General features: G+C 38.0%; 1 long non-coding RNA gene across 1 annotated transcript; it reads right to left on the bottom strand.

The window, feature by feature from the left end:
• Positions 1-139584: 139584 nt before the first annotated feature.
• Positions 139585-141426, bottom strand: LOC127105257 (uncharacterized). Its single transcript, XR_007794975.1, has 2 exons — positions 140952-141426; positions 139585-140268 (listed from the first exon to the last, which is right to left on the bottom strand). It is a non-coding gene; the product is annotated as an uncharacterized LOC127105257 (long non-coding RNA).
• Positions 141427-144179: the final 2753 nt, after the last annotated feature.

Here is a 144179-nt window from a genome sequence, read left to right as displayed (position 1 = left end):
TGTTGGTTGTTCTCCGAATGACCATTGACTCGACAGTCACAAATTTTCCAAAAAAGAATCAATAAAAAGCCCGCTAAGTCGATACCCCAAAAAGAGACTTAGGCAAAAACCGGGGCAATCCCGATGGACTAAAGCTTCAAAAAGCGGTCCATGCAAAAGTTAGGGATCAAAACAAAAATCAAAGGAGGTCACGAAAACCCTCAACAAAATAAAAACAAGATTTAGTGACCACCATATCAAGAATCAAAGGGTCATCAATATCCATGAAGAGCAAAATAAAGTGTCTGTCATTTCAAGAGATCTTACACCTGCAAACTCTCTTAAAAGTTGTATGTGTATGGCGAATTAACTGAGCATAGGACTGGAGTTTATCAAGAAGAAGGGTGGGTACAGAAACAATTTTGAGCCTCATATCCTTTGTTTCGATAACCGTGAACCAAGCCACGTTACAACCCTCAAAAGACCTAATTGAGGTAGGGTTATTTCCGAAAGCATATTACAGCAAGGTTGCGTAAACAGACTCCTAAAGATTTGCTAATCTTCAACATCAATGTCATTACTCTCACTGTGTCTTTCACACTTTAAATTGCTAAATCAGCATTACATTTGGACTCATGGTCCACTCGTCACACACTATCACATCATTCGAATAAATGATTCTTTTTTAAAACTTGCATGAATATCGCATTAAAATTACCATTTATAAGTGAACAATTTTAATTGCAATTCAGTACTCGACATCATTGAAATCTCAACAAAGAGCAACCAATGGAACTTGACCATTCACCAAAGTCAAGACTACCTCCGAACCTATGAATATGGGGCACGCCACCAAAACATCAAGTTGATCATAGGAAAATTGCTCCAAGAATTTGTCAGTCTTAAACAGTCTCCAACATCTGTTAATAAACGTGCAAATCATTTCAAGAATCAGTTGATCCAGAGCAAATCATCTCAGAACTCTATTAACTAGGGGCAGATCACCTTGAGGTTCTTGTGGCCAGGGGCAGACCCCTTCAATGTTCAGTGAGGGTAAGTTAAGTCGCTTCAACGCTCATACCGGGGCAAGCTACCTCAAGTGCACAAAAAATTCAACCACTCCAAGAGTCGGTTAACCAAGGATAAATCATTTCATGTATCAAAATTCTGGGGCAATCCATCTCTAAATTATGGTACAATTGCTTTCAAAATCCTTTCGAGGTAAACATTTTTCATAGACCCATCACATTGGGGCAAGATGAGCCATACAAGAGCGAGTCCTCTCCATGTTTTTAATCAGTTCAAGCAAAAACTTTTTCGTAAGTCAGCGAATGCAGAGTTCAAGATGAGTGTCGGGGAATCATGATATCCCCCATAAAATAACCTTTTGACAGACAGAAGCCTTTCTGGAAAGAACCTTATCTTCCAACACCCACGCAGGGGCATTTTGAAAACCTGCAAATCATTACATAAATCATCATCATGCATTAGTCATGTCGCTTTGCTCTAGCATAAAGCCATGCATATCATATCATTTATCATGCATAACCCATAACATGAACCTGACATAAAAAAGCCTTGAAATACAAAATCTGACACCAAAGCCCAACATCGCTTGACCATTTCAAAGTCCAGTTCTCGCCTGGAAACTTATTTCAAAGTCCAGTTCCCGTCTGGCAATTTATTTCAAAGCCCAGTTCCCGTCTGGCAACCTTTTTCAAAAGCCCAGTACCCGTCTGGAAATTCATTTCAAAGCCCAGTTCCCGTTTGGGAATTTATTTCAAAGTCCAGTTCTTGTCTGACAACTTATTCCAAGGTCCAGTTCCCGTCTGGCAAACTATATGAAAAATTAGTTCTTGTACGACAAATCATTTTCCAAGTACCAGTTCTCGTCTGGTAAATTATCTCTTAATACCAGTTCTCGTCTGGTAAATTATCTCTTAATACCAGTTCTCGTCTGGTATGTCACCTATTTCGATACCAGTTCTCGTCTAGTAGTCAATTATTTTCACCAGTTCTCGTCTGGGGGCCTACTTTAAAAATCAGTTCCTGTCTGATAAACAAAAACAAATTCAGTCCCGTCTGACATTTCAATTATTTTCACCAGTTCGCGTCTGGTAAATATCCTTCAAGTGTTGTCTTCATCTGGCAGTTCAATCTCCTTCACCATTCTCATTTGGCAGTTCCCATTTAAAGTCCAACCTCATTGGCAATCAAGAATTAAACCCTACAAAAGCATCCAATTACCCAGTTGCATTCCCACATACATCACACGAATCATCCATACATGGTTTTCCTACCAAACAGAAAATTCAAAAAAAACACAGTCATATCAATCATCAGCATACTCATGCATAACACTCCCACAAAATGGGAATTTCAGCAAAATAAAAATCATTCGCATTCCTACAGCCAAATATCCCCAGCAAAATTGCATACTTGCATACATCCCATGCATGGAATTCCCACCTAAAGTGGGACATTATACAAAAATCAAATATAAAATAACAAAATCCAAGGTCATTCGTGTATACCTTGGACATTCCTCATTTCCACATGAAGTTATTACCCTACATAGGCTCGTAGGGTTATTTCTCAGCAAATCATTTTCAACTTTTTTAATAATGATATTCCCAGCGTTTTTGTTTACAGTCATTGCTCCCCAAGCAGAGGTTACCCTAAAAAGTCTCTTATGAGCTTTTTCCCCTGCAGACCATTTCAAGTAAATCTCCCTCAAAAGGAGTCTTTTCAAAATAATTCCCCCAACAGACGAATATTTAAGATACTGCTTCATTTATCTGAAGAATCTCATTTCTCTGTTTGAGATACTGCTTCATCAATTTGAAGAATCTCATTTGTTTTCTAGAGATACTGCTCTAAGTATCCTCGGAGAGTCTTAGATTCAATTAAGGTATCATTCCCTTGTTCGGAATATCTTAATTCTATCATATAAGATGCTGCTTCGACTCGATACAGAGAATCTCATTTTTACTGTTTGAGATACTACTTCATCAATATGAAGAGTCCCATTTCAGATTTTTTAGAGGTACTGCTCTAAGTATCCTCGGAGAGTCTTAGATTCAATTAAGGTATTGTTTTCCCTTGCTGGAACATCTTAATTCTATCGTATAAGATGCTGCTTCGACCCGATACAGAGAATCTCACTTTTACTGTTTGAGATGCTGCTTCATCAACATGAAGAGTCTCATTTCAGATTTCTTTTAGAGATACTGCTCTAATATCCTCGGAGAGTCTTAGATTCAATTAAAGTATTTTTCCCTTGCTGGAATATTTTAATTCTATCATATAAGATGCTGTTTCGACTCGATACAGAGAATCTCACTTTTTACTGTTTGAGACGCTGCTTCATCAATATGAAGAGTCTCATTTTAGATTTTTTTAGAGACACTGCTCTAATATCCTCGGAGAGTCTTAGATCCAATTAAAGTATTTTTCCCTTGCTGGAATATTTTAATTCTATCATATAAGATGTTGTTTCGACCCGATACAGAGAATCTCATTTTTACTGTTTGAGATACTGCTTCATCAATATGAAAAGTCTCATTTCAGATTTTTTAGAGGTACTGCTCTAAGTATCCTCGGAGAGTCTTAGATTCAATTAAGGTATTATTTTCCCTTGCTGGAACATCTTAATTCTATCGTATAAGATGCTGCTTCGACCCGATACAGAGAATCTCACTTTTACTATTTGAGATGCTGCTTCATCAATATGAAGAGTCTCATTTCAGATTTCTTTTAGAGATACTGCTCTAATATCCTCGGAGAGTCTTAGATTCAATTAAAGTATTTTTCCCTTGCTGGAATATTTTAATTCTATCATATAAGATTTTGTTTCGACTCGATACAGAGAATCTCATTTTTACTATTTCAGATACTGCTTCATCAATATGAAGAGTCTCATTTCAGATTTTTTTTAGAGATACTGCTCTAATATCCTCGGAGAGTCTTAGATTCAATTAAGGTATCTTTTCCTTGCTGGAACATCTTAATTCTATCATATAAGATGCTGCTTCGACTCGATATAGAGAATCTCACTTTTACTGTTGAGATGCTGCTTCATCAATATGAAGAGTCACATGCCAGATTTTCTTTATACTGCTCTAACATCCTGGAAAACTCTTGAGATTTAGCTAGGGATGTCATTCTATTACTAACATATCTCGACCATGACGTCCAAGATACTGTTCTGATGACTCCCAAAAAGTCTTGGCTGTTCCATTTTACTTTAGGATAATGTCTCTCACTATTTCTCACTGCATTTTCTTCCTATATTTTCTTCCTTGCATTTCAAAGGCCAAAATTTGGGTCTTTTCGTATTTAATTACCTTCCACTACGAATGTATGAAGACTGATGTCGTTCTTACCTTCTAGTTCAAGATAATGAAATAGGGACAACTGTCATACCCCAATTTTGTCCGGGCATTTTAAATTTTCATAAATTCAATTTAATTTTCAGTTTACAACATATGTACAGCATAATATGCATTTTATCATTAATAATAACTGAAATATCAGTCAGGATAAACTTATTAAAAATACAGACAAATCGGTTGAATCTTTTCTCAAGTACGGACAAAATCAGCAGATAAAAAGTTTCGAAATTAAAATTGCAGACGCTAGTATTATTAATCTACGATTCACGTAGTTTAACCTGGTGTGCTCGTTGTATTTTTCAGCGGCTGCTTCAGTTGCATTTTGGCCCGCTTGAGCCTTTTAACTGGTGAAAATTTATTTCAACATTTGAAGAAACGCTGTATTTTTTCAATAAGTATATTTTGTGCTGATCATTTTAATGTGTCTGATTTAATTTTTCGAGCAAATTTTTATCCGACTCCTATTTATAATCGATCCTTTTATTTCTTTGTTCTAGTATTAAAATTAGAGTTTGTTTTATTATTATTATTATTATTTAAATAAAATTACTGTTTAGGAATTTTTAATAAATATTTTAACATTGGATTCCTATCTTTACAGCTCATGTCTCTCTCATCACTCTCCCTCACGTTTCCTATCTCTCACACGTTTCCTCTCTCATTAAAGGCACTCACCTCACTATACAGTACTCTCTCCCTCTCCTTCTTCCAAGGACACACACACACGCAACTCTATTCATTTCTCTCTGCTGGAAATCACCTTTCATAACTCTCTCTCAGGCTCACACACTTAATCCTCACAAATATCTCTTCTCTCTCTACACACTAAAATAAAACAGAAAAAGAAAAACTAAAAAGAGAGGATAATAAAAAGAATCCACACTTTCTCACTGTTCATCATCCTCCCACCACATCTCCTCCGCCATCACCGGCGAACCAACCCTAACTCCTCCTACAAAATCCTCCGCCGACGAATCCTCCTATCACAGCAATCTTCCGTCGTCAGCATCACAAACCATCCATCCACCTTCCTTCAAACTCCTTCCACCGGCTACATCACCATTTCCACCTCCAAAACATCTTCCACCATTCCGGCGGTGAAACACACCAGATCTACAACTCTAGCCCACTCACGACTCCATAACCCACTACCTTCAACCCATCAACAACCGCGATCTGAACTTGTCCGCCGCCACTGTTCCAACCGAGCAACTTCCTAGCTCACTATCATTACCGCTCGACATCACTTCCACTTTCACAGTAACTTTTCCGGCAAACTCTATCACCACGCACAATAATTCGGTTTTAGCTCGGTAAATTTCTCAATGCACTTCTTTAGTTATCACCGTAATCATCAAATTAACTCTTCTATGGAGGTCCTGACAAAGTCAAGTTGTCCGATTTTCAATTTGTTTTGGAGTTTTTTTGTTTGTTTCTACTAGTTTTGATATTGTACAGGATGTTGTTGTCTGTTTTTTTTGGATTTAAATTATGTATGTTGCAGGGATGGTTCTGGATTTATGTTTTCTTTGTGTGCTTGAATATTGTTTATTAGTGAGTTACTTAATGTTTAGGTGTTGCTTTGTTATAATTTTAAATATTATCTGGATATTAAGTGAATGGCTTAATGGATGATGAAAAGAAAGTCCATGACCTTAATAGAAACAGAAACGTTGCACCATTTCTCACCAAGGATTCCTAATTGCACATGGTTTTATATTTGCCATTATTACTTGGACTTTGTGAGATGGTAGCTAGGTACTACTTCTTGACTCTCACTATTATGTTAATTGTTTGGATTAATTCATATTTAATTCATTTATTTATTTTCAATTGAAATCGATTCTCATTTGCTAGGCCATGAGGCTACGGACGTGTTCTTTAATCTCACGTAGTTAAAATGGCAAAATAATGATGTTTGGCTGTAGATGTAGTAAGGACATTATTTGTTTTAAATTCTTTGTTATTGATTGTTTAGTGTGTAAATAAATATAGATGAGGGCCTAGCCTAAATATTGCAGGTTTTGTTTATATCATATGTATCCTCCTGAGAACTTGGTCCTGGACTAAATATTGAGTTTCTTTTAGTGTTAAATGATAGATCTTTAGCCCTCTTTTTGTCATAGGAGAAAGATATCATTTGAGAAAGTAGGGATGAATTTTTTTTATTATTATTATTATTAAAAAGATGACTAGTTAGTGTTATGGGTCCTAGGTGCGATTGTGTATCCAATAATGTTTTGGTGTATGATTTAGTTTACACAAACAATTCTACTTTTTTCATTATTTTTACATTTTCGAATTTACTAGGATTAGTGGGCCTTTGAGTCCATTCAAGTTTTTATTTGGTGAATTTTTGTGTGATTGACCTCTGAGTCCAAGTGTTTTTAATATTACACTCTACCTTTGCTTTCTCGCAATTTCACAATTATTTCCAAACCACAAACCACTATAAATCATACAATTCTTGATTTAACATCAAGTCCATTTTTCATACCTTTGTAAATCGATCGCTTTTAGCATCACCATCAACCTCACATAGCTTACTCTTGGGCTTTCTTACAATGAGACCTATTCGATTTTAATTAATTGAGTAGATGATTGATTCACTAAATAAAATCCGATTTATTCACAAAAACACGAATTTAAAACCTCGATCCAATATCGAGTATTTCTATTCAAATCAAATTAAAGTATGCAATCACAATCAAATACTGTTTCACTTAGAAATAAAAAGGGGGATGGTTTTGAGTTTTCAACTCCTCTCCTCGATTATTTGAATACGAGTTCTCTTACTCGGTTAGTCAAATAGTCGTCATTTCTATCCACCTAAGCACAAACAAATCGAATCATTTCATAATAAGAAACGAAAAGGGAGATGACTTTGAGTCTTCAATTTCTCTCCTCGATTATTTGAATATAAGTTCTCTTACTTGGTTAGTCAAATAATTGTCGTTCCTCTACAAACTTCCAAACCCCGATTAAATCAAAAACACCTTCATAATAACGAAATGAAAAAAAGAGATGACTTTGAGTCTTCAACTTCTCTCCCCAATTGTTTGAATACGAGTTCTCTTACTCGGTCAGTCGAACAATTGTCATTTTCCCACCAACTTATACCATAAGTCAAATCATTCTCAATCAAAATTATACGAAAAGGGAAATGGTCTTGAGTTTTCAATTCCTCTTCTCAAATGCTTGGATATGAGTAGTCTTACTCGGCCATTCAAGTACTTGTCGTTCATTCTAAAATACGTCAACCATATACAACCTTATTTTCATAAATATTCAGATGAAACAGAAAACGGTCTAGAGTCTTCTATTCCTTTTCCCGATTATTAGGATACGAGTTGTCTTACTCGATTATCCGAGTATTCGTCATCCGTTCAAAACACCTTAACTATTATCAAATCCTTTCTATAATTAAGGATGAAAAAGGGAGGTGGTCTAGAGTCTTCTATTCCCTTTCCCGGTTATTAGGATACGAGTTTTCTTACTCGACTATCCGAGTAATCGTCATCCAACCAAAATACCTTAACACATCAAATCTATCTTTTCTCGCCCTCGTGCGATCGAAACCAATCAAAATATCCAACATATTAATCCAACTTATCACCCTCGTATGATCAAAACTCTTTTCAAAAGAACACTATTTAATCCTTTCTAATGCGCATAACAAACCAATGCTTAAGCCTCCGCCGAGAGTAGACAAGCCAACGTTTAGCCTTTAGGATGCGATCTAAACAGTTGTTCATTAAAAAACACCAACCAACCGTAGTTCCCCGAACTACGAATGCTCTGATTTCCTTATTTAAGGATACGTAGGCAGGAGATTGTTGTATCTTCGCGAGCACACTAATAAAAAACCTCCCCTTTCCCTTTCTGAGGTTCTCATCCATTTCTATTTTTAATTATCTTATAACCCAAAGATAACAGACAAACATAAATTAACACTCGAAACGCAAATTAGAACTAAAAGGTTCCCGTTGAGTACAACGGACGCGAGGGGTGCTAATACCTTCCTCTTGCGTAATCCACTCCCGAACCCGAATATGGTTGCGACGACCATTATTCCATTTCCTAAAGGTTTTATCGATATTTTCCTATCCCTTCATTGGGATAAATAAAGTTCGGTGGCGACTCTGTTCGAACATTAATTTTTTCCGCGACCATCGCGAGGAATCATATTTTTCGAGATGCGACACTTCTTTCTGAATAAATCCTTTTACCACAAGCCTAGCCTTGTGTCGGGTCAGTTCTACTTTGGGATTCAACTTCACCTTGTATACCCACTTCACATCGATTGCCTTCTTGTCTTGGGGAAATTCGACAAGTGACCAAGTGTTGTTGACTTCGATTTGCTTCAGTTCTTCATTCATTGCTTTCACCCACTTCGAATCTTTCAATGCTTCAGCTGCATTGACTAGTTCGACATCTGCGTTGCAGATATTTGTCTTGTCCTTTGAGATCTGCTTGGGCATACTTCACATTTGACTTTTTTTCGAACTTCTCTTTTTACTTCACTAGCTGGTTAATCACATAATATTCTCACTGAATCCTTCTTAACATTCCCAGTCCAATCCCATTCCTTAAGCTCATATATGATCACGTCCCTGCTGATCACCATTTGCTTGTTCACTTTGTTGAACAACTTGTATCCTCTAGTCAAATGATATCCTATTAGGATCATCTGACTCGACTTGTCATCAAGTTTTCTTCTCAACTAACATGGTACATCTATGTGCTATCCAAACACCTTCAGATGACTCAAGCTAGGCTTGACACCAGACCAACATTCTTCTGGCGTGATTCATTGTAGCTTCTTCTCGGATATCTACTCAGGATATATGTTGCAGTCAACACAGCTTCTCCCCATAATTCTTTGGGTAGATGCTTGCCTTTCAACATACTTCTCACCATATTCATGATGGTTCTGTTCTCCCTTTCTACGACTTCATTGTGCTATGGAGTGTAGGGTGGCACCACCTCATGCACAATCCCTTATTTCACACATAATGAGTCTTTCGACACATATTCTCCACCACCATCAGTCCTTAGAATATTGATCTTTCGACCGCTTTGTCTTTCGACCATAAATTTAAACTTGTCAAATACCTTGATCACTTCACTTTTCCTCTTGATCAGGTAAGCCCACAGTTTCCGACTGAAATCATCTATAATGTAACAAAGTATTTGTTACCTATAATCAAATCCAATTGGATAGGACCACATACATCATAGTATATGACTTCAAGAATTGCCTTCAACATGCTTCCTGCATCCTTATTGAAGTTGTTCTTGTGCTACTTTTCCTACACAGATTCTTCACACACTTCATTTGGAATGTCGATTTCTGGTAATCCTGAAACCATATTTCTTCTCTTCAAATCTCTGATGTCTTTGAAATTGAGACGGACAATTCTATAATCCTGAAACTAGGGGTTCACATTGAAACCAAAGCCACTAGGCAAATCACATGGACAAAGATGATCAACCAATCACTAATGAATCAAGAAATAAAGGTTGCAAGCCTCACAATCATAAATGGCTGAGAATTAGGGTTTTAACATGATCAAGATGGAGGGTGAGGTGAACAAGGACCAACGCTCAAGAATCAATCTCGTATCACATGCCTTTATCATTAGGTTTTAGGACTAAATCAAGAACCAAGAGCATCCCATAGGTAAGAGGTAGGGTTTGGGGGATCAAACCTCATGAAAACAACGCCATGAATCAAACTACAAACCTCTGAGTCTATGGAGATGCTTATAGATGCTAAGATGCTTGTAAGATACACATGTGATTGGCATGAATGTGTGCAGATGAAACACAATTTAAAAGTCAGATATAAAATGAAAAAGGGAGGGAAAATTTTGGGGTACGCAAACAGGGAAGGAGGAAAGTAGAGTCCAAAGAATTTACCTTTTACCGGAGAACTCCTCCTCTCCGAAGGTTGGCCACACGGTCTCCTTGCTCTTTATGTATTTGCTTGTGTTCATTGCTTGCTTGTTTGTGATATATGTCTAATGGTGTTGGCGTTGAGTTTAGGTTTGATCTGAAGGGTTTCTGGGAAACTAGGGTTAGGGTTCTTTATTTTAGGGTTAGGGTTCATCCAACATAGGGTTAGGGTTCATACAATGAACCCTAGAGTTCATCTGGGGAGTGAGTTAGGGTTCATGTTTGGTTAGGGTTCATGGGATTTAAAAGTTTTTGGGTTGATGTTCATCACCCAGATGAACATCGGTTGAAGATTCCGGTTGAGCTTCAACCAAAGATCTGGGATTCGCGACGGTTTCAAGGAAGGGGACGGTGGGGGGTTGATTTCCGGGTTGAGTGTTCTTCATGTTCATGATGAACATGAAGATTACTGTTAAATGTGGTATTCCGGGAGGCGGGTTAAGGTGAAAAAAGGGGTGGCCGGAGGGAGAGGGTAGAAAGAAGAGTTAGAGAGAAGGGAGAGAAGAGAGAGAAGAGAGAGAGAGAGAGAAAATATTGGAGAATGAGAGAGCGCTGAGAGGGTTAAGGGTCATATACTCCCACCCGACCTCTCCGATGCCAGCCAAGTGGCATGCTCGGGGCTCTCTAAATCAGTGGACTATCTTAGTCAATTGATACTCCTCTACGCGTACGAGTACCGTGTGTCATACCCTCTAATTTTCCCTACCCCATATCATCTTCTTGAGACCTAAACCTTAAGCATACATCCCATATATATCATATCACATGAATGTGTACTTGATGACCACAATAATCCACAAGCCCAAGACATGGGATTCATATGCAAAACCCTAATATCCTCTAGTCATGTTAAGGCGTGACCAAATAACTTTAACCCTAAAATCATCCTCAAGCATCCCACAAAGCTTGGAGGATCACTCAAGACATCTCACTCACTCCTCAAGTCCAATTTGGGCGGTGAGTCCCCTTTGAAGAAGCTTCAAGATTCATCTGCTCACCCAAGGACCAAACCCTAGCTCTTGACCCTTCTTTTGGCTTGTAAGAGTCATGATTCACCATGAATCTTAACCATTCCATTAAGGACCCCTCAAAATAAAGTTTGTCCATCCCCCATGTCCTTTAGACATCTCAATTTGATCCATACATGTCAAACCCTAATTCATCCGACCATGGTTCTTGATGAAACTTGTGGCTCAAGAAACCCTAGTTTAAGGATCCTTTGGTTATTGACCTTGATCATTTTTGGACATCCAATCACCCTAAAATTCATTCAACATCATTTCATGTCCATTACAATTAAAATTAACCATTTAAACATCCATTCAATCTATGTTACAAGTGTTTGGTTCATACATGATTTTTCAACTTTCCATGGTTTGATCCACCCACCAATTTGACCTAAAATCATTACACAAATGTATAAAATTCATTTCCCATCATGGTATGATCATTTGAACTCAAAACATCCATCATTGTGCCTTGGGAATCAAGAAACCACAAAACCACCAAATTAGGTCATGTTGGTTGGTCACATTTTGGCAAGAATGGCCTATGGGAAGTTCCAAAGACCATAACTCTTTCATTTTTCAATCTTTTTAAATTCCAATTCAATCCAAATGTCCTGAATAACTTCCTCTCCAACTTTGTTTCAAGGTCCCAGACCTAACTCATTGAGGAAGGGGCTCAATTTTTCTATTGGTCAAGCCGGTCCAACATGCCCATCATGCCCTAAAATCATGACATGACCACTACTTTGACACATTGCCATTTCCAAACCATAAATCCTTTTGACCTGGTTCTTTTTTCATTAAATCAAGTTCATGGCAAGTAACAAATTGCCAAAAATTGAAATAACATGCACAAGCCAATTTTATTTGGCCTTGGTTCAAAGTTGCTGACTTGCCATGATGCACAAACCAGATGCACATCAGCCAGATTTTGCAATTGGGTACACCAAGTCCTCAAACTTATTCCTTCTGATCCCAATGGTCCACAAACACTTTTGAAATGGTATTGTGGTAGTTTTGGAAGTTAACTTGCATATGGAAACCTCCTCAAACAGAAAAATTTATGCCATGTGCAAACATCAGCTTTTGCCCAAAATGGCAAAAAGAAAATCCTGCAACAGACCTCTTCATTGCCTTTGGTTGTTCCAGATCTATACTAGGGACCAATACCAACTTGTCTATGGTGCAAAGAGGCTCATAAGGCAGTCGTTTCATTGTTCCCCAAGTCAACACTAAGCATGCTTCAAGTCACATGCCAATTCTGCTCAAACCTCCACAAACTTCCCCCAAAACCATCCACACACCTTCCCTATAAATATGTGAAGGTGTTCCACTACACAACCACGCTGAAAAAGTCCCCAAACTCATTCTAAACATTTGAGTTGAACCTCCATTAATAGAGCATCGGGTTTTCATTTCCAGAGCTCCTCAACCCCAAACAACCACCCAGAAACCTTCACCATACATCACTCAAGCTTCCCAAACACCCAACCACCCTTCCCCAAGCCTCACCTGAGCTGATCCATATCATTGGGAAACTCCCCTAAGCAACATCTGATCAGGTAGTTCCCTTCACCCCCATCATCCAAACAAGTTACCGCTTCACTCGAAATCACTCACTGATCATTTCGCCTAAACTTGTAGCTTCAATTGTCCCTTATCCACCATTTAATTTTTGTTTTAGGTTAAGTTCATTGTTCTAATTTTTGAGAAAGAACTCCACACTCAGAGCCAATTAATGGCTCATGAGTGTGGAGGGTGTTTTTTTTTTATTATGTAATGAGGTTCCATAAAAAAGTCCTGTTGATTTTCCTTATTTCAAACCTTTGATTTTCAAAAATCTCGAGGTTGAAGATGATAATGTGGTCGTTACATCGCACCGAATTCAAATTCAAAAAGAATTCGTGTGTGGTTGTGATTGGTTGTTGAGCGTGTGAACTATTTTTCATTGTTATTTTGTTATTTCATTGTTTTGGTGTAGTTTCATATCATAATTGGGCTTGTGGCCCAATGGGTGAGGGGGTTGATCCCCCCATGACCCCAAGGCCCCCTCAACATGTGCAAATCTCATTTATCTTTTTTAACTTGTTTCATTTTATTTATTTATTTTCCATATTTATTATCGTTTTGATTTTATTTTTTAACCCTTGCATTTTTATTATTTTGCAAATATGTTGAATACAAACCCCCTTTATTTTTGGCTCTAGATTTTATTAGTGACTTGTTTGATTTCATTTGAGTAATTTTTAATGGACTTATGAGATTTTTAACTTATGGACTAATGAAATATACTTAAGTCATGATATATTTGGATTAGGGTTGATTAAAACCTTCCATACTTCAAACCTACCATTGGATGATTAAGTGTTCATCCATGGTACTTTGAAGCATGGATAGATTTCCCATACTTCAAACAACTTGATCATTTGACTTATGGATGAAGTCCTATTTTGTTAACTTGGATTCATCTGATACACTTTTGTTTCACTTGATTTATATTAACCTACTAACCTCTTTATACTCGTTTGTTTATCATATTTGCTTGTTAACCCAACCCTACTAACCTTATGTTATTGTTATTATCATTGTTATTATTCATTGTTATTTACTTTATGTTATTCACATTCAAGTACTCATCGTCATCATTATCATTGTATAAACTCCATCATGCATGTTTATTATATCGTTTTTACTTTATTGTTATCATACTCATAAAATCAACAAAAACATGATAAAATTATAAGATCGAAAATAATCTATGGTACTTAACCAACTTGGATTTAGAGGATCCCATTTAGGACCTTTGTTTAGAGGCTTTTCCATTACTTTCTTGTGATACTTTGTTTCAAATTTTGGGTTTCATTTGTACTTATATACCTGTTGTAAGAATGGTATCATGGCACCACCTTAGGGGGACATGTTTGTAAGACCATTATCCTTTGTTTAACATAGGTCACTATTGCACACACAAGGCTTTCTCTTGGGCTACCTTACAATGAGCTCCTTTATTTTCTTGTTGGTTACTTTACATTCATGTTGCATAAGCCAAATTTCTTAATCAAATAAACAAACCCTTGATCCAACGTCAAGAGGCATTTTGTTAATCAAATTTAAAATACTTAATAACTACGATTAACATTGTGCGCCACGATCCTTAAGTGGTGAAGAATGAGTGAGAATGAATCATTCCTATCCTCACTCTGATTATTTTAGACGCAAGATGTTTAGCTTGTTATCTAGAATATTCACTTCAGCCCATAGACTTTAGTGCAATCTAATCACAAACTATTTTCACAAACCCTTATTTAAGGTAAAATCAACACAACCCGTCAAACCTAATTTTTGTGCCTTAGGACACCCACCCCGAACTACGGAGCTCTGATTCCTCATCCCCGAATGAGTGATACGTAGGCACAAGGGTCATAATCCTTGGCGAGCACAATAATAAAAAACCAAAATCCCTCTCTTTCACACACATTCTTCTAAAAATAAAACAATAACAGATAAATCCCCATGTACGTAAACAACTCAAATTGTTCCAATGGAATACCATGGTCGTGAGGGGTGCTAATACCTCCCCCTTGCGTAACCGACTCCCGAACCCTAATCTCGACTGTGAGACTAATTCCTTATCCTTTTCTAGCGCTTCCTCATGCGCTTATCTTTTTGAGGGTTTTGTTGATTATGTCCCCTCGCCTCTTCGATGGAGGCATATAGATAAAATTTGGTGGCGACTCTTCTGATTCTTTAGTTCAAAGAAGTCTCGATTCTCGTTATCATGTGAAATCCCGATGGCGACACCGTGCATCCCCATTGACTTCTCATCTGAACCACCAGTTTGGCATACTTTGACTGGTAATCCAAATCAAGGACCGTGCATGATCCCATCAGATCCTTAGGATCACGATCAAAGGGCCAGGAGAGAGTCAAACCTGGACTCTCTCTCCATGGAGCCCTCCCACCGCGTGGGATAAAATCGGGATAAGGGATATATCTTATTACATCTAGTTTAATTTATTTTTATTAATTATATTATATTATATTTTCAAATCTAATGGGACAAGGACATGGGATACAACAGGGGGATAAAACGCTAAAAGTTTTCAAGGGTTAAATCAGGGATAAGATCGGGATAAAAGGTTATGTATAATACTTAATTATGATTCCTAATTTATTTTCTTAAATAAATTAAAATACTATTTTTTGCAAGGGATAAAATCAATTTAAACTCACTTCAAACTGTAAGACCTCTACCCTAGTGTATTAAGGCACTTTTCAAAATTTGAATATTTCTCCGCCCCTGATGCATGAGAAAATTTTAAGGGATAAAAACAATCAACCAACGAACGTTTTTAAGAAGAACTACGATACTCTGATCCTTCGCCTAAGTGTGAAGGTACGTAGGCACAGAGTTATAAACTCTCGCGAGTACGATTATAAAAATATTTTTGGGTCTCTCAGCCCTTTAAATAGAATACCTTTTGTAAATAAATAAATAATTAAATAATCAACTAGCAATCAACCGAATACCTTAAGAATACACACTAACCCTAGAATTGAAGGAGGATCCCATTGAATACAATGGAGGTAAGGGGTGCCTAACACCTTCCCCTTACTTAACCGACTCCCGAACCTAGCATCTTATCCTTAGTTTATATTTTTTATCATTATTTCCCTATTTCTTAAAAACAAATAAAAGATGGTGGCGACTTTGTGATTTTTCCAACTGCGACACATGGTATTTGGATATGGGATATCATAAGTAACTCAGAATACCCTATTAGGTAGACTTTATAATGGATAGTTCTAGGATCTTCTACCCAAAAAAAACCACTCACATGATATATTCTAAGGTGATGGATAAGCTTCCCAAAGTCATGGACCTCAATCGTATTAACTTCCTACAATAGTCTAGTTGTTTTATAACGAGAGTGACAAAAGGGTCTATTCTGGGTGGGGTCTTCATATTAGGAACACAAGGGTGGTCTTTGGAGACTAATATTATGCAACCACCATCATAGAAACTGATTCTAAGGAGAGGCTCATATAGTCATAAACCCTTCATGAATCAACATTATGCGACATGATAGGCATCTTATAAAAAGATTTACGAAAAGGTATACTCCAAGTGAAGTATTCATACTAGGCACACAATGAGCGATCCTCGGTGACCAACAATAGACAACTTACATTCTAAGATTATGTGTTCTATCTTCTTTTTTCAAAACTCGAGTGTAGATCTTTACTCATGATATCATCCCAGGATCCACAAACAATTATGATAATGAGCATATATAAAAAAGAAAGCATAAAGAAAACAAATAAGCAAACAAACATAAAGAAAACAATTACGCAAAGCCAACATTTATTGCCAAGTTAAATTTATTTGGCTTGAATCTCTCTTGCTTGGAGAAAATCCCCAACAGAGTCGCTAGTTGTCACATCTCAAAAAATATGATCCTTTATGGGGCATTCGCGCACTCGCGAGAAATGTTTTCAAATAGAGTCGCCAACAAACTTTATTTATTCCAAACAAAGTAAAGAGAAAATATAGATAAAACCCTTAAGAGAAAAATAAAATGACTGTCACAACCAAATTCGGGTTCGGGAGTCGATTACACAAGGGGAAGGTATTAGCACCCCTCACGTCCATTGTACTCAACGGGAACCTTTTAGTTAAACTTGCGATTGAATGTTAGCTTATATCAATTGTTTTCTCCGAAGTGCAAAAATGTAAAGGAAAAGAAAGGGGTCGCAAAAATGTTTTTTATTAGGGTGCTTGACGAGATTGTGGGTCTCGCTCCTACGTATCCCCAGGTACAATGAGTTCAAAGCTACATAATTCTGTGCAAAAACCTACTCCTTGGTGGATTAAGAGTTCTGTTTTAGAAATTTTGAGTGATTAAACCTTTGCTTGTTGGTCGCTCTTGGAGATTGAAGCCTTTGTATATTTCACATTGAAATGGATAAAATAAGCTCATTTCTAAAAAGAAAGTTTTAATCGGTTAATTTGTTTTATCTTACAAGTGTTTAGATCGCAGTTTAACGATTAAACCTTGGCTTGTATACTCTTGGAGGAGACTTAGGCGCTAGTTTGTACACATGTTAGATTGGACTAAACAATGCCCTTTTGAAAAATGTTTTCGGTCGCACAAGGGCGAGATAATAGATTTGATATGTTCATTATTTTTTAGGCGAATGACGAGCGCTTGGTGAGAATGAGATGTGAGGCTCAGGACCAATTACTCAGGGTTTACTGGAATGCTAGACTCCAACAAACCTTTTTCATTCAAAGTGTTTATGAAATTTTGTTTAATGGACAAAGAACATTCAATAAGAATGAGACGTGTGCCTCAAAATTGATTGTTCAAAGGTTCCACCTAAATGCTAGACTCCAACGGTCCCTCATTTTGTCCAATTTGATATTAAGTGTTTTAGAAATGAAAGAAAGAATAAACGACTAGACCAAGACGTGAGCCTCGGGACCGATCATTTGAGGATTCAAGGAATGCGAGACTCCAATGATCCTCTTGCTTTCGCGTTTGTTTAGAAAAAGATTTTAATATTATACTTACTGGGAAAAGATTTGGATCACATTGAAAAGGTTTTAATTGAGTTTGAAATGGATCACTTGGTGTTGGACCAAGTTTTATATATTATGAAACATTGCTTGATTTATGAAAACCACTTGACGTTGGATCGAGTGTTATTTTGATTCCTTTTTTTTTAAATTTGGTTGATTTTATGTTATTCTTGAATTAACCACTTATCTAAAACAGAGAAAACATAAAGGAAAGCGATAAAAGAACATTACACATCAATCGGAGAGGGATACATTTGCTAAATGGGGATAATTATGATTAATAAAAATTAGGGCAAGGAAGCAAAATGAAGTAAAAAACATGAAATTATTAATTAAATATGAGTAAATAAGTTAATTTAGTTAATGAGAATTAATTAATAAATTAATCAATTTAAAATTAATTAATAAAATTAATCAATTTAAAATTAATTAATAAAATTAATTAACACTAATTAATCAAGTTAATTTATTAAATTATATTAAAAAAACTAAACCATAATAGAGAAATAAAAAAGAAAAGAAAACATTAAAGAGCTAAGAAAGAAAAGACTGGGTTGCTATAAAAAATAAATGTAAAAGCCCAAAATAAGTGCTAACAAAAAGAATTAGGGGGTGCGAATAGTGACAAGCCCACATGGGAGGCCCAATGTTGGTCCATACATGATGTATGTAGTCAACATGCTCGACTCTGACCTTAACCTTCTGATATGATTACCACACGATCAAACTGTTGAGAGGAGGTGAGTGCATGGTAAGGCAATGAAAGGCGCCGCGTGGAATCAAAGGGTAAGTGCCTTGGGTGTGCAAGATAAGGGGCATCCAAAAAGCCATTTGTTGCAGCCAAAAGGAAAAGCTCTGGCTTGTTAAACGAATAAAAGAAAAGGGTTGAGGTTCAAATGGAAACCATATTTCTCTTTCTTTACCTCCTCACACTCCAAGTTTCTCTTAACCTAGCCCTTTCTCTGCCCCCCAGTCCATCTTATCAAGCCAAGCTTGCCGGAGACAGACAACGGCCGAGGGCGACGCCCCGTCTTCTCTGGCGGACCAAAACCCTAAAACAACATATCACCAACACTAACCCGCTATAGAATTTCCCCTTTTCCTTATTTCTGACCTCAAATCTTCCAAAAAAACTAACCCAACAGCCAGATTGCAACAACCAAAAAACCAAAACTTAACAAACCTAACTTTGTTCTCCTCTCACAAAAACTCAAACCTCCCAACATGAAAAACTCTCCAAATATCCTCCTGTGTATGAAACCTAACTAATTTCAAACAAACAAAAACCTTTACAAGAGAGAAAATCAAGGCTACAGATTTAGAAAACCCTTGGCCTACCATCTCAATAGAAAAATCTAAATATCATAAACACAAGCATGGATATGACATCAACAATATCACAAAAAAAACAATTAAGAAGCAAGTGAACATTCAAACAATGGCATAGACGTGATAACAACAAAAACAAAGGAAAGTAATGGTAGAAGTATTACCACTCCAACCTTTGTTGGAGAGACGAATCCCAAACATACGATTTCCTGAATTTCTTCCTTCACATTTTCTTCTACTTCTTCCCTCTTATATGTGTTTGTTGCTATTATGTTATTGTCAGTGTCACTTGTTAGGGCTTAGCTCAGATGACTCATAGTTTCAGTGAGAAACTCTGAATAATCTTAGGGTTCTTGAGCTTTAGTTTAGGTTAAACATGGTTTCTGCAGAGTAACAGTAGAGAAAGGGTCCTCCTTAGAGAGTGAGCTCAAGGCTCAATTTATAGGAAAGGCTTTTTGAAACCAGATACGAGTGAGAGGATTTGGAATATGCTTTCAAGCATGTGAATTTGTTATGATGGATTGAGATGGGTGAGCTGACCAATGTGTGAGTGTATTAAACCGTTAGAGTGGAACTTCTCTTCTAATTTATGGGATTGGAAGGAGTATGCACCGTGTAAATTTTGTGCTCCTGTTATATTGATGTATGGATGTATGTGTGGCTATGTATGGCATGGATTCACATTCTTCTTGCCCTTTAATTTCTTTTTTACTTATGCCATTGTGTGTGTGGGTGGGTGGGGGGGGGGGTATGTCATGGTATGAATTGTAAGTTGATGATGATGACGTAGGTGGACTCACGCTTTTCTTTAACTTGATTTGAAACTTTATTTCATTTTTATGCATAAATTGGTGATGTTTATGCTAACATATTCTTTTGTTGTGTATGTAAACATGTGGGTAATGGATTAGTTTGGCTTGGTGACTTGAGCTTATAGCTTGGTGATGAAGCTAATGCACATGGTGATGCTAGGTGCCGCAATATGAAAGAACTTGTGCAAATGTTGACTTTCTTTCTGTTATCAAATTCCATTGGAGAAATACATTGGAATGAAATAAGATTCAAACCCAAAGTCAAAGGCAAAGGCCAACATTTGAATTTTTGACTCAAACTTAAATACTAATGCAAAAGAAAAAAGGATTAATTCAAATAAAGTTTCATCAAAAGTCTTGTTGACTTTCGACTCTTATTCAAAGGATGAAATATTGTCAAGGTGCAAATGAATAATGTCCAGATTAAATGTGAAATGGTCAATTCCTGGACCAATTATACTTAATACTTGAAAACAAAGATTTAGATGAAATGCCATTGGGATCTATGATTAAAAACCAAATGCAAAAACCAACTTTTGGACTTTTGACCTATGATCCTCAATCACAAAGATAATGATGCTTTTCAGAGACACATATGAAATCAAATACTCTTGATTTTAATTCATATGGAACCCTGAAAAATATCATGAATGGAAAAAAAGATTTGAGGCTAAGGAACACTCTTTATTCTTCAAACCACCAATAAATGAAATGTATGCCACTAAGATTAGATGAAATTCTATGTCCCCGATTGATTAATGGAATGTGTGATCAAATGGAATGATCATGCTATGCTGATGTTGATGAAAAATCTATGGTAAAAATTAGGATATGACAAGGCTTATTCAGAAATTTTTTACATACCTCTGAAGCAAGCTTTCAGGAACCAAGTGACTGACTTAGTGGCACACTACAAAAAACTTTTGACTCTGAGTAGATGACAAATTTGCTTGATTAATGGATTTCTTACTCTGAACACTGAGAATATGAGCATCAGATGACACTTTGCTAGCTTGAAATTTTGTCGTTTGATCATTTGGAAAAGTGGTAGTGGATATGATGAGGAGATTTTGTTATGGGTTTAATTTAAACTAAATAACATGCAAGTATACACAGTTCATAGTAGAAAGTGATAAAGAGTGAGATTATCGCTCCCACATGGATTATATTAACTTAGATTGATTTGCAACATTATCTTTTGTGAATGATCATGACAAAAATTAACAATAATTAATGGTTGTCACGAGCTCAGCTTTTATGTAAACAATGATAACGCTAAGGTTGGTTTAAGTAATTGAAATAAGCTATGGAGAATATGTTGGGCAATGATCAATCAATATAATTTATCTATTATGTGAACATGATGTGATATGTTATGTTAGATAAGGTCGGAACATGATGTTATGGTGTATTACTACAACATAAAAAACATATGTAAGAAAGAAAATGGGAAAACTCCTAAGCCTTATGTTTAACTTTAATGCATTTCTAGGTTCTTTCCAAATTTCACCTAAGATTGTTGCTTTTTATGCCTAAATTATATATGCTAGTGAATATGAATATCCTAATATTTTCAATCATATTTATCACGAGTTCCACTTGTTGATGGATTCCTCTCACCAACAAGCTTTTATATTTTTCTAAGATGATTAGCCAAAGAATCAGATTTATAAATGTAAAACGCATGATAAAATCAGCTACTAACATCACATCAAATAACACAAATTATTAAGTCATATTAAATTCACATTTCTCAACATAAAATGGTTTAGCTCATGACGAGTTTAATACATACGTAAAAAGTGGTTCATAAGCTAAACATTCTTAAACATGTGATGAAAAAAAAATGAAAACTTAAGGCTAACTTTTTCATCTTCTTGAAATCTTCAATCAGTAGGAGATGAGTTATGTCATCCCAAATACTGATGCCTTATACTTGAGAAGAAGATAAGATAAAATTTTCAAAACTTGATTTAGTTTTATTTCACACCAATTTCTATCAAGTGTTTCTCACTGTGTCTGAACCTCTTTCATTTCTTTCAAGGGAACCTTTTATAGCCAGCCTCCTCCAGGGTTTCGTGAGGTATTTGATCACAAGCTTCTGAGTTATCCATTACTTTTTTCCCATGATAATTAGCATATTTCCTCCATTTCTTCCTCTTCATAGCAGTACCAAGAAAGGAATATAGCGCATCCAGGGGACAAAGTGTCTGATTACAGACCTATTGCATAGAGGGGACAAGCCACATGCAATAGTGTCTATACTGTTTTATAGTCGTTTGTCTTTTAGTGCTCATTCTTATCCATTTTTGTTTCTAGCTCAAATGCACTCCAGTTCTCTAGTTGATTCCACGTATTCCCTATAGCCATGAACATCCACTCCTTGTGACATTTATTTCATTGTACAATTAGCTGCAAGTTGGGGTTAAAGTTGTGCTCCGATTTTGTCGTGCCAAAAATGATCAGAAGTCCATCCTACACATGTAACAAAAACATAAAAACTCATAAATGAGAGCACTTATTATGCTCTTCACAAACTTACTTAAAACAACAAAAGTGATTTTAAATTACTCTAACAGTCTACCTAATAATAAGATAGAATCAAGTATTATGGGGTAGCATACCTGACACGTAGTGAGTTATCTGACCTTCCTTTTCCCTTTTTGCTTCTCTAAGAAATTTAATGATGATGATGATGGGTTGATGGAACACATGATGATGAAGGTTAGAGGAAGAGGGTTTTGAGAGAGATGAAATAAGATGATAATGATAATGTTATGAAATAGATGACAATGGTGAAGAGTTAATTTTTGAAAATGATTAATTATAATATTTTGGATGAAATGAAATGATTTGGGGAGATTTATGAAATGATTTGAAAAGAAATAAAATGGTTTTGAGAATAAAAACAAATGGTCCGTGAAAAATGAAAAGGAATTTGAAGGCTTTGATTCGAGTCAAGTGTTATTGCATGATTTGAATTCATCGTGCAGTAAATGGCATGACAACATGACAACTTTTACAATGTCCATTTCTTACACGACCAATCCTTTTTTGACATTTTCATATTATATTTATTCCCATTGATAGAGATGTATCTAATATCATAATCATGTTTTCCAAAACGCCTAACAATAAACAAATCACAAATCAGATTGCATTAGTAAATGCTTAACTAAATGAATATGCATAATTTAGTTTGCATCAATACATCATAAACATAGTTTGCATCAATACATCATAAACATAATCAATGTGTGTCACCATACCACAAACCTAGTATGTGTGCATAAGTAAATACCAAATAAGTGTACATAAGTCCATCACATACTTGATAAGTGTGTGTAATTAAATACCAAATCAATATGCATTATAAAATACCAAACCAATATGCATTAGTAAATACCAAATCAATATGCATCAATACATCACAAACCTAATAAGTGTGCATTATTAAATACTAACTTAGTGCACATTAGTAAATGATGAGATAAATCAACGTGCGTCAATAAATGCATAACTAGTGAGTTCATAAAATTATGAATTTATTAATGATTTTACCTCACAATTCAATTATACAAGACATCAATTGGAACATTCCTCATAACTTATCCATTTTCCTCCTCAAATTATTGAAGACATTTTTAAGACTAACTTGTCATTTGATAATCATAATGACACTAAACTCATTTGGGAAAGGTCAGAAAATGGTGATTTATCTTTTAAAGATGCATACAATTGTATTAGTAGGGATCACATTGAGTCTTCTTGGACAAAATTCATTTGACATCCCTACATAAATCCTGTTAAGTCATTAGTGACTTGAATGCTAATGCATAATTTTATTGCAACACAAGACAATCTAATTCGAAAGGGAAAGCATATGGTTTTGAGGTGCTCTCTCTTTTATGTGGAAAATGTATACCACTTATTTCTTAGATGCCAGGACACCTTACTTTTTTTAGCATTGGATATAGCGGTTGTTTGGCTAAAACTAGTTACGAAAGTTTATTCAAACTTACTAGTAGAAGTTTGAGCTCTCAAATTCAGAATCTGATAATGACTTTAGTCATAATAATTCTTTGGAAAACATGGCACACAGAAAATGAAGTCAAAATTCAAAATGGTAAAATTAACTTTGATATAGTCATTTTTCATGTTAGACAATTGTTCTATATGGCATATACTTCTTTCAAGGGGCACATGCACACTTAAATTCACGACTTTACAATTATTAAATTCTTAGACATCAAATGTCGACCTCCTCCCGTACCTAGAATCATACAAGTTAGTTGGTGTTTTCTTAGTCATAACTAGATAACGTGCAATACATATGGAGTTTCAAGAGAAAATGATGAAATATCAAATTATGGTGATATATTTAAGGATAATTTGGGAATATTCTTGGGAGCTTTCTCGGTTAAGATTGGAGTTGGCACCTTCTTTCAAGATGAATTGAATGGAATCATGGTTGCTAACGGACATGTTAAAAAGAAGAATTGGTGAAATCTTTGACTTGAAACTGAATAAATGTTAGCCATTCATGCATTTTCTAATGTGCATGTTGTCCATTGGCATCTTTTCATTAAATAGACACTAGTACAAAAAGCACCTACTGTAACATGCCATTACCTCATATATTATTCCAACTGAAGTAATAACTCATAATTAGGCGCCTTCAATTTTATTTCTTTTATTAAAATACATTTCACTATGGTCCATAATAACTACCATAGTGTTATGTTAAGTGTTACTTGCTTCAAATCCCAACACCAACCGTTTTCCTTTTTTTGGTCACAAAATAGGCGTGTCACAAATAATATTAATATTTATATTAAAATTAAAATACCTTTCACCATGATCTGTAGTAGAAACCATTGTGAAATGTACTTACATTTAATCACGATCGTTTTATTCAACTGTGGTGACAAATCTAACTTATATTTAAGCAAAACTCTGGTCTTTTAGGACATACATTTGTATCTCTCTTAACAAAACCCTAACATTCTCTCACGCCTCCATGAACGGTTTCATACCAAGGAAATATGTTACACAAAACATATTTCTTTCACTTCATCCTCTTCACATTTCAGGTACGTAAACGTTTCCACCTTTCACTTCTTCTTCTTCACGTTTTTGTTGATAAACGTTGTATGTTGTTGTTGGTAAAAGTTTTATGTTGTTAAGGATATATTGTTGATGATAAAAGTTGTATGTTGTTAATTATTTTGTTTTGTTGAGCTATGTTGCATGTTGTTTATGGTATGTTATTGTTGATGATTTTGTTTTTATTGAAATATGTTGTATGTTGTTGTTGATAAAAGTTCTATGTTGTTGATGATTTTGTTTTTGTTGAGCCATGTTGTATATTGTTGTTGATAAAATTAATATGTTCATGTTTTTTTTGTTGAGCTATGTTGTATGTTGTTGTTGGTAAAAGTTATATGTTTTTTTATAAAAGTTGTATGTTGTTTAAGGTATGTTATTGTTTATGATATTGATAATGTTATTACTTAGACATTGCAGTTATCATCTTGTTCGTTCAACATGTCCTAGAAGATGAGTTTATTATATTGTATGTGGTTTGAGTATTTTATCAACCTCTCATTTAATATATAATATTTCAAATTGAATTAGAAATTAATAATATAAAAAATTAAGTTATGTCAGAAAACAAATTACATTAATCAATATTTTACGTGCTTTCTTCGGCCCATTATCGACATCTCACTCTATGACGGTTATAATTTGATTTAATGCTTGTAATTCTTCAATCAACACTTTCTTTTTTAATATGGTATTTCCGTAAAGTGAATACTTTTCATAATGAACTAGTAAAAAATGAAGTGTTGATTAAAGAACTACAAACATTAAACCAAATTCTAGTAATCAATGAGCGAGATATAGATAATGGATTGTAGAAAGCTCGGAAAACACTGATTAATGTAACTTGTTCTTCTAATATAACTTAATTTGTCATATTATTAATTTATAAATGAAATTAAAAGGTTATATGTTTAGTGATCATTTGGTGAAATTAACATTCCACATAAGTTATAATAAACTCAAGCAAGCATATCACCGCGGTTGGAATCAAGGACCATTGTAAAATATTGTGCAATAAGTCTTTCACTATGGTTGGACTCTATAATCGTGGTGAAATATATTGAAATTGGCAAAAATTTAGGAGTTGGGTATCAAACCCATACCCTCAACCTTTTACTATAGTTGTTTTAAAAAACCGTTGTAGTATATTACGCACTATTGTGTTTTTACCATGGCTAGTAGACTATGGTTGTAACTAGCCCGCTTACAATCACACGTTGCTTTACCACAGTTCATCAACCATGGTTATATCTATTTCTCAACCGTAGTGAAATCTTTTATCCGTAGTAGTGAGAAGAATATTGTCGCAACCTGAAAAATACAGTGTGCGAAAAAACAACCGGCGAAAGAAAATGACAGAAGAGTCGCCACCGTGCGTTATTTATCCCAAAGGAGGGAAAGGAAACGCTCAAAGTAAACCTGAAAAGAGGAAAGGAAAAGACAAGGTCTCGCAACCAAATCTTGGGTTCGGGAGTCGGTTATGCGAAGGGAAGGTATTAACACCCCTACGCATCCGTAGTACTCTACGGGATCCACTTTTGTAGTTCTTGTCTAAAGGGTGTGAGTTTATCTTGTGCTGTTTACTAAAAAAAGGGGTTAAATGAAAATGACTCGCACGGATGTCGCATCCACTGCATACGTATCTCATCTGAATATGAGAATCAGAGTCTTCGTAGCTCGGCTGACCTATGGGTTGGGGGGGGTGTTTGCTCGCTAAGACATCGCGTCTTATGCCTACGTATCTCATCTGGAATGAGAATCAGAGCAAGCCGTAGTTCGGCTAACTACGGGGTTATGGATTGGGTTTTGGATGAACGACGTTACTACGCAATCTACCGGATGCTCGACCTTTGGAGACTTACTCACCTGTAGTAGAAGGAGTAAACGTGTGTTTAGGAGAAGAAAAATCAATGAAGGGTTAGGGTTTGGGATGCTCATGCAAAAAGGGTAGTAAGGATAAGACCTCATAGCTCTTAACCCTGGACAAAGGAACCTGCATAAAGTAAACACAAAAACATTGCCTCCTATCGAGGTCTTCCAGCTAGGAAAGCATTAAAATGCGGGAAAAATGTAAAAGTACCACACGGATGAAGATCCGAGGTAACAACAATTAAAGGAACGATAAACCCTGAGATCCTTCCAAGCTAACATCATCAAAGAAAGTGGGTCAGTACAGGTAATCGGAATGAACCTCCAGGGGGTATCCCACAAATAAAGTGGGAAACCACGCAAGTTATCCCTGCAAAAGTCATGTGCCTTCACAAAAACTCAACAAAAGGGTTAGTGAAACAAGATAGGGTAACCAAGAGTTGCCCCCAAATCAAAATGTAACCACATGAATCATGCCCTTTCAATTCACAAAAAGCTCACAAAAAGCAACCAAGGGTAAGAGGCCTAAACCTCTTGTTAAACATATGCATCAAAAGGGTATCAAATTCACCCATAATATCTCATACGTTCAGAAAATTCAAATTGAAAGCATAGAGATGATGGATATAGGGCAAACCTGACTGGAGAGCTTGATTGAAATTGAGTTGCACCCGTGAGGTTTACAAAACAATCTTTAGGGTTTATGTGAGGCAGAGGTGATTATGTGCAGTTGAGTTCCCTTCAGGGTTTGGAGGCTGCTCTGAGTTCTCTGTCAACTCTTCTCTCACTATCTTTTTCCCAGACAGAGTAATAGGAATAGAATGAATATTTGTTTCATTAAAACTCTGAATTTATAACCTGATTTTTGTGGACCTGTGGGCTCAAATGAGAGAGGTTCAAGTCCAAGATTTTTCTTTTATTTATTTATTTTTTTTATTTTTTATTTATTTATTTATTTTTTATTTATTTATTTTCGTTTTTCGTTTTTCGTTTTATTTTCGTTTTATTTTCGTTTTTTTTTCAAAACACGTGGGCTTCGCCTAACGAGCATGACAGCTCATGAACAAACCTTTGCTCCTTCAAGATTAACGTTTTGACTGACGAATAGACCCCTGTTGGAAGTAACTCAAGTCTTTCCCTTGTGTTGACTGGTCATCTAAATAGAGCCCACAAAGTGTCATGGATGACGTTCAAGCTTCTTGGATCCGATTCCGATTGCCAAGATGAAATGCAAATGCTAAATGACCTAAAAATGAATGCATGCATGAGGTGTAAAGTGTATGCTTCCAGGAAAAATGAAGGGTAAATTTTGGGGTATTACAGCTGCCCCTATTCAATCAACTGGAGACCTAGAAAGAAGATAGCAGCGACTTTCGTGCTTTCGAGGTATCAAGGGATTGAATACAATAAAAGCCCGAAAATTTGCACTGAAGTGAAGTGAAGTAACAATGCCTGTCAGAATCGGCAAAGAGGTGGTCTTGAAAGAAGAATCTGTCTGGTACGGTGAGAGTCAGTCTGAATACGAAAAAGAATGTTAACCTGGATACCAAAATAAATGGTAACACAGAAATAACCATGGCCTGAATGCCGCTCATTAGTCTGAATACTGGAAAAGAATGTTAACTTGAATACCAAAATAAATGGTAACATAGAAATAACCATAGCCTGAATGCCGCTCATCAGTCTGAATACTGGAAATGACTTTGATCTGAACATCGGAAGATATGAGATTATTAATATCGATCTGAACACCAAGAGGCTGGCCTAAATGCCACAAGTTGCGTCGACCTGAACGTCGGAAACTTCTTCGATCTGAACATCGGAAAACTGGCATGAACGCCACAAGTTGCATCGACCTGAACGTCGGAAACTTCTTCGATCTGAACATCGGAAAACTGGCCTGAACGCCATAAGTTGCATCGACCTGAACGTCGAAAACTTCTTCGATCTGAACATCGGAAAACTGGCCTGAACGCCACAAGTTGCATCGACCTGAACGTTGGAAACTTCTTCGATCTGAACATCGGAAAACTGGCCTGAACGCCACAAGTTGCATCGACCTGAACGTCGGAAACTTCTTTGATCTGAACATCGGAAAACTGGCCTAAACGCCACAAGTTGCATCGACCTGAACGTCGGAAACTTCTTCGATCTGAACATCGGAAAACTGGCCTGAACGCCACTTCGGTCTGAATACCGGAAACTTCATGCCTGTCAGCATCAGCAGAAATAGGGAACGATAATAGAGGCGGCGCATGGGCCAATGACACTTGCTGGGGATAACAAAGGTAAGTCATGAACAATCTTCAGTCTGAGTACTAAAAACAACTTCTGGCTTATCACTTGGGATACCGAGAATGTTTTATGCTTACATGCGTATGTTTGAATTTTTTCAATGGCGTAATGCTCCATGAAAATGGAAATGCTACGCGATTTGGGAGGATGTAATGCAATATGATTTTACATGCAGGGATGCGAAATGCTGGGTAGAATGCCAAGTTGAGGCAAGGGGATCTGCTGGGGAAATGATCACCATCTTCTGGACCCTGGCAAGGCTGCTGGAGATGCACAGCGCAAAGAACTCTGTGGGGAAATGACCCGCCACACGGTGTTCTAGCAATGACGAAATACCGAGATTCTGACTGGGGAGAGAACGGCACTGAAAACCTGCTGTTGGGGAAAGCGATATTGGTTATGGCAACCACGATCTGCGAGAGATACGGTACCGAGATTCTGTTTCAAGGAAAGAGACCATGGGTCTGGTGTCGAGATCATCGATCTGGCATCGAACTCTAAGGAGCAGCCGTTTCTGCTGGGAAGATACAGTCTGGCACTGTCAACTCCGTTGGGGGTATATAGTCTGACACCACCGCTTGGGGGGAGGTACAGTGGTGAGAGCCTGCTGGGGATTGAAGAATCCAACGCTCTGATCAACTCTGCAGGGATAAGATACCGAATTCGTCTGTTGGTGGAAAACATTCACGATCATCTGCAGGGGATTTTAAGGAAATGCCCCGAGGGTACCTGTTCTGAATAGACGATCCAAAGCACTTAAAATTTACAGCAATTTTAAATGTTTATTAAGCATGTACCTGTAAAGCTCTTATGTGTCATGATGCAATGTTTATCAAAAAATTCGGACGTCATTTTTGCAAACAAAACAGAAAATGAAAATGAAAACAGAGATATACTGAATAACATGATTTTATTGATTGAACGACCTCCGAATAGGCATTTGCGTCAGGAAGCAATCCCTGGAAAGAGGTAATCGCACAAAAGATAAGAACGGAAATTAATCTAATGGTAATGTGAAATGGATTTCTATTGGGTTCCAATTCTGCTATGACTTGCTCGTCTTCAAGATCCTCCAAATGATCAGCTTTCTGAAAGAGTAATTGGACTGTTTCCTATCCTTCAAAAGTTTCCAGTCATTGACACGAGATGAGACTCAGAACGCAGTCATTCGCTTAACCCCTAACTTTTGCCTGGATCGCCCTTCGGGTTTTCAATCCACCGGGATACCCATTTTTGCCTAAGTTGCCTTTTCAGGTTTTCAACTTACCGGGTGTACAGTCTTTTCACTTTTAATCCCTAATTTTTGCCCGAACCTTTTTCATTTTCTTGGTTCGCTGGGATGCCCATTTTTGCCTGGACTACTCTTTTTATTGTCTAGTGGGTCTATTTCATGCGAAGTATTTTTTAACTGCGTCTGAGTTCAACGGGGAAGTGAAGTTTTCACCATCCATCGTTGCAAGCATTAAGGCCCCACCATCAAAAACCTTGGTGACAATATACAGTCCATCATAGTTAGGAGTCCACTTGCCCCTGTGATCTGTCTGAGGAGGAAGGATCCTTTTCAACACCAAATCTCCGACTTGGAAGCATCGAGGACGCACTTTCTGATCAAAGGCTCTCTTCATCCGACTTTGATACAACTTCCCATGACAAATGGCTGCCATTCGCTTCTCTTCGATAAGACTCAACTCATTGAACCTTGTCCGAATCCATTCAGCTTCGTCTAACTTGACATCCAACAGGACTCTTAGAGAAGGAATCTCCACTTCAACAGGTAGGACTGCTTCCATACCATACACAAGGGAGTAAGGGGTTGCCCCGGTCGATGTACGTACTGAAGTACGGTACCCATGCAAGGCGAAGGGTATCATCTCATGCCAATCTCTGTACGTAATGACCATCTTCTGCACAATCTTCTTTATGTTCTTATTTGCCGCTTCAACAACACCGTTCATCTTAGGGCGGTAAGGGGAAGAATTGTGATGCTGAATGTTGAAGTTCTGGCACAACTCCTTCATCATTTTGTTGTTGAGATTAGAACCATTATCAGTAATGATTCTTTCGGGAATCCCATAACGACAAATGATTTCTTTCTTGATGAATCGGGCAACCACATGTCTGGTGACCTTCGCAAATGACGCTGCTTTGACCCACTTGGTGAAATAGTCGATGGCAACAAGGATGAAACGATGCCCATTGGAAGCAGTCGGCTCAATCTTTCCAATTATATCAATGCCCCACATAGCAAACGGCCACGACGAAGATATCACATTCAGAGGATTTGGCGGCACATGCACCTTATCAGCATAAATCTGGCATTTATGACACTTCCGAGCATATTTGAAACAATCAGATTCCATGGTCATCCAGTAATAACCTGCTATCAACAATTTCTTAGCCATTGCATGTACGCCGACATGAGTACCGAATGAGCCTTCATGAACTTCCTGCATTAACATGTCTGCTTCGTGTCTGTCCACGCATCTGAGCAAAACCATGTTGAAGTTCCTCTTATACAAAACATCGTCTTTGTTTAAGAAGAAACTGCATGCCAATCTTCTCAAAGTCTTTCTATCATTGTTGGATGCCCCTGCAGGGTACTCTTGATTCTTCAGAAAGCACTTGATGTCGTGATACCAGGGCTTGTCATCAACTACCAGTTCGGCAGCAAACACATACGCGGCCCTATCAAGGCGCATCATGTCGATCTTGGGAGCATGGTTCCAACGGATCACCGTGATCATGGAGGATAGAGTAGCAAGAGCATCTGCCATCTGGTTCTCATCACGAGGTATATGGTACAGCTTTACTGTTGTGAAGAAAGTCAACAGTCTTCTCGTGTAATCTCTGTAGGGGACCAGAGTAGGCTGAAGAGTGTTCCAATCACCATTCACTTGATTGATTACCAGAGCTGAATCTCCGAAGATGTCCAAAGTCTTGATTCTCAAATCAATGGCTTGCTCAATACCCAAGATACAGGCTTCATACTCAGCTTCATTATTGGTGCACTCGAAAGTCAGACGAGCGGTGAAAGGCATGTGGGCACCTTTCGGAGTTGTAATGACAACACCAATTCCACTTCCTCTGGCGTTGACGGCCCCATCAAACATTAAAGTCCACTTTTCGTCTGGATCAAGTCCCTCTTCAACAACTGGCTCTTCACAGTCTTTCATCTTGAGGAACATGATGTCTTCATCTGGAAAATCAAACTTCATCGGCTCATAATCTTCAACCGGCTGTTGAGCAAGATAGTCTGACAGAATACTCCCCTTGATGGCTTTCTGGGAAGTATACTGGATGTCGTACTCTGTCAGTATCATTTGCCAACGAGTAACTCTTCCGGTGAGAGCTGGCTTCTCAAATATATACTTGACTGGATCCATTTTGGAGATCAGTAAGGTTGTGTGAGACAACATGTATTGTCTCAATCGCTTAGCAGCCCATGCAAGTGCACAACATGTTTTTTCAAGCATTAAGTATCTCGACTCGCAATCTGTGAATTTCTTACTCAGGTAGTAGATGGCATGCTCTTTCCTACCTGCCTCGTCGTGTTGACCGAGAACACAACCCATGGAATTGTCTAGTACTGTCAAATACATAATCAGCGGTCTCCCTGGGACCGGAGGCACAAGGATAGGAGGATTCTGGATATACTCTTTTATCTTCTCGAACGCCCTTTGACAATCATCATTCCACCTGATAGCCTGATCTTTTCTCAACAATTTGAATATCGGCTCACACGTGGCTATTAGGTGGGAGATGAACCTTGCAATGTAGTTCAACCTCCCTAAGAAACCACGAACTTGTTTCTCTGTTCTTGGCTCAGGCATTTCCTGTATCGCTTTTACTTTGTCAGGATCCACCTCGATCCCTTTTTCACTAACAATAAAACCCAGCAGTTTCCCAGATCTCACCCCGAAAGTACACTTGTTCGGATTAAGCCTCAGCTTGAATTTCCTCAAACGCTCAAACAGTTTCTGCAAATTCAACAAATGTTCTTCTTCTGTCTGAGATTTGGCAATCATATCGTCAACATAAACCTCGATTTCATGATGAATCATATCATGGAAAAGAGTCACCATAACTCGTTGATATGTTGCTCCGGCGTTTTTCAGACCAAACGACATCACCTTGTAGCAGAAGGTGCCCCATGGGGTTATCAATGTTGTCTTCTCCATGTCTTCTAGTGCCATCTTAATTTGATTATAGCCAGAAAAGCCATGCATGAAGGAGAATACCGAGAACTGAGCCGTGTTATCCACCAAAACGTCAATGTGAGGTAAGGGGAAATCATCTTTAGGACTAGCCCTGTTCAGATCCCGGTAGTCAACACACATCCGTACCTTTCCATCCTTCTTAGGTACCGGAACGATATTTGCAACCCATGGCGAATAATTTGTGATTGCTAGAAACTCTGCATTCAACTGTTTTTGCACTTCTTCCTTTATCTTGACAGCCATCTCTGGTCTTGTTCTTCTGAGCTTCTGATTGACCGAAGGACAACCTTCTTTGAGCGGCAAGCGATGTACCACGATGTCTATGTCAAGCCCTAGCATGTCCTGATAAGACCAAGCGAAGATGTCAACATACTCTTGCAGCAATTCAATCAACCCCTTCTTCACATTGTCTTCCAAAGCAGCCCCTATCTTGATTTCTCTCTTGGCGTCCTCGGTGCCGAGATTAATCACTTCAACAGACTCTTGATGCGGTTGAATGACCCTTTCCTCTTGTTTTAATAACCTGGTAAGTTCTTCAGGGAGTTCACAGTCTTCATCACCCTCTTCTTCAGCTTGAAAGATTGGATTTTCAAAGTCGAAGCGAGCCATAGCAGAACCGTTATCAATAGGATCCGGTGATGTGCATCTGCATGAGTGATGGTATGTGCTTATGAGTGTGAGAAAAAAGTGGAAACTAAACAAAACATTGCCATTTTTTTTGAAAAACTGCAAAAATAGAAAGACAGGGAATGAAATATTTGAATGCAAAAAGACGTCCTTTATTTATGATAAAAAATGCAAGTGTCACATAGATGAGCCCTACAATGAGTCATTACGCCCTGGCGGAATGTAAGACTTGGATATGCATGAATAAACAAAGAAAATTACCCCTCTAGACAAGTGGCTTGGACAATCTCCTCAGAAGACCAATTGTTGAGAACTTCACCCGGGATCCTCGGACGCACCCAATTATCGATGTCGCAATCACTATCCCCATCTTCATTGTTGATCGCAGAGACTAATCTGACTTCTCCTTCAACCATGTTAACGTTGGCTCCACCATGCTGGGGCATGGGATTGTTGACGACATTAGGAGCTGGTGCAAAGTTAACGGCCTTTGAATCAATGAGGTCCTGAACTACGTGTTTAAAAGCTTTGCAGTTCTCAATATTGTGGCCAGGTTCCCCAGAGTGGAAGCTACACCTAGCGTTGGCGTCGTAACCCACCGGAAGCCTACCAACGGGAGGAGCCAGAGTGCGCAACTGCACAAGTTGTAGTTGTTGAAGACTAGAAAGCAACTGAGCGTACGACATTGGAAGAGTGTCGAAACGTCGGTCCATTGTCCTTTGCCTCGGTTGATAGGCGGGTCTGTTACCCGGTTGTTGTGGTTGGTACTGAGCTGGTTGACGTTGTGGTTGTTGTTGTTGTAGTGGTGCTGCAGCTGGAATGGTCACAGCCGTAACATACGGTTGCTGATGATAGTTCTGAAAGTTATTCCTCCGGTTATCCCTGTTCTGATAAGAAGATATGGCAATCGCATCCCCTTCTCTCCTCTTCTGTCCCTGAATGAACGACTTCTTCACCCCTGATGAGGATCCACCTCCACTCTGGATCTTGTATGTCCTCAGCTAATTCTCCACCCTCTCTCCGGTAGAGACTACATCAGCAAAATTGGAGGCATTGCAACCCACCAGGCGCTCCAAATAAGGTCCTGGCAGAGTGTTCATGAACATGTTAGCCATTTCCTTCTCCAACATAGGAGGTTGAACACGGAAAGCTGTTTCTCTCCAGCGTTGAGCGTATTCTCTGAAGCATTCATTTCTTTTAAGAGACAGATTTTGAGGTTGAGTTCTGTCCGGAGCCATGTCTGCGTTATACTGATACTGCTTCACGAAAGCCTCAGCCAAATCCCTCCAACAACGGATGTGGGCTCTGTCCAGCCTCATATACCATTCCGGGGATGCCCCAGCTAGGCTGTCCTGAAAAAAGTACATAAGCGACTTTTCGTCATCGGAGTATGCAACCATTTTACGGAAATAGGCTTGCACATGGGTCTTCGAGCAAGAGTTGCCATTGTATTTGTCAAATATCGGGACCTTGAATTTCCGTGGCACTCTCACACCTGGGACCAGCCCCAAGTCAGCAACATCTACTCCCAGAGGATTTTGTCCTTCCACTGCCTTCAACCTCTCTTCCAATCATCTAAACATGGGGTCCACACCATGACCCATACCAAAGTCTTCCTGCAGCAGGGGGAACTGATCGTCCTGATCATCATGAACGGGCTGTTGACCGGAGGTGACATGTAGGATTGGGATAGGCCCCAGTCCATTGGGTCCATTAGCCTCTCCAGCTGGAGGATCAGTCACCGTCTCTGGTTGAGCAGGGGTGTAGATGTTTAATTGGCTGCATTGTATGGTAAAACACTAGCTGGATTCTAATGTCTTGACTGATGTCATGACATGCTGTGGAGGTGTTTGTTTGACTGCATTGTATGTTAGAATATCTAGTTGTACTCTGATGTCTTGACTGATGTCATGACTTACTTGAGTAGTATACTGCAGGATTAGCTAATACAGGATTTATTGAATGTCAAACTGGATGGTATGACATTCATCCATGTCAACAGATACTGAGGAAAAGAACAGTTGGTGTTATGTTAGAACTCAGTATTTATTTTCAGTCTGGTTATCAAGGAAATACCAGACCTGGCATAAGGCCTACTGTCTGAATGTCAAACTGGATGTTATGACATTCATCATTGACAGCATATACTGAACAATAGGCAGAGTGGTTTTCTGCTACACTTCAGTATGTATCCCAGTCTGTTCTACAAGAGGATAACAGACCTAACATAAGGCTAATTGTGTAAATGTCAAATTAGATGTCTTGACATTTATTAATGTACGCTGATACTGAGGTATGGACAGATTGGTCCTGTACAGTTCAGCAAACTTGTACAGTCTGTTTTCAGGAAAAACAGACTTAGCATATGGTCCTTGATTTGGATGTCAAACTGAATGTTGTGACATTCATTCCTGACAGCGTATGCTATATTGTAGGTTGTTTAGTTTTTCTGTTTCAACATTTTTCTCAGGCTATTCTTCAGGGATTCAATAGCTGAGAGAAAATCCAGGAAACCAACAACCAAGCTACAATTAATGAACCTAACAAATAGCCTATTTGTTAGTAACCTAGATGTGGAATTTAGGGGAACTCGCGTGACCTTAATTTCAGGAAAATACAAGTACAAGGCCCAAGTGCTGCAATATAAAAGGATGGCAATCCTTCATTCAGAACTGGGGATTTTAGGCGTGAAGATTTAGTGTGTCCATCATACTTCACTGTTGTATTTTTGTGTGTCTTGTATTAGACGTATCTTGTAAGCCAAGCTATTATCACGTAGATGATTGCATTGGTATAGGGTGTTCATTGAGTTGTAAGTGTTGTGTCACTCTAAGCTTTTAAGCGTGAGTGCTGTGTATCTTGATTAAAGCTGTTAAGCACAATCAAGAGTTGTTTGAAGTGTGACTTCATAATTGTCTTTAATATTGATTAAAGGTAGTAATCACTAAGGTGATTGAGGGGGAGTGAGTAGGAACTCTGATCTTAGTGTAAGATTGAAATTGCATTAGGTAGGTATTAAGTGATAGGGTTAAACAGTTGGTTTAAGGTCTGAATTAATACTACTAATAGTGGATTTCCTCCCTGGCTTGGTAGCCCCCAGACGTAGGTCATGTTGGACCGAACTGGGTAAACAATTACTTGTGTTATTTACTGCACTTACATTTTAAGTTCTGCATAATTCTTGTCTGCGCAGAATTGGATGTCATAACAACCCTTGTGACATCGGAAGTCTGTTATCTAGAATTTCAATTGGCATCAGAGCAGGCACCCTGCCTGTTAATTTCTGGGTGAGATCTAGGGAAGTTACTTTCTAGTACCATGGACAAGGATGTAGGACACTCAAATAGACCACCCATGCTGGATGGTTCTAACTATGATGACTGGAAGCCTCGTATGATAGCCTTCTTAAGGTCTCTAGATAGCAAAGTCTGGAGAGCTGTCAACAAAGGATGGGAACATCCAACGAAGACAGGTAACGATGGAGTCAGTATGCAAATCCCTGAAGAAGAGTGGGACAAGGAGCAAGAGGCATTAGCCCTTGGAAATTCTAAGGCCTTGAATGCATTGTTCAATGGAGTAAGTAAGAACATCTTCAGACTGGTGCACCACTGTGAGCTGGCCAAGGAAGTGTGGGATACCCTCAAGGTAACTCATGAAGGTACCTCCAAGGTAAAGATGTCTAAACTTCAGATGCTGACCACCAAGTTTGAAAATCTGAGGATGAAAGAGGATGAGACTATTCATGACTTTCACATGAATATTCTTGAAATTGCCAACATCTCTGGTGGCTTAGGTGAGAAAATGGCTGAAGAGAAACTTGTAAGAAAGATTCTCAGGTCTTTACCTAAGAGATTTGCAATGAAGGCCACTGCTATGGAAGAGGCTCAGGAGATCTGCAAGATGAAGGTGGATGAGCTCATTGGTTCTCTCCAAACCTTTGAAATGGGCTTGTGTGAGAATGTTGAAAAGAAGAACAAAAGCATAGCTTTTGTATCGAATACTGAAGAGGAGTCAGAAGCTGGATATACTGGAGGTGATGAAAGTATATCAGAAGCCATAGCCATGCTTGGGAGACAGTTCAACAAGTTCGTGAAGAAGATTGATCAAAGAGGTAGACCAAATGTCAAGAACATCCCGTCTGACATAAGGAAAAGATCAACTTCTGAAGAAAAGTTCAACCAAGGCAAGGGAATCCAATGTCATGGATGTGAAGGTTATGGACACATTAGAGTTGAATGCCCTACTTACCTCAAGATGCAAAAGAAGGGGCTAGCTGTCACATGGTCTGAGGGAGATTCTGAGAGTGACTCTGAAGGAGAATCTGCTAAACATGTCACTGCACTAACGAGTGTTTGTGCCACTGATGATGACTCAAGTGCAGATGAACTGACCTTTGATGAACTTGCTGCAGCATATAAGAAGCTATGTGTCACCAGTGCAGAAGTGCGTGTACAAGGAGAAAAGCAGAAGAAGCTCATCAAGGAGCTGGAAGATGAGAAACAGAAGCATCTGACAGTCATAGAGGGTCTAAATGGTGAGATAACCTTGCTGACCTCCAAGCTGGATCAAATGACTAAATCCATCAGAATGTTGAATAAAGGAACTGACACCTTGGAAGAGATCCTAAAGGTGGGACAGAAGTCTGGAACCATGTATGGTTTAGGCTTTGTGAAAAAATCCTCAGCTGAACTCAAATGCTCAAAGGCTAAAGTTCAGAAATTCAAGCGGAGGTCACACCCAATGTCTCAACATCAGGGAACCAGGATGAATAATCATCAGAAGAGGAAATTCCAGAAATGGAGATGTCACCACTGTGGTAGGCTTGGCCATATAAAAGCCTTCTGCTACAGGCTTCATGGTTACCCTAACCAAGCTCCTCATGTCAGACCTAATCATAAGACATATAGGCACAATGTCCCCATCAAGAAGCGACAATGGTATGCTAGGTTAGCTCACACAGCTCTAAGGGCATCTACCAGAGAAGACTGGTAGTTTGACAGTGGCTGCTCAAGACATATGACTGGTATGGAGAATTTATTGGTGGATATACAACCTCACTCTACCAGCTATGTGACCTTTGGTGATGGTGCTAAAGGAAAAATAAAAGGTGTGGGTAAGCTGGACTGCTCTGGAGTTCCAGAACTGAATAATGTGCTGTTAGTAAAAGGACTAACGGCAAACCTCATCAGCATAAGTCAGCTGTGTGATCAAGGGTTTTATGTTCAGTTTACTAAGGAGCTATGTGTTGTGACAAATGGAGACAACCAGGAAGTTATGAGAGGATCCAGATCCAAAGATAACTGTTATCTGTGGGAACCTAAAGTCTCAAACTTCTCCACAATCTGTTCCTCAGCCAAGGAAGAATAGGAGGTGAAGCTGTGGCATAGACGCCTTGGACATCTCCACTTACGGGGAATGAAGAAGATCATATCCAAGGAAGCAGTCAGAGGAATCCCAAAGCTGCTTATTGATGAAGGAAGAGTCTGTGGGGAATGCCAGGTCGGCAAGCAAACCAAGATGTCACACCCTAAGCTGGGACATCCTACAACCTCCAAAACTCTGGAACTTCTGCACATGGACCTAATGGGACCTATGCAGGTTGAGAGTTTGGGTGGAAAGAAGTATGCCTATGTGGTTGTTGATGACCATTCCAGATACACTTGGATAAGCTTCATCAGAGAAAAGTCAGATGCATTTGATGTTCTCAAAGAACTGTGCATCAGACTTCAAAGGGAAAAGGGCAGTTGTGTTGTCCGAATTAGGAGTGACCATGGGACGGAGTTTAAGAATTCCAGATTTGATGAGTTTTGCTCATCTGAAGGGATAAGTCATGAGTTTTCCTCTCCTATAACTCCTCAGCAAAATGGGATAGTTGAAAGGAAAAACAGAACTATTCAAGAATCTGCCAGGGCGATGATTCATGCAAAGAAGCTTCCTATGCACTTTTGGGCCGAAGCGATGAATACAGCTTGCTATGTTCACAATAGAGTTACCTTGAGAAAAGGAACCTCCTCCACTCTGTATGAAATATGGAAAGGCAGAAAGCCCACTGTGAAGTACTTTCATATCTTTGGAAGTAAATGTTACAGTCTCACAGATCGTGAACAGAGAAGAAAAATGGATCCCAAAAGTGATGAAGGTGTATTCCTAGGATACTCAACTAACAGCAGAGCTTACAGAGTGTTCAACTACAGGACCAATATCCTGATGGAATCCATAAATGTTATTGTGGATGATAAAGAGGAGGGAATCGATGTCATAGAGGATGTTGGAACATTCCTTGATACTTCAACAGACATATCAGTCAAGTCTGAAGAAGTACTGGAGACTCCTCCTAAATGTGAGGTAAATGCACCCACCAAAATGCCATCTATCAGAATTCAGAAAGACCACCCTAAGGATCTTATCATAGGGGATCCCAATAGTGGTGTGACTACCAGGTCAAGGGAAATTAGCTCAAACTCCTGTTTTGTATCCAAGGTTGAACCAAAAAATGTGAAAGAAGCCCTGACTGATGAATATTGGATCAATGCCATGCAAGATGAACTAGAGCAGTTTAAAAGGAATGAAGTATGGGAGCTAGTTCCACGACCTGAAGGGACTAACATCATTGGTATCAAGTGGATTTACAAGAACAAGTCTGATGAGAAAGGAGTAATCACTAGGAATAAAGCAAGACTAGTGGCTCAAGGATATACTCAAGTTGAAGGGGTTGATTTTGATGAGACGTTTGCACCTGTTGCTAGACTTGAGTCAATCAGATTGCTGTTAGGTGTGGCCTGCATTCTGAAGTTCAAATTGTTCCAAATGGATGTGAAGAGTGCATTTTTGAATGGCTACTTAAATGAAAAAGTCTATGTGGAACAACCTAAAGGGTTCTGTGATCCTAACCAACCTAAACATGTGTACAAGTTGAGGAAAGCCTTGTATGGGTTAAAGCAAGCACCTAGAGCTTGGTATGAAAGGTTGACTGAATTTCTGACCTCTCATGGGTACATAAAGGGTGGGATAGATAAGACCTTGTTTGTGAAGGACACAGATGGCAAAATCATGATTGCCCAAATTTATGTGGATGACATTGTCTTTGGTGGAATGTCAGAGCAAATGGTGAAACATTTTGTTCACCAGATGCAATCTGAGTTTGAAATGAGTCTAGTTGGGGAACTAACTTATTTTCTTGGAATGTAAGTGTCGCATTACGCGAAAAAACCGGCGGGAAAACAAGAACAACAGAGCCGCCACCGTGCGTTATTTATCCCAAAAGAGGGAAAGGAAACGCTCAGAGTAAACCTGGAAAAGACATGGTCTCGCGACCAAAGAGAAAGGGTAAGGGAGTCGGTTACGCAAGGGGAAGGTATTAGCACCCCTCACGTCCGTCGTACTCGACGGGATCCACGCTCTAAGAAAGAAAAGGTTGCTAAAACAAACACCACACACACACACTGGCTGAAAGAGACACAGGAAAACAAACAAGACTGAAACTAACTCGGCAGGATATCGCATCCTGGGCCTACTTAGTCTATCAGGCATAGACATCAGAGTCGAAGTAGTTCGGACTGGGGAAACGACACGTGCTCGCTAGGATGTCGCATCCTATGCATACGTATCTCCTTGGACGAAGGAGAATCAGAGCATTCGTAGCTCGGCTGACACGCACACAAAAACAGGCAAAGGCAAACGTGGAGCCTGAATGCCAATCGCTGGACTTACATCAGCATCCGAACCAAAACACGCACAGTGGAACCCAGATGCCACTCGATGGACTTATACCGGCTTCCAAGCACACAACAAGAACAAACAGACAACAAATTGCTAAGGAGTCGGGAACTCGAGCCTAGCAATCGTCAAACAACACACACAAAAAGAAAAAGGTGCCCGGAGAGACCTCGCACGGTCTCCTGCCTACATACCTCGTCTGGAACGAGGATCAGGGCGATGTAGTTCCCCTACAGAGGGGAGAAAGACTAGCCTAACCAGATAACAGAGGGAGACACAACTAGGGAGACTACGACTCGAGCCTAGATGTTATCATGCAAATCATCCCTAAGTTAAGGTTTCTAGCTAACTTGCACAGGAAGCAAGCCTATCCTAACCCTGACTTGCACAGGAAGCAAGCCAAACTAAACCTAACTTGCACAGGAAGCAAGTCAAACAAACACACAAGCACAAGTAGCACACACTATATGCAAACAATGGGCTCAATCAAGGTTAGGTTTTAGTCGAGGGGTCATATCAACCTCAACAAACAAACCACTGGAACTGGGTAATGTTAGCTCTTAACCTTGCCATTGAGGGGCTAAGGTGAAGCAGATGAAAGGTGAGTGAAGATAGGACTTCACAGCTCTTATCCCTGGCCCGGGAGAGCTTAAGACAAGAATGTGTGGGTTCAGAAAGTGGGAACCCTTCTACACATTTAAAACTGACTCAACTGTACAATTGTACAAGATCTTGGGTTTGTATCTGCAATGCATCAACACCGTGGTGTGAGCAAAACAGATGACACACAGAATAGCAGGGGATAGGTTGCATATCCCTTGGGTTCTGCCAATTGCCTCTTCACTTAGGAGGTCTTTGACTCTATACAAGGACAAATGTAAACAGTCACAAGCATTGCCTCTTAAGGAGGACTTCAGACAGTTGCCTGGCCAAGTAACAGGCCAGGTCTTCCAGACTACATGAAGATTTAGAAGTATACCTCAATGCAAATTGCTTATACAAGCAAAGCAAAGCAAAAGTTCACAAGGAACTGAGCAACTAAAAGCACCTGAAATAGTCAAGCAGACATTAGTATACAACTTCAAAACAAAGCAAAAGGAAACAGACATCAACAGTTAATCATAAGCAAGTGAATGTGCAAGGCACAAGGCTCAAGGCATGTGAGCCAAGCAACCTACAAAAAATAACATGTTAGTCATGATAAACAAGCAAGTTCAATAAAAAAGAATTGGTCTCATTGGCCATTTGTTGGTCAACCTGAAAACATGAACTCAAATGTGAGTAACAGGACCACTAGGGCAAGCCTAGGGTCAAAAGTGAATGAGAAAGTTAAAACAGCAAAGGGCAAGTATCCAAAATCATGTTCAAACAATCAAGAAACAATACCAATTGGTTTCACATTCATATCAATCATCATCATCATTTCATGAACAATTTAGGTCAAAGTATAGCATTTAGAAGCTCATAGAAGTCAACAGCAAGACTTGAATCAAAAGCAATCTTAAACATTTCCAAAAATCATCAAATAAATCATGATCAATCACAATCCACATCATGGTAAGCATGTCAAATTTCATCTCATTTGGACAAGTAGAAGATAGTCAATGAAAATCAGAAAGGCAAGGCAATTTTGAACATGCTCAAAGAAGTCAACCAAACATGCATCAACTTAGACAAATCATAAATCAGGGATGGCATATGATAAATGAATGGGATCAAAACCATGGCAAAGCTTAAGATGTCTAGTAATCACATGTCAAATTTCAAGTTCATCCAATAAAGTATGAGAATTTCACAAATGAAATGGGAACATGTATCACAAAGGTCAACATTTTGGTCAAACAGGGTAGAAAATCTCAAACAATTAGGAAATGCCACAAATAATTCCAAGAAAATTCACATGTAAACTAGACATACAAGAGTAGGTTCATGCAAAAATTCAAGCCAATTGGAGGTCAAGAAGCATGGTATCAAAAATCATCAAGTTGCACATCAATGGTGTGACACAAATTGTCACACCCTAATTCAAAAATTCATAACTCACAAACCAGATAAGATAAATTCACAAACTCTACACCAAAATCACCATGGATGTGTCTAGTTTAAGCACAAAAAATTTCAGGGCCATTGGATAAAGTATCATCATTTCACAATTGATTTGGTAAAAGGTACAAAATATGGATACATGTCACAAACCCTAATACCAAATAAAATCCATTCATCAAAAAAATCAGGAAAAAATATGACAATTAAGTAGAGATCATGATGAATCAAATGCAAAAAATCCCATGGAAATCGGATCAAGCATGGATGAGTTATGAATTTTGTAAATTGGTGGATCAAAATGAAATAATTATTGGAAAAAATATGAAATAATCATGATTTAATTGAATAATTGGAACGGAGTGGCAGACTTGTAAATATGTGGAAAGCTAAATGAAACGCTGCGTACAGGCCATGCAAATGAAATAAGCTGATTGGTCCGCTTAATGTAACAGTACCAAGACGCATGCAAACGTGAAAAATAGAACAAAATCTGGAAAAGTGAAAAACTAGGGTTCATGTACAGTGCTTCATCATCTTCCCAAATTCGTGAAAAAATCAAAATGCCCAGAAAATGCAATTGACCACATCATTCGAACCAGCAAACATTCATCATTACAAATCCACCATCCATTTGCATTGAAACATACTAAATAACATGAATCGAGCAAAAACCATAAAGAACACAAAACTTCATCTCCACATAACTTCAAGAATATTCAATCATTTTTAAAAGCAAGACTACCATGGAACTCAGCATGAAGAGATCTCTCTAAATCATGCAATAGTTTAATGAAACAAGGAGGTCGAAATCTTACTTGATTTTGAAGCAACTAGTGAAACAGTGATGTTTGGATGTTGTAAGCTCGAAACAGATGAAGCTTGTAGTTGGTATTGATGAATGGTTGAAGAAGTTTAGCTCAACAAACTCAAATCCAGCTTAAATCGAAATTTGCCATTGATGTAGCTTGAAGAAACAGAACGGGAAATGAGCTTCCAGTTGGTGTTTTTGGTTTTCAAAGGGCTCAAAAGTGGTAGTATGTCATGCAGCAACCAAGGCCAGCTCGAGTGTTTTGAGTTTTTTCAGCAAAAATTCCAAAGATGAAGAAATGAGATTTTTGAGAGAATGGTTTTTCTGTTTTGCAAAATGAGGCTGCTAGGGTTGGAATTGACAGAAAATGTGCTATTTATTTGCTGTTTAGTATTGGCTAAGTAAGTGTTAATCACCATTATCTCAAATGAATCATTTTGGTCATTTTGCTAAATTTCACCAACTTGGCAAATGGGGTGTGTACTGCACGAATTGGGCTTGCAAACAAGTCATAAACAACATTTCTGAACTATTCCAAATGGCCAAAAATGTTAGAAATGCTTAATTCAAAAACTCAAATTTTCACTACACTTGAAATTAATTCAAGCAAGTCCAAAAAGGCCATTTTGAATGGTGATGTTTTGATGAATGATGATGACATTTTTGGAAAGAGGGGATCAAATATGACTTGTTGGAAAAAACCTCACCAAATTTGGCCAAATGGTTTGAGAGATATGGCCTTTTGAAGTTCAAGAATTTTTGAAAATGAAATGATCATATCTTGCCAACCATACATGGGAATTGAGAGTTCTTGGACTTTTTGGAAATGGGAGAACAATATCTTCAACTTTCATGTGGCAAAAATTCATTTGAAGCTTGTATCATGATGTAAGTTTGGGACCAAGAAGTTTCCATTTTTGGCAGTTAAAATTACAGGTCCAGTTTCTATTTTTGGAAATTTCTGATTTGGCTTCAAATTCTTCAATGATGATGTTTTCCATGATATATGAGGCCTATTTGGACATGAATAAGCTCTCTCAAACCAAATCCATCCATCAAAACCATAAAATCAGTCACAGTTGACCAAGTTTGACTTTTTAGGGTTTCTGACTGATTGTGCATTGAATGATGACCTCTGAACATCCAATCTTTGACCTAAACACTTCAAATGGATCCCCAAGTCATGTGAACATGTTGGACCAACCCTAGGGCCTTGGCTCAATGGAGATTGTACTTGTTTGCTTGACTGACTGGTCTCCTGATCAGTTTGACCTAATTCTCCTGACTGGCTTGCACTTGGGCAAAAGGGACAATGCAATGTTATGCAGTGGACCATGTTATGCTATGACCTAATATGAGAATGTATGTACAAAATGTAGGTGCAAATTTGAGGTGCTACAGCTGCCCCTATTCAATCAGCTGGGAACCCGAATGGATGAGAGCAACGGCTGTCTGACTTTCAGGGTACACAGGGATTGAATACCAAAGAACCGTAGAAATTTGCACTCTGCTGGGAAAATAATTAACAATGCCTGTCATAATCGGCAAAGGAACAGTCTTGAAACAAGAATCCGTCTGGAACGGAAAAAGTCGGCCTGATCACCGAAATAGTAACGTCGACCTGGATACCGAAATAAATGGTAATGCAGGGATAACCATGGCCTGAACACCACACATCCGCTGGGGATTATTATCTCTCCTTTTCCTGAACCCCGAGATTTTTCTTTTGCGCAAATGATCCCCGATCGCTGCAGTTGAACCCCAACATCTTGTTTTGCCAAAATAATGAACCCCATTCTCCAATTTGAACCCCAGTCGCCTGACGATAACTCGCGATCGCCATTGTGAACCCCATTCTCCAGAAAATGCCGCAACATCTCCCTTTCTCCATTTGAACCCCGCTCTCCAGAAAATGCCTCAACATTTCCCTTTCTCCATTTGAACCCCGCTCTCCAATTTCTCGTGATAATTCCGCTGGCAACGTCAGAAATAACACCAACACCACTCTGAGGGCGACATATCAGAGGGTATACCTTCACAAAAGGAAGGTAACATGTGCGTCTCTTCCCCGGAAGACACCTATAACGACCTCCATTGGCCTCAGCCAAAGTCTAAGGTGACACATGAATAGAAGATAATCCTGAGGACCTCATCCCGGATATAATCTTCAACTCCAATCTCCATTTGAACCCCAGAAAATGCCTCAACATTTCCTTTTCTCCAATTAAACCCCGTAATCGCGCTGATCGCGTAACGTCCTTTGATTCCATTTCCTTCTCCGCTTGACAGAAAAATTTCCTCCAATATCGCACTACTGGGGAACATTGCCGATCTGTCTTCATGATGCTAGACTCCTCAGAGTAACATCTTCCAATCGCTGTCTCGCACTACAGAAAACTCCTCCAGTATCGCACTACTGAGGAACACCTCTGATTCAAAATCAAGATACTAAACTCCGCGGAGCAACACCTTCACTTCTGATAAAACCACCTCTCAAACGGTAACCACGGCTTGAGCCTAGCTTACGCGTGCAATATGATGCATGATTGACTTTTCTGCGTAATGCTCCATAATTATGGAAATGCTACGCGATTTATTATGCAATATGCTATGCTTATTCTTCATGATGAATGCATAAAAAATATCCCCCTCAAGGGACTCTCCTGGGGAGCTCGAGACACTCTGCTGAGGAACTCGTCAATACTCCGATTCCACCCTACTGGGGAATGACGCTGCTGTTGGGAAAAGGTAACCCTTGCTGGGGAAAGCCTCCTTTGCACCCAATCCGCTTGGGGAATTGCTGGGGGATAGGAACCACCAACACTCAGTGGGGATACCTCGATCTTTGACTTGCGGGGGATATCAATCCCAACTCTGCTTGGAGAACCCTCACGGATACCTGACGACTTCACTGGGGAAATGCTCACAGATACTCCACTAGGAAACAGCAACCTCCAGGCCTGGCAACTGGGGAAGCATCGATCTAAAACCTGCTGGGGATAACCATCCTGACCCTGCCAGGGGAAACGAATGCTACTCCGCTGGGGACAACCCATGCAATCCACAGGTAGAATCAACTCTGCTGGGGATGCAGATATCAGTCTGCTACGGAAACTCGTCCAATCCACTGGTAGGATGAGCACCGCTGGAGATATATTTCATTGCAACCCGCTCCACTCGGGGATAGCAACCTTCGGGCCTGCTACTGAGGAAACATTGTTTTAAACCTGCCTGGGATAACCATCCTGACTCGACTAGGGGACCCACAGACCTTGGATCCGCTGGGGAGTTAGTTCTCACGACTCTGTTTGGAGACTACGCTGGGGAAATGAGAAAAGTTGGTACAGAACACCCGTCGACTTGTCGAACCATAGTATCCGCCTCCTAATCTCGTATCAGCTTTCCACTTTTGAGAATTCCCAGACTCGTCTGGACCTTTTCTGCTCCATCATCTTGTATTCCCAATCGCTCCGCACTCGACGAAGATCGAACTCCTGGGACTTATACAGAAATTCCAATTTTCCGACTTTGAAGAGTCTTCTTGATTAATTTCAAAGGCCCTCGGACGTCCTTCGCCGTCTCTTCACCGTTCCTCCAACTCGCCTGTCCCTGATTGGACTCTGCGGGGAATTTCCACAGACTTTCCAGTCTTCCGACTTTGAAGAGTCTTCTTGATTATCATTCAAGGATCGTCGCACGTCTCAACGTCTCTTCATCATCCCTTCACATTCATTCGTCCCTGGCCGGACTCCACGGGGATTTGCCTTGTCAAAAGCTTCCACATCACAACCTGCAAGTGAGCGAAAATATCTAACAGCACCTGCAAAAGGAGATCGTCAGATAAAACCGTGCCCCAGGCGTGTCAAGATTTCAACACTTGGGTCCCTCAACCTTCCGAATAAGATTTCCAGCTCTCAATCTTATAAACATGCATTGGAAGGGACCTGTATGTCTCAAAATGCAAGATTCTTTATCAAAAATAATTGGATGTTTTTGCAATTAAAGCGGTAATGAAAAACAAAAACAAAATTATTTGACTGAATATGCATTTTATTGATTGAAAAAAGTGTGGCTCCAATGAGCGATACAAAGGAAGCAATTCCTGAAAAGAGGTAATTGCGCACAAAAGGAAAAATCTATCCTAATGGCAATGTGAAACCCGTGATCTCATCGAGTTCCAACTCAGTTACACCCCATATATCCTCAGACTCTCCATGCTTTCTGCCTTCTGAACAAGACGTTTCTGATTGATCCCCACCGGGTATTATCCATGATGCCTTAACCAAAACGCAAACGATCATGCTGGACGCAGTTGTTCGTTTCAATCCCTCTTTTGCCTGGACCGCCCTTTCGGGTTTTCAGTCCACCGGGATACCCTTTTTTGCCCAAGTCGCCTTTCCAGGTTTTCGACTTGCCGGGTGTACAATTTTTCATTTTATCCCTAATTTTTGCCCGAACCTTTCTTTCTGTTTTTGGTTCGCCGGGATGCCCATTTTTGCCTGAACTGTTTTATTCTTTTCGTCCAGCGGGTCTCTTTACACGAAGTATTTTTTAACTGCGTCCGCATTCACAGGGGATGGAAAATCCTCGCCATCCATGGTCGTTAGTGTCGCATCCTGCGAAAAATCAACCGGCGAGCTAAAAATAAAACACACACAGAGCCGCCACTGCGCGTTATTTATCCCAAGATAGGGAAAGGAAACGCTCAGAAAAACCTGGAAAGAACATGGTCTCGCGACCAGAGAGAAAAGGTTCGGGAGTCGGTTACGCGAGGGGAAGGTATTAGCACCCCTCACGTCCTAGGTACTCCTAGGGATCCACGTCCTAGAATAAAGAAAAGGTTGCTAAACATCACACACACACACGGGGAACGCAGGTGGGGTTAGGAGAAGGGAGCTCGATAAGGTATCGCACCTTAGGCCTACATATCTTGTCTGGAACAAGAATCAGAGCCACTGTAGTTCGGCTTACGCACGCCAAACAATACAGAACAAACAAGCAAGGGTGGCAAACATGGAGCCCGACAACCACTGGATGGAATTACGTCGGCATCCGAACCAAAACGCTCAAAAGGGCAAACGTGGAGCCCGACAGCCAATCCTGGGCTTACGTCGGCATCCGAACCCAAACACACAGTCAAATAACAAGTAAACACACGCAAAAAAGAAAAAGGTTGCCCGGAGTGGTCTCGCACGACCACCTGCCTACATACCTCGTCTGGAACGAGGATCAGGGCGATGTAGTTCCCCTGAAAGGGAATAAATTGTTAACCAGAAACCGGGGAAAGACACACGACTAGGGAGCTGAGACTCGAGCCTAATGTGGTCATGCATCGTTAACCCTAAGTTCAGTTTTCTATCCTACTTGCATAAACAAGCCTATCCTAACCAGGAAAGAAGCTAACACACAAGCATACAATCACATATCATACATCAAATGAGAACAGGCATCTCAAACAAGCATGTCAATCAGATATCCATATAGCACGCACTATAGCCAAACAAGGGGCTCACACAATAGGTTTGACTGCCTCAGCAAGTCGTCTGTACGGGCTGTGTTTGCTCTTAACCTTGCCATTACGAGGCTAAGGTGAAGCAGATGAAAGGATGAAGTGAGGATCAGACCTCACAGCTCTTATCCCTAACCAGGGAGAGCTGACAAATGAGCATGGGTCCAGAATAGGGGAACCCTTCTATACTCAGAGACTCTGACACAATGTGCACTGCACAAGATCTTGGGCTAGGATCTCAATGCTACAACCATGTAATGGGAGCAAGGAGAAGACTCAACTGAATAGTGGGGGGTAGACTGCATACCCCTACCTTCCACCAATTGCCTTATTTAAAGGACTTTCACCTGCTTGGGCTTAAAAATAAACAACCACAATCATTGCCTCTTAAGGAGGACTTCAGACATTTTGCCCGGCCCGGTAACAGCCGGGTCTCCAGACTACATGAAGTTAGAGAGTCATACCTCTATGCAAGTTGCTTAAGCAAAGCAAAGCAAAAGTTCACAAGGAACTGAGCAACTAAAGTACCTGGAAACAATCAAACACAGTTAGTATTCAGACAGACAAAACTAAACAGCAAGTATCAACCAATTAATCTATACAGATCAATGCACAACAAAGCAAGCTCAAAGCTTAATCCCAAACTTAACAACCTACAAAACAATGTTATGTTAGTGTACAAACATCAAACAACATCAATTGCATTTAACTTGATTCATTCTCCATGTGCATTATGCTTTTGATCCTGAAAAATCAAGCAAATATTAGCAACAAGACCACTAGGCTAAGCCTAGGGTCCAAAGGCAAGAAAAATTCCTAAACAGCAAGGCATTCACCAACCAATCTCAAATTAAAGTCAAACAAGAGCAAACATCATTGGCCTCATGTTTATATCATTCATTATGCTCATGCTATGCACAAAATAAGCCACATTGGTCCAAATGAAGCATCAAACATGCAAACAGAACTATTGCATTCAAATCCATATCAAAACACTTCCAAAAATTCTCAAATAAATTACACCTAAACAGGGGCTAATCCAGGTATGGCACACAAAATTTGAGCTCAATTGGGCAAATGGAACCATGTCAATGAAAATCAACAAAAACAGACACAATTATAGGCTCCAAATCACATCATCAATACATGCATCCACTTCAAAAATTCATAACTCAATGAAAACAAAAAAGAAATGGATGAGACCAAAACAGGGATGTCACATTATGTGTCTATTACAAGCATATCAAATTTCATGACAATCCAATACCATATGAGCATTTCTCAAAAGATTTGCCAACCTATGTCACATGAACTTGCAATTTCAACCACCAGAGATGAAAAATACCAAACAATTTGAAAATGCAATGTAAAATTCCACAAAAATTCACAAAGCATCTTAACATGTTAATCAATCATCATGCAAAATTTCACATTATTCTACCAAGCCTAGGTCACACAATTAAATCCAGCAAATTGACATAATGAGGTGTGACACAAATTGTCACACCTAAGTTCCAAAATTCATAACTCCATGGCCAGGTATCAAAAATTCACAAAGTTTACATGGAAATGAGCATCAATGAGTCAAGAATCATCACAAAAATTTCCAGGCATTTATTTTACATTATGAGCATTTCACAATTAAAATGGTAAAATGTATCAAAAATGGACACATGTGAAATAAGCCTAAGTCAATCCAAGGATATACCATGCACAACTTTGACCAATAGGTCAAAAATATTCTACATTCAAAAAGAAAGTCAACACAAAAATTCCTATATTTTTCTGATTTTTCTACAATTTTTGGTGAATTAATTAAGGTCATGGTAATTTTTTTAAGAATTCATTTGAATTAATTAAATTAAACAATGGCAGATTCGTAAATAAAACAGGCGGGGGCGGTAAACATGGATTTTGAATTTTCAAATCAGAATTTGGATCAAACAGCTTCATTATCATCGTTCCAAACCAAATATTTCCAGAAATTTCAATAAACACTCAAGAACACGCATCTCTCAAATGGTAACCAAAACGGACAAATAGATATCCGTTGGAACCGCACAAACCTGTAGATCACGAATATGCATTCCATTTATCCTAACAGTACCTAAATCTCAAGAATCGAACGCGCTAGGGTTTGGATACAAAAATTCATTTCTAGATTACACACGCTACAGTCATCTATTCCTAAAACCAACTATATCACTGTATTCTACGTTCTACGATCTTCAAAACACACATAAACATGCAACAAATCATGAGGTTCGAATTTTCTCAAACCTGGAGATGGCAGTGCTTGTTCGTGCTGTTCTTCACGTGTATGGCCTCAAACAGTTGCAGTGCAAGCTAGTGGAAGGTGAATGATGTGTTTAGATTTGCTTGATTCCACTCCTAGTGCTCATAATCGCGATTTGCCATTGATGATGCTATGATGAACAGTCGAGAATCCACACTCCTTGCCTTCCAATTTGCACGGACAGTTGATGAGGATGATGATAGGAGACGAATGCAACAAGAATTTCAAAGTTTCATCAACAATTGATGAAGATTGATGAATTTGAAGATTTTGTGTTCTTGGTGAAATTGAGAGAATTGGAGAGGTTTTTTGATCTGAATTTTGGAATGTGTGTTTTCTGTTATGATTAGAAGGAGATTAAGTTTATATATCATGCACTAATCCAAGCTTAACCAAGTTAATTAGCCAAATTGAATTGTTAATGAAAATGATAATTTCCAAATGAGGGCAAAAATGGAATTTCCATAGGACAGCTCATGCCACCTCAATGACAGCTCACACAACATCCAAATGCCATGTGTGAGCTGTAGAAACTTGTCTCACTCTCATTGGTTGTGTGATTTGCAATTTCACTATGTGTTTGCATTTGTCCAATTTTAGCCATTTCACTTTTCAAGCCAAATCCCAAATTATGAAGCCTAGTCATGAAATAATGATTCAAACAAGCTTAAAATGCCATTCATGAGGTGTAGCAAAAATCCCCACTCAAAAATTCCAATTATTTCACAAGTTGGACCATTTTGCCCCTAGTCCAATTTAACTGTCCAGTTGAAAATTGACCTTTTGCATTGACCACTTTTAGGAAAATCCAATTATGCACCATGAAAGTACATGTCAAATGGAGTTTGTGCATATAAAGAACTTGCAATTTGGACAAACCATGTGGAAATTATGGCCTCCTGATTATGGGTCATTTTTGAAATTCACTGAGCCCTAATTTTCCAACCATGCATTGGATTTTCAAGTTCTTGGACTTTTTGGAAAGGTGAGAACAAGATCTACAACTTTCATGTTGAACAAATTTGCATTTGAAGCTTCCTTGGACACGTGGCCTTGAGGTCCAAAACTTTCCATTTTTGGAAACTTCAATTACAAGTCACTTTCTATTTTTAGCAGTTTTTGTCCTGACTTGATTTTCTTCATTCTTAAGCCTTGAGATGTCATATAACACTTGTCCCAACATGAATGAAGTGTATCCAACTCCTTTCACCTCCAAATCCATCAGATCATGTACAGTTGACCATAGTTGACTTTTCATCTGACAGATGAATCTGGCAATGCACAGATCAAATTGAGCCCCAATCTCCAACTGAAATGGCTCAAGGGTGAAACCCTAGCCCCAATAAGCACAATATAATCATAGAATGAACCCCACATCCATCATAGACCCCATCTCCTGATTATGCCCTGATTGGCCCAATGCAACTGATTAGGGTTGACCAGTGGTCAAAACCCTAATCTCAAGGAATCTTCTTCAATCTCCTGATGACATCCAACCATGATGATGATGATGTATCATTGTAATCAATATGAAGACCAACATCCATTGAGAATCACAAAACCCTAATTCACAGCCCAATCCTCAGATGGCCAATGATCAGTCAATAAACCCTAGGCTTGCACTCGACTTCCTCATCTTCTGATCAAGACTTGGGAGAATGGCTTGCACAATGTAACCACATGATATGCAATATGCAATGCCTAATGACCTAAAATGATATGCAACATGTTAATGCTAGTCCCAAGAGAGGAGAGGGCAAATTTTGAGGTGTTACAGCTGCCCCTATTCAATCCACTGTGAACCTGTCGATACGAATAGCCTCGGCGTTCGGATGATCAGGATGAAGAGTGATTGAATACCAAGAACAGACGAACAATTTGCACTCTGATGGAAAAATTAACAACGCCTGTCAGCATCGGCGAAGAAACAATCTCAAAAACGAAAAGACGTCGACCTGGATACCAAAATAAATGATAACGCAGGGATAACTATGGCCTGAACACCACACATCCACTCGGGATCATTATTCTCTCTTCTTTTTTCTTATTGTTATATTTTTTTGCTTTTCTTGAACCCCGAAACTTCTCTATTTTTCATTTTCTTGAACCCCGAAACTTCTTTTCTTCTTCTTGGTCTGAAAACCACTTCGGTCTGAATACCGCCTCGGTCTGAATACCGGAAAACTGGCCTGAATGCCACAAGTACATCGACCTGATCGTCGGAAACTTCTTCGGTCTGAACACCGGAAAATCGGCCTGAACGCCACTTCGGTCTGAATACCGCCTCGGTCTGAATACCGGAAAACTGGCCTGAATGCCATAAGTACATCGACCTGATCGTCGGAAACTTCTTCGGCCTGAATACCGGAAACTTGGCCTGAACGCCACTTCGGTCTGAATACCGCCTCGGTCTGATCACCGGAAAACTGGCCTGAATGCCATAAGTACATCGACCTGATCGTCGGAAACTTCTTCGGCCTGAATACCGGAAACTTGGCCTGAACGCCACTTCGGTCTGAATACCGCCTCGGTCTGATCACCGGAAAACTGGCCTGAATGCCATAAGTACATCGACCTGATCGTCGGAAACTTCTTCGATCTGAGAATCGGAAACTGGCCTGAATGCCACATCGGTCTGAATACCGCCTCGGTCTGAACACCGGAAAATTGGTCTATCATTCCCATCTTCGCTCGACAGAAACTTTGATGCAACATCACCTCTCAAACGGTAACCACAGCTTGAGACTAGCAGATGCTTTTAATGATGCATGATTGATTTTTCTGCGTAATGCTCCATAATTATGGAAATGCTACGCGACCATTTATTTTTCTATGCAATATGCCATGCTATTTTTTTCATGATGAATGCATAAAAAAAGAAATATCCCCCTTAAGGGACTCTTCTGAGCAATACGAGACTCTCTGCTGAGGAACTCGTCACCGCTCCGATTTCCACCCTGCTGGGGGAATAGCACTGCTGCTGGGAATAAGGCAACCCTTGCTGGGAAAGAACCTCCTTTGCACACAATCCACTCGAGAAACGGCTGGGGATAAGCACCACCAACACTCTGTGGGGATACAACAGTCTTCGACTTGCTGAGGATATCAATCCTGACTCTGCTTCGGGAAACCCTCACAGATACCTGCTGACTTCACTGGGGAAATGCTCACAAATACTCCGCTGGGGAATAACAACCTCCAGACTCAACTGGGGAAGCATCATTCTATCACCTGCCGGGGATAACCATCCTGATCCTGCTAGGGACACGCATACTACTCCGCTGGGGATAACCCAGGCAATCCATAGGTAGAATCATCTCAGCTGGAGATGCAAAATCCGTCCGCTACGGGAACTTGTCCAATCCACTGGTAGGATGAACACTGCTGGAGATATATTTCATTGAAACCCGCTCCACTCAGGGAATAACAACCTTCAGGCCTGGCTGCTGAGGAAACACCATTTTAAACCTGCCGGGGATAACCATCTTGACTCGGCTGGGGATCCACAGACCTCGGATCTGCTAGGGAGTTGGTCCTCTACTTCTGCTTGGGGACCTAGCTGGGGAATGAGAAAAGTTGGTACAGAACACCCGTCGACTCGTCGAACCATGGTATCTACCCCCCGTCTCGTATCAGCTTTCTACTTTTGAGAACTCCCAGACTCGTCTAGACCTTTTCTGCTCCATCATCTTGTACTCCCACTCGCTCGGCGCTCGACGAGAAACGTATTCCTGGGATTTATATAGAAATTTCAATCTTTCGACTTTGAAGAGTCTTCTTGATTAATTTCAAGGGTCGTCGGACGTCCCAACGTCTCTTCGTCGTCCCTCCATCCTCATTCGTTTCCGATCAGACTCTGCGGGGAATCACATACTTTCAAATCTTCCGATTTTGAAGAGTCTTCTTGATTACCACCAAGGATCGTCGTACGTCTCAACGTCTCCGTCATTCTTTCATTCATTCGTTCCTGAGCGAACTCTCTGGGGATCTGTTACAAAGCTTCCACATCACAACCTGCAAGTGAATAAAGAATATCCAACAGTACCTGCAAAACAGACCGTCAGATAAAACCGTGCCCCAGGCGTGTCAAGATTTCAACACTTGGGTCACTCAACCTTCCGAATAAGATTTCAAGCTTCCAATCTTATAAACATGCATTGGAAGGAACCTGTATGTATTAAAATGCAAGATTCTTTATCAAAAATATCTGGACGTTTTTGCAATCAAAGCGGTTATGAAAAACAAAAACAAAATTATTTGACTGAATTTGCATTTTATTGATTTGAAAAGTGTGTGGCTCAAATGAGTAATACAAAAGGAAGCAATTCCTGAAAAGAGGTAATTGCGCACAAAAGGAAAAATCTATCCTAATGGCAATGTGAAACCCATAATCTCATCGAGTTCCAACTCGGTTACACCCCATATGTCCTCAGACTCTCCATGCTTTCTGCCTTCTGAACAAGACGCTTCTGACTGATCCCTACCGGGTATTACCCATGACGCTTTAACCAAAGCGCTAACGATCATGCTGGACGCAGTTGTTCGTTTCAATCCCTCTCTTGCCTGGACCGCCTTTTCGGGTTTTCAGTCCACCGGGATACCCTTTTTTGTCCAAGTCGCCTTTTCAGGTTTTCGACTTGCCGGGTGTACAGTTTTTTCTTTTATCCCTAATTTTTGCCCGAACCTTTCTTTCTGTTCTTTGGTTCGCCGGGATGCCCTTTTTTGCCTGGACTATTTTATTCTTTTCGTCCATCGGGTCAATTTATACGAAGTATTTTTTAACTGCGTCCGCATTCACAGGGGATGGAAAATCTTCACCATCCATGGTCGTTAACAACAAGGCTCCGCCAGAGAAAACCTTCTTGACCACGAACAGACCTTCATAATTCGGTGTCCATTTTCTCCTTCGATCGTTTTGAGGAGGAAGGATCCTTTTCAGCACCATATCACCTACGTGATACACCCGAGGTCGCACCTTCTTGTCAAAAGCACGCTTCATCCTTTGCTGGTACAACTGCCCATGACAGATGGCTGCTAGCCTCTTTTCTTCAATCAGGCTCAACTCCTCGTATCGGGTTCTTACCCATTCAACCTCTTACAACTTCACGTCCATCAGGACTCTCAAAGGGGGAATCTGAACCTCAACAGGAAATACAACCTCCATCCCATATACCAATGAGAAAGGCGTTGCCCCAGTAGATGTACGTACCGACGTTCGATACCCGGGCTACAAGCTTCGTACTCAGCCACCATTGTGGGCGCATCCAAATGTTATCCGGGCAACAAAAGCTCATTCACCTTAACCTCCCCATCAGACATCGGAATCCGTTCGGATTCAGGGTCAGGCCCCTCCTCCGGGATCGGTTACTCTCAATCTTTCGATTAGAGCACCTCGAGATGTCCTCATCAGGGAACTCAAACTTCATCGGCCGATAATCCTCAATGGGTTGCGGAGCGATGTATTCAGACAATACACCCCTTGATTGCTTTCTGAGAGTATCCCAAATCAGTCAACATTATTTTGCACTCTTGCAACCCATCCGGTCGATGCTAGCTCCTCAAACCCATACTTGATCGGATCCTTTTTGGAAATCCGCAAAGTGGCATGAATCAGCATACTGTCTCAGTCAGCGAGCAGCCTATGCCAAAGTACAACAAGTTTTCTCGAACAGTGAATGTATTGTTTCACAGTCGGTAAACTTTTTGCTAAGGCAAATTGCATGCTCTTTTCGACAAGACTCGTCATGCTGCCCCAGTACACACCTCATAGACCCCTCAAAGGCCGTCAAGTACGAGATTGATGATTGCTCCTTCCTCAGAAGGTATCAGAATCAGAGGTTCCTGCAACTTTTCTTTTATTTTTTTCAATGCCCCTTGGCAATCATTATTTCACCTGACCGTTTGATCTTTTTTTTTTCAACATCTTGAATATAGGTTCGCCTGTGGCTGTTAGATGAGATGTGAACCATGACAGGTAGTTCAATCTTTCTAAGAAACCACGAACCCCTTTTTTCCTTTCTCTTTCGGTTCAGGCATATTTTTTTCAGCAGGATCAACCTCGATTCCTCTCTTATTTACAATAAACCCCCAGCAGCTTACCGGCCCGCACTCTGATAGTGCACTTATCTGAATTCAACCTCAGTCTGAATTATCTCCACCGGTCAAACGACTTGCCCCGGTCTGCCAGATGCCCCTTTCCTGTTTGGGACTTTGCTATCATGTCATCAACATAGCATTCAATTTCATGATGAATCCTATCATGAAACAAAGTCACCATGGCTCTCTGATAAGTAGCACTGGCGTTCTGCTTCTCCAGAGGACTGTCTTCTCTCCATGGTAGCTTGTGCACAACGACAACGATATCCGACCCTGGCATATCCTGACATGACCAGGTGAAGGTATCCACATGCTCTTTCAACAAGGCTACGATTCTGCTCTCGATTCGCCTCTGAAGCGGCCTCAACTTTCCCTTCCTTCCTGACCTCGGCGGTGCTTGGAATAACAACCTCAACCCGCTCCTCGTGCGGCTGAATCACCTTCTCCTCTTGTTTCAACAACCTGGCTAATCCCAGCAGATCACAATCTTCTTCGTCTTCTTCTTCGGCATGATTGCTCGGTTTGTCGAAGTCATATGAGGTGTAACCGAATCGTTATCAACGAGATCCGGAGAATATTTTTGAATTCGGAACGAGACGAATCAAAAAAGAAAAATGAAAATAAACATTGCCATTTTTATTTGTTTTTAAACTGCAAAAATAAATGAAAAACAGGGAACACCGCTTTTTGACTGAAAAACATCCATTTATTAATGATGCAGAAAATGCAAATTTATGAACATGAGGTGGCCCTTACAATGAACCATTACGTGTCGGGCAACACATATGGCTTCCATGCATATAAACTGAAAACAAGAAATATTACTCTTCCGGATGAGTGATAGTGCTGATCTTTTTAAGCCTTCCAGTTCCCTGCCACGCACGATTTTATCCAGGACTCAAGTTCACAGTCACTGTCAGTCTCTTCCCCCACCGTATAGGCGTGATCTGAATCTTTAGCAATTGCATTCACCATCACCTGACCATGCGCCGGCATGGGATTAGCATTAACATCTGACAATAGTGAAAAATAGAGGGCCTTGGACTCCACCAGGTCTTGGACAGTATGCTTAAAGGCTCTACAACCCTCAATGTTATGCCCAGGCGCACCAGAATGAAATTCACACCTGGCGTTCTCATTATAGTTAGGTGGCCTCTGATCTGATCTCACTGGAGCTAACATCCTTGGCTGAACCATCCCAAGATCCATCAACTTTTTAAACAGAGCAGCATATGGCATGGGTGGCTTGTCAAAATGACGATCAACCCCTTTTTCCTTTCACTTGGCTCCCAGCTCCCTGTATCTTCTGTGGGGTTGGCTGAGGTTGCTGTCGGATTAACTGATTACCAGCAGGGATGGTTACTGCAGCAGTGCGCTGGTAGTACCGACCCCTACCGCGTCCTCTATGGGCATGCACAGACACAGCACTCGCGCCATCCTCCTTCTTATGCTGACCATCACCAAATGATTTCTGCGGTCCAGACGACGAAACGTTTCCTTGCATGTTTCCCATCTTCAGCCAGTCTTCAATCCTCCCCACCTTTTCGGCAATTACTTTCTGCCCCAAGGCGAACTCTCGCATGACATCAATCAGCTCTCCCATCTTCTCTTTCAGCTCGAGAACGTCAGCGTTGGACGGATTCATCATTCCTGTGTCAATCAAACAGGTTAGAAACTGACACCTGCAAAATAGAAAACAAGTTATTATGCATGAATGCAGTGTCTATCCACATGAGGAACACTTTGTCTCTCGATCCTGGCTTCATGGAGACATATAATAACCCGGCAGCAATATTTTGATTTGCAGCGTTTGATTTCATCGTGCAGATCGGAGATAGGAGATCTAGCATGATACCCCCAACCATGTGTGTGCTTGTGCGAGTACATACGGTAAAGCAAATAAAGCGTGAAGATCAATCACTGAATGAAAAATAACCATCACATAGCCAATAGTGCACAAACAGTGCCATAGTCATACATCCAATCAGATAAAATCAAATACAATCCTCCAGAATAGGAAAGAAATACAGACAAGTGAATTCCGTCAACAAGCCTGACGGTAGTCCACAACAAATAACAAAGCTAGCCTGACGAAGGTCCCACGGAAGGCCCTGTATCATCAACCATCTTTGCGAACTCTGCGGCGAACCTGAGTTCGGTGTTCTCCTGCTGTAATCTCCCCACTTCCTTCTGATGAATCTTCATCTGCCTGAAGTAGTGATATCTCTCAGCCATGTAGTGATCTTTCTCAGCCCTGATCTTTGCTTTCTCCGCTTTCCACTCTGCAGCCAGAACTCGGGCCCTAGCATCCCTCTGATCTCGGACAAGGATCTGTCTCCTCTTCTCATCCTCAATGACCTGTGACGCTCTGGACAGCTTCTCCTTGGTGATGTCGTGCTCCCTGTTGGATGATGCTAAAGCTTGGCTGATCTTCCCATAGTAGGCCGTATCCATCTCAAAGCGTTTGGCTTCCAAGGCGTGTCGCTTGTCTTGATCTTCCATCTTCACTTTGATCTCTTGATTAGCTGCCTGAAACCGAGCAACAGTCATCTCCAACTCCGTCTTCTCCATAAGTAACTGATCTCTGGCCCTCTTCATCTCGAGGAATTCTTCCATGCTGACAGAAGAACTTAGTCCCTCGATCCTAGGACACACAGAGTCACCTCCAGGAAACGGTAGATATGTGAGCTCAATCCTCTTCCGCAACCAATCTTCAAAAAGAGGAAAATACCGACAGTTGACCTTACCATAAGGAACCTTGCCCTTTTTCTGGATGTTGCGCCATGCCCCAGACACCTGCACCAGCTTGGCCTGATCGCCCTCAGCTGAGAAGTAAAAGGACTCCTGAATCTCCCGCTCAAGAGGAGGAACTTCCATGGCGAACCCCATCTGCCTCCTGAGAAGCGTCGGGTTGTAGTTGATGCAACCCTGAACTCCTATGAGAGGCACATTGGGGAATCTCCCACAGCTATATATGAAATCCTGTCCAGCCAAGCCATTATGAGTCCAAGCAATGTCATCAGCCCGCAGACCCATCAATCTGAAGGACCACTTGACACTGGGATCAATCTGAACAAAGGCACCTCGGGAAGGCAAATATCCTATAAACCATTTGAAGAGCAACTGAGAGCAGCACCTGATCAGACCACCACGTCTCTTCTCATTCCTGTTATGCACTGAGTAGTAAACATCTCCAATCAGTGTAGGAACAGGGTTTCTCTGCATGAACAGTCTGATAGCATTATGGTCCACAAAATTCTTCTGATTAGGAAATAAGATAATCCCATAAATGCTCACGGCGGTCAGAGCACAAACCGTCTTCCAGTTACCCATAGCAGCATGTTCCTTGGCATTAGCCTCCAAGAAACTCAAATGAAAACCGGGTAACTTTCCCTTCTCCTTCAAACCTTCCTTGACCATTTCCGGACTCAAATAAAGAGCACAGGAAATCCCAAGGACATCTGGCTCTCTCTCAATAGCACAGAAAGGAATCTGATCTCGGATCTGCATACCCAGAATGCTAGCATAGTCTTCCATCAGAGGTCCCAACAGATAATCCGGGAATACAAAACATCTCAGACCCGGGTCATAGAACTGGAGAAGAGTATGAATGGCACTTCTGTCGCTGTCAGTGAGTTTGAAAACCATCTTCAGGATACTATCGTATGCCTCTCTGAACATCCCCACATGGTCGGGTGTAATCAATGCTATCATCTCCTTCAGCACACCAATCTCTGGATTGAAGAAACTGTAGGCAACGTTGTCTTTCAGACCGGTCCTCATATCTGAACAGAAAGTCTCTCAACCAGGATCTCGATCAAAAGTGTCCCTGCATATGGGTAAACATGTGTTAGATGCAATTAATGCAAAATGCAATGATGCTGATGAATGAATGCAATGCGTTGCCATCCTCCAAGCCATCTGATCATCTGTTGCACTGAATATGGTCTCTGAACTGATCATAACCATCTGAGGAAGAATATAACCACAAATCCGACCCACGGGTTCCGAAATAAACGGAAGACGGATACATCATCATCATCATCATCATCAAACCATCTCTGAGCAGATACCCAAAACCATCTGAATCGGCCCAGGGAATCCTGAAATAAACGGATCCCCACTGATAAATATCTCGGCCCGGGGAATCCTGAAATAAACGGATCCCCACTGATAAATGTCCATGGACAGCACTCCGGCGTCTCGGCAATAAATGGCCATAAATCTGACTCATAAATAAGACCCACGGAACAAAAAGTCACCATCTGAGTCACCATCTGAACATGCATCTGAAAGAATCACCCTCCCCTCACAGGTAAATTCTAAACAGGTTATCCTAAGGCAGATAATAGTCTCGACAATCGGGCGGAGATACTCAATGGGTTTGCCCTTTCGGGTGTGCCATTGTAGCTCTCCTGAGATCGTCTAAACCAAAGATCCGGGAAATGATCGGTCACCAGAGTCAATAGTTCAGATGAAGTAACTCAACCAAAGTGAAATATTCCACAATGGAAAGCACTATCAAATGAACCTCGTCCGGCTTGTGGTATGTCACGTTACAACATCATGCTGATTTAGCAAATGAGGAACGTGAGACCCACACTAATCCTAGGTGTGTACTCGGGCCTGGGTTTTAGCCCCACTCAGAACACCCACCCCACACAGAGGAACCACCTGCATAGAGGACGGCAACAACATGATAGTATGATGCATGCAGACATTAATGCAAATATATACAATGGTTAGAATAATAAATGCAATAAATAACACAAAACAAGCAACCTAAACTAATCCTAAAACGCTAGGAAGGACTCGCTTAGGGACGATGGACCAGCATAGGTCTACATCTATCCCCAGCAGAGTCGCCAGCTGTCGCATCCTGCGAAAAATCAACCGGCGAGCTAAAAATAAAACACACACAGAGCCGCCACTGCGCGTTATTTATCCCAAGATAGGGAAAGGAAACGCTCAGAAAAACCTGGAAAGAACATGGTCTCGCGACCAGAGAGAAAAGGTTCGGGAGTCGGTTACGCGAGGGGAAGGTATTAGCACCCCTCACGTCCTACGTACTCCTAGGGATCCACGTCCTAGAATAAAGAAAAGGTTGCTAAACATCACACACACACACGGGGAACGCAGGTGGGGTTAGGAGAAGGGAGCTCGATAAGGTATCGCACCTTAGGCCTACATATCTTGTCTGGAACAAGAATCAGAGCCACTGTAGTTCGGCTTACGCACGCCAAACAATACAGAACAAACAAGCAAGGGTGGCAAACATGGAGCCCGACAACCACTGGATGGAATTACGTCGACATCCGAACCAAAACGCTCAAAAGGGCAAACGTGGAGCCCGACAGCCAATCCTGGGCTTACGTCGGCATCCGAACCCAAACACACAGTCAAATAACAAGTAAACACACGCAAAAAAGAAAAAGGTTGCCCGGAGTGGTCTCGCACGACCACCTGCCTACATACCTCGTCTGGAACGAGGATCAGGGCGATGTAGTTCCCCTGAAAGGGAATAAATTGTTAACCAGAAACCGGGGAAAGACACACGACTAGGGAGCTGAGACTCGAGCCTAATGTGGTCATGCATCGTTAACCCTAAGTTCAGTTTTCTATCCTACTTGCATAAACAAGCCTATCCTAACCAGGAAAGAAGCTAACACACAAGCATACAATCACATATCATACATCAAATGAGAACAGGCATCTCAAACAAGCATGTCAATCAGATATCCATATAGCACGCACTATAGCCAAACAAGGGGCTCACACAATAGGTTTGACTGCCTCAGCAAGTCGTCTGTACGGGCTGTGTTTGCTCTTAACCTTGCCATTACGAGGCTAAGGTGAAGCAGATGAAAGGATGAAGTGAGGATCAGACCTCACAGCTCTTATCCCTAACCAGGGAGAGCTGACAAATGAGCATGGGTCCAGAATGGGGGAACCCTTCTATACTCAGAGACTCTGACACAATGTGCACTGCACAAGATCTTGGGCTAGGATCTCAATGCTACAACCATGTAATGGGAGCAAGGAGAAGACTCAACTGAATAGTGGGGGGTAGACTGCATACCCCTACCTTCCACCAATTGCCTTATTTAAAGGACTTTCACCTGCTTGGGCTTAAAAATAAACAACCACAATCATTGCCTCTTAAGGAGGACTTCAGACATTTTGCCCGGCCCGGTAACAGCCGGGTCTCCAGACTACATGAAGTTAGAGAGTCATACCTCTATGCAAGTTGCTTAAGCAAAGCAAAGCAAAAGTTCACAAGGAACTGAGCAACTAAAGTACCTGGAAACAATCAAACACAGTTAGTATTCAGACAGACAAAACTAAACAGCAAGTATCAACCAATTAATCTATACAGATCAATGCACAACAAAGCAAGCTCAAAGCTTAATCCCAAACTTCACAACCTACAAAACAATGTTATGTTAGTGTACAAACATCAAACAACATCAATTGCATTTAACTTGATTCATTCTCCATGTGCATTATGCTTTTGATCCTGAAAAATCAAGCAAATATTAGCAACAAGACCACTAGGCTAAGCCTAGGGTCCAAAGGCAAGAAAAATTCCTAAACAGCAAGGCATTCACCAACCAATCTCAAATTAAAGTCAAACAAGAGCAAACATCATTGGCCTCATGTTTATATCATTCATTATGCTCATGCTATGCACAAAATAAGCCACATTGGTCCAAATGAAGCATCAAACATGCAAACAGAACTATTGCATTCAAATCCATATCAAAACACTTCCAAAAATTCTCAAATAAATTACACCTAAACAGGGGCTAATCCAGGTATGGCACACCAAATTTGAGCTCAATTGGGCAAATGGAACCATGTCAATGAAAATCAACAAAAAAAGACACAATTATAGGCTCCAAATCACATCATCAAAACATGCATCCACTTCAAAAATTCATAACTCAATGAAAACAAAAAAGAAATGGATGATACCAAAACAGGGATGTCACATTATGTGTCTATTACAAGCATATCAAATTTCATGACAATCCAATACCATATGAGCATTTCTCAAAAGATTTGCCAACCTATGTCACATGAACTTGCAATTTCAACCACCAGAGATGAAAAATACCAAACAATTTGAAAATGCAATGTAAAATTCCACAAAAATTCACAAAGCATCTTAACATGTTAATCAATCATCATGCAAAATTTCACATTATTCTACCAAGCCTAGGTCACACAATTAAATCCAGCAAATTGACATAATGAGGTGTGACACAAATTGTCACACCTAAGTTCCAAAATTCATAACTCCATGGCCAGGTATCAAAAATTCACAAAGTTTACATGGAAATGAGCATCAATGAGTCAAGAATCATCACAAAAATTTCCAGGCATTTATTTTACATTATGAGCATTTCACAATTAAAATGGTAAAATGTATCAAAAATGGACACATGTGAAATAAGCCTAAGTCAATCCAAGGATATACCATGCACAACTTTGACCAATAGGTCAAAAATATTCTACATTCAAAAAGAAAGTCAACACAAAAATTCCTATATTTTTCTGATTTTTCTACAATTTTTGGTGAATTAATTAAGGTCATGGTAATTTTTTAAGAATTCATTTGAATTAATTAAATTAAACAATGGCAGATTCGTAAATAAAACAGGCGGGGGCGGTAAACATGGATTTTGAATTTTCAAATCAGAATTTGGATCAAACAGCTTCATTATCATCGTTCCAAACCAAATATTTCCAGAAATTTCAATAAACACTCAAGAACACGCATCTCTCAAATGGTAACCAAAACGGACAAATAGATATCCGTTGGAACCGCACAAACCTGTAGATCACGAATATGCATTCCATTTATCCTAACAGTACCTAAATCTCAAGAATCGAACGCGTTAGGGTTTGGATACAAAAATTCATTTCCAGATTACACACGCTACAGTCATCTATTCCTAAAACCAACTATATCACTGTATTCTACGTTCTACGATCTTCAAAACACACATAAACATGCAACAAATCATGAGGTTCGAATTTTCTCAAACCTGGAGATGGCAGTGCTTGTTCGTGCTGTTCTTCACGTGTATGGCCTCAAACAGTTGCAGTGCAAGCTAGTGGAAGGTGAATGATGTGTTTAGATTTGCTTGATTCCACTCCTAGTGCTCATAATCGCGATTTGCCATTGATGATGCTATGATGAACAGTCGAGAATCCACACTCCTTGCCTTCCAATTTGCACGGACAGTTGATGAGGATGATGATAGGAGACGAATGCAACAAGAATTTCAAAGTTTCATCAACAATTGATGAAGATTGATGAATTTGAAGATTTTGTGTTCTTGGTGAAATTGAGAGAATTGGAGAGGTTTTTTGATCTGAATTTTGGAATGTGTGTTTTCTGTTATGATTAGAAGGAGATTAAGTTTATATATCATGCACTAATCCAAGCTTAACCAAGTTAATTAGCCAAATTGAATTGTTAATGAAAATGATAATTTCCAAATGAGGGCAAAAATGGAATTTCCATAGGACAGCTCATGCCACCTCAATGACAGCTCACACAACATCCAAATGCCATGTGTGAGCTGTAGAAACTTGTCTCACTCTCATTGGTTGTGTGATTTGCAATTTCACTATGTGTTTGCATTTGTCCAATTTTAGCCATTTCACTTTTCAAGCCAAATCCCAAATTATGAAGCCTAGTCATGAAATAATGATTCAAACAAGCTTAAAATGCCATTCATGAGGTATAGCAAAAATCCCCACTCAAAAATTCCAATTATTTCACAAGTTGGACCATTTTGCCCCTAGTCCAATTTAACTGTCCAGTTGAAAATTGACCTTTTGCATTGACCACTTTTGGGAAAATCCAATTATGCACCATGAAAGTACATGTCAAATGGAGTTTGTGCATATAAAGAACTTGCAATTTGGACAAACCATGTGGAAATTATGGCCTCCTGATTATGGGTCATTTTTGAAATTCACTGAGCCCTAATTTTCCAACCATGCATTGGATTTTCAAGTTCTTGGACTTTTTGGAAAGGTGAGAACAAGATCTACAACTTTCATGTTGAACAAATTTGCATTTGAAGCTTCCTTGGACACGTGGCCTTGAGGTCCAAAACTTTCCATTTTTGGAAACTTCAATTACAAGTCACTTTCTATTTTTAGCAGTTTTTGTCCTGACTTGATTTTCTTCATTCTTAAGCCTTGAGATGTCATATAACACTTGTCCCAACATGAATGAAGTGTATCCAACTCCTTTCACCTCCAAATCCATCAGATCATGTACAGTTGACCATAGTTGACTTTTCATCTGACAGATGAATCTGGCAATGCACAGATCAAATTGAGCCCCAATCTCCAACTGAAATGGCTCAAGGGTGAAACCCTAGCCCCAATAAGCACAATATAATCATAGAATGAACCCCACATCCATCATAGACCCCATCTCCTGATTATGCCCTGATTGGCCCAATGCAACTGATTAGGGTTGACCAGTGGTCAAAACCCTAATCTCAAGGAATCTTCTTCAATCTCCTGATGACATCCAACCATGATGATGATGATGTATCATTGTAATCAATATGAAGACCAACATCCATTGAGAATCACAAAACCCTAATTCACAGCCCAATCCTCAGATGGCCAATGATCAGTCAATAAACCCTAGGCTTGCACTCGACTTCCTCATCTTCTGATCAAGACTTGGGAGAATGGCTTGCACAATGTAACCACATGATATGCAATATGCAATGCCTAATGACCTAAAATGATATGCAACATGTTAATGCTAGTCCCAAGAGAGGAGAGGGCAAATTTTGAGGTGTTACAGTTAGCAACAAGGCTCCGCCAGAGAAGACCTTCTTAACCACGAATGGACCTTCATAATTCGGTGTCCATTTGCCCCTTCGATCGTTTTGAGGAGGAAGGATCCTTTTCAGCACCATATCACCTACGTGATATACCCGAGGTTGCACCTTTTTGTCAAAAGCACGCTTCATCCTTTGCTGGTATAACTGCCCATGACAGATGGCCGCCAGCCTCTTTTCCTCAATTAGGCTCAACTCCTCGTATCGGGTTCTTACCCATTCAGCCTCTTGCAATTTCACGTCCATCAGGACTCTCAAAGAGGGAATCTGAACCTCAACAGGTAATACAGCCTCCATCCCATACACCAATGAGAAAGGAGTTGCCCCAGTAGATGTACGCACCGACGTTCGATACCCGTGCAATGCAAACGGCAACATCTCATGCCAGTCTTTATAGGTTACCACCATTTTCTGCACAATCCTCTTGATATTCTTGTTGGCTGCCTCGACCGCCCCATTCATCTTCGGACGATAAGGAGAAGATTTATGATGCTCGATCTTGAATTCCCGGCACAGTTCTGCCATCATCTTATTGTTCAAATTAGAACCATTATCAGTAATGATTCTCTCGGGAACCCCATATCTGCAAATGATGTCTCTCTTGAGAAACCTGGCCACAACCTGCTTCGTCACGTTCGTATAAGAGGCTGCTTCAACCCACTTGGTGAAGTAATCAATAGCCACTAATATGAACCGATTCCCATTCGAAGCTGTAGGCTTAATCTTTCCGATCATATCAATGCCCCACATAGCAAACGGCCATGGAGACGACATTAAGCTCAAAGGATTTGGAGGCACGTGCACCTTATCAGCATAAATCTGGCATTTATGACACTTCCGCACGAAATTAAAACATTGGGCCTCCATTGTCATCCAATAATAACCTGCCCTCAGCCGCTTCCTTACCATTGCATTCCCACTGGCATGGGTACCGAACGATCCTTCATGAACCTCTTTCATCAATTGGCTTGCTTCTTTATCATCAACACATCTTAGCAAGACCCAATCAAAGTTCCTCTTATACAAAACCCCATCCTTATTCAGGTAGAACACCATGGCCAACCTCCGCAGAGTTTTTCGGTCCTTTTTAGATGCTCCCTCGGGATACTCTTGAGTCTCCAGATAGCGCTTGATATCGTAATACCACGGCTTCTCATCATCAGGCGCTGTATCAACAGCAAACACATAAGCCGGCCTATCCAAACGTCCAACCTCAACACTGGGGAACTGATTCCACCACTGCACCTTAATCAAGGCGGCTAGAGTAGCCAAAGCATCTGCCAAAGGATTCTCCTCTCTAGGCACATGATGCATCTTCACCTTGGTGAAAAACGTCAACAATCTCCTCGTATAATCTCAGTAAGGCACTAAATGAGATTGATGCGTATACCACTTCCCGTTAACCTGATTTATCACCAGAGCTGAATCTCCATATATGACAAGGTTCTTGATCCTCAAATCAATCGCCTCCTCAATTCCCAATATACAAGCTTCATATTCAGCCACGTTGTTGGTGCACTCAAATGTTAGTCGGGCAGCAAAAGGAATGTGGGATCCTTTCGGCGTAACCAAAACAGCACCAACACCGCTTCCATTCACGTTAACGGCCCCATCAAACATCAAGATCCATTCGGATTCAGGGTCAGGCCCCTCCTCCGGGATTGGTTCCTCGCAATCTTTCGATTTGAGAAACATGATGTCCTCATCAGGGAACTCAAACTTCATCGGTTGATAATCATCAATGGGTTGCTGAGCGAGGTAATCAGACAATACACTCCCCTTGATAGCCTTCTGAGAGGTATATTGTATATCATATTCAGTCAAAATCATTTGCCATCTCGCAACCCGTCCGGTCAATGCTGGCTTTTCGAAAATGTACTTGATTGGATCCATCTTGGAAATCAATAAAGTGGTATGAACCAGCATGTACTGCCTTAGTCGGCGAGCAGCCCAGACCAAAGCACAGCAAGTTTTCTCGAGCAGTGAATATCTTATTTCACAGTCGGTAAACTTTTTGCTAAGGTAGTATATGGCATGCTCTTTTCGACCAGACTCGTCATGCTGCCCCAATACACACCCCATAGACCCCTCAAGGACCGTCAAGTACAGAATTAACGGGCTTCCCTCCACAGGAGGCATCAGAATCGGAGGCTCCTGCAAATATTCTTTTATTTTTTCAAATGCCGCTTGGCAATCATCATTCCACCTGACCGTTTGATCTTTTTTCAACAACTTGAATATTGGTTCGCACGTGGCTGTTAGATGAGATATGAACCGTGAAATGTAGTTCAATCTACCTAAGAAACCACGAACCTCCTTCTCCATTCTCGGTTCAGGCATTTCTCTTATTGCTTTTACTTTTGCAGGATCAACCTCGATTCCTTTCTCACTTACAATAAACCCCAGCAATTTACCGGACCGCACTCCGAACGTGCACTTGTTCGGATTCAACCTCAGTTTAAACTGTCTCAGCCGGTCGAACAACTTGGCCAAATCTACCAAATGCCCCTCTTCTGTCTGGGACTTTGCTATCATGTCATCAACATAGCATTCGATTTCATGATGAATCATATCATGAAACAAAGTCACCATGGCCCTCTGATAAGTAGCACCGGCGTTTTTGAGACCGAATGGCATCACCTTGTAACAAAAGGTACCCCACGGTGTGATGAACGTTGTTTTCTCCATATCATCTGGCGACATTTTAATTTGATTATAGCCAGAAAAGCCATCCATGAAGGAAAACACCGAGAATTGAGCTGTATTATCTACCAACACATCGATGTGAGGTAGCGGAAAATCATCTTTCGGACCAGCTCTGTTCAGATCTCGGTAGTCCACACACATTCTCACCTTCCCATCCTTCTTCGGAACTGGCACGATATTTGCAACCCACGGCGGATAATTAGTGACAGCAAGGAAACCAGCATCCCACTGCTTCTGCACTTCTTCTTTGATTTTCATCGCCATGTCAGGTCGAGTTCTGCGCAATTTCTGCTTCACTGGAGGACAATCTGCTCTCAACGGTAACTTGTGCACAACAATATCGGTATCCAACCCTGGCATATCTTGATAAGACCAGGCAAAGATGTCGACATACTCTTTCAACAGTGCTACCATTCTGCTCTTGACACTTTCCTCCAAAGCAGCCCCGATTTTCACTTCTTTTTTGACCTCGTCGGTACCCAAGTTCACAACCTCAATCTGCTCTTCATGCGGCTGAATCACCTTTTCCTCTTGTTTCAACAACCTGGCTAATTCCCCTGGCAGTTCACAATCTTCTTCGTCTTCTTCTTCAGCATGATAGATTGGATTGTCGAAGTCATACGAGGGTGTAACAGGATTGTTATCAATGAGATCCGGAGAAGAATCACATCTGCATGAATGTTGATTCATGCATTGCTTTAGAACCGGTGTGAGACAAATGGAAAAAGAAAAATGAAAACATTGCCATTTTTATTTTATTTTTATTTTTAAACTGCAAAAATAAATGAAAAACAGGGAACACCGCTTTTAATTGAAAAACATCCTTTTATTAATGATGCGAACTTGCAAATTTAAACATGAGGTGACCCTTACAATGGACCATTACGTGTCGGGCAACACATATGGCTTTCATGCACATAAAATCAAAACAAGAAAAATATTACTCTTCCAGCAGAGTGACCCGGATGATCTTTTCAGCCTTCCAGTTTTGGATTCCCATCCCTGGCGCGCACGGCTTTATCCACCGGTCCATGTCGCAGTCGCTATCAGCTTCCTCACTCATCATGCAAATGTGATCCGGATCCAGCATTCCGGCGCTTGTGAATGTTACTGACGTACGGCGTCCTCTGCCTTGTCCTGAGCCTCGGCCCGGCTGGTAACCCACTCCGAAGCGATCTTTCTTTGCGGAGATATCCATCATCCTGCCCCAACCAGGAGCCTCTCCATTCTTTACCACCTCGGCGGCCTGCTTGTACGAAGCAATGGACGGTTTCTCCTCCTCTTTGGCAAACAGAGCATTCTCCACCTTAACGGTTTCGAAAGCTTGACTTGGCGTCTCCCAGATTTCGCCATCCATCTCCACATATTTGAATGAGGACAAGTGGCTGACAAAGATATCCTCCTCTCCGCAGACAGTGACGACCTGTCCCTCCCAGATGTATTTCAACTTTTGGTGTAAAGTCGAGGTCACTGCGCTAGCAGCATGGATCCATGGTCGACCCAACAGGCAACTATATGCCGGCTGGATATCCATGACGTAAAAAGTTGACTTGAACACCTCTGGGCCTATCTTCACAGGAAGCTCAACCTCTCCAAACACGGCCCGCTTCGACCCATCGAATGCCCGCACTATTAAATCAGTCGGAGTCAGAATCAGCCCATCACAATTCAACTTTGCCAGAGCCTTCTTCGGCAACACATTCAAAGAGGAGCCGGTATCGACCAGCACATGCGAAAGCACGGCTCCTTTACATTCCATCGCTATGTGTAACGCCCGATTGTGATTTCTCCCATCCGCAGTCAAGTCCATGTCTGTAAAACTTAACCCATGGCTGGCATGCATGTTAGACACGACCATCTCCAACTGGTTAATGGTAATCTCTTGAGGAACATAGGCTTTCCTCAAAATCTTCAACAAAGCCTCCCTGTGACCCTCAGAGCTTAACAGCAAGGACAAAATGGATATTTTGGAAGGAGTCTGCTGCAGATGGTCAACCAATTTGTACTCAGACTTCTTGATGATTCTCAAGAATTCCTCTGCATCATCATCAAGTTTTTCTTCCGACCCAAGCGGCGCCGGTGTCACCACTGGAGTACTATCACTCACCACTGCTTTCCCTTTTGCCCTGGCTAAAGCCTCGGCCTTTTCTTTTTTCTCTTTTTCTCCTTCTTCTCTCCTTAAGGCATCCGGAGCAAACAGTCTGCCACTGCGAGTGAAACCGCTAGGACCGGCATTATCCACCTTCGAAACGGTGGTTTCATCCGCAGTCTGATCCTCTACCCTCTCACCATTGCAGTATACCTCTCCACCATAATGCCATGGTACGACATCCTCTTTGTCATACGGAATGGGTCCAGGTACCGTGATGGTAACTGGAGCCGCCTCCGCCAGGGTAGACAAATCTACCGGGTCAAAATAAATTGTTATGGTGGAGACCTCTTCTTTTCCCATATCAACCTTCTCAATCAAAATACTCCCATCGTCCATCAAACTCTGGACAGTCTTCCTTAAGAGTTCACACCCATCAGGGGCACCAACGCACTCAGCACATTACTCATCACAGCCTGGATAAACCCCATTCTTCAACAACTGCCTCTTGACCTCAGCCAGAGGAGTCTTCAACTGATTAACACTTGACAACCCAACTCTGCCCTCCTCAGAGATAGCATTCACCCCCCTTTGACCATGCGCGGGCATGGGATTAGCATTCACGTTGGGAGATGGTGCAAAGTTGATAGCTTTCGAATCCACCAAGTCTTGAACTGTGTGCTTAAAAGCTTTACAGTTCTCTATATTATGTCCAGGAGCACCCGAATGAAATTCACACTTTGCATTTTCATCATAGTTGGCTGGCCTTTGATCAGGTCTCAAAGGTGCCAGAGTCCTTAGCTGTACCAGCCCCAAGTCCATCAACTTTTTAAACAGAAAAGAATAAGTCACAGGCGGCCTGTCAAACTGCCTATCAACTGCTCTCCCCCACACCTGATAACCAGCCCTCTGAGGCCTCTGCTGAAATGGTTGTCTTTGCGGTTGAGGTTGTTGTTGTTGTTGTTGCTGTGCAGGCTGATGCTCAACAGGAATGGTTATCGCAGCAGTATGCTGGAAGTAACGATCCCTACTGGGTCCTCTTTGTGCGTATACTGCACTGGTATCACCCTCCTTCTTCCTCTGTCCATTCCCAAAGGGCTTCTTTGACCCAGACGACGAAGCTACACCCTGAATCTTCCCGAGCTTCAACCAGCTCTCAATTCTCTCCCCAGCCACAACTATATCTGAAAAGTTGGTCACCGGACAACCAACCATCCTCTCAGCATACGCCCCCTGCAAAGTCCCCATAAAGAGATCAAACATCTCTCTGTCAACTAATGGAGGTTGCACTCTGGCAGCCAACTCCCTCCACCTCTGAGCGTATTCTTTAAACCCTTCGTTATTCTTTTGAGACATACCCTGCAACTGGGTACGACTCGGGGCCATATCAGCATTGAACTGATACTGCTTAAAGAATGCGTCCCCCAGATCTTGCCAATTCTTGATATCAGAAGATTTCAGCTTGGTGTACCACTCCAGTGAGCCTCCAGACAGACTGTCCTGGAAGAAGTACATCCACAGCTTTTGGTCCATGGTGTAAGCCGAGATCTTGCGGACAAAAGCCTGCAGATGAGTCTCGGGGCAAGAACTCCCATTGTATTTGTCAAATGCGGGCGCTTTAAACTTTTGCGGGATCACAATCCCCTCCACTAGCCCCATGTTTGACATGTTTACCACCCCAGGAGTGGCATAGCTCTCCAGAGCCCTGATCTTTTCAGCCAGCAGCTGAATCTCTTTGTTCTGCGGCGGAGCACTGTACTGACCAAAAGGTTCATTATGCATCGAGAACTGGTCTGCTTCCCTGTCTTCCTCTCTGTCATCCTCAACCCCGAAGAATGGAGGAAACAGACTATCCTTCAAATTCTGCCCCGGTTGACCACCAGCAGCACCGAAACCCTCAGCGTTGTTCACCATACCTACAGTTGCTCTTTTTTCACCGTCTCTAGAACCACCCAGCCCCTGGTTGGAGACACCATCCAAGTTTACATCACTGTTTGCTGCTGAAGCCCGCTCGAGCTTCTCGACTTTATCCGCTAGAGCCTTCTGACCAACTGCAAAGCCTTGCATGATGTTGATCAGCTCAGTCATCTTGTCCTTCAGCTCGAGGATATCTGTGTTTGGAAGATCCATCAGTCGAGGAGTGTTGCGCCTCGTGAAGTATCTGTGAGGTTGGGTTGAGCGCAAAGGTACAACTCTGCGAGCACGAGCAATGATTCCTGAAACAATCAAGCACGTTAGCAACAGATACCTGCAAAACAGCGAACAGGTTAATATGCATGAATGCAACGTCTGTCCATATGAGGAAGATTCTGTCCTTTGATTCTGGTTTCATCGAGACAGATAATATTTCACCAATAACATTTTGACATTCAGATGTCTCTCAACCAGATTCTCAATCAATAATACTCCCCATATGGCTAGACGTAGGTTTGATGCAGATGAATGCAAAGTGGGAATGATGCAGATGAATGAATGCAATGCATTGCCATCCTCCGAGCCATCTAATCATCTGTTACTCTGAATCACAACCCTGATCTCTGAACCAATCACAACCATCTGAAGTCTGATTAACCATAAATCCGACTCAAGGGTTCCGAAATAAACGGAACTGAAAGATACACCATCATCATCATCACCAACCAATCTCTAATCAGATACCCATAACCTCTGAATCGGCCCGGGGAATCCTGAAATAAACGGATCCCCACTGATAACTCGGACAGCACTCCGGCGTCTCGGCAATAAATGACCATAAATCCGACTTATAAATATGACTCTGATCCACGGAACAAAAAATCACCATCTGAGTCACCATCTGAACATACCTCTGTAAGAATCACCCTCCCCTCACAGGTAAATTCTAATCAGGTCATCCTAAGGCGGATAATAGTCTCGACAATCGGGCAGAGATACTCAATGGGTTTGCCCTTTCGGGTGTGCCATTGTAGCTCTCCTGAGATCGTCTAAACCAAAGATCCGGGAAATGATCGGTCACCAGAGTCAATAGCCCAAAAGAGATAATCCAACCTAAGCGGAATAACTCCACCCGGCAAGACTCTCTCAAATGAACCTCGTCCGGCTGTGGTGACATGTCTCCGCATCATGTCGTACAACATGTGAAGAGACATGAGACCACGCTAATCCTAGGTGTGTACTCAGGCCTGGGTATTGGGCCTCACTCAGAACACCCACCCCAAAACAGAGGAACCACCTGCACAGAGGATGGCAACATGATAGTATGATGCATGCAAATATTTATGCAAATATATACACCGTCAGAATAATAAATGCAATAAATAAAGCAAACAAACAACCTAAACTAATCCTAGAACGCTAGGAAAGACTCGCTTAGGGAAGATGGACCAGCACAGGTCTACATCCGCATGTCCCCAGTGGAGTCGCCAGCTGTCGCATCACGCGAAAAACCGGCGGGAAACGAAGAACAACAGAGCCGCCACCGTGCGTTATTTATCCCAAAAGAGGGAAAGGAAACGCTCAGAGTAAACCTGGAAAAGACGTGGTCTCGCGACCAAAGAGAAAGGGTAAGGGAGTCGGTTACGCAAGGGGAAGGTATTAGCACCCCTCACGTCCGTCGTACTCGACGGGATCCACGCTCTAAGAAAGAAAAGGTTGCTAAAACAAACACCACACACACACACTGGCTGAAAGAGACACAGGAAAACAAACAAGACTGAAACTGACTCGGCAGGATATCGCATCCTGGGCCTACTTAGTCTATCAGGCATAGACATCAGAGTCGAAGTAGTTCGGACTGGGGAAACGACACATGCTCGCTAGGATGTCGCATCCTATGCATACGTATCTCCTTGGACGAAGGAGAATCAGAGCATTCGTAGCTCGGCTGACACGCACACAAAAACAGGCAAAGGCAAACGTGGAGCCTGAATGCCAATCGCTGGACTTACATCAGCATCCGAACCAAAACACGCACAGTGGAACCCAGATGCCACTCGATGGACTTATACCGGCTTCCAAGCACACAACAAGAACAAACAGACAACAAATTGCTAAGGAGTCGGGAACTCGAGCCTAGCAATCGTCAAACAACACACACAAAAAGAAAAAGGTGCCCGGAGAGACCTCGCACAGTCTCCTGCCTACATACCTCGTCTGGAACGAGGATCAGGGCGATGTAGTTCCCCTACAGAGGGGAGAAAGACTAGCCTAACCAGATAACAGAGGGAGACACAACTAGGGAGACTACGACTCGAGCCTAGATGTTATCATGCAAATCATCCCTAAGTTAAGGTTTCTAGCTAACTTGCACAGGAAGCAAGCCTATTCTAACCCTGACTTGCACAGGAAGCAAGCCAAACTAAACCTAACTTGCACAGGAAGCAAGTCAAACAAACACACAAGCACAAGTAGCACACACTATATGCAAACAATGGGCTCAATCAAGGTTAGGTTTTAGTCGAGGGGTCATATCAACCTCAACAAACAAACCACTGGAACTGGGTAATGTTAGCTCTTAACCTTGCCATTGAGGGGCTAAGGTGAAGCAGATGAAAGGTGAGTGAAGATAGGACTTCACAGCTCTTATCCCTGGCCCGGGAGAGCTTAAGACAAGAATGTGTGGGTTCAGAAAGTGGGAACCCTTCTACACATTTAAAACTGACTCAACTGTACAATTGTACAAGATCTTGGGTTTGTATCTGCAATGCATCAACACCGTGGTGTGAGCAAAACAGATGACACACAGAATAGCAGGGGATAGGTTGCATATCCCTTGGGTTCTGCCAATTGCCTCTTCACTTAGGAGGTCTTTGACTCTATACAAGGACAAATGTAAACAGTCACAAGCATTGCCTCTTAAGGAGGACTTCAGACAGTTGCCTGGCCAAGTAACAGGCCAGGTCTTCCAGACTACATGAAGATTTAGAAGTATACCTCAATGCAAATTGCTTATACAAGCAAAGCAAAGCAAAAGTTCACAAGGAACTGAGCAACTAAAAGCACCTGAAATAGTCAAGCAGACATTAGTATACAACTTCAAAACAAAGCAAAAGGAAACAGACATCAACAGTTAATCATAAGCAAGTGAATGTGCAAGGCACAAGGCTCAAGGCATGTGAGCCAAGCAACCTACAAAAAATAACATGTTAGTCATGATAAACAAGCAAGTTCAATAAAAAAGAATTGGTCTCATTGGCCATTTGTTGGTCAACCTGAAAACATGAACTCAAATGTGAGTAACAGGACCACTAGGGCAAGCCTAGGGTCAAAAGTGAATGAGAAAGTTAAAACAGCAAAGGGCAAGTATCCAAAATCATGTTCAAACAATCAAGAAACAATACCAATTGGTTTCACATTCATATCAATCATCATCATCATTTCATGAACAATTTAGGTCAAAGTATAGCATTTAGAAGCTCATAGAAGTCAACAGCAAGACTTGAATCAAAAGCAATCTTAAACATTTCCAAAAATCATCAAATAAATCATGATCAATCACAATCCACAGCATGGTAAGCATGTCAAATTTCATCTCATTTGGACAAGTAGAAGATAGTCAATGAAAATCAGAAAGGCAAGGCAATTTTGAACATGCTCAAAGAAGTCAACCAAACATGCATCAACTTAGACAAATCATAAATCAGGGATGGCATATGATAAATGAATGGGATCAAAACCATGGCAAAGCTTAAGATGTCTAGTAATCACATGTCAAATTTCAAGTTCATCCAATAAAGTATGAGAATTTCACAAATGAAATGGGAACATGTATCACAAAGGTCAACATTTTGGTCAAACAGGGTAGAAAATCTCAAACAATTAGGAAATGCCACAAATAATTCCAAGAAAATTCACATGTAAACTAGACATACAAGAGTAGGTTCATGCAAAAATTCAAGCCAATTGGAGGTCAAGAAGCATGGTATCAAAAATCATCAAGTTGCACATCAATGGTGTGACACAAATTGTCACACCCTAATTCAAAAATTCATAACTCACAAACCAGATAAGATAAATTCACAAACTCTACACCAAAATCACCATGGATGTGTCTAGTTTAAGCACAAAAAATTTCAGGGCCATTGGATAAAGTATCATCATTTCACAATTGATTTGGTAAAAGGTACAAAATATGGATACATGTCACAAACCCTAATACCAAATAAAATCCATTCATCAAAAAAATCAGGAAAAAATATGACAATTAAGTAGAGATCATGATGAATCAAATGCAAAAAATCCCATGGAAATCGGATCAAGCATGGATGAGTTATGAATTTTGTAAATTGGTGGATCAAAATGAAATAATTATTGGAAAAAATATGAAATAATCATGATTTAATTGAATAATTGGAACGGAGTGGCAGACTTGTAAATATGTGGAAAGCTAAATGAAACGCTGCGTACAGGCCATGCAAATGAAATAAGCTGATTGGTCCGCTTAATGTAACAGTACCAAGACGCATGCAAACGTGAAAAATAGAACAAAATCTGGAAAAGTGAAAAACTAGGGTTCATGTACAGTGCTTCATCATCTTCCCAAATTCGTGAAAAAATCAAAATGCCCAGAAAATGCAATTGACCACATCATTCGAACCAGCAAACATTCATCATTACAAATCCACCATCCATTTGCATTGAAACATACTAAATAACATGAATCGAGCAAAAACCATAAAGAACACAAAACTTCATCTCCACATAACTTCAAGAATATTCAATCATTTTTAAAAGCAAGACTACCATGGAACTCAGCATGAAGAGATCTCTCTAAATCATGCAATAGTTTAATGAAACAAGGAGGTCGAAATCTTACTTGATTTTGAAGCAACTAGTGAAACAGTGATGTTTGGATGTTGTAAGCTCGAAACAGATGAAGCTTGTAGTTGGTATTGATGAATGGTTGAAGAAGTTTAGCTCAACAAACTCAAATCCAGCTTAAATCGAAATTTGCCATTGATGTAGCTTGAAGAAACAGAACGGGAAATGAGCTTCCAGTTGGTGTTTTTGGTTTTCAAAGGGCTCAAAAGTGGTAGTATGTCATGCAGCAACCAAGGCCAGCTCGAGTGTTTTGAGTTTTTTCAGCAAAAATTCCAAAGATGAAGAAATGAGATTTTTGAGAGAATGGTTTTTCTGTTTTGCAAAATGAGGCTGCTAGGGTTGGAATTGACAGAAAATGTGCTATTTATTTGCTGTTTAGTATTGGCTAAGTAAGTGTTAATCACCATTATCTCAAATGAATCATTTTGGTCATTTTGCTAAATTTCACCAACTTGGCAAATGGGGTGTGTACTGCACGAATTGGGCTTGCAAACAAGTCATAAACAACATTTCTGAACTATTCCAAATGGCCAAAAATGTTAGAAATGCTTAATTCAAAAACTCAAATTTTCACTACACTTGAAATTAATTCAAGCAAGTCCAAAAAGGCCATTTTGAATGGTGATGTTTTGATGAATGATGATGACATTTTTGGAAAGAGGGGATCAAATATGACTTGTTGGAAAAAACCTCACCAAATTTGGCCAAATGGTTTGAGAGATATGGCCTTTTGAAGTTCAAGAATTTTTGAAAATGAAATGATCATATCTTGCCAACCATACATGGGAATTGAGAGTTCTTGGGCTTTTTGGAAATGGGAGAACAATATCTTCAACTTTCATGTTGGGCAAAAATTCATTTGAAGCTTGTATCATGATGTAAGTTTGGGACCAAGAAGTTTCCATTTTTGGCAGTTAAAATTACAGGTCCAGTTTCTATTTTTGGAAATTTCTGATTTGGCTTCAAATTCTTCAATGATGATGTTTTCCATGATATATGAGGCCTATTTGGACATGAATAAGCTCTCTCAAACCAAATCCATCCATCAAAACCATAAAATCAGTCACAGTTGACCAAGTTTGACTTTTTAGGGTTTCTGACTGATTGTGCATTGAATGATGACCTCTGAACATCCAATCTTTGACCTAAACACTTCAAATGGATCCCCAAGTCATGTGAACATGTTGGACCAACCCTAGGGCCTTGGCTCAATGGAGATTGTACTTGTTTGCTTGACTGACTGGTCTCCTGATCAGTTTGACCTAATTCTCCTGACTGGCTTGCACTTGGGCAAAAGGGACAATGCAATGTTATGCAGTGGACCATGTTATGCTATGACCTAATATGAGAATGTATGTACAAAATGTAGGTGCAAATTTGAGGTGCTACAGTAAGTTAACCAAATGGTGGATTCTATGTTTCTCTCCCAAAGCAAATATGCCAAAAACATAGTTAAGAAGTTTGGTATGGATAATGCTAGCCACAAAAGAACTCCTGCACCTACGCATTTAAAGTTAACCAAAGATGATGGAGGTCCCAGTGTTGATCAATGTTTGTATAGAAGCATGATAGGGAGTCTACTATATCTAACTGCAAGTAGACCTGATATTTCCTATGCAGTTGGAGTATGTGCTAGATACCAGGCAGAACCCAACGTGAGCCACTTGAATCAAGTCAAGAGGATTCTCAAGTATGTCAATGGGACTTGTGACTATGGTATGTTGTACTCTCATGGATCTGAGCCTATCCTATCTGGGTATTGTGATGCTAATTGGGCTGGGAGTGCTGATGATAGAAAAAGCACATCAGGAGGATGTTTCTTCTTGGGAAAAAATCTCATATCATGGTTCAGCAAGAAGCAGAACTGTGTATCTCTGTCCACTACAGAGGCTGAATACATAGCGGCTGGAAGCAGTTGTTCCCAACTGGTGTGGATGAAACAGATGCTTACTGAGTATAATGTCTCTCAAAATGTCATGACATTGTTCTGTGATAATCTCAGTGCCATCAATATTTCCAAGAATCCCATCCAACACAGCAGGACCAAACATATTAACATTAGACATCACTTCATCAGAGATCTGGTGGAAGACAAAGTGATTACCTTGGAACATGTAGCCACTGAACTACAACTGGATGACATATTTACAAAGGCTCTGGATGCTACTCAGTTTGAAAACCTAAGAGGCAAACTGGGAATATGCCTCTCTGAGGACTTATAGCAACCAATGATGTTTGGGATGTATTGTTTAATATCTCAACCGATTAAACAATTGAAAGTGTGCTATGACTGGACAACAATTCACAGCTATGTTACTTACTGAAAGTATAGTAACAAGATGTTAAGGGGATATCCTAACATAGGTTGGCCTATGTGGCTGCTGGACTTCAAGAAAGTGTTCATGCAGGAGGGGTTCAAGATGTCAAACTCAAAGTCATGGCATCTGATATGGGTGTAAAGAAAGAATATGTAACTACTTGATCAAAGCTGTGAAGCAAGATCAAGTGGATGATGTCTTGATCAAAGCTGTAAAGCAAGATCAAGAGGGGGTATGCTTGATTGAAACTGTGAAGTAAAATCAAGCCTGTAATTCTGTAACTTATGTGTAATTCTGTTTATGTTATGTGAGTCTGTAATTTAAAGTGTTGCTTTGGCAACATTTTTGAAATTCTAGTTATCAGACTTTGGATGTCACACTGGTTGTTATGACATCCAATTCTGCACAGACAGGGATTATGCAGAACTTAACAGTAAGTGCAGTAAATAACACAAGTAATTGTTCACCCAGTTCAGTCCAACATGACCTACATCTGGGGGCTACCAAGCCAGGGAGGAAATCCACTATTAGTAGTATCAATTCAAAGCTAAACTCACCCGTTTACAACTTATCACTTAATCCCTACCCAATGCAATTTCAATCTTAACCTAAGATCAGAGTTCCTACTCACTCCCCCTCAATCACCTCAGTGATATTAAAAACACTTTGAAGTCACACTTCAAAAACAACTCTTGGTTATGCTTCACAGCTTAAACCAAGATACACAGCACTCACGCTTAAAAGCTTCGAGTGACACAACACTTACAACTCAATGAACACCCTATGCCAAAGCAATCATCTACTTGATAATGACTTGGCTTACAAGATACGTCTAATTCTAGACTCACAAAAATACAGCAGTGAAGTAAGATGGACACACTAAATCTTCACGCCTCAAAATCCCTGAAACTGAATGGAGGAATGCCTTCCTTTTTATATTGCAGCACCTGGGCTTTTGCACCTGTATTTTCCTGAATTTTAGGTCACATAAGTTCCCACAAATTCAATATTTAGGTTGCTAACAAATAGGCTATTTGTTAGGTTCATTGAATGTAGCTTGGTTGTTGATTTCCTGGATTTTCTCTAAGCTGTTGACTTCCTAAAGAATAGCCTGAGAAAGCTGTAACAGAAAACTGAACAACCTACAATTTAGCATATGCTGTCAGGAATGAATGTCACGACATTCAGCTTGACATCAAGGTCCATATGCTGAGTCTGTTTTTCCAGAAAACAGACTGTACAAATCTGCTGACCTGTACATGATCAAAATGACCATACTACAGTACCAGCTTACATTAGTAAATGTCAAAGTGTCCAACTTAACATTTACACAGTTGGCCTTAAGTTAGTTCTGTTATTCTCTTGAATAACAAACTAAGTAAAATGCTGAAGTATAGCAGAACACCACTCTGCCCAATCTTCAGTAGCTGCTGTCAATGATGAATGTCACAACATCCAGTTTGACATTCAGTCAGTAGGCCTTATGCCAGGTCTGGTTCTTCCTTGATAACCAGACTGCAAGTGAATACTAAGTTCTAACAGAACTCCTGATGTTCTATTCCTTAGTATCTGTTGACAGGTATGAATGTCACAACGTCCAGTTTGACATTCAATAAATCCTGTGTTAGCTAGTCCTGCAGTAACTACAAAGTAGTCACATATGCATGTCATGACATCAGTCAAGACATTAGTGTTTTACCATATAATGCAGCCAATTAAACACCTACAAACTCCCCTTTTGGCAAATTTTTGGCTAAAACACTTTGATCCCCATAACAGAGTTCATAGCAGCGGAAACACTCACCTAGCAGGAAATAATACTAGCTAAAAACACTCAGAGTGGCAGCACACTCACACACATGGAAGTTAAATAAAAACTTCACTTAGCAGCACACACATATTAGAAGTTGCACCTAAACTTCAATATCTGCTGCAGGGGGGGAATCTTCAGATCTGTCATGAGAGTCTGTTGTAGAGACTTACTCTGTTTGTCAGGGATGGATGGTTATTACTCCCCCTTTTTGTCACAAATGTTGCCAAAGCCAACAACATTGTCAGAGCACAATGACAGAGTCCAGACTTGGTTTTACTTCACAGTTTCAACCAAGTTAACATCCACTTGATCTTGCTTCACAGCTTCGATCAAGTGATCACCCACTTTTGCTTAACAGTAGGTACCACCATATCAGATGCCATGATTTTGTTTCTGACATCCAGAACCACTCCTGCATGAACAGCATCCTTGAACTCCTGCAGGTACAGTGACCTTCTCTCTGTAGGGTGTCTCCTTACCTTCTTGTATCCACCCTTGTTGCAAGCAGCATAGCTATGATCTGTTGACCAATCATAGCCTAGTACAAATTGTTCAACAGGCAGAGGTATCAAACAATTTATCCCAAACATCAGTGGTTGCTATAAGGTCTCAGAGAGACATATTCCCAGTTTGCTCCTTAAGTTTTCAAACTGAGTAGCATCCAGAGCCTTTGTAAATATGTCAGCCAGTTGAAGATCCGTGGCTACATGTTCCAAAGTGATCACCTTGTCTTCCACCAGATCTCTGATGAAGTGGTGCCTAATGTCAATATGTTTGGTCCTGCTGTGTTGGATGGGATTCTTGGAGATGTTGATGGCACTGAGATTATCACAGAACAATGTCATGACATTTTGAGTGACATTGTACTCAGTGAGCATTTGTTTCATCCACACCAATTGGGAGCAGCTGCTTCCAGCAGCTATGTATTCAGCCTCTGCAGTGGACAGAGAGACACAGTTCTGCTTCTTGCTGAACCATGATATGAGGTTTTCTCCTAAGAAGAAACATCCACCTGATGTGCTTTTTCTGTCATCAGCACTTCCAGCCCAATCAGCATCACAGTACCCAGTTAGGACAGGCTCAGACCCATGTGAGTACAGCATCCCATAGTCACATGTCCCATTGATGTACTTGAGAATCCTTTTGACTTGATTCAAGTGACTCACCTTGGGCTCTGCTTGGTATCTGGCACACACTCCAACTGCATAAGAGATATCAGGTCTACTAGCAGTTAGATACAGCAGACTACCTATCATGCTCCTGTACAGCCATTGATCCACACTAGGCCCTCCATCATCTTTGGTTAACTTCAGATGAGTAGGAGCTGGAGTCCTCTTGTGCCTGGCATGGTCCATACCAAACTTCTTAACTATGTTCTTGGCATACTTGCTTTGGGAGAGAAACATAGAGTCCTCCATTTGGTTTACTTGCATTCCAAGGAAATAGGTCAGTTCTCCCACTAGACTCATTTCAAACTCAGACTGCATCTGGTGAACAAATTTGTTAACCATTTGTTCTGACATTCCACCAAAGACTATATCATCAACATAGATTTGAGCTATCATGATTTTGCCTTCATCATCCTTCACAAACAAGGTTTTATCTATGCCCCCCTTTCTGTATCCATTTGAGGTCAGAAATTCGGTTAACCTTTCATACCAAGCTCTGGGTGCTTGCTTCAACCCATACAAAGCTTTCTTCAACTTGTATACATGCTCAGGTTGGTTAGGATCACAGAACCCTTTGGGTTGTTCCACATAGACTTCTTCATTCAGGTAGCCATTCAAGAATGCACTCTTCACATCCATTTGGAATAGCTTAAACTTTAGGATGCATGCTACCCCCAACAGCAATCTGATGGACTCAAGTCTAGCCACAGGAGCAAATGTCTCATCAAAGTCTACTCCTTCAACTTGAGTGTATCCTTGAGCTACTAGTCTTGCTTTATTTCTAGTAATTACTCCTTTCTCATCAGATTTGTTTTTGTAGATCCACTTGGTACCAATGATGTTGGACCCTTCAGGTCTTGGAACCAGCTCCCATACTTCATGCCTTGTGAACTGCTCGAGTTCCTCTTGCATGGCAATGATCCAGTATTCATCAGTCAGGGCTTCTTTCACATTCTTTGGTTCAACCTTGGAAACAAAGCAGGAATTTGAGTTTATTCCTCTTGACCTGGTGGTTACACCACTGGTGGGATCCCCTATGATAAGATCCTTAGGGTGGTCTTTCTGAATTCTGATAGATGGCACTTTGGTGGTTGCCTCTACTTCACAATCAGGAGGAGGTTCCTGTACTCCTTCAGGCTTGACTGGACTGTCAATTTGACTGTCGAGGAATGTTTCAACATCCTCCATGACATCGGTTCCTTCCTCTTTATCATCCACAATGACATTTATGGACTCCATCAGGACATTGGTCCTGTAGTTGAACACTCTATAGGCTCTGCTGTTAGTGGAGTATCCCAGAAATACGCCTTCATCACTTTTGGGATCTAGCTTCCTTCTCTGTTCACGATCTGTGAGGATGTAGCATTTACTTCCAAAAATATGAAAGTACTTCACAGTGGGTTTTCTACCCTTCCATATTTCATACAGAGTGGAGGAGGTTCCTTTTCTCAAGGTGACTCTGTTGTGAACATAGCACGCGGTATTCATTGCTTCAGCCCAAAAGTGCATAGGGAGCTTCTTTGCATGAATCATTGCTCTGGCAGATTCTTGAATAGTTCTATTTTTTCTTTCAACTATTCCATTCTGCTGAGGAGTTATAGGTGAGGAGAACTCATGGCTTATTCCTTCAGACGAGCAGAACTCATCAAACTTGGAGTTCTTGAATTCAGTACCATGATCACTTCTAATCCGGACCACACAACTGTCCTTTTCCCTTTGAAGTCTTATGCACAGATCTTTGAAGACATCAAATGCATCTGACTTCTCTCTGATGAAGCTTATCCACGTGTATATGGAATGGTCATCAACCACCACGTAGGCATACTTCTTCCCACCAAGACTTTCAACCTGCATAGGTCCCATTAGGTCCATGTGCAGCAGCTCCAGAACTCTGGAGGTTGTGGAATGTCCCAGCTTTGGGTGTGACATCTTGGTTTGCTTGCCCACTTGGCATTCTCCACAGACTCTTCCTTCATCAATCAGAAGCTTTGGCATTCCTCTGACTGCTTCCTTGGATATGATCTTCTTCATTCCCCGTAAGTGGAGATGTCCAAGTCTTCTATGCCACAGCTTTACCTCCCGTTCTTCCTTGGCTGAGGAACATGTTGTGGAAAAGTTAGAGAGATCAGGTTCCCACAGGTAGTAGTTGTCTTTGGACCTGGTTCCTCTCATAACTTCCTGATTGTCACCACTTGTCACGATGCACAGCTCCTTAGTGAACTGAACATGAAACCCTTGATCACACAACTGACTTATGCTGATGAGGTTTGCAGTTAGTCCTCTTACTAACAGCACATTGTTCAGTTTTGGCACTCCAGAACAGTCCAGTGTGCCCACACCTCTTATTTTTCCTTTGGCCCCATCACCAAAAGTCACATAGCTGGTGGTGTGAGGTTGAATGTCTACCAGTAGATTTTCCATACCAGTCATATGTCTTGAACATCCACTGTCAAAGTACCAGTCTTCTCTGGAAGAGGCCCTTAGGGCAGTGTGAGCTATCCTAGCATACCATTGTTGCTTCTTAATGGGAACACATCGCTTACGTGTGTTATGCTTAGGTCTGACATGTGAGGCTCTGTTAGGGAAGCCATGAATCCAGTAGCAGAAGGCTTTTATATGTCCAAGCCTGCCACAGTGGTGACACCTCCAATTCAGGTATATTCTCTTCTGATGATCATTCATCCTAGCTCCTCGATGTTGAGACATTGGCTTTGACATCGGCTTGAACTTCTGAACTCTAGCCTTTGGGCGTTTGTGTTCAGCTCTTTTTCCAAATCCTAGCCCAGATTTGGTTCCAGACTGCTGACCCGCCTTTAGAATTTCTTCCAAGGTGTCAGTTCCCTTATTCATCATTCTGATGGATTTGGTCATCTGGTTCAGCTTGGAGGTCAGCAGGGCTATCTCATCTTTTAGCCCCTCTATGGCAGACAGTTGTTTCTGTCTCTCATCTTCCAGTTCCTTGATGAGTTTCTTCTGTTTTTCTCCTTGTGCACGCACTTCTGCATTGGTGGTACACAGCTTCTTATATGCTGCAGCAAGTTCATCAATTGTCAGCTCATCTGCACTTGTGTCATCTTCAGAGACACACACACTAGTTAGTGCAGTGACATGTTTGGCAGATTCTCCTTCAGACTCACTTTCAGAATCTCCTTCAGACCATGTGATAGCTAGCCCCTTACTTTGCAATTTGAGGTAAGTAGGGCATTCAGCTCTGACGTGTCCATACCCTTCACAGCCATGACACTGGATTCCCTTCCCATGGTTGAACTTCTCCTCAGAAGTTGATCTTTTCTTAATGTCAGACGGGATGTTCTTGACATTAGGTCTGCCTCTTTGATTAATCTTCTTCATGAACTTGTTGAATTGCCTCCCAAGCATGGCTAGGGCTTCTGATATACTTTCATCACCTCCTGTATATCCTTCTTCTGACTCCTCTTCAGCATTTGTTATAAAGGCTATGCTTTTCTTCTTCTCAGCATACTCACCTAAGCCCATTTCAAAGGTTTGGAGAGAACCAATGAGCTCATCTACCTTCATATTGCTGATGTCCTGAGCCTCCTCTATGGCAGTGACCTTCATAGCAAACCTCTTAGGTAAGGACCTGAGAATCTTTCTTACAAGTTTCTCTTCAGTCATTTTCTCACCTAGTCCACCAGAGGTGTTTGCAATTTCAAGAATATTCATGTGAAAGTCATGAATAGTCTCTTCCTCCTTCATCTTCAGATTTTCAAACTTGGTTGTCAGCATCTGAAGTTTGGACATCTTCACCTTGGAAGTACCTTCATGAGTTACCTTGAGGGTATCCCAAACTTCCTTAGCTAGCTCACAGTGGTGAACTAGTCTGAAGATGTTCTTGCTGATTCCATTGAACAAAGCATTCAAGGCCTTGGAATTTCCAAGAGCTAGTGCCTCTTGCTCCTTGTCCCACTCTTCTTCAGGAATCTGCACACTGACTCCATCTTCACCTGTCCTCATTGGATGTTCCCATCCTTTGTTGACAGCTCTCCAGACTTTGCTGTCTAGAGACCTTAAGAAGGCTATCATACGAGGCTTCCAGTCATCATAATTAGAGCCATCCAACATGGGTGGTCTATTTGAGTGTCCTAAATCCTTGTCCATGGTACTAGAAAGTAACTTCCCTAGATCTCACCCAGAACTTCACAGGCAGGGTGCCTGCTCTGATACCAATTGAAATTCTAGTTATCAGACTTTGGATGTCACACTGGTTGTTATGACATCCAATTCTGCACAGACAGGGATTATGCAGAACTTAACAGTAAGTGCAGTAAATAACACAAGTAATTGTTCACCCAGTTCAGTCCAACATGACCTACATCTGGGGGCTACCAAGCCAGGGAGGAAATCCACTATTAGTAGTATCAATTCAAAGCTAAACTCACCCGTTTACAACTTATCACTTAATCCCTACCCAATGCAATTTCAATCTTAACCTAAGATCAGAGTTCCTACTCACTCCCCCTCAATCACCTCAGTGATATTAAAAACACTTTGAAGTCACACTTCAAAAACAACTCTTGGTTATGCTTCACAGCTTAAACCAAGATACACAGCACTCACGCTTAAAAGCTTCGAGTGACACAACACTTACAACTCAATGAACACCCTATGCCAAAGCAATCATCTACTTGATAATGACTTGGCTTACAAGATACGTCTAATTCTAGACTCACAAAAATACAGCAGTGAAGTAAGATGGACACACTAAATCTTCACGCCTCAAAATCCCTGAAACTGAATGGAGGAATGCCTTCCTTTTTATATTGCAGCACCTGGGCTTTTGCACCTATATTTTCCTGAATTTTAGGTCACATAAGTTCCCACAAATTCAATATTTAGGTTGCTAACAAATAGGCTATTTGTTAGGTTCATTGAATGTAGCTTGGTTGTTGATTTCCTGGATTTTCTCTAAGCTGTTGACTTCCTAAAGAATAGCCTGAGAAAGCTGTAACAGAAAACTGAACAACCTACAATTTAGCATATGCTGTCAGGAATGAATGTCACGACATTCAGCTTGACATCAAGGTCCATATGCTGAGTCTGTTTTTCCAGAAAACAGACTGTACAAATCTGCTGACCTGTACATGATCAAAATGACCATACTACAGTACCAGCTTACATTAGTAAATGTCAAAGTGTCCAACTTAACATTTACACAGTTGGCCTTAAGTTAGTTCTGTTATTCTCTTGAATAACAAACTAAGTAAAATGCTGAAGTATAGCAGAACACCACTCTGCCCAATCTTCAGTAGCTGCTGTCAATGATGAATGTCACAACATCCAGTTTGACATTCAGTCAGTAGGCCTTATGCCAGGTCTGGTTCTTCCTTGATAACCAGACTGCAAGTGAATACTAAGTTCTAACAGAACTCCTGATGTTCTATTCCTTAGTATCTGTTGACAGGTATGAATGTCACAACGTCCAGTTTGACATTCAATAAATCCTGTGTTAGCTAGTCCTGCAGTAACTACAAAGTAGTCACATATGCATGTCATGACATCAGTCAAGACATTAGTGTTTTACCATATAATGCAGCCAATTAAACACCTACAATTTTTGACAAAAAGGGGGAGTAACACCTGTGAGGCCCCAGGACAACAGATTGTTTTGTTAAACAGATATTCAAGACAGATTCAAGATCCTGTACTCTGCAGCTGATGTTCCACCTCTATGAGTGTGAGTGTGTTTATGTGTGCTGAAATTAGAAGTTTTTATTTAACTTCTGTATGTATGCTGTTTTGTGAAGTTTTTATTTAACTTCCATGTGTGTGAGTGTGCTGCCACTCTGAGTGTATTAGCTAGGTTAATTTCCTGCTAGATGTGAGATTTCCGCTGCTATGGACTCTGTTGTGAGATCAAAGTGTTTTAGCCAAAAATTTGCCAAAGGGGGAGTTTGTAGATGTTTAATTGGCTGCATTGTATAGTAAAACACTAGCTGGATTCTAATGTCTTGACTGATGTCATGACATGCTGTGGAGGTGTTTGTTTGACTACATTGTATGTTAGAATATCTAGCTGTACTCTGATGTCTTGACTGATGTCATGACACACTTGAGTAGTATACTGCAGGATTAGCTAATACAGGATTTATTGAATGTCAAACTGGATGGTATGACATTCATCCCTGTCAGCAGATACTGAGGAATAGAACAGTTGGTGTTCTGTTAGAACTCAGTATTTATTTTCAGTCTGGTTATCAAGGAAATACCAGACCTGGCATAAGGCATACTGTCTGAATGTCAAACTGGATGTTATGACATTCATCATTGACAGCATATACTGAACAATAGGCAGAGTGGTTTTCTGCTACACTTCAGTATGTATCTCAGTCTGTTCTACAGGAGGATAACAGACCTGACATAAGGCTAATTGTGTAAATGTCAAATTGGATGTCTTGACATTTATTAATGTACGCTGATACTGAGGTATGGACAGATTGGTCCTGTACAGTTCAGCAAACTTGTACAGTCTGTTTTCAGGAAAAACAGACTTAGCATATGGTCCTTGATTTGGATGTCAAACTGAATGTTGTGACATTCATTCCTGACAGCGTATGCTATATTGTAGGTTGTTTAGTTTTTCTGTTTCAGCATTTTTCTCAGGCTATTCTTCAGGGATTCAATAGCTGAGAGAAAATCCAGGAAACCAACAACCAAGCTACAATTAATGAACCTAACAAATAGCCTATTTGTTAGTAACCTAGATGTGGAATTTAGGGGAACTCGCGTGACCTTAATTTCAGGAAAATACAAGTACAAGGCCCAAGTGCTGCAATATAAAAGGATGGCAATCCTTCATTCAGAACTGGGGATTTTAGGCGTGAAGATTTAGTGTGTCCATCATACTTCACTGCTGTATTTTTGTGTGTCTTGTATTAGACGTATCTTGTAAGCCAAGCTATTATCACGTAGATGATTGCATTGGTATAGGGTGTTCATTGAGTTGTAAGTGTTGTGTCACTCTAAGCTTTTAAGCGTGAGTGCTGTGTATCTTGATTAAAGCTGTTAAGCACAATCAAGAGTTGTTTGAAGTGTGACTTCATAATTGTCTTTAATATTGATTAAAGGTAGTAATCACTGAGGTGATTGAGGGGGAGTGAGTAGGAACTCTGATCTTAGTGTAAGATTGAAATTGCATTGGGTAGGTATTAAGTGATAGGGTTAAACAGTTGGTTTAAGGTCTGAATTAATACTACTAATAGTGGATTTCCTCCCTGGCTTGGTAGCCCCCAGACGTAGGTCATGTTGGACCGAACTGGGTAAACAATTACTTGTGTTATTTACTGCACTTACATTTTAAGTTCTGCATAATTCTTATCTGCGTAGAATTGGATGTCATAACAACCCTTGTGACATCGGAAGTCTGTTATCTAGAATTTCAAGGGGGATTCCTCTGTATCATCTGCCTGAGCTCTTGCTGTCCCTGAGCCACCCCTTGAACCACATCCATGAATTGATTCATGCGGATTTTCATCTCAGCGAACTCTGCCTGTAGGCTTTCCATTACTCTCTGTTGGTTTCTGCGGGTACCGTACTGGTGAATGCTTGGGTCAGCTATCCTGCTGATGGAACACCAAACAAACTGAGAACACTGTGGCGGTACCTGATATGCAAGATATGCTAATGAATATGTAAATGCAATGACATGCTTATCAATTCCAAAGGTATTCTATCCCCTTGATTCCAGTCTCTCAATAGATAAACGATGTAAAAAAAAAGACTAAGCCATTGATGAGAACCAAGAAAATTCCGACTAGAATCAAGTAGAAGATATAAACCCCACAGAAATGGATAAACATGTGTGAATGAATATGAATGCAAAATGATATGATGCAAAATGATGTGAATGCAGTGCAGTGGCATGGGAATCAGGATCGCTGTATTTGCTTGAACATCTGTCAGGTTGCACTGTTTGGAGAGAAATTAAGAGCACACCAAACAAAGGTCATGGGATGGATCATGTTATCCTTAATATCAACCACCCATTTTGGTGGATTATGGCTTACACCTTATCAACACCCAAGTTTCATTGATATTAAGGATACCTGATCGGATCAACCATGAATCAAGGGTTTGTTGCAAGTCACGAGCATGGAGTTTAGGTTAAGAACCACCCAAAAGGAGTGTACTAAGGTTTAAACCTGGCAAACATGTTCTACAAAAGGTTCCCATAGTCATAATCCCATCTTTCGGATATTATCGGAGGAACGACTACTCGTATTCCAAAAATATTCTCAAGAGAGACTCTTATAAGTGTAGTATCGCGTAACAATCGTATCAAATCTTACACTTGAACGACTTTCGCACTACATCCTACGAATAGGCCAAGATGGGTTTGGTAAACTAAGGTCCTCGGCTTCTAAGGTCTATATTGGAAAAAGTAATGTCTAACCACAACTTACTTGTGTGACATTATTGATCTCAACATGACCTCCACCAAGTGAATGGGCTTGCAAGTCAACTTGCTAAGGAATAACTCCACACAAGTCGACAAGACTATGCCATTCTCCTATCCTAAGTGCACTCGAGTTCGGGTATAGAACTCATCTCACAAAGATCCCCAAGCAGCCATAGCCAACCAACAGATACAGCAATGATATGTATACAATGCAATAAGGTAAAGCAGGTAAATAAATAACTGTACAAAAGCCTGAACACCCAATAAACAAACAAACTACAAAAGCTAGGAGGGACTCGCTTAGGGAAACCGGGTCCCCAGCAGAGTCGCCAGCTGTCGCAACCTGAAAAATACAGTGTGCGAAAAAACAACCGGCGAAAGAAAATGACAGAAGAGTCGCCACCGTGCGTTATTTATCCCAAAGGAGGGAAAGGAAACGCTCGAAGTAAACCTGAAAAGAGGAAAGGAAAAAACAAGGTCTCGCAACCAAATCTTGGGTTCGGGAGTCGGTTATGCGAAGGAAAGGTATTAGCACCTCTACGCATCCGTAGTACTCTACGGGATCCACTTTTGTAGTTCTTGTCTAAAGGGTGTGAGTTTATCTTGTGATGTTTACTAAAAAAAGGGGTTAAATGAAAATGACTCGCACGGATGTCGCATCCACTACATACGTATCTCATCTGAATATGAGAATCAAAGTCTTCGTAGCTCGGCTGACCTATGGGTTGGGGGTGTGTGCTCGCTAAGACATCGCATCTTATGCCTACGTATCTCATCTGGAATGAGAATCAGAGCAAGCCGTAGTTCGGCTAACTACGGGGTTATGGATTGGGTTTTGGACGAACGACGTTACTACGCAATCTACCGGATGCTCGACCTTTGGAGACTTACTCACCTGTAGTAGAAGGAGTAAACGCGTGTTTAGGAGAAGAAAAATCAATGAAGGGTTAGGGTTTGGGATGCTCATGCAAAAAGGGTAGTAAGGATAATACCTCACAACTCTTAACCCTGGACAAAGGAACCTGCATAAAGTAAACACAAAAACATTGCCTCCTATCGAGGTCTTCCAGCTAGGAAAGCAGTAAAATGCGGGAAAAATATAAAAGTACCACGCGGATGAAGATCCGAGGTAACAACAATTAAAGGAACGATAAACCCTGAGATCCTTCCAAGCTAACATCATCAAAGAAAGTGGGTCAGTACAGGTAATCGGAATGAACCTCCAGGGGGTATCCCACAAATAAAGTGGGAAACCACGCAAGTTATCCCTGCAAAAGTCATGTGCCTTCACAAAAACTCAACAAAAGGGTTAGTGAAACAAGATAGGGTAACCAAGAGTTGCCCCCAAATCAAAATATAACCACATGAATCATGCCCTTTCAATTCATAAAAAGCTCACAAAAAGCAACCAAGGGTAGGAGGCCTAAACCTCTTGTTAAACATATGCATCAAAAGGGTATCAAATTCACCCATAATACCTCATACATTCAGAAAATTCAAATTGAAAGCATAGAGATGATGGATATAGGGCAAACCTGACTGGAGAGCTTGATTGAAATTGAGTTGCACCCGTGAGGTTTACAAAACAATCTTTAGGGTTTATGTGAGGCAGAGGTGATTCTGTGCAGTTGAGTTCCCTTCAGGGTTTGGAGGCTGCTCTGAGTTCTCTGTCAGCTCTTCTCTCACTATCTTTTTCCCAGACAGGGTAATAGGAATAGAATGAATATTTGTTTCACTAAAACTCTGAATTTATAACCTGATTTTTGTGGACCTGTGGGCTCAAATGAGAGAGGTCCAAGTCCAAGATTTTTTTTTTATTTATATATATTTTTTTTTATTTATTTAATTGTTTTTTTTTCGTTATTTATTTATTTATTTATTTATTTTTATTTTTCGTTTTCCGTTTTTTTTTCGTTTTTCGTTTTCGTTTTTTCGTTTTTTTTTTCAAAACATGTGGGCTTCGCCTAACGAGCATGACAGCTCATGAACAAACCTTTGCTCCTTCAAGATTAACGTTTTGACTGACGAATAGACCCCTGTTGGAAGTAACTCAAGTCTTTCCCTTGTGTTGACTGGTCATCTAAATAGAGCCCACAAAGTGTCCTGGGTGATGTTCAAGCTTCTTGGATCCGATTCCGATTGCCAAGATGAAATGCAAATGCTAAATGACCTAAAAATGAATGCATGCATGAGGTGTAAAGCGTATGCTTCCAAGAAAAATGAAGGATAAATTTTGGGGTATTACAAATACTTTACACTATATGATCCTTTAAAGTCAATATATCTCACATTTTCAAAGAGGAAAATGTATGTGTAGTTGGATTAGCCGATGCCGGTTTTTTTGTTGATTATGATGCTTTGTACGATTTACTTCATGTTTGTGCTTTTAAAATTTTATGAGGGATAAGTTGGGCATGTCCAACAATCACTGTTTCTAACTTTTTGATGGGTTAGATTTTATGTCCACTCATCCTGTTTATTTTTCCTCTTTATTCAACAATTTGTCTTTATTAAAAAAACACTAAAATAAGGACAAATACGAAAACATATCCTCAGTATAACTGACAAAATAGAAAAATAATAAAAAATGACAAAAAAAAAAGAATTAAAATAAATGAAATAAAGAGAAGGGAAATATTAAATGGAGTGAAAAGTAAATACAACCTTGGATCAGGTGTTATAAATAATATTTTCACTTGCTTGTTTGTTTTGCCTTTTTTTAATGATTTTTGGATACATGAAGACTAAAACAGATGCTACATATCCATGTTTTTCTCAGTTAGAATGTTTCATGTATGTGTAATGATGTCAGCATATTTGTGAACAAATTCATTAAGTGTCTTACTGTTTTTTATCAACTAACACTTAAATCATCGAAATGATGTCTTCTAAGGTGACAATATTTCCAACATGTATGTGTAATGATGTCAATATCTTTATCTGATGTTGTGTATAGATGAGAAGCCTGAAGTATCTATGTATGTTCTATAACTTCTTGTGGCACCACTACATCAACCACCCTTAAGATTTCTTGCAACATTGGTGAGTATTGTTCAAACTATCAACAGTAACCACCAGATGTGTTTTATCCTAAAAGTTATCCACGTCTACCCAATGTTGTTTTGTTGGGAGCTTAGACCAAATTTGTGATTGTTTGGAGGCCTTTTGTGACTTCTTGGTTTTATATTCATTTTGAACATTTTCCCTTATCTTTTATGACCATATCTACCAATGTATCTTCTTAATAAACTCTCCTGCATCAGTGAATAAAATTACCAATTATTTTTTATTTTGGACAAAATTGTGTTAGCCTTTCATATGACTGTCACATATAAGGAAAAACTATCTCTTTCCACCATTATTTTCTCAGATCCATCAATTGTATTTAAATTTATGCATAAATTTGTTTTTGCGTATAAGAAGTAACATTTAGGGATCATTTGGATTATTGAAGGAGACCATTGTGAAATATTGTGCGATAAGTCTTTCATTACGGTTGAACTCTATAATCGTGGTGAAATATATTGAAATCTGTAAAAATTCAGGTATTGGATATCGAACCCCGGGCATCAACCTTTTACTATGGTTGTTTTAAAAATCGTTGTAGTATACTATACACTACTATGTTTTTACCATGACTAGTAGACAATGGCTGTAACTAGCATGCTTACAATTACACGCTGCTTTACCACGGATCATCAACCGTGGTTATATCTCTTTCTCAACTATAGTGAAACGTGTTATTCGCAGTAGTGAGAAGAATACTTTATACACTATATGATCCTTTAGATTCAAGATATCTCATATTTTTAAAGAGGAAAATGCATGTGCAGTTGGATTAGCCAATGTAGGTTTTTTTGTTGATTATGATGCTTTATGGGATTTACGTCATATTTGTGCTTTTGTGCTTTTGAAAGTTTAACGAGGGATAAATTTAGTATGTCTAACTATCAGTTTTCTAACTTTTTGGTAGGTTAGATTTTATGTCCCCTCACTTGGTTGTTTTTTTGTCTTTATTCAACAATTTGTCTTTATTAAAAAACATTAAAATAATGAAAAATACGAAAACAAATCCGTAGTATAACTCACAAAAGAGAAAAAATAATGGTCTAAGGAGAAATACAATTTTTTTTGTATAACTAACCTAATGACGAACTATAACAAAATTTCCGAGACGAAGGAAATTATGTGTTTGTCGTGTTATTTTGATGAACCCAAACAAAATTTCTTCATGTAAAGTGCATGCAATTTGTGGAACATGAATGAAAGGAATGCATCGCCTCTTTGTATTAATTTTTTTTCTTCCAAAAACTAACAAAAATGACTGGAATGACAAACATAAATGTATTTTAGGAACGTAATAATAACATAAAATAAATTAATTTAGTTACTGGACTAAAAGTCTAATTAAACATGTATTTTAATGCAAATAAATTATCGTTCTCATCATTTGCATTATTTCTACATGTTTAGGATAATGTGTTACACCCCTTATAATAAGAAAAGTAAATGTTTCCACCTATTTAATTTGATAATATATTAATATTTGCGAGGATCGACCTAACGTGCCTAAACCAATTTTTTTAATTAGACCTCTTATAAATAATAATAATAATAATATTAACTTAATATTATTAAAAGTGTTATATTTTATTATTTTTGTACGTGTAGACAATTGTAGAATTTGACCAATTTCTTTAAAAAGATAATAGTGCATAAATTTTAAAAAAAGAAAGATAATCATACATAAAAAATTAGTTGTTTAACAATTATTATCGTGATTGTTAAATAAAGAAATTATTAAAATGATATATTATGCTAAAAAATATTATTAATGTAATAAAAAATATGGTGTTGAAATATTAATAGTTTTTATTTTAAGGTCGAATTAACAATATTTTTGTTTTTATTTAAATTAATAATAATTTTTAAAATATTGAAATAAAAAAAAGTTATGCATAATTAAGCTACTTAATTAATTTTTTAAATAAATTTAGAGTTTTAAGACCTCAAAGTGTAATTTTCAAAGAACGGAAATCTTCTGTTGAAAATCGTGAGCTGTGAGTTGTGGTTAACTTTTTCCCCTTTTACAAGACTAAGTGACCATGAATTTTTTTTTGACAACCTTCAATACTCTTAACAATTATTAACATGTCTTGTAAAAATAAAACAATTATAGCAACAAGCTATTAATAATTTTTTTTTGAATTATTATGATTAAAAAAACATGTTGTTTATGCATGCATTAATATTATCTGTATTTTTGTTATTATATTGAAATTAAAACTAAAAATAAATGTAAAAAGTTATATTTGAACTCATGCATGACTTAATACTAAAGCTCAAAAGATTATTGTTTGCATGCTACATATAACAACACATTAAGTATGTGAAAGAATTGACATTAGTAAATAACAAATTTAATTTTGAGGCCTATTTTAAGGTTTTAAATCTAAAGCCCTAACCTCACTTACCTTAACCTCATTTTTAAGGAAGGGTATAAACATAGGCACATATCTTATATTATGGCAATGAGTTACTATTTTATAATTAGTGTATGTTTGATTCCAATTTTGAAAGAAGTAAAAGTAACGAAGATGTAGCATTAATTTTGTCATGTTTGATTTCTTTAAAACAAAATTATTATTTTTTCTTTATAATTGATTTTACTTAAGATTTTAATCGGTTTCTTTTAAACCACTTTCAAATCTAAACATATTTTTTATATTAAAATGTATAGATCAACTTACTTATGTATGAATATATCCAAATATAAACCATTTTATTTGTAACTCACTATTAACCAAAATCAATTCATTTAAAATTATTTTTCATCATGATAGAATCAAACAAACACTTTGTTTCATATAATTTTTCTTCCTTCCCCATCCCCTATTTTTGTACTTATGTGGTGGTAGGCAGAACATGGTTCAATCGAACCACTGATTTTCTTAGGTTAAGAGTATTGGTATTTTGTTATAATTCAATCACCATCGATTTTTTTTAATGTTATATTTAAGAATTATTACTATAACTAAATGGAAACCCGTCATCAGCACGGAAAAAACCATTCTCATTTTAGAACATTTGTTAAATATTTATTAACAAAAGATATATTACAACAATTTAAATCTAACATCAAATACATATAAATATCAAAACTACATTGTATAAAGACACACTTTTTAACAAAAATGGTATTAATTATATTAAAACAGAATATCAAAAGGCAACAAAAGGAGAACTCCAAAAAGTTTTTCCTGCAAATTGGAAGTAAGGATAACCTACATTGATAAATGTAAGTGTTAATTCTTATGCCGGTATTAATTTTTATTGCAAAATGAATAAATCGGTACATGTAATGGTTACCTAAACAATATTATTATGAAACACTTTCTTGAAGACAAAATTGGTTGTTTGACTTTAGTAGTTTTTGTCTTTGTTATGAGTTAAGAATTTAAGTCAAATTTTGCTCTTATTCTTCAAATGGAAATATAGAGTTGTCCTTGACTAAAAACTTCTTTTGAAAAATATAAACCTGCATAATCTAATGATTGCCATTAAGATTTATTTATTGTCATTGCAAATGAGAAAATGATTGAGAATTTTTAAGCTTGAAAGTCCAAGAAGATTAAGAAGGAGACAAAGTCATTCTTTGTATGTAAATTATGTTCCCTATATTTTTACATGAAATGACATTTGCTTCAATCAGATGGTTTACAAGTCTAGTAACAGTCAATCTATTATCATTGCATAGTCCTTATGGTTGACCCAAATTCCTTAACAACATAATAGTTGTTCCAATCTTCAATTTAATAGAATAGTTTGGAAAACTTGAAGTGTTTAGACAACTTAAAAATTATGATATTAGTTGCTTAAAACCATCATTGTCATTTGCTTTTGATATATCAATGAAATCATAACTCAAAAACTCCTTATCCTCATCTTAAGCATAAAATTTGAAAATTAATATTTTTCTATGAAATTAATTATGTTAAAATAATGAAATTTAATTAATTACCTGAAAGAAGTTATCTAATATAATCGTTTATATCATCAACAATCTCAATGGTTGATGTCAAAACAACTTTACTATGAAGAAATTGAGAATTTGTGTAATTTTGAAGTAGATTCAGAGAGTTACTTATAATAATTGCCTCAATTGGGTCATCAAAGTCTCAATATCTCATTAAGGATAGTAATATCGATGTATTAATTGTTTGATTATAATAGTTTTCCATCACTATATTTAAAATCCGTTCAGAGAACATTCGGGTATAATCTAAAGTGGGTGAACTTGAGCCTATGTGTAAATCAAGAATAGATTCAATGGGGATACATTTTAAATAGTTCATATTCTTGCGATAGAGTATTTAATTTAGATCTTTGTATCTTTATTGGACATTCATGTGTGACTTCTAAAATATCTCAAATCTCATTTGTTGTTTTAAAATAAGATATATGAAATAATTCATTCATACAAAGATCTGATTGAAGTATGTTCTTTTCCTTCTTGACAAATAACACTTTCTTATTATCGTCATCATCATTTCACGAGCCTTTTAATTTTACTTGTTCTACATTATTAATGACCCTTGAAGGAATGAGTGAAGTGTTTTCAACAACATCCCATATATCTTCTCCTTGTGCTTCTACATATTCTTGCATGCGAATTTTTCAGAAATCTTAATGTTCACCGATGAAACAATGAGGTATGTTGCTACTGCCACCATATCTAAAAACCGGATTAGCATAAGACATTTTTACCCTGATCTAGGATCAAGTTACCTTAATCTGTTCTGATGCAAAATTTAAGTATATAGCATAATCTAAGAGGGGGTGAATTAAGTTTTGAAACTTTTTCCATTATTTTAGAGATATTCGTATTTTTTTATTTTTTCGAAAATATGTTGATGAACTTATGAAGTAAAGTGAATAATTTAAATGCAGAAAATTAAAAAACACCATGATATATAGTTCCCCTTATCAACCAAGGATACATCTAATCCCCTCACACCCTGTAAGAGATTTTCACCATTGTTAGATCTTTGTGCAAGCTTCAAACCAAGATTTCTCCTACAATCTTCTAACAACAACAAAGAAGCACACCGCTTCATTGATTTCACAAAACACCAACAACTATGATGGACTTGAATCACCCTGATTCAAATGAATTTTTCAAACAAATAAAAAGACGATCCTTCCTATTGGTAAATAGTTGTAGAAAATACAACAATTTACTTACAAATAATAATCACCACACACTTAGTAAAAATTACAACAAATTGATAAATTTTAGTACATAAAGCCTTTGCAACAGACTTGATTAAATTAAGAGTTTTGCTACTTTTCTGATATATTAAAAATTCAATATTCTTCTTAAATGAACAAATCAATATAATATAAACATTTAAATGCTCAAGTATTTTCACATTTGATTGAAAATTATGCAAGAAAAAGTAGGTGACTTGAACAATGATTTTTTTTTTTGCATTTTACATTGACATGTGATACCTTTTGAAACTCATGGAAATGCTTTAGGAATAATCAGAAAATATGTTGCAATGATTTAGAAAGGTGTTTATGAACATGCATCATGAAAAGGTATGAAAAAATTCAGAATTTTTCAATTTCCTAACAATGACAATCGATTGCCATAACTTTAACATTCAAAAATTATGGAAATTTATATTATGACAGTCCATCTCCTATATCCTGACAATCCATTGCTTCAGAAAAATACACTTATGATAATCTATTGTCTATACCCTGACAATCCATTGCTTCAGGCAAAAAGTGATTTTTTTTAATGAATAATTGATTTCTTATGGATGTAAATCGATTGTTGTAGTGTTAAATTTCAAAATGCACTTGGCAGAGATATTGAGCAATCAGTTGCTTCACCATGTCAATCATTTGCTTAAATGAAAACATGCAATTTTTTGCTAAGTTAAAAGATGCAATTTAAAATAATGCATGCATCAAATTTTTTGATTAATTCTTGAGCACATAAACCTTATAACAACTAAATTACTCATTGTACCTTAGCATATGATCCAATTTCATTGAAATCCAAAAAAATTATGAAAACTTGATACTTTAATTCCAATATTTATCTTCTTTGATATTTCTTCTAATATAATCTTTTGTCTTTATTAATATCAAGTTAAGAAGGATGAACATATTTTCTTCACAATTATGATCTATCATACAGATACACTTTTTAAAACTCAAATATGTGAGGTTTGACTAATTATGAGCTTTCTAAAGTTAATATGAAAATGCTATTCCTACCTTTGATGTAAGTTTTAAAATAAACAGGGAAAAGTGTTGTATTGCCTTGATCTTTCTATTTACATCATTACTTAATACAACATGGTTGTGTTTCAAAAATAGACACTCAATTTCAGCAAGAAAAACAAATATCCTTGATAACTTGGTTTAAATTATCCTAAAACAATCATGTTCAAAATAAGTTAGAGGAGAACAATAAGATTATGATGAAAATCAAATAAGCATGAAACAAAATCTTTCAATATCTCAGTCTATAACTACTAACAACTTGGTATCGCAGGTTAAGGTCTTCCTCAATGTGAAGGGTGTAAGACCATAAATCCTGAAACTCTTAATTAAATAAAATCATACACAAATTATATAATCATACAACAAGGGTGTCACACATCTCTCTCGTGAAATCTCATTCTCGAAAACTTTTAGAACAAAGCAGAGGAAACTGAAAATCATGTCCAATTGAAATATCTCATAAATAATATAACTCAAGTTCAAGTATAACGAAAATAATCCAACAAATCTCTGAAAACATAAATCAACTGAAAAACCCATTTCGATGTTACACTATCAGAACAACACCGCATGAATACTAAAATATAACTCGAAAGCAAAGAAAATAAAGAAGAAGGTAATATATGACATTCCTCAATACTACAACAACTAATACTCCTCTGCCTGAGTATATGCAACACCGACATAGCGAACAACACAACAACAAAAATGGGGTGAGAATAAATTCACAGATGTTATCGCTGTATAAACTAGCAATGGTAGTTTTCATTAGCATTCATCAATCATATATATTAATTCATAATAACAAACAATTACAATGTAGATATGACTATTATGCAATTCTCCTCCAAATACATGTGGTACTAAGGTTTGGATGTCAGAGTTATGTTACTGAATTATCCATGTCTTTGGTTCCTCTCTAAACCTGAGACTGCCATTAGTTCCTCTCTGCACCATGACCTCACTGGGCTGAAGTCCTACAAATCTCTGAAATAGATGAATGCATGAATCTCAATAAATAACATTCAAAACACACTCAACAAATAATATTCAAAACACATACTCAACAACTAACATTCAAAACACATACTCAGCAATGGTTCCTCTCTGAACCCATAACTTTGGCAATGTAAGGCCAACACTGTAGTTCCTCTTCTGTTATATAATTACAGCTTAATTTAATATAATTATATAAATATTCATAATTATTCATTAATAGGGTAACACATAATTCCAATGCCTTTACATGATTAACTTATAACTTGCCATAGTTATACGAGCATATTATAGCCTTAACTCATTACTCATCAGCACAATTCTGAAGATGTCAAATTACTCAAATTTAACTCTAACAATTTAATAACCTTACTCTAAACTACTCAACAAACCAAAATTTAACCCCTTTTGGTTTTACCCCCTTAAACAAATAAAAATATAACTAAAAAATAACTTTATATTGTCAAAAGACTCCAAATTCAACTCTAGTGTATCATATACCTTCAATTTCAACTCTAAACATGTTAAAGGTCTCTAAACAAATAAAAATATGACTCTAAACTCATCAAAATAGCAGCGAACAGTCACCAAACTCGAAACTCTCTGAACCGCCGCATGCGTTCGTCGACCCACCCGCTGACCTACCCACGCGCCACTATTGACCGCGGCTACCGCCACCTTGTCGCGGCCCAATCCATGCATTGTCTCGTGCCTACGCTGCTGCGGTTCTATGACACACACAATATTACTTTGTTGTGACCCTAGGATGCACGCGTCGCGGCCCATCACCACCTCCAATCAGGCGCAACTTTGCGCCACTACGTCCTAGCGCGGCGCGCGCACCTACCCACCGCAGCTACTATCGTTGCCAATTTGACGCAACTTCCCCCTCCTACTCGATTCGATTTATCAATTTTTTAGAATTTTTGCCTTTTTGAGATTTTTGAGATTTTTCCGAGGTTTAAGTTTCATCTGACTTTCTGTCTAATAGACCCCAACAGTCCCAAAAATCAAAAAGGACAAATGATCACAAAATAGAAATATACATATTTATTATAAACTCGCCTTATACAAGGCACACGACATCAAAAAGAATTCAAGTAAAAACAATTGAAATATTATCACAACAATCAAGTCAGAAGGTTTTTACCAAACTTCTTTGGCAACAAACATACAACATAAGCACAAAGAATCAAGAAGAAAAAGATAGGAGGATGAAGAATAGTTTTCCCCTTACCTCGAATTTGCGTATCGATGAAGCTTTTTCCCCTTGGGATGTTTAGTATATTCCTTCCAAACGATTGCTCTAAATTTTTATGTCTCTTTTCCAAATTTTTCACATTCTTCCTCAAATTTTCCCTTAACTTATCTATTTATTTAATCTAATTTTATCAATTCTCCTCTCACTCTCAATTCTCCTGACAGCCCCCTATTCTTTTATTTTTTAAAATTCTACGCTTAATTATTTTTTTATTTAAATTAAATATTACTTTAATTTAATTAAAATAATAAAATTCTCTAATTTTTTTAATGAATAAATTAAATAATTCAAATAATTATTTAAAACATTTCATCACTCAAATAAAAAATAAATAATAATAATAATAATAATAATAATAAAATAAAGGGTGTTAGAAAAGAAACGACACCGACTTTATGATCGAGTCCCTGAAATTTGACATTCTAGTACGGTCTCAAATGAATTGGTAATTTCTTTTCTATTAAATGACACCAACATTCAATTTCTTTTCTATTAAATGACACCAACATTCAATTTCTATCAAACTGAACGGTAAACGATACCATCCTTCATTAAAAATTATTTAATGGCAAATAAAAGGAATCCCATTGGCCTAATCCTCAATAAAGAGAAGAAGAACAGGTGTGGATTGTAATAAAAAAAAACTAGTATCAATGTTTACTATTAGTTGGAAGAATATGTGAATCTGTCTATCCAAAAAATACAACTTTGATTTTGAGGTTATTTAATCCTTCGTATAAGAAATCTTAGGATAAATAAGTTTAATATAGATATTCAATTAAAATATTTTATTCGGTCAAATCATAACAGTATTTAAAAATAAAAATATAATGTGAAGAGATACACGTCTCTCATTGATTGATAATGTAAAATATTTTATACTATCAATGTATATTTCTTTTTCTCATAAGAAATATGTTTAAAGATAGTGCATTATTAGTATAAAGAATTATTACGCAGACATTCAATCAGAATATTTTACACTTTCAAATCATAACAGTATTTTAAAAATTAAAATGTAATGTGACGGGATACACGTCTTTCATTGGTTGATAGTCTAATAATATTTTACATTATCAATCTATATTCAATTTTCTCGTAAGAAATAAGTTTAAAGGTAATGTATTAGCATTATAAAAAAGTATTAACATGCAGCAAATCAGAATATTTTATGCTGTCAAATCATAACAGTAATTTAAAAATAAAAATGAAATATTGATGAATATACGTTTCTTATTAGTTGATAATATCAAAAAAAAATTATACCGTCAATATATATTCTTTTTTCTCATAAAAATAAGTTTAAAAGTGTCAATATAAAATAATATTATACATATATTCAATCAAAATATTTTACACTATCAAATAATAAAAAATATTTTAAAAATAAAAAATAGGATTCAAATAATATTTTAAGAAACAGGCCTCTCTATGATCGTAATTAATCAACGTATGGATTGGAGTATGAAAAATAAATCATGGTTTTCTCTTCTCTTAATAGTCACGGTTTTGGCTAACTCTGCACTCATTTGTAGAAATATAACACCACGTGTCACCTCATAAATAGTTGTGTCCATAATATAGGTTATATAAATATACTACTACAAGACCCATGCTGACGCACGGATAAGTTAATTAAGAAAATTTATAAGATTTAAAATGAGATTAATTACTATATACTGTCAGTGTAAAAAGTTTTACACCGTCGGTTCATCACCATCATCCGTTTGTATTACTTTATAGATTTTTAAAATAAAAGTCAAACTTTTTTTAATATCCAACGTCTATAATTAAATGATGGTGTAAAACCCTTTTACACTGTCAGTGTATTTCAATTAATCTCATTTAAAATATAAAGTATGTAGTGTTACTGTATGATAAAATAGTGATGGTAAATAATAAAACAGTGATAGTCAAAATTTATTAGAATTAAAGTATATTCACACATTATCCATAGATCATTATAGGAAAAAAAGGTAATTTGATCGGATTATTCAGTGTATACTATAGTAAATTTTGTAAATTTGAAATGAAAATCATCAAAGGAAACAGTCATGTAATTCTAGTAGTATATAATAAATATTAAAAAACGTAAAGCAAAGATACAAATTATCAATAATAGAATCGAGAAAATATTTATAAAAAAACAGTAAGAGTATTGTTACAGATTCCTGGCATGTAGTAGACGTGTGGTGGTGACTGAGATATTCACCACAGTTTTAATACGGATATAAACACGTTAACAACATCCACGACAGTGGTTTTGAACGCTGAAACGTATTGACATTGTCTATTTTATTAAAAGAGTTATGATTGATTTAATTTAGTTGGTTAGAGATTGGATATTGCAAGAGTATTGTAAAGAAAGTATAGGAAGAATCACTTGATTGTAGAATATGCTTCGGCGGTGATGATTGCGTAATCTAAGTCTTTCTTTGTGGGGCATTGACTTTTTTTGGCAAATAGGATGAAAGTCAAAGTAAAAACTTAAATATGGTTTTCATATATTTTATTATTAAAACATAGATATTAACAAAGGTGAAGAAAGTGATATATGTAGAATCACGTTACACTTCAATTCAACTAAGTAGTCATGCAGTTCAGATGGAACTTTGTACATTTGTTTTTGTTTAGGTACATAATGATGATGGAAAGTACAGATTATCTTTTGCTAGCAATACAAGTTATACTCAAATGGTTGATAAATGTCTTGTACATATGAAGGGCTACCGCATAAAAAGTACACATTTTAGGCTGAAGACTGCAACTAAACACATCACAGCTATCTAGGAAAATTTAAGTATGTTAAGGTAGAGTAAACAAACAAGCATTATGTTAAAATAGAATAGTTGTACATGCGAATGTATCAGTTCGAAATTGTCAGTTTCATTAGGTTTCTTACATGTTGCAGACCTATTAACTTTTATAGCAGGTTAGACTGGGTTATACGACCGAATAGATGGAGTTGCAGCATGCTCAGAAATGCAACGACAGAGTAATCCATTGCGAAAGTAACATGATGTATAATGTGAATTCGCAATGTGATGATAATGCTATAGTTATAATTATCATTTATTTCAAGACAAAATCCTGCACTACCTCCAGTCGGAATATGTAAGGAGATTGTTATTCCCGTCCGAGTATGGAACAAAATTAGAAATCAACAATACATTTCACGATATGTGTTATTCCTACATAATGAGCTTAATCATATAATGGATATGTTGTGACAGATACAGTTTCAGAAATGTGAAATGCATTGAAGCTAGTATAACGTTCTATTGTAGTGAAAAGTTGAACCATGAAACATGTTCAACTGGCTGCATTCTATGTTGGGGAACTTTATCTTCATACATTTGATCCCAAAAAATGAAACGGTTTGTAACTATATGTCAATACATTGACTCAAGAATTAATGAGTTAATTGGTTCAATGAATAATATAGTTGAAAAAGGTAATTGATTGAAAACAATCACTGAACATAGTTGAAAATTAAGGGACATTATAAAACATAAAGGTATCAATAAGACAATATTTTGTTCCATACAAATGAGCATCTCATTACAAAATAAGGTGTAAACATTATAGTAGTTTTTAATGCTTGGACATGAATTTTTACCAAGACAAGTGGCAGAGACTAAATCCTTACACAAAAGACGTTGATTTGCCAAAAAATGAAGATGTAATTCATTAATTAGTAAAATATGTGTCGATCATTTTGCTTTGGAATGCCTTGCCCTCTTGGGCCTTGAATTCTTTGTAGCAAATAGCTTAGGAGACAAGAAATCTGAAGGTCCTGATTCTTCATTAGACTCATCTCTGGATACCTCTTAGAAGGAGTGTTGTTTAAGCTAGCATCCAAGCTCCAGTTCTGGACAGCTGAAACACAAGCGATATTCTATAAAAAAAGTGAGATTGGTAAGGCATTTGTAGAAATTTTAATAATTTAATCACAAGAAACAAATATCTTCTTACTATTTGATTAGAAGTTGTTGCTAAGGATTTAGGGATAAGGTGTGCTTCTGTGGTAATCCTTCCTTTTCCCTTAGTAGTTGGAGAGTTGGTGGAGATGTTTGCAGCAAACATCCTAATCGGAGACACAAGTAGTATAGATTAGTAATCATTTGATGTACATAACTTATAGAAACAACGAAGTTTATAATGCGTAGTAATGTAAGAATACATACAATAGTAGGAGTAATGGCATCCTCAGTCGTTCTCATGACTTCTGGATCTTGTGTAAGTTTCATAATAAACGCTTGCTTGTAGTACGGTTGGAACTTTACACGAAAAGCAAAATGCTTTTCAAGCAGATTGTCAAGGTGTGCATGGTACATCAAAGGATGATCTTCATTGGTCTAAATGTAGCATTGGCAATTGGATGAAAATCAGAATGGTAATACATAGTATATATTGGTCTAAGTAGCTTGATGTTATCACAAATATAGAACGGGTGTATGGTATTAAATGTTGATGTAAATAGAGTGCTGAGAATAGACTATTGAGAATGGGCAGGAAACAATTGTTTCCACTACTGCATGTATTTTAATGTGTATGTAAATAGGCATGAAACATTTTTAATGTGTATGTAAATAGGCATGAAACATTTTTAGCTCTACTATATTTTATTCATTGTATAATGTTCAACCAAAATAAAACTCTTCCATCATAAGAAGTTTGTGAAAATGCATACGGTGCGATCAATAAAATTAATGTAGTGGCAGTGCTGAGAAACGATCAGAATTATTATTCTAAACTTATAGAGACAAAAGTGTGACAAATATGAGTTAGTATATGATACCTGCTTCATTATTTGACGCACTTCATGAGCTGACATACCAACGATTGGTATACATTCCATGTCCCAAAAAACGAAACTCACAATCTTACTTTCATGCTCAACTTCTTCTTCTAGACGTCAAGCTCGCGGTTGCGAGTAATAACATGAATTTGGTTACCCAAATGAGATAGACATGATATGATATGTAACAATTATTGAAACATGTAAATTTTAAATGCAATTATAGGAAACACAAATTCAAACAAAGGGAATACAGAATACAAACCTTGACATCTTGTAAGATAGCTTCAACATGCTGATTTCCATTGCGTTCCTTTGCTATCCATACGTCGATAACGCAAACAACAATTTTCCATACATTTAGATCAGGCTTCAAGTTAGTGATAAGCAGTGGTGGTCTTGACATGATTAATGGCTAAGTAAATAGAAAACAGGTCAAAAAAATATTAAATAGAGTATAAACAACATGGAAACCACGTTATATAGCACAACATAGAAACAAAAAAAAAACAACGAAGGAATATATTCTCATGAATTTTTTGAATATGATAAAGGAGGTAAGAACCATATAATTTTCATTAATAGCATGAACACGAAGAATGAAGACAGACAAAAACAATCAATACACAGAAATATGTAACAGTAAGCAAAGATTAGTTATTTTTCACATAAACATGCATCTAAGAATAAGCATCTAAAATATTTAAGAAACTTAGTTTCAACATTGATTGAGCATCTAAAATATAAAAGAAACTTAGTTTTAACATCATGGGAAGGAAAGTCGTTTTTCTAGGATAAACACAACACAGATAAACAAAATCAAATGATTTGACTTCTTAACATGTTAAATGAAGTAACCTCATCGTCCAATTTGAAATAAACTTAGAAATCACACTTATTAATGTCTGAAAACTGATTAAACACTAACTGATTGTTGTAAAATATTTTATTGATATATTAAAAAGTGATTCTTACATGTTACATCTACATGCTTTAAATAAGAGAGAATAGAAAACCTAATGGGCTTTGACTAATGGGCCTCATTACTAACAGAAATAATTACTATTTACAACCTAATATTTACAACACTCCCCCTCAAGCTGGTGAATGGATATCTATCATTCCCAGCTTGCAAGTAAGTTGCCTGAATCTTTCTGTTGGTAAGCCTTTTGTTAACACATCTGCCAGCTGATGCCCGGAAGGAACGTAAGATGTAGTTATCAGTCCACTATCCAACTTCTCTTTGATAAAATGTCGGTCAATCTCAATGTGTTTAGTCCTGTCATGCTGAACAGGATTATGAGCAATACTAATAGCCGATTTATTGTCACAAAACAATGTCATAGGACCTTCACATTGTATCTTCAAGTCTTCTAGAATTTGTTTCATCCACAATAGCTCACAAATTCCTAGTGCCATAGCTCTAAATTCTGCCTCGGCGCTTGATTGAGCAACTACACTTTGCTTCTTACTCTTCCAAACTACAAGGTTACCACACAGAAAAGTACAATAGTCTGACATAGATCTTCTGTCACTCACTGATCCGGCATAATCCGCATCAGTGTAAGTCTCCATAGTTAGATTTCCACCTCTTTTAAACAAAAGTCCTCTCCCCGAAGTTGCTTTAAGATATTGTAGAACGCGGTCTACAACCTGCAAATGTCTCACCCTTGGATCATGCATGAATTGGCTCACCACACTAACTGCATATGCCAAATCTGGTCTAGTGTGTGCCAAGTAAATCAATTTTCCCACTAATCTCTGATATTGACCCTTGTCAACTTTGTCACTTTCCTCCTCAAAGCTTATCCTGTGATTTTGTTCAATGGGAACACTTGCAGGTTTGCATCCAAGTTTGCCAGTTTCCTGCAAAAGATCAAGCACATACTTCCTTTGAGAAATAAAGTTGCCTTGCTTTGAGTAGGCTACCTCAATTCCCAAGAAATACTTGAGTTGCCCAAGGTCTTTCATCTCAAACTTTGCTGATAATTTCTCTTTGAGGAAATGTCTCTCAATCAAACCATCTCCTGTAACAATAATATCATCAACATAAACAAGAAGTACAGTCAGTTTTCCTCCTTGTGAATGTTTAAAAAATAAAGCGTGGTCTCCTTGACTTTGCTTATAGCCCAAACACATCATTGCCTTTGTGAATCTTTCAAACCATGCCCGAGGGGACTGCTTTAGTCCATATAAGGCTTTCTTCAATTTACACACCTTGTTAGCTCAATTTGTTATGCCAACACCTGGTGGAATCTCCATATACACTTCTTCCTCTAAGTCTCCATGCAAGAACGCATTTTTAACATCAAACTGTTGCAATTCCCATCCACATGAAGCAGGAAGAGATAGTAAAATTCGAACAATATTCATCTTTGCCACTGGGGCAAATGTCTCCTCATAATCAATACCATACGTCTGAGTATAACCTTTTGCCACTAGTCTTGCTTTGTACCGATCAAGTATACCATCAGATTTGTACTTTACAGTATAGATCCATTTGCATCCAACTGGACTTTTGTCTCTTTTCCTTTCAATAATCTCCCAAGTACCATTTTTTTCAAGTGTTCTCATTTCCTCATCCATAGCTTGGACCCAATTTCTATTTTGCAATGCTTCTTCAACAGATGATGGGATTTTCACAGAATCAACAGCTACAATAAAACTTTGATATTGTGTGGAAAGATGTTTAGTGGAGACATATTAAGAGATAGGATGTCGATATAGGGAGGGACAAGATCTTTTATCCTTCCTCAAAGCAATGGGTAAATCAACTGGATTAGTGTCACAAGTATCAGAAATGGCACAATCATCACTAGAGAAATCATTTTCAGTACTTACCTCCGGTTCAGGCGATTGAATTTGTTTCTGGAGAAGGTCAGGTTTACTTCTCCTCTGATACACTAGAGTTGGTGCTGGAGGTGCTGATTCCTGTAAAACAGAAGGCGTTGAAGGACCAGGAACACTTACTGGCTCAGATTCAGGTGTTGAACTAGGACTCAAACTCAAACTAGGTGACAACTCAGGTTCAAGAGAGGGAACACTGATAGGTGTTCTAGGGAGGCTAGGACCAAGGATCAGAAACTCGGACTCAGACTCTGACTCTGACTCTGACTCTAAGTCACTTATGTTCTCCCCCTGAGACTGAGAACGAGTGAAATATGACACATTTTCATGAAAGGTGACATCTTTGGAGACAAAGAATTTTCGACTCGGAGGATGATAACATTTGTACCCTCTTTTGTTGGGTGCATAACCCAAAAAGATACATCTGACAGCACGGGGATCCAATTTGTTGCGATATTGTTTGTGAACATGAACAAAAGCAACACAACCAAAAATGTGAGACTCAAGAGTGTGTAAGATAGGAACAGATGGAAAACGTGAAAGCATAAATTGGGCAGGACTTTTATTACCTAACACTCGAGATGGGACCCGGTTAATCAGATAGGCAACAGTAAGAATTGCCTCACCCCAATAAGAGGTAGGAACAGACATTTGAAAAAGGAGAGATCTAGCAACTTCAAGTAAATGACGATTTTTTCTTTCTGCGACACCGTCTTGTTGTGGGGTGTCAACACATGTGAATTCATGGAGAATGCCATGTTTACTAGTGAAGTTGGAAAAGGTATGATTGACATATTCTTTACCATTGTCAGAACGAATTCTTTTTATGCCTTTCCCAAATTGCGTTTGTACCATATTATAAAATTGGATAAATATTTGTGGTACTTCGGATTTAGTATTCATCAAGAAAATCCAAGTTACCCGAGTATAATCATCAATAAATGAGACAAACCATTTTGCACCAAAGATATTAGAGGTAGGGGCAGGTCCCCAAACATCAGAATGAATCAAATCAAAAGGTTCATCACTTTTATTAAAACTGGAAGGAAAAGATACACGATTGTGTTTTGCCAACTGACAAACATCACACTTAAAAGACTCAACAGAATGGTGTAAGAACAACGACGGAAACATAGACTTAATTATATAAAATGGAGGATGACCGAGACGCTTGTGCTGAAGTCAAATTTGTGAGGCTGAAGAGGAAGACTGAGACTGGAAACAGGAGGACAACACCTTTGGATGGTCATCAGAGAAGTAGTATAACCCTTCCTTTTCCTTAGCAATTCCAATCGTCTGCCCCGTGGTAAGGTCCTGAAAAACACAATGGGACATAGAAAAAATTACTTTACAATTCAGATCACGGGTAAGCTTATGGATGGAAATTAAATTGTGGGAAAGTGTGGGAACATGAAGCACAAATTGCAACTGGAATGGAGGTTGCAAGTCAATATTTCCAGTGCCAACAACACAAGCATGAGAGCCATCAGCAACAGTGATATAAGGAATACTCGAAGGTGTGGTATAAGAGCATAATAATGTGGAATCAAATGTCATATGATTAGTAGCACCAGAGTCAAGAATCCACGCATTCTTAGGAATATTACCACAAACAGTAAGAGATCGGGAACACAAACTCTTACCAGTAATCTCAGCCATTAAAAGGACAATCGAGAGAAAACAAACCAAGAAACAGGATGGGTTAGGGTTTCAAAGATGAGTGAACAAACACCCAAAAACAACAACAAACTGCAAACTGCAGTAAAAAAAAACTCCGCTACAAGGCGGCTAGGGTTTAGGCGGAAGCGAATCCCCCAAAATCGGGAGCTCTGATACTATGTTGTAAAATATTTTACTGATATATTAAAAAGTGATTCTTACATGTTACATCTACATGCTTTAAATAAGAGAGAATAGAAAACCTAATGGGCTTTGACTAATGGGCCTCATTACTAATAGAAATAATTACTATTTACAATCTAATATTTACAACACTGATAAACCAGATTAACCTAAAATAATGAATGAGTTAAGACGGCGAACATGAACATGAACACGACAAAAAGATGAACACGGAGAATATGAACATGAACCACATGAACATGAAGACGATAAGAAGATGAACATGAAGAATGCGGTCTACCACAAAAATGAATACACAAGAAGACCAGCACATCAAAATGAACATAAAAAAGAACCAACAAACTGACATGAGCATAAGAAATATGTAGTTACCTGAAACAAAGATGACAGTAATGGTTCTAGGTTGGAGGTTGAAGAAAGAGAAGACAAAGAAGCTTTGAATGGTCTGCAGCATGCCAAAAGAAAAATAGAAAACGTATTGAAATGAGAGAGAGAGAATGTAACCCGAGTAAATGAAAGAACCGTTAGGTAAAAGTGTAGTTTGAATTGTTTCAATACAATGGTCGCCACCTGGCTGATATGGTTGTTTTGATTGGTCAAAAACATTGATTTAGTAAATTACATAAAAGGGCAACGTTTAATGCAAAAGTAATTGACAAGGAAGGATATATTAGGGAGATCATATGTATCTTTCAAGCTTTGTTAGATAGTTGATAGGAGCAGGGTCGTCTCAACCCTTAGGCCTCGAAGTTCTCATTTTATATCTTAAAATTTTATTTTATTTTAAATTAATATCATTGTGTGCAAAAAAAAATATTTGTAGGATATTAATCCTAGATTATTTTATACTCAATATGGTTATCATAGATTATTTTCTTCTTCTTCTAAAAGATAGAAAATTATATATATCTCTAACTTAACTCTTAAATCTATGACACAAACTTGTTGAGAAGGTTGTATTGAAAGTGTAAAATCTTTGAGATTTCAAACTTCACAAATAAGAGATGTTTTATTGAAATTAGATAAAGTTAACGACGAACCTAAAACAAATATCAAAGTTGAATGTTCAGCAACTTATGAGCTTGGAAATTTTGAGTTTTTATTAGACTATGAGAATTTTTTTGTAGTAAATTCAATTAGTAAAAAATTTCAATCTAAGGATAAGCATATTGATGTTGCTATAGAACAATTGAAAGGTCTAGTTATATTTTTTTGAAAAATATAGGAAAGATAATTTTGGAACTGCTCTCACTTCTGTTAAAAAAATTGCTTTTGAAATGAATATAAAATCCAAATTTAATGAAAAATAAACTATTTGTATAAAGAAACAATTTGATGAGAATATCGATAATGAAGTAGTTAAACCTCATGAGGAATCATTTAAGATTGATTATTTTTTTTATACATAGTAGATAAAGAACTTACTTCATTTTAAAATAGATTTGAACAATTTAAATTATATAATGATATTTTTGGATTTTTTTAGCATTGAAAAAATAAGGTCATTAGATAATGAAAATTTAAAAGAATATTGTCTTAATCTAGAACATTCATTAATGGATTGGATTTATTTACAAAACTATATATCTTAAAATAAATTACACATGTAAAAAATATACACCAATTGATATAATTATGTAAAGAAAATTGATTCTTTCCCAAATACATGTATTGTTTATAGAATAATGTTAACAATTTCTATAAGTGTTACTTCTTCATAATACATCATTTTTCAAATTTAAAATTAATAAAACTGTATTTAACAATGTATCAACAAAGATTAAATGGGTTGGATTTATTATTTATTGAAAAAGAAATTTTATAAAAAATCTATTATAATAATTTAATAAACGACTTTGCATAGAAAAAAATTCGAAAAATAAAATTTATTTAAAATTTTCATATAAATTTTATAAAGGCTCAATTTTTAGAATTAGTTTTAGGCCTCAAAATTGGTTGAGACAATCAGGAACTTTGGGTATGGGGGCATATGCCCCCACTATACTTTAAAAAAATATTTAAATATTATCATCATAAATTTATTATATATAAAAATATATTTTTCTTAAAAGTCTATTAATTAATTAGAAATATTCCTTTTAGGTTTTATTCTTGTTTATGGTTCCTTCAAAATGTTGTGAATTTTTAATTTTAAAGATCTATTTTAAAATTAAAATATATTCAGGTAAATTATAGTTAAATTAATTTTGTATTTTATTTTAAAACAATTTTTTTATTATAATTATTTCATATATTTTAATTTAGATACTAAAATATTACCACCGACAAATATCATTAGTTATTTATATATAAATAGATAAATATGTATTTTTATTAATAAAAAATTGTGAAAATTATAGAATTAAAAAATTGATAAAACTATTAAATATTGTAAAAAGTATATCCCATAAAAAATAAAAAATAAAAAATAAAAATTTTATGCTACAAATTGATAAATTAATACAACGCTCCCACAATTTGAAATTTCTGACTCCGGGAGACGGTCCTATATATGAGTATTAGATGGCATACATGAATGATGAAGCTACCAATGAATCATAGTAGTACATTAATCACATAAACTTTAATCACGTTTAAGTAGGATTTGCTCTATTTAGATGGTAAATGTCCAAACATAAGGCATTAGAAATTAAGATATGTGATCGATGATTTTAGTGAGACTTTTGCTTCTTTTAAAAGATTTGATATAATAATTATCATTAAATAAAACCAAAGCTAAAGGCTCCAAGTTTGTTATTTGCTTGTTAAATAAAAAGAATAAAATATGTCATACTCACACACATAACATAAAGTGGTGCTTACATGTTTTTCCTCTATAGTTTACATCGTGAATACATTTGACAATGCCATTGTTTCATGGTTCATTTTTAGGAATTGTCTAACCAATATTTAGCAAATTGAAAATCTTAAAAAGATACTCTTATGTATAATGAAACACTAATGTATGCAACAGTGTCACCATGAATAATGTTATAATGTGTTTCTTGTAACTATCAAAATATATATGATCGTGTCATAATGTGTTTCTTTTAACTATCAATGGTGAAAACAGGAAAAAGTGAAAATAGAAAGCATTCACAAAGAAGCATTCAACAACTGTGAAAATAGAAAAAGGTGATATGGTTCAACATTAGACTAATATATTGACAGCAAAATAAACATTCACAAAGAACATTATAATCTTTGGTTTTATACACTATCTATCATTTTCAACAACAATAACATGTGTAAACACGTGTACTATTGACAACAAAAGAAACATTCAAAATAATATCACAAACCTTGATTTATATACTATGTATCATTTTCAACAACACTAACACTTGTACTGTAATATAACATGATGTACTATTACTCTATATTACTTATACGTACAACATCAAAGGAGAAGAGTATGTAGTCCTTGCAACACCGCACACTCAAAACTTCACATTTTAACAAAAACAATTACATGAAAAAATAGCATTCACAATTCCTGTCTCTATATTGTTGACATGCTATATTTCATAACCAAGTTAATGTTCCATTGTTTGTTACCTAAACATTTCCTTCAAAGATTCTCTAAGCCAATATTTATATCATGTGAGCTTTGTCGCCTACTGTGGTCCTCTCCGACTCTAGGAATTAATCTCTATAATTGCGTGTAAGAGTCTCCGTATTTTTGACATTTAACATGTTTGTGGTAAAATTTGTCTTAAATTACGGGCAGACATGCCAACATGGAAATAGTCCAATTTGATCATGGTACTCAACTTCGATTTCAATCTTATACTTGAAATGCAAAACAAATATGAGCATGTAGAATGGTGAAATATCTGTAATATGTTTTAAGGGATCACTCATTCATAAATAGAAGATTTTTTTTAAATATTCAATTTTAAAAAAAAGAAATCCAAAAATACCCATATTTTCAAAAAAATTACATATATTGACATTTTTTTGCCCTAAAATGGCCATGGGTGCCACCCTAGATGGCGCCTACCCTTAAATTTAGGGCAAGTCGCCACTAGGAGTGGCGCCTACTCCTATTTCCATTTTTTTTTAAATTTTTAATATTTTTTTTAATATTTTTTAATATGTTTTTAATTTTTTTAAATCTTTTTAAACTTATTTTAAATTTATTAATTTATATTTATTATAATTTATATTAATTTATATTAATACATATATATAAATAATATTATTTACAAGATATATATATATATATATATATATATATATATATATATATATTAATTTATATATATATTAATTTAATTTATAACAAAATAATATTATTTACAATTTTTTGGGAGAATTAGGGTTAATCATGTTAGGGTTAATTAATCAATTATAATTAGGGTTTATTGATCGGTTATAATTAGAGTTTGGTAGTTATGACCTAATTCAAACCCTAATTCTCCATAAGACTAATTAAACAAGTGCGACACTAATTAGGGTTAAGTACATTGATGTACAACCTAGATTTTTTCCTATAAATAAAGTGTTATTTCCTTGCATTTTCTTCACCACTATTTCCTATCACTTTCTCTATCAAGTTGAGTTCATGGCATCCCCCAGACCGTCATCATGGCAGCGAACATCATCAAGGCGGCCGGATCCTGAACCAGTAATCTTAAAAAGGGATGGGCATGTTATTTTCTCGCCTGTGAAACCCCCAATGGAGATGAAATTTTGGAACATCCGTTCGTTGGACCAACTAAAAAGGTCCTTGATGTCTTGGTTAGAGGGAGATTACCAATCTGGTGAAGTCATCAGAAGGATTCAGAGGCTTAGAAGAAGGTTCTCATTTGAAACTGGAGAAATGGAATGTTGGTGGATTGAAGTTGAAAGCGACATTGATTGCATCCAAATGATGCATGGATCAGATGACATAGTGTTAATTATTGTAATTTCCTAGATTTTAATGGTTGTTTGTGTTGTTGTTCTTGTATTTGTTATTGTTCTATTACTTGTTCTTGTTTTAGTACTTGTTCTTGTTCCAGTATTTGTTTTTGTTTTAGTAATTGTTGTTGTAATGTTAGATGTCTGTGTTTGTTGTTCCAGTGTCATCTTCTATTTGGAATAAAAAGTAAACTTTATTGATAAATAGCATTGGTACACAGAGTTATGAATATGAAAACTATGTTGTGGAACTAGATCCACGATATGGACATTTGTTCTTATTATGCCCCAGTTGTCGACATATGCTACACTTCCTCTGCATTTTCTCTGCGACGTCCATTTCAGTTCTAATGCGCCTGCTGTTTGGGCGACCACTTTTATTCCGCCGCATCGATTCATTGTGCCAAACAATTTCCCCGTCATACTCAGGCCAATATGCTTCCAATGCTACCACCGGAAAGGGATTGTCATATACATTTAGCAATGTTGCAACTTTGTAGATGGGAGACACTAGCGACAATGCATCGAAGTGGCTGTGTGAACACGCTGCAATGACATGGGAACAAGGCATACGATAGGCCTGAAATTGACCACAGTCGCACCAACAGTCTGGTATTAGGACCCTATACTCTTGTTTGGGCAGCCCCTGGTTGTGGTCAATTGTTTCCTTGACACTAAAAGTGTGGCCATGGCGGTCGAATTCCGTAACCCGATGGTTGCTGGCTTTGGCGGATTCCTGCCTCATAAACTTCATGCAGGCATCACTATATACTTGACTCGTCTGTAACACTTCATGCCAGCGCTTCCCTCTTGTTACGAACAACGTTGCCATCCGAAAATAGGTCGCACTCACCAAAGCGGTTACCGGGAGGTTACGTATGCCCTTAAAGACGCCGTTTATTGATTCCGCAAGATTTGTTGTCATGTGGCCCCACCTCACCCCATCGTCGTATGACCTAGTCCACTTTGCTCTGTCAATATTATCGATCCACCTCCCTGCATCAGAATTTGCCAACACTATTTCCCGGCGGTAGTATTGGAATCCAGGTTGGTTTAATGCATACCCCGCGTTTATCAAATTTTGCTTCAAGAAATTATCTTTGAACTCCCGCACAAAATTTTGAGCAATATGCCTGATGCAGTAGATATACGTAGACGGGGGGTCATGCTAACCATTTGCTGGATTATTGTATGCACTGTCTATAGAAGCGTGCCTGTTAGAAATCACACAAATGTCAGCTTGTGGAGTCACGTGCGTTTGGAGATTCTTAAGGAAGAAACTCCAAGCAGCAGTCGTTTCTTCTTCTACCAATGTAAAGGCTATTGGGAAAATATTAGAATTTCCATCTTGTGCGACCGCCATCAGTAACGATCCTTTGTATTTCCCATACAGCCAAGTTCCATCGACTTGAATAAGCGGCTTGCAGAATGTGAAACCGATGATGCAGGGACGGAATGCCCAGAAAAGTCTATGGAATATTCCATTACCTTCTAGACGAGTTCCGTCAGGGGATTGTGCCGGCAAGGTCTCCATTATAGAAACTGTCCCAGGTGAATACAAATGTCGTGCAGCCAGGTAGCGCGGAAGTTGTTTGTATGATTCCTCCCAATTACCGTATACCAATTCAATTGCCTTGGTTTTTGCTAACCAAGCCTTTCTGTACGACGGTGTACATTTGAAAATAGCAACACAATGGGAGATAATAGTTTTGACCTTGAATGACGGGTCAGCTTCAACAAGAGGTATTATGGAATGGCAGATCATATCATGGCTAAGTTTGCGATGATCTTGTGCCATGTTTGTGTTGACGCAAGTGTGAGCTTGAGAAATGGACCCTATCACCCATGCATTATGTTTCTTCTTGTACGATGTCATCAACCTATACCCACACTCTGGGTTTTTGCATAAAATAACGTATCTTTCCGGGTTTGATTTGTTAACATCGTAGTCAACACAGTTTTTCAAGTGCCAGTTTTTTATTGCTAACAGACACTCTTCCTTGGTCCGAAATTGGTCACCCTCCTTTAACTCCTCATCAGACCTCATATATGGGTTGTAGAACATATCTGATGAGGGCTCATCCTCGCCCAAGTTAAGGGTTGTGAAGTGCGCAGGCGGTGAGTAGCGTTGCGCTATAGATATTCGTACTTGGTCTTCGTCTTCGGAATCACGGTTCACCAAGTCATCAACCACGTCTTCTGCATCATCAACCACATCGTCTTCAACGGGGTGTTCAACATCTTGTTCGTTATCAACCACAGGATCAATAACCTGTGACTGAATATTCTGAGTTGGTTGAAATTGTTCCAACACAATGTACAACACTATATATTCGTAACCAGAATACTCATGGTTACGAAACATGTATTGTGCCTCCATGTCATTTTGAATCAATGACTTATAAAACCTGACTGAGTTATTTTCAGAAAAAAAAGGTTCTTGATAAAAAATTTGGGACACAGGTTGTCTAAGTTTGGACTCAATCTTTTTTTCCAGATAAAAGAAGTCAGCTCCTCTATTTAGACAAAAACGAGTGCAATCAGTGTTTCTAAATAGGAAGCCAGACATATCATATTCATAAGTCTCACCATTCACGTGATCTTTGATTTTGTATTGTGATGAAGATGCCATGATATGTGAAGATATGTGTGAAATATGTGAAGATATTGTGAAGATTTTGTGAAGATATTGTGAAGATTTTGTGAAGATATTGTGAAGATATATGTGAAGATTTTGTGAAGATTTTGTGAAGATTTTGTGAAGATATTGTGAAGATTTTGTGAAGGCATGCGTAACCTAGCCTGCAAGATTCTCATGCATGCCTATCCATCAAATGTCTTCACCACCTAGTCTGCAAGATTCCCACGCATGCCTATCCATCAAATGTCTTCACCACCTAGTCTGCAAGATTCCCACGCATGCCTAATATTTTTTGATTCAATTGTGATGCATGCGTTACACGTGTCACATTTTTGCATGCAACACTACCACCAAGCCTTCCCCTAGACAAAACAAGTGCAACCTAATCTGTACCAATGCATGCTAACCTATCCACCTAGCCTGCACCTAGTCTGCAAGATTCCCACGCATGCCTATCCATCAAATGTCTTCACCACCTAGTCTGCAAGATTCCCACGCATGCCTATCCATCAAATGTCTTCACCACCTAGTCTGCAAGACTCCCAACCTTCATATAATTTTTCTCTAGTTATCAATTGAATCGATTTAACTAAATATTTAAGTATCCATTTAAGTCTCTTTATCTCTACATGCATGCAGCTCCACCTAGCCAAGACAAGACAATACAAGACTTTAATGTATTCGCCACCTAGAGTGGCGAGTTCATGTCTTATCCTGACCTACTGATGCATGTAGTAGACGTGTCAAAATTATTACATGCATGCAGCTCCACCTAGCCTGCAAGATTCTCAGACAGGACAAGACTTTAATGTATTCGCCACCTAGAGTGGCGAGTTCATGTCTTATCCTGACCTACTGATGCATGTAGTAGACGTGTCTTATGTGAAGACATGCATGCAGCTCCACCTAGCTTGCAAGATTCTCAGACAGGACAAGACTTTAATGTATTCGCCACCTAGAGTGGCGAGTTCATGTCTTATCCTGACCTACTGATGCATGCAGTAGACGTGTCTTATGTGAAGACATGCATGCAGCTCCACCTAGCCTGCAAGATTCCTAGCCAACTTTGATGCGTTGCTCCTTCCCAGATTTTTGCATGCGTTATACGTGTCCAATTTTTTTACATATTCATACTATTTGAATACGGTTATAAATAGCAGGTCATTCTTGAAAATTTTCATCAGCCACTACACTTTTATTCAGAGAACTCCGACGAAACTTTTCATCAATAAACCTACGTTCTACATTGCAATCATGTCTCTTCTTACCACGGGCCAAGAACACAGAGGCACTAGGGCAAACATTGCCTCATTCGTAAGTTTTTCTTGAACATTGCCTCTTTCGTATGTTTACAATTTATTTTTTAAAACTCCAATCTAATGATTGTTTATATTGTTTGTTTTTAAAGGATCCCAAGAAATTTCGTCAACGTTCACACCCTATGCCTTATCCAGACCCATGGTGCGTACCTTACATAGAGCGTGCGGGGTTCGGTCATGTTATGCATGTGGTAAATGCCACAATTGATGTGAAATTTATTCTTGCTTTGTGTGAACGTTGGAGACCAGAGACACACACTTTTCACCTACCAATTGGTGAATGTACCGTCACACTAGAGGACGTGTACATGCTTTTGGGTCTTCGAATAGATGGTAAGCCTGTGACTGGAAATGTTCAACAGCCCAACGAACTATGTGTTCAAATGTTGGGCGTAGATCTGGTCGAGGGTGAGGGATCTGCAAAAGCAAGGGGCCAGGGTATTAAACTATCGAGCCTCCAATTCTACCACGACTCTATAAATTTGACTAAGGATTCGTCCGAACAAGAAAAAATAATAAAAACAAGGTTGTACATTATGTTATTGTTTGGGAACTTGCTATTTCCCGAAGGCACGGGAAATAGCATAAACTTTATGTACTTGAGTTTGCTCGAGGACATAGATAGAATAAGCACGTATAGTTGGGGTTCTGTTGTATTGGCTTTCCTATATAGCTCTTTGTGTAAAAATGCACAAAATGACCACTGTACATTTTCTGGATGTGCTTTTTTGCTCCAAACATGGGGGTGGTGGAGATTGCCGAGGCTAGCCCCCGAAAATCCTAACGTCTACTCCTTCCCCTACGCAACTAGGTAAATTTATGATGTTATTTCATTTTGTATATTTATTCTATAAATATTTGTAAATAATATTATTTATCTTTTTTTGTTTAGGTTCATTGCAACCGGACTAGATTACAGTCTTACCCCGAAAAATAAAATAATATTTTATCGTCAACTCTTGGATCGTCTCCGAGCACAAGATCTATTACCACTAAATCATTCATCTTCTAACTAATTTATTAATATTAAGCATTATCAATAAATAACATATTTATTTTTTTCTTTGCAGTTTATTTGGAGGCCATATTTGGGATTGGAACATCAACCCAACCCCGAAGATGCAGCTGTTTGGACAGCAAAAACGGCTATCATGCGGTTCACCATTGTGGAGATGCACCAAAGTGACCGTGTCAAACTGCAATTCGGAATGCATCAAGAAATCCCAGGCCCCCCAATGTCTTTGGAACCTTGGCATCTTAAAAAAGTCAGCCACCAGTGGTATGCCCAAAATTGGAAGGCATTTGCAAAGGAGTTCCGTAAAATGTGGAAAGAGCGTGCTCACTATGTTCTACAATTTCCGGTGGCGCCCAACGAAATGAAGCCGACAAGGGAATATGTGGATTGGTATAGAGCAAATACAAATCCAGAAATGATTGTGTCTGACCCGTTCTATTTGGACGATCCCCGAATGCAACAACCATATTTCCAACAACAACAACCACCACAATATTCCCAACAACAACAAGCACCACAATATTACCAACAACTACAACCACCATCATATTACCAACAACAACCACCACCACCGTATTACCAACAACAACCACCACCACCGTATTACCAACAACAACCACCACAACACATGTCCACCCCCCAACCAAATCAACACTACATACCACAAACTCAACCCCAATATCATGAAGATTACCAACATCAACCTCAACATTCCCACCACCATCAACAGTTCCAACACCTACCACAAACTCAATCCTCCCACCAACATCAATCCCAACACTTCCATCACGACGATGTCCCGGGCTCTTCCAGTCCTCCACTTAGCCCCGACACAGGTATACAAGAGGATTACCAACAAGACTACTACACACCACAACAGACATTGTTCTTTAGCCAACCCGATTCAACCCTCAACTACCAAAGGCCACATTTCGAGGGCGCACCCAATAGGAGTCAGTTTGTCCCACCGAGACAAAGCTTTGAGGGCGCAGAGGGCACCCGCCTTTCCTACAGCATTGAAGGGACTTCGACCCAACCACAACGGCAAACGGCAAGGGGACGCGTTAGGACTAGGGGTGGGAATAGGGAAGCACCACCACCACGTGAGCCGTCTAGACGAGTAGTTAGACCTCCCCCGTGCGGATCGTACCAGGGACCGCATAATATGTGATAAATCCCAAATTAATAATGCATTTTAATCATATCTTTATAATATTTGTCTTGTGTATTATTTTAATATAAATATATTGTGTTTATTAATATAAATTTATATATATATATATATATATATATATATATATATATATATATATATATATATATATATATATATATATATATATATATATATATATATATATATATATATATATATATATATATATATATATATATATCTTGTGTATTTTACAAATATATACATAATATTATTTATTTACATGTATATAAATTAATATATTTTAATAATTTATAAATAATATTATTTAGTCATAAACTAAATTTATATATATATAAATTTTTATATATATATATATATATATATATATATATATATCTTGTAAATAATACTATTTATATATATGTATTAATATAAATTAATATAAATTATAATAAATATAAATTAATAAATTTAAAATAAGTTAAAAAAGATTTAAAAAAATTAAGAAAATAATTAAAAACATATTAAAAAAAAATTAAAAAAAAAACAAAAAAAAATGGAAATAGGAGTAGGCGCTACTCCTAGTGGCGACTTGACCTAAATTTAAGGGTAGACGCCATCTAGGGTGACGCCCATGGCCATTTTAGGGCAAAAAATGCCCATATATGTAATTTTTTTGAAAATATGGGTATTTTTGGATTTTTTTTTAAAAAATTGAATATTTAAAAAAAATCTTCTCATAAATAATGCACTTTACTCGGTGAGTGTTATGGCATCTTTGTCACAACAATTGCAATGGAAAGGCATTTCAAGATTTTTGTTTGACTGTTTACATGTTGGACATATTTTGTAGTACCAACCAAAATAGTTAGCTCCAAACCTCTTTGTTTTCCCAATGGTTATGTAGAAGGGTATTTGTACATGATAGTTTATCATGTGTTAACCTTCAATAAAAATCTACAAGAATGAAGCAAAAAAGTGAAATTTTGGATGCAAAATTTTGAAGAAAATAGATCATACATGTTGTAGAGTAATGATTTTTGCGATTGTTTTTTACTCCTTGATTTTGGAGATACTCTTGTCTTCAAAGGGTGCTTGGGAACTAGATGGTTGTGACTCCGATTGTGAAATAACTTGGGATGGGATTCTCTATCCACATCTGAGTAGATGTGAAGATGGATATATTAAGTGCTAAAAACCTTAAATTGAATCATTTCCATGAAAACAAATAAAATCTTAAGCAACCAAAACAAATAATAGGAATTTGTTCCGCTTACTTTGATTTGAATTCATCAACTTGTGGATGATCAAAATTTGTAAATTGCATCCTTGAACCATTCCAAGCATTCGAAGTATTAAGCTTCCCATTTGCTAAAATAAGATGGTTATGAAGTTAAGCAAAAATAACTTCTTTTAAGCATGAATGTATTAATTGATGATTGAATAAGAAATAAATGCTTGAACTTTGTCATCACCAAGCATCAGTAAGTATACAATTGTAGATCGTGATGAGTTATTTTCATCATTATAGGATATAAACTTAACTTTGTTGTGTAAGCTTCCCGGTGTGCTAGGCCGATTTCATTTCCACTAATATTAAATTATATATCAACATGGAAAATGAAAGTAACAAAAATTATTGTTCTATATGCTTGCAGGTATGAAGCTGATGATCCTGCTGACAACCTTCTTAAGTGTTTTGATGATGAAAACACTAATGATTGTTGAAGTCACTGATAACAACCTTCCAACTCTCTGATGATGGTGATTAAATTGAAGAAATCTCAAGCCTCATCAAGTATCTACCAAAGGAACTTAAAATTCTTATATGATCAATGTATCTAGCAAGGGAACTTAAAAGTCAGAGGAAGTTTGAAAGCTCGGATGATCGTGTATGTTTGAATGACTAGAGTCTTTTGAAAGTAGGAGACTAACTTCTAAGATACTAAGGCAACTCACACACATACTTAAAGTATTTTAAAAACTTCCTTTTAAGTAACAAAACGCCTAAAAATACTTTTAAGTCTTAACTAGTTGATTAAAAAACGGTCAACTTCAATAAAAGAAATCTTTTGAACTATCTAATCGATTAGATACTAAAGCTAATCGATTAGATGAAGTAAAATCGATTGCATAATCGAATATGGAAATATCTTAATGATTGATAATGGATCTCTATCCAAACTTTCCAAATTAGGCTCAAATAATTGATTATTTGTGATATCTAATCGATTAGGCTTAGGACCTTATCAATTATGTGTGTTAATTCACCCGTGGATCGTTCCTTTTTTAGCCAATTCTTCTCCAATATAAAAGAGGCCTGTCTCCTCTTCATTTCACACAAGAATTTGAGATTTCTTTAACTCTTTTCAATTTATCTCTTCTCTTCTCTCTCTCTCTCTCTCTCTCTCTCTCTCTCTCTCTCTCTCCCTCTCTCTGAATATTTTCTTTTCACCAAAGTTGTCTTAATATCTTGTGAGTGAAATCTATTTGTGAGGAAAGAGTTGTATTGGTGTCGTGCCATTATTGAACTTTCAAGAGTGTGATACTCTTGAAGAGTATATTTTGGTTCTTAAGATTAATCATTCTTAAAATATTTGTTTGATTGTACAACTTGGTCTGGAAAAGTTATGTTTGGTTATTGATATCATCCTATAAAATTTATAATCGATTTATTAGCTCAGCCCATGGAAAAGCTTTCTTTTGGTTGGGGATAAGTCATTTAAAATCTATAAATATGCATGTATCAAGGGTTCTTTGGCATAACATGTAAAAGCTCAAGTTTATAGTCAAATCTCAAGAAGACATCTTAGGGAAGGGAGTAGACCAACGTTCGGCCAAACCTGAATATTTTTCTGGTGCCATCTCTCTAACCCTTATCTTTTATTTTATCCTATTTACTTTACTAATTTTACTTTTCGCTACTTTTTATTCTGCTATTTAAAGATACTAACACAAACTTGCTTCTTAAGTAATAAAAACTCGAAATTAATCCCAAATTTCGAATACTATAATTCACCCTCCCCCCATCCTATTATGCTCAAAGTCACTTGTCCAACAACTGACATCAAAACCTAACTCATGTTAAAGACTAATTGTCCTAGGAGGAAAACGGCCTCAATTTATTCTCTAAAAAAACCTTCATCCTTTAATGGATAAGGGTATAGCTTATGGAAAGATAAAAATATAGTTTTTTATATAAGGGAAAGATTGTGGTATTTGGAAGGCTATGAAGGAAGGTCAACTTCTTTCTACACATGATGTCGATGGTGTTGTAGTGAACAAAACTAAAAAAGATTGGACCAAATATGATAAAGAAAATGTGTGGCGCGGTTTGAAAGCAAAAAGTGTCATCACTATTGCTATTGATATAGATGAATTTTTATGAGTTTCTCACTACAAGACTGCAAAAGAAATGTGGGACATCCTCCAAATTATCCATGAAGGAACTACTGAGGTAAAGAGGGAAAGGTTGGACACATTGACTCACGAGTATGAAATTTTTAGAATGAAACATGAAGAGAACATAAGTCAAATGAAAACATAGTTCACTCATATCATGAGTCATATGAGAACTCTGGGAAAAATATTTTCAAATGAGGAATTGGCTGTGAAAATTACTAGATGCCTAAATTGTAGATGGCTACCTAAAGTCACTGCGATTTGTGAATCAAGGGATTTAGAAACCATGAAAACACACTTTTTTTTGTAAACTGCAGGAATATGAGATGGAGCTAAAGATACTTGTTGATGACGAATAAAGTCATAAGAAGAAGAGGAAAAGTGTTGGACTAAAAGCTACTAACTCAAAGATATGGAATTAGAAGACGAAGATTGGCAAAGTGATATTAATAAATACATGAAACTCATGTTCCAAAAGTTCAAGGAGTTCCCAAGGCATGAAAATAAAATTTTAAATTTCCAAGAGAAAAGTGAAAAAATATACTCTTTCATTCCCAAATGTCACCAATGCGGAAAGGAAGGGCACATATGATTAAATTGCCCTCAAAATCAAAGAAGATCTAAGAAATCGCAAGAAGAAGTTAAGAGAGCCTACATATCTTGGGATGGAAATGATATGGAATCCTTTGACAAGGAAGAGGAAAACATGTGTTTCATGGTAAATCATGAAGAATATGAAGTTTCTTATTTTTCTTATCAAGACTTGTTTCATATATGTAAAAATCTAACTAAAGAAAAAAGTAAATTAGTGAAATTGCATATCTCTGATACCTTAAAGGTTATGGTTTTGTTGTTTGTCTTTTAAGATTTTGGTTTTAGTTTTATGTCATTGAGTCTCCTCATTAATTGCATATTTCTAGATCGAGTTTTAGATTTGTTTTTTAGCATGCATAAATCAAAGTGTTTGATTATAGCTTAAGTAATATGATTAAAATCAATCTATTTAGTTTTTGAGTCAAGAACTATGCTTGAGAATGATTCAATTCATGACCATTGTAGAACCTCAAAAATCCTTTTAAAAGTAGTGAAAAGGGGATTTTGCATGTGTGACTCGAATCACACACTTAGTCTGACTCGAACTAGAGTCACGGCGAGCTTAAGGATGAATTTTCATATCTTCTAATTCAAATAAAAGGAAGGTCTAATTCAAATCAAAACAATCTGAACTGAATCAAAGAATTGTCTGATTCGAATTACACTAAAAGAGTTTTGAATCTTTTGTGAACACTTGCAAATGATTTGTTTCATCTTCTACCTCATTCCTTTTCCATTTTTGCTTGGATCCAAATCTCATCATTGGGAATTTGTGATTGTTAAGGAGATTCATTTATTGAATTTAACGTTTTTTTGAAGATTTGGTTAAGATTTTAGAGGTTCAAGGGTGTGTAGTGTTATGACTGGTTTTAATAGTTCCAGTGGAAAAAAATTTGTTACTCTCTCCATGTTTATCTTTGTAGTGTTGTGTGGAAGCCTACAAACAAGGTAAGAGTTCTTCTCAATCTTCGGACATACCAACGCTTGAGATACCAATAGGATCGAGTATAGATTGCTACAGAACAGAGACATTGGAGCAGGTTGTTGGGGTTGGAAGATTTAAGGCGATTTTGCATGAAGATTTAGCAATATTTTAGTTTGTAGGTTGTGTACAAGTGAAGGATTCATATAGAAGATTTTTTATATTCTCAGTGTAAATTTGGATATTTTGATTGTACTAAACTCGTGAATTGTCATAAATCATAGTGGAAGACCAGAAATTTCAATGGGCAACCATTGGAGAGTGGATTAAGCTTATAGAGGATGATAATTGAACCATTATCAATACTAGTGTACACTTCTCTCTCTCTCTCTCTCTCTCTCTCTCTCTCTCTCTCTCTCTCTCTCTCTCTCTCTCTCTCTCTCTCTTAATTTCGTAGACATCACATGTTAGGTTGTTCTTTATTGCTTTCTAGAATTGAATGCCATTAGGATTTATTTTGGTAGATATTTATTCATAAAGCATAGGCTTTGTTAATGGAATTTTAAGTTTTCCTTATTAAAGATTAAACTGAAAACTATTATTGTAGAACCCACGTAGTATTAATTTTGTGAAAGCACACAACTTGTGTAATTTTAACATATATTCAATACATCTCATTGTTGTGTATATTTGGTTAATTTTGTGTTTAGATCTTGATTTTATTGTGAACTATTTAAGTCATTACGTGTCAATTCCAATCTATAAGCATAATTTGTTTTATACGCAAAAATCTGCTTCTGACACGCAAATCTTTTTGTTTTGTAAACTCTGATATAAAGTTTTTTCAAACTAGTTTCAACGAAGGTTTTCAATTGGGAGGTCTATTCACCCCCTCCCCTCTAGACCATTGAATACTCGATATTCTCGTCCAACAATTGGCATTAGAGATGTACTTTTCATCAGGTTTAAGAGACTCAAAAGTTTGAGAATATGGGTGTCAACAATCAGAAGGGAGCGTATAATAGAGCATCGCTTTTTAAAGATAAAAATTATGCTTATTGGAAGTAAAACATGTACGTACACTTAATGTCAGCTGACAAGTATCTATGAATAACAATTACCGATGAGCCTTTTATTCTCAACAACAAAGTCGATAATTTTGTTAAAATCCCAAAATATTTGACAAATCATGAAACCAAAAAGGTATCATGTGATTTGAAGGCGAGAAATATACTTATCTTTGCGTTAAACACTAAGATATATTACTCTATCTAAAATCATAAGAGTGCACAAATAATGTGTAACTCTTTTCAAGTCCTTTACGAGGTAACTAAAGACGTTGAGGATTCTAAAATCAAAATGTTGATAGAGGAGTATGAACTTTTCGGTATGGAACCCGACAAATATGTGAAATCATGCAGACTCGTTTACTCAATTTAATCAACAAGTTAGACAAATTGATAAATTCATTTCCTAACAAAGATTATGCTATATATTCTTAAGGCATGTGTGTAGGGAATGGCAACCAAAGATTACAGCCATCAAAGAATCAAATTATTATAGCAATTTGGATATCACAAAACGGTTTGAAAAGTTGGATGAACATGAGAATGATTGAAATGGCTCTCTGCAAGCAAAGTAAGCTCAAAAAATAAAGAGAAAATGAAATAAGAAAAGTCGGACCTTTCCTTGAAATCTCTATCATCAAAGACAAAGAAAGCCAAGCATGCAAGTGATAGTTCTGAAAAAGTTTCTTCCAAAGAAGAAGAGACGGAGTTATTTGTCAAGCGCTATAATCAATATAGGAAGAAACATAAGCTCAAACATTCTGATAAAAATATGCTTAATTTCAATAAGTCTCATCCGCACAAGAAGAGAAATAAGAACAAGGAAGAATATGTCACATTTTTAAATGCGAAAAGTTCAGTCATTACCAAACAACGTGTCTGAATCTCAACAAAAATCATAATAAGAAGGATTAGGAATTCTACAAGACAAAGGGAAAACATGCCAAAGGTCGTAGAGCCTATTCTTCTTGGTAAGAAGAAGATGAGAGTTCTTCTTCATCTTCCAGATCAAGTTCAGATGATGAATGTATTAATCTATGTTTGATGGTACACAATAAAAGTGAAGACTCAGAGGTATATAGTTTTGATCCTGAAGTTAAACCTTCTTATAAATAATTGTCGAAAGCATTTAGTGAAATGCATGCATACACATTAAGTGCTTTTAAGAAAATTTCTCTCTAAAGAAAACTTATTTCAAAACTTGAAAAGGAGATTAATGGTCTTAATATTGCTTTATATACCTTAAAGGAAGAACATGCATCTCTCATTGATGAGCATTTTAATGTTTCTGATACTTTGGCTGAAAGGATAGTATAAATGGATTACGTTATTTGTCCAATTTTAAAACTTGAAAATGAAAATCTTATAGGACAATTAGCACAAGTCATTTCTCTATCTACTACTATTTCTACTTTTTCAAGTAAAAGAGGGATCGATTTTGAGAAGAAAAAAAACCCTTGATTTTATATAAGAAATGAAAGAGTATTTCCTCTAAAGCAACATATCATTATTGTGATGAAAAAGTTGACATTGGGCCTTTTTTTCCCAATTAGGAATGTCAAAGTTCCTAATGGTACCATGACTTGGATACCTAAGTGTTTTTTAACTGACCCTCGTGACCCACTAGATGGGTACCTAAATTGCATGTTTGATTGTCTGAAGGAGCGTATTGTTACCATGAAAAGGTTATGGTTCCTAGATAACGGATGCTCAAGACACATGATGGGAGAAGCTTGGATGTTTATCAAGTTCGGTCACAAAGAAAGTGGTCACATCACGCGATTTCATATGTTATTTTCATTTATCAATTGTGGTATTGTTAATTGCATTATGAGTAACTAAGCTCCTCTAGATTAGGTTGTGTTATGATGAATTTATTTCTATATTGTTGGATTCTATGTTGATTTGACCATTGTATAAACCTTTTTATCTATAATTTCATTCAATTGCTTATTATTCTTAATGCTTTTTATGTGAGATACTCTTTTAATTTGATTTTGGGCATATAGGGAATACTGACCATTAGTCTATATGTTGGACCTAGGGCAATTGTTGTACTTATGCTGGTTGAAAAGGAATAGGATACCCCTAGTAGTGGCATGGAGAATTAATGTTCTATATATCGCCTAACCCTACTTATGTTGGCAGAATAGGGATAGAAAGCTCCGAGTAGTGGTTAGTGAGTTATTTCGTGAGGGATCGGTTATAATGGTTTTGTTAATTTGTTATGGTGTTATAGTGATAAAGTCATTAATACAAGGCATCGAACATCAATAATAGAGGAATAAGGGATTGTAAAACACAACTTGGCCGCTTTCGTGATATTGTTTAGTCGCTTATTTACTTTTCGTACTAAAACTCGAACCCCCCTACTAAGTTTCTATACATTGCACACATTTTGTCTTGCTTGAAGGTTGCCCCTGTGGATTTGATCTTTTTATTACTTCAACATTATCGATACACTTACCGAGAAATCATCAAGTTTTGGCGCCCTTGTCAGGGACTATTGATTTTTCAACAAGGCGACGTTTGTGCAATTTTTTATTTTTTTTAGTCTTTTAAATTTTTGTTTTATTTTCTTGTTTATCATAGTGCTACTGAGATATTTTTTGCTTGTGTATACATAATTCAGAATCAACATTAATACCATTGGATCCGGAAATTGAAAGAACAACACGTGCTCTCAGAAAAGCAGTTAGAGAAGCAGCTCAGAATACTTGAAGAAGAGAAACTATCAAGTTCTTCTTACTCTAAAGAAGATGTCATAATGCCAGTTGCACAACCCCTAACTATAAGGGATTAGTGTAAACGAACCGATGAAGGGCAGGTTTCAAGAAAGTTTATACCAGCAGACCCTACTAACTTTGACATTAAAAATCATGTACTTTTAGGTTTGAGAGAAAATCCATTCGATGGGAACACGATTAGAGGCCCATGGCCGCATCTTGCATGCTTCTATGAAACAACTTCAATGTGCAAACCAACTGATGCCACTGAAGACCAGGTCAAATTAAGGTTGTTTGGATTCTCACTGATTAGAAGGGCAAAAGATTGGTTACTTTGCCTTTTGAATGGAACGATATAGACTTGGAAGGAATTAGAGGATAAATTCCTGGAAAGATTTTTCACTACTACTCAGTTTATCGAGCGTCGAGCATAAATTGTGAATTTTGAGCAGTCGGAAACTAAGTCATTTTATGACTCTTGGGAAAGATTCAAAAATTTGTTACGCAGGTTCCCGAATCACAAAATAAATACTATGGTGCATATGCAAAACTTCATCAAATGTTTCAAGAGTCAAACTCTCGTTTTATTGGATGCTTTTGTGGGAGGTACTATCCGCCAAATGACTGAACCACAAGTAAAGGACCTTATTGAGAATATGTGTATGAACGAGTATCATTCAAAAAGTGAAAGGTAGGTAAATATGGAAATTGTGGGCACACCAAAAGGTATGTTAGCTATTGATACCCATATTGCTCTTTTAGCTCAGATTGAATTGGTAAATAAAAAGCTAGCTGGAAGCAGCTTAGTTAAAGCTAACGTGAGTCGGTACAAGCACTTAGGTGCGATTTCTGCGGAGGAGAACATGCAAATGAATGGTGTTCGTTGGAAGGGACAAGTGAGGAGGTCCAATTTGCTAATTTTAAAAAGAACAACCTGTATTCAAACACATACAATCCGGGTTGGAAAGATCACCCAAATTTTTGTTGGAATAATAATCAAAATTCAAATGCTAACCAAGGGATTCAACTAAGCCAACAAGCTATGTTTCAAAGGAAGTCATCACATTTGGAAGACACCTTGCAGGATTTCATTAAAGTCACTCAAAGTAGTTTTGATTGTGTAAATAAGAACCATGAAATTATGAGTAGAAACCACGATGCATCGATCAAGAATTTGGAGACACAAATTGGTCAACTATCCATACAAATAGCTGTTTTGCCAAGCTCGAGTGGAGGATTCACCAGTAACACCGTTGATAATCCTAAGAATGAAACATACAAGGTTGTGGAAACAGATTTTGGTGTAGTTAATAAAAAGGGTGAAGCTGAAAGAGTTAAAGATGATGGCATTGAGAAAAAGGAAGGTGAGATTGAAAAGGAGGCGAGTGGAAATTAAGGTGACAAAGAGGAAAGAGGAGTCACCATTAATCAAATTTTAGATAGGAACTCTCCTTGGAGGAGAACAAAGAAGAAAATCATGAATGAACCAAACCCGCCTTTACCATATTATATAAAACCACCATATCCCATCATTAAGAAGAAACCGGTACATGAGGAAGAGGCTAGAATGTTTGAAATATTTAAAGAAGTGTTGACACAACTTCAGGTAAGTATTTCTTTTCATGAAATTTTAAAATTACTTCCCATGTTTTCTAAGTTTATGCAAGCATTGCTGAAAGGTGGAAAGCAGAAGTTGACTCAAGAGCAAGTCAACATGACAGGGAAAAAGGAGATAGCGGATCCGTCGAAAGTACCACCAAGCATGAAGGATCCAAGGAGTTCAACATCACTTTCACCATTGGTGGGTTGAAAAACCCATATGCTTTATGTGACTTAGGATTGAGCATCAATAGCATGCCGTTGAGCAAATTTAAGGAATTGAAGATATGAGAGATCATATCGAGCAGCATGACACTCACTTTAGCCAATTTGTCTGTGACATATCCGCTTGGTATTTTGCAGCATGTGCTAGTTCATGTTTATGGTTTGACCTTCCCTGCAGACTTTGTGGTGGCTATTGTACCCCAAAATTTGCCCTCCCTTTTTGCTCTTTATCTAACCTCTCATTTGATGTTCATATATACTCATTCATGTGCATCCTTCAATCATGATCAACATTTGCTACCAAGCATCATAGGTTCAATGATTTTGATTGATGAAGATTAGGGTTTTGCTTGAGGATTAAGGTTTTCCTCATCAGATAGGTTGAAACCCTAATGGATTGATCCTTTGGAACCTCAACTCCTAAGGCCTACATCTTGACATTCATCTAGGCATCCTAACCCTAATTCTTGACTATACTCCTATGGGATCTTATTGATTGATCTGTACATCTGAATTGACTTCCAAGTCCTAATTATGGGCTCATGGTTTGAGATGTTGTTTGATGAGCTTTGGGTGTGGTTTGAAACCCCAATAAAGGATAGTTGATACACGAGTGCCATGTTGGTTGACTTTTAGATTGGGGATTCACCAAAACTCTAGCTACTGGTCTTTGAAGTTCACCAATCATGTTTGCCTACTTTTAGGGAGTGGAAACCCTAGTTGTGGTTCATGACATTGGTGCATCATTTGGGTTGATTACTCAACTTGTTTGAGGCTTTTAGTTATGGCTTGACACTTTGATCTTTTACCTAGCTAAATCCTAGTTTATGGTTCCATATGATGGGTCTAAGATAGGCTTGTATTCATGAGCCATTCATATTCCATTCAATGATTTTATGTTTTCATGGTCATCACTTGACCCAATTCTAATTTCATTCACATTTCATTCATTGTTTTCATGGTGTGCCAATATCCATTCATACTTTCATTCAAGGTCCCATTGATTCAATTCCATTGTTCATTTGTTCAAGGCACTCCATTGATCCCATGTTACATTTGTTTTAGTCAATGTTTTAGGAGGCATCTAAGTCCTTTAAGTCCTTTCCTTCATGGGGAAAGGGGGTCATTTGATTTCATTCTATTCCACTTGTTTCATTAGAACATCTGACTAAGGAATACACTTCATTCATTGGATTACATTGACATATGCATTGCATTAGAAATATTACAAGGAAAGTTACATTTTTGTATAAAGTTGACATTTGATCAACTGTTGACTTTTTTATCAACCAGTTGACCAAAGTCAACTCATCATTCCTACCCTCCCTAAATGTCCTCCTTCTTCAAAATCATCTTGGCATTTGTCCATCACCTACAAAAAATAAATCAAACCATGTCCATTTCAAACTATGATCACATGACAATTTCAATACATGTTCATTTTCAATACATAACCTACATAACCACATTCAATTTCCAAGCATTTTCATTCAACCATTCCAATTATATGATTCATTCCAAACTACAAAAATTATAACACTTCAATGGTACAATAACAAGTCCCTAACTAGCTTGATCATAATTGAAATTCTGGTATCAGATATGAGATGTCGAAGGTAATATCACGACACTAATATCTGAACAATACAAACAGGATAAAAGATAAAGAACAGTAATGTAAGAGACACAGGCAATTGTTAACCCAGTTCGGTGCAAATTCACCTACGTCTGGGGGCTACCAAGCCAGGAAGGAAATCCACTAAACAGAATCAGTTCAAAGACTCTTAGTAAACAACTTCAAGTTACAGTCTTTTCACCTAATCTCTACCCGTGTGACTTCTACCTAAGAACTCTTAGATATGAGATCCTACTCACTCCCCCTTAATCACAGCAGTGATATAAAATAAGAATTACAATGAAAAGAAGACACTCTTCAAAGACGCATATTTGATCTTACTTAAAAGCTTCAATCAAGTAAACACACACTCGTGCTTCAAAGCTTAGAGTAGACAAATTACAACTCAAAAATCAGTCCAATTCAATCATCTATGGATGAATGGCTTACAATACACACGACCACACAAGACTAAAACCCTTATTCTCTCTTAATATTTCGTTCGTATTTCTTGTGTATAAAACCAAATTTTCCATGTCCTTTATATAGAAGCATTTTGCTGGGATTAGACATCATAAAACCCTAAAACTATTTTCCCTTCATATCTTCTCATGACAGCTGATTATATATCGTTGGAAAATAATTCAATCTGGTTGTAATTACTAATGCGCGTTTAATCATCTCTTCAATCATACATAAATTAGCATAAAAAACGCAATCACACAATACATAACATTCAGACTGAATGTTCTGTATACAGATGTCATGACATCGGGTCTGACATCTCAGTAAAAATCCTGTATATTCACATTTTAAACATCCTACAAGTACATGTTATCTTATGTCAAGACAACACTTGTGACAACTTGTGAACACTCTAGGTTTTACCAAAATTGCTGTCAACACATAGAACCAACAATAATCCAAAATCTATAACATCCCATCAAGCCATTCTTGCACAAAGTGGAGTCCAACGACAATAACCAACAACAGCTAGAACTTGCACAAATAAGAAAGCCATTACAGTCCTAGCTTCAACACAAACTGTAAATTCAGGTCATGGCACATCACATACAACAAACCATTCAGTCCAGGCCAAAGCATTTCAATCATAATGCAAGGAATACAAGTCAACCTAAACATTTCCATTACATACCATATTTTATAACCATTCAATACTTCAAAAAACCAATAAATAAGAAACCAACATCAAGCAACCAAGTCCCCAAAGCAATCCATTAACCAAGCAACTAATCATCATTTACAAGCAACCGCATTTTGAACGGCATCCCTCTGATACATTAACATGGTAGAAACTTAACAAAATACCTAATAGCAGTCATGCATCCGATTTAATTAGCATACAACAGTCACACATTCAAACCTAACACAAAGAACCCTCATAACAGGATGCATATCACTCATCATCCATCACAATTCCAGCACATTCCGAACAGCATCGACAAGCATTAACAATACAAACTGCATAACAAAATTCTAACAGCATTGCATTCATAACATAGGTTTTAACAAGACCGTCACCAGTTCATTTAGCAGGAAGCTAGCTCACACAACAGTCATCGGTAGTTATCAATGTAATCATTCATTAAACCAGACTACTAACAGAAATAGGGCCAGTCATGTTCATTTAACTTCATAGCCCTAAGCCAAAAACCAGCAACAACAATACATAAACCCTACACCAACATTGAGTTGGACATCAAATTCAGTCAAGCAACTAATTCCACTTAACAACAACCATTGCACTAATTGGACTCAAACTCCAACCTGCAAATTCATTTGCTCAATTAACTTCTTCCCTGGCATTTAACTGAACCTGCAAATAAAATTTAATAGAACACTTAATATGAATCCTATGATAAACCAACCACCTGTGCATGAATGACTTGTAAAATCTGGCAGGAATATTTCAAAACAATGCAGGCAGCATCACTATACCCACGTTCACACAAACATGTAACCATGGAAATGATAACATTTTTTTATAATTTTCACTTAACTACACCAGAGCCAAACGAATTTTAAAATGCTAACTGTTTACAACCTATAACCAACTTCGCAACAACACCAACGCGTAACAGAACTGAACCCCCTTCCAAAAATAACCCTGCAGCTCCATTTGTTCAAACCAAACTAAAATGTACAATATCCTGCAACCACAACATGCAAGTCATAACCCAAGAAGAGTTAACATATGAATACGGCATCGCGGCTTAACAAGCTAACCTCACTAACAATCGAAACCAAAACAAACCTAACAGTTACTAATAAGCTATGACAGCAGTACCTTTTGTTCCATAACCGAAATTGATAGCAATATCATGTTCATTTCAATTTTGATTTTTCACTTCACATTAGCTAACAGAACCAGTTTCCATCAATATTCCCAATGGATAACATTTAACTAACCCTTATAATTAACAGAAAATTAGAATACATTTCAACAACATTTCAATTTAATTTTCTAACAGAATGTTAATTTCTAACCAACTATGAATTACAACGACATTTCAACTGAATTTCATTTGGAGTTTCTAACAGAAAATCTATTCCTATAAATTCATCACCTCACGGTTCATTCAGGGGGATGATTCCATTTTTCTTCCAGAACTGCTCACTCTATCAATCCTCCCAAGCCTCATCACACACTCTGAATCACCATAACTGTTAGAGCTTCAACGTCAAAAGCTCTAATCAGTTGAGCTCCAACCTCAATCCTTCCACTCTTTCTCACATAACGACACGACAATAACGCAAAAACGGTAGCAGAGAGATAAAGAAGAAGAAGAAGAAGTTGAGATCGGAATTAGAGAAAGGAGAAGGGATTCAATACCTATTTACGTCGCAATCCGGTTAGTTTTCTCAAACTGCTTCGACTTCGTTTCTTTCTTTGCGCGTAAGATTCAGTTCAACTGCGACCTGGCTTCGTTGGATTTTTCAAATTCGTGTGCGCAAGGAGGAATCGAGTATGGTGGATCGACATGAGCGAATGCATCAAAGACGCTTTCCTCCAACCGCGTGTTCGTTCCTATGGAGCTCTCCGAAGGTGAAAACATGTTGGATGTGTGGATGTTTCTTCCGCCATGGCCGGATTTGAGATGAATACGCGTTTAGATCCCGGTTTGAAGCTTGAACATGAATATTATTGAGTTTGCTCATCGATCTTCTGAAATCGATATGAGAAGATGAAGATCTGAGGATGTAGTGGAAGCATTTCGGTCATGTGTTGAAGTTCTTCATGGAGCGGCGTGTTGGATTCGCGACCTGAGTTTTGAGCGTGTTGTTTGAACTCATGGCCTAACCCGAACTTGGTTTCTATTCGGTTTGGGCTTAAGGCCCGAATAATTCCTTCCTACACCTCCCTCAATCCATCCATTGGGCCAGAATCACCATTTCTTGGCCCATCTATTTCATTTTATTTAGCTTTTTGTAGTTTTCTTGTTAATTGTTTAGGATACTAATTAGAGTTAATAAAGACTAATTAGATTTTACTTTTGATTAGTTAATTAGAGTCTTAGATTTTAGAATTAGGTTGTTAGAAATATCGAAATTTTATAAACCTTCATTAATTCTTAGAAATTTTGGATTTAGTTTAATTAGGATTTTAAAAAATTAGTTCAATACTCTTTAGATTTAGAATAATTAGAATTAATTAGACTAGATTTAATTGATATTAATTGGAATTTGCATGAGTACAAATTCAATTCAATATTATTTGGTAAATTTGTGGATTGACCATTTTACCTTTAAGGGCTTCATTGGCTTTTTGACCATTGAATGGCACGTCCCTTTAGGAATTTTTGACATAGATTTTAATCAAAACATGACTAACTATAACATGATCCTTTAGGATAGTTTGATTAATTTCTATCCATTATATTAGGTCTTAACCTAGTATTCAATTAAATTCAAACCTGCAATTCAAGTTGATCAAAAGCAATTTTGATCAATTAAATCCTTTGACATTGTATAATCTCACGGTCTAAATTGAGTGACCAAATGACCCTTGTTAGTTATGATAAGTATCATGTTACATGAGTCTTAAGCAATAGGGAATGATGAGACGGAGTTTCTCCTATCCTTGTCTATAGTGACTTTACGTACAGGGCGTAGGCCCTAGTTATTCAAAGCATTCACACTTATTCATAGACTTTAGTGTGATCCTCGTCAATCAACTGTCAAGTCCCTCTCTTCACAATTACAACAAGAAATGACAAGATTCTCCTTCATCAACTTTAAAGTTAGGATGAGAATTACATGCCACGAGCCTTAAGTAGTAAAGAATGAATGAGACTGGAGCTTTCCTACACTCATTTTGGACATCTTTGGATGCGGGACGTTTGGCCTGTTGCTTACCGTATCCATCTTTACTCGTAGACTTTAGTGTGGTTCTTACCAAATAACTATCAAGTCTAATCCATACTTCATTTCAATCTATCACTCCTCTTGCCTTCTTAATCATTTTGCTTTCAGCCTCAGTAAGTTGAACTACGAAAGCTCTGATTTCCTTATTGCACTATAAGGATACGTAGGCAGGAGAACCCAATTTCATCACGAGCTAACCTATTTATTAACACTTCATTCTTCATTCATTCAATCAATACCATCTTTTTGAGATTGAATACTACTTTTCCTTGGTTTCCATGTTCATCCTTTTAGGACGCCTAATGAACAGTCTGCCTTGTGAATCAAGAGGTGTTTGTTCTGTCAAACTAAACATTTTATTCCATCCTTTTTGGCTAAGACCTTATGAACAAGAAGTCGTTTGTGCTGTCAAACCAAACACCTTATTCCTTCTTTTTGACCAAAATATTTGTTTACTCTTCGGTTCAGAGTTTATTCTTTCATGGATCCAAGATACCATTCTTCCTTGATCTCGAACTACTTGTTCCCTAGCCAGTGATATAATGTTTGTTGTACCCAATATTACTTTCTTGTGGGACCCCATTTACATCCTTTTAGAATGACCTAATCATAGTCCACCCTTTGAACCAAATGTTTGTGTTGTTAAACCAAACATCTGTTACCTCCTTTTGGGCAAAAACTTTGTGAACTGAAAGTTGTTTGTGTTGTCAAACCAAACACTTTGCTCTCTCTTTTTAACCAATATGCCTTTACCCTTCGGTTTGAGGTCATTTACCTTTGTGGGTTCCCATATTATCATTCTGTTGGTACAATTTACATGGTTCATCACTTCAATCATACCCCTTTAAGCTATTTTTCTTGTCAGTTCTTGTTGCTTAGACAAACACGTATTTGTTCTCTCTTCTTTTGTTGACCTAGTTCCACGAACTACGATTGCTCTGACTTTCTCATTGCACAATGAGAATACGTAAGCACGAGGATATGAATCATTGGCGAGCATACTTATTTATTATTATTCTTTCCGCCTTAGGGCACCGTTCATATCTTCCATGATCTATCATCTACCTTCTCTCATTACTAGTCCCCCCAATGACATACTGCTTCTTTGAAATCATATACACTTTCTTTAGACTTCCATATATACCCTTTTAGAATGCCTAGTGAAAAGTCAGCGTTTGCACCAAGAGTTGTTTATGCTATCAAACCAAACATTTACTTCCTTTTTTTTGCCCAAGATATTCATTTCCCTATATGGTACAAACTACATTTCTCCTATGGATTCCAATTTACCTTTATCTTTGGTTTCAATCATACCTCTTCAGTCACTTGTTATTAAACACTTCAATTCTGTGACTTTGGTCACTTCACTCTATTCATCTCCATGATGCATTCATATTCTACCTTCATTCACTTTATGTGATATACTTATTCTTTGAGCCAAATACAATATCCCTTTGAGCTTCATCTTGTATCTCTTTGTGAACCAAGAGTTGTTTGTGCTGTAAAACCAAACACTTAATTACTTTATTTTCGGTTGTTCCAATACAGTGATATTGTGTTGTAGGCCCTCACTTATTGGTTCATACCAATTTACTCTTGAGTTCATATTTTCACCCCTTGTTGGAGTTCAAATCATATTATTCTTTGGTTCAGACCATACTTCGATCACAATTCTTTTCATCTCCCACCACTAGTT

The sequence above is a fragment of the Lathyrus oleraceus genome, chromosome 7, assembly GCF_024323335.1.
Source record: "Lathyrus oleraceus cultivar Zhongwan6 chromosome 7, CAAS_Psat_ZW6_1.0, whole genome shotgun sequence".
Classification (NCBI taxonomy): domain Eukaryota; kingdom Viridiplantae; phylum Streptophyta; class Magnoliopsida; order Fabales; family Fabaceae; genus Lathyrus; species Lathyrus oleraceus.
The sequence above is the reverse complement of the archived record's forward strand: the minus strand, read 5'-3'. Positions and strand labels throughout refer to the sequence as shown.